Below are 144179 nucleotides of genomic sequence, written 5' to 3' on the forward strand. Positions count from 1 at the left end.
ATAATGGACATAGGCCCTGACATTTTTTTTTTTTTACTTGGCATCTTAGCCTGCAATTAAGATTACAATCCATAAAGAAATAATTTATATAGATGCCATCATGTAAACAAGTAGGCTACTACAGTAAAAACAAACATCTCTACACTTGAATCAACTTAAAATCCACAGTAGCCTACACAGATATGCAAATGAATGTCCTCTCTGTCTGCCACCACGCGCCACTATGTGTCACTTCCATCATTAAGGTGCGTCTTGGCAGAAATAGCCTGCAATTAATTTAAAAAAAAGAAAATCGGCGCATTTTCAGCAGCGGTGCCGCTACTGAGTACTATACAAATACTATAGAAAACACTATAGAACGTATGTTTAGCATGGCGGGTCGCGACTTTACGGTGGCGACCTGCCACAGTAGAATATAAACACTGGTTGGACATAATGCTGAATGATGTGTGCTGATTGTTCTCAGAAACAACGTGTTTGTATGGCAGCAGAGAGCTAACCAACTAACATACACCTGAAATGTAAAGATTACATCTAACAGCTAACTAGCTAACACATACCGTTACAAACTGTTTCAAATAGAACTCCAGTCTGTTGGCTACTACTAGCCAGAAATGTTGTGTTTTTAGTTGTGTCAGTTAAATTTAGCATATAAATAAGCTCTATCTTCTACTCTACTGACGTGTGGAAGTTGAAGCCAGCTTCTCTGGTCTCTTTGGTCCTTTTAGTGCAGCAGTTTGGTCCAAAACAGGACAACAGTGGTTGCTTCCCATGTAGTTGCTGGTAAACTGTACCCAGGTAAAATGGTGGACGGTTATCCCTGTCTATGACGTAATGTCCCCACTAGTGTTATATCTCTATGTGGTAAGACCTAAAGCCATTTCTCTTTTTAAAATTTAGATTCACTTTCACTTACCCACATTAACGTTATCAACTGGAGTAAAATAGCCTAAATCAGATTCATCTCCCTCCATAATGTATTTGCCCCAATACAATCTAACCTTGCCTTTGTCTGACCTGAGTGTTTATCAAATAACCTGGCAATTATTAGTGTTTTTTGTTTTGTCTTTGTATTGAGCGCACTTATAGGCTACTATGTATGCATATTTATGAGATTGCTATTTTTCCTGTGACTATAACCACTGTAGTTAATCTCAACATGATTATACATTACAGTGTCATTTACATATATTCAAACTCAAAATTTCTTCAAAGTGACAGAGATACAATCTATTAGTCAACAACAAAGTTTTTTTTTTGCTTTGGAGAACGGCAGGTTGATTGTACGTGACTCGTACGACAGGTCTGGACCACTCGTAGATTTTGTTCGTACCTAAGAGAAAATTCTAAATTGGTGAATGCGGCAAGTTCTCTTAAATCGCTCCTACGAGTGATTTAAGAACGAATCTGTTCATTCTTGCATGAGGCTCATTGTTCGTAATATCTCACTAGGACATTTTTCATAGCACCTCGGCCCAGTTATCAATTCTCATATGTACAAGAGCCAATGTATTGTTCCGTAGTATAGTATCCCTTTCTGCTTCCCTCATCTTGTTCTCCACACCGGTCGCGGTGCTGTGCATCAGATGAAGAGCTCTGAGTGTGTGTGTGTGTGTGTGTGTGTGTTTGTGTGTGTGTGTGGGTGTGTGTGTGTGTGTGACTGAAGGTCATTTGAAGTTCTTCAGTTAGAACAGTTTGAATTCTCATTTGGGTCTGTCCTTTAGTTCTGTGGCTTTGTTAACCAAATAGTTTTTGTTCACTAGCTATGATTGCGTTAAACAAAATGGAGAAGGGCCTCACACATTGGTCTTTGCCTGAGGCCTCCAAATCACTAAAACCGCCCCTGGTCGTAGTGGGGGGAAAAGTGGGACTGACTACCCAGGGCCCCAGTGCGGGGAGGGCCCTCGAAAAGCCTGGAATGAAAAGTTTGTTTTTGTTCGCAATTTTTTATTTCTAAGTAATTAGTGTCATAACTAAATTAAAATTGGCTGAATAAATCGGTTGAGAGACTGAACTTTGTATCAAAAAAAATACAAATATTGGAGGCTCTCTGAGGCCCCTCTCACCCCTTACAAAATGCGCAAAATGGTTTAGTCCGCCCCTGCACTAGGATTCGTCTTTAATCGAGCAGAGTGACTACTGATGCTGGAGCACCAGTGTGCACTGTGATAGAGTCATGTCTTTCCCCAAGAAAGGGAAATCGGGGTACCAAAAAAGAAAAGAAAGAAAGGAAAGAGAATGAAAGCAAACTGAGGGAAAACAACTGCTAACTAATTTCTTTCAAAAGAAAGGTGAGCACAACTAACACAGTTTAAGAATGGTTTAAGCTAATATCAGCAGTTGTTTAGATTGAAGGCAGTCAGCCAGGAATCTAGCTTGGAGCATATTTGCATTGTATAACATAAATTAATCAGTATCATAAATTAATCCGCATCATAGCTACAATGTCATATGACATTATATCTATCAACATTACCTAGCAAAGCTTAACATCATGAAACACATGGCCCTCAGTTTCAGAAACAGCCACCGAGAGTGGAGCAGCGGCAGGTCCCTCATCTGTTACCGAGCACGTGAGACAAGGTGAGCTTGTCAAGTGGAGCTAAAAGTTATTACAAGCAATCATTTGACATTGAGGTGTTGCGGACCTCGCGGTAAAGACAGTTCAACTTTGGAGCGATATTTAACCCTTACCCAGTAAACTAGCATGACATGTTTGGTATCAACGGATTCATTGCAATCTCAAGATTTGTGTTACCACTAGCTTCGCGCTAGCTTAAAAGCTGAACCCACAACGGCCTTCAAAAGACAGTAATGTTAATGCCAGATGATCCACCATCATTTTCAGAGGGTTAAAAGTAGGCCAAGTAAACCAAGAACTGAGGAGGAGAATAATTCCAATTTTAAGATCATGGTGATCAATGAGGCAGAGTCTAATTAAAATATAACCTATGGTTCTACTTTTCACTTTTAGATGGTTAAATTATAGGCTGCAGTTTAATTTATGGCCTATTCAAACAAGACAATTTCATTTAAAAGATATATCAGCTTACCTTGTTTTTTTCAATGTGTTACTGTTACTGGTGCATTCTGGTCAGATTTAATTCTTTTCTTTACAAAAACAAGATTTGATCTTCAAAAAAGGAGTCTTGAAAAAAAGGGGGGTGCCTCATAATTAAGGTCAATATGGTATATTATAAGCAGGTTAAGAGGCTATGTCAATCCTGTATGCACAACTTGGTAACACTGTTTAAGAATGGTTTAAACCAGTGGTTCTCAAACTTTTTCTGTCATGCCCCCCTTTGGAGGAAGAAAAATGTTCATGCCCCCCCGCCCCAACAAAATGGTGACAAAATGGGCCAAGTTTAACTTTATTGAAATAACATCAAGATCATGAACATTCCTTTCACCTTTCTTTCAGTAATTTATTTTGTGCAAATAAAAAAAGCAACTTCCTCTTCAACTTTATCAAACCACTTTTTGTGACATTTGTCACTAGATTGCTCCATCAGTCTGTGTGCTTTTTCAAAAATAGAGAAAAATCAAATAAAATTTGCAATCACTTTGCTAGAACGATAACAATAAAGTTCAATCTGTGCAAAAAAAAGGAACAAATGCAGATATTTGGCAAGTCAATTTGTGAGAGCTCAAGTCTTATCACTGCATTAGTGGCTGCAATGAGACCGTCGCACTTTGTCTTGTTTGTCTCGGAAGCATCACCTGTTTTTCTTTTCGTTCCTGTCAAATATCTCTCCATTCTGTAAACCTACAGACTCTGTCTGAATGAACACCATTGCTAACGTGAAAGCACGGTTTGTTTATTGTTCCGCTGTGAAAAAGATTCCGATGTCAAAACATTAGTTCCGCACTACATTTTCCCCCCCAGTCACGCGCGCCCCCCCTGTCATGCCTCTGTGCCCCCCAGGGGGGGGCGTGCCACACACTTTGAGAAACGCTGGTTTAAACTACACCCTTGCCTCCTCCACGCCACCAGGCCAGCCTCCTCCACGCCACCAGGCCTGCCTCCTCCACTGCCACCAGGCCAGCTTCCTCCACTGCCACCAGGCCAGCCTCCTCCACTGCCACCAGGCCAGCCTCCTCCACTGACAAACTTTATAACTGCTAATAACATGGTGCCATTGCCTCTGTCTTGCAGATATTTTGAAGAGCATTTCCTCAGCAATGGATTGGGTGGAGAAAAATAAACACCTATTTAGAGGAAGAGTGTATGAGCCTCCTCTCCTTACCATGGACACAGAGAGTCAGGAGGAGATTATCAGTCGGTTGCAACAGACAAGTCAGATGACGATGATGAGCTGTCTGAGAAAAGGGAGTGTTGCAGTTTCATGTTTACACTGAAGGATGACTACAGACTTTTCATGGAGGTGGTCAGGGACAAACAAAATATTAAGGTCAATGGAGGCTTCATGACATGGGCGTCAAATGTTAAACAAATTGATCAGTCTTGATTAAATTAATTACACTGTCAATACTGTAATGAACTCAACTCTCTGCTTTTTCAAACCGAAGCAAGCACATACATTTTTTAAACATGAAGTTTTGTTTATTTTTTATAATTTTATATATTTTTAGATTTCTTTATAATGTGTTATGTCATTCGTCTATTTTTTATATTATATAATTTAATATTTTTTATATTGTGTTCTGTTTCTTTCCCATAAAAAATAAATGTAAGCAGATGGAGTTCAAGTGTGTATTGATTCAGTTCCATACCGAGATAAGTATGTAAAATAGTGGATATTCCAGGAAGCTACTCACTGAAAAAACATATGTTTTGAATTGAAATGTATTAATTATTATATTTATTATTAACATATTATATATTAATTATTTAAAAAAAGTGTTCAGCAAAAACCGAGGTGCTACCATAGACTAAGAATAGGTTATTACCTCAGTATCATAATCTGTAATTACATCAGATAACCAGCAGATGGCAATGAACCCAACCTGGTAAATTAAACTAACTGACACATTTGACCTTGCCCACGTTTAACATGTCACCACGTTTGACCCGCCCATGTTCAGCATGTCACCAATGGCAATGAGCCTAGAATTGACTGACACATTTGACCCCGCCCACGTTTAATACGTCACCAGGTTTGAACCCGCCCACGTTGCGCACGTCACCGTCCTGCAAGCCTGCAGTTGGGTATACTTGCTCATCTGGGCAGAGTGACTTTTTCAATTCCTATGCAGCGGAGAGAGGAAACAGGATGTGAGCAGCAACAGGATAGGTCATATTCTTACATCTGATAGTGCTGCGGTGTTCGACTATACTTGCTTTCAGTTCCCGTTTTGTTTTTCCTACATAGGCTTTACCACAGGGACATGTAATCAAATAGATGACACCTTTAGTGGAACATGAAATAATTCCTTTAATGGGTATCTTTCTACTGGAGTGAGGGTGTTTAAAATGATGCCATTTCTAGGTGTTGTTACATTGTGCATAGGCATTACATTTATAATTACCATCAGGAAGTGGTGCCAGTCTACATTTGGAGGATTCAACAAGAGGCAAATCAGAGTTGACAAGTTTATCTTTCAGATTTGAACCATGAGAAAACACTATCAATGGAGGATCTGAAAATAGAGTAGAAATAGATCTGTCAGACATAAGAATGTACCAATGTTTGTTGATAATATTTTTGGACTGTTCAGCACACTTCGGGTGGTAAACGTAACAGAATGATATTTATTCCTTTCTCGTCTCTGAAACAACTCAGATCTTGACTTGTTTTGTATTTTTTCAGTGGCATTTTGGATTTGCTTGTCAGAATATCCTCAGTCCCAAAATTTAGTTTGTATTTCTCTCAAGTTATAATTGAAATCAGCAGGTATTTAACTATATGGTAGACTGTTTTTGAGAGGGAGGGGATGACAGCTATCAGCCCTCAGCAGACTGTTCCGGTCAGTGGGTTTCTTGTACAAGTCAGTGTAAAGGACATTATCAACTTCACCGATGACTACCAGATCAATAAAGCAAATTTTATTAGGATTGTGGTGTATTGTAAATTTTAAATGTTCAGAGCATGTGTTCACAAAAGCGAAAAGTGCATTTAGTTGATCCAAAGTGCCATGGAAAAGTAAGAAGACATCATGAATGTCTCTCTTCCACAACAAGATATTTGGTAGAAACACATTTGTCGCTGGGTTAAACATCTGGGTCTGTTCCAAATAGGAGCCATGTTGGAGCCCGTTGCTATTCCTTTCCTCTGGAGGAAGAAATCATTCTGGAACATAAAATAGTTATGCGTCAGAACTAGCTCAGCCAAAGAAAGAATACAGAAATTGGAAGGTTTAGAATTGGGGGGGGGATCTTTAAGGAAGGACTCCAATGCCTGTATGCTGCCCTCTTAAATTGCTTCTCTTAAATCGTGTCTCTTAAATCGCTTGTACGAGTGACTTGAGAACTAATCTGTTCGTACGAGTGGTTCTTGCATGAGGCCCAATGTTTAGGTCACCTTTTCTAGACGCCTCCCACCGTATGGCGGTGAGCAGTGCGGCCCCTAAATAGGGCTGCTCATTCACACGGGAAGCTGCTGAAGGAAGATGCTGTTCCAGGTTCCCATCTTCACAACGACCATCAGGCCCATGCCGCCTCTGTGTAGGACTCAAGCTAGGGGCTCCCAGCCACATCCATAGCCTGCCCCCGTCACCCTATCCCATCGCCAGAGGACTTAAAGAGGTGGAAGCAGAGAGTGGATTTAATGTGAAGGAAGGGGTGCACAGTTCCTTCCTCCACAATCTTGGCCTCGCCTCTGGTAGCAAGAGAGAACTCAAGATGACTGTCTGAGGAGCGGGGTTGCAGAATCTTAGAAAACACATGTAGTCTAAATAGTATTTGCACTATATTCACTCCATAGGCTGACCTCAGTTTAGGAGGCTGAACTGTATTTATCATCAGCCACACACACACACACACACACACACGTCTCACATGCAGTGTCAGATGGCTTGTGGTTGGCTTGGAGGAAGGCAGATAGTCAATACTTTTGGTTTCTAGCCACCAAAAAGAGCCACTGCTCTGATTGGCTGGCAGTACCTCCGTCACTTCTGGATGGGCAGACCCACAACTGACAAAAAAAACAAAAAACAGGAAGCATTGTCTGTCAGTGTTTCCTCTATAGATGAAAGTAGAATGTCTATTTGACTTGATCTGGATGTGAGTTGACCAGGTAAGGATCCTACCAGGAAACATTAGACATGTTTGATACATTAAGTATGGGGAATCATGTTGTGTTTGTACAGCTGTAATACTGTGTATATGATGATGTTGGTGAAATCTTTCAAGATGTGTATTCGATGCTCACAGACGTGAATATTCATTAGTTAGTTCTACTCAGATTTACCAAGATTTGACTTTGGGGCTAAAATGAACGTTCTGTAAGAATGTTTTACATCTTTGTAAAAAAAAAAATCTTTGTAAAAAAAAATAAAAAAAATCTTTATCTGCCTCTATGCACTCTATGCATTGCCTCTATGCCCTGCCTCGTAGCACCTATGTCCTGTCGGACCAGATCTTAGCTTTATGGCACTCTCTCCTGACTAGATCCTTGCTTGTGTTGTATTAAAATCTCATATGTACGTCGTTTTGGATAAAAGCGTCTGCCAAATGGGAAATTGTAATTGTAATTGTAATACTAGTATTGATGAGATGAGATGAGATTATTTTTAAATCATCCTGGCGGGGAAATTGCATGATTGTCCTTTGAGTTGAAAATATCCTTCAAATTTACCAAGGAACAACGATGGCGACGGATAAAGATGGCTCCTTATCGAAACACTGAGAGATTTGGGAGACATAGAGTTCAAGAGCTTCAAGTGGGAACTGCTGCAGGTTGACAAAAGGTTGAAAAAGAGCGAACTGGAGAATACAGACAGGTGGAAGACAGTGGATCAGATGGTGCAAACCTACAACCAACACTCTCTGGAGGTGACCAAGAAGGTTTTGGTGAAGATCAACAGGAATGATCTAGTGGAGAGTTTGTCAAACAACAACTCAGGACCCAAAGGTAAATCGTGGGGAGATAAAAATGCAATCACGTGAAAAACAGAAATGACACAAATGTCTCATTTTATAATTAAACACTGGTAACACATTATTTTGATAGTCAAATGTTGACACCAAACTAACGATCAAGTGACAAAAAGTAGATGTTCAAGAAAGTGTCACTTGTCTGTTTGGTCCATCTCTACAGACTATGTAACCCTAACCCTAACCCCATTTCTAACATTAACCCCAAACCTAAGATTTAACCCAAGCCTCTATAGAGACTTCACAGAATTATGAGCATCACTTGAAACTCAGTAGACTTTTTAGTGGCATAATATATTATATTATAGTCACTTGATAGAAGTATGATATAGTTAGAGATGATCGAAAGAAAGTGTGACCAAAATACTTTATACCAGAAATTTATATAGAGTGTGAGCTGTATCATTTCAGATTCATATAACTTTATCTTTCCGCTAGGAACTTCAAGTGAGGAGGCATCGAAATAGCACAGGGGCATATATAAAGAGAGTAACAATAAACACAGTAAACTGTCAGTCATAAAACAGTCATAAAAATAATGATTTGGTTGTGCAGTGTGTATGTGTGTGTGTAATGTTTAAAGGTATTGAGACTCCTTCTTCCTTGTTGATGCTGGTTAGTGGTTCCTGGTCTGTGCCAGTGATTTTATTGCAGATCCTGACAGTCATGTTGAGGTGGTTTGTGTTGATGCTACCCCACACTCCAAACCATGCTGTGATACTGAATGTGAGGAGGGATTCAGTGAAACACTGAAGGCTGGTAGGACAGACTGATGGACCAGGAGTTTTCTGAGGAAGAAGAGGCATTGCTGACATTTTGAGAATATGTTTTGGGTATTCCTCTTGAAGATGAGTTTGTGATAGATGGTGGTGCTGAGGTATTTGTATTCCTCAACACGTTATGTGGTCTGGTTACCACCAGTGTTGGAATGGTAGGCTGATCTGATTTATCCAGGGGGCAGAAAAAAACGACATGGGTGGCATCAGGGAAACTGTAGTGATTGGAAATGACACATTACAGACTTTAGTTGAGTCAGTGCTGCTACCAGTTGAGTCAATATAAATAACATTATTCTGATTAAGTTTGACTGAACGATGATGAATAGTGGTGTCATGAGGGAGGGACACTTTATACCCTCAGTAGATGTATGCAGTAGAAGTTGTTCAGTCTCTGCCATGCTGACACACTTTGCCTGATGTATTTTTTTATTTTTATTTTATTTTTTTACTTGTGCTCAGCTGTTATTCTACAATGTGTGAAGAGAGGCATGCTGCCTTTTGAGTGTCTGATTTTATTTAGAGTTTTATGTTATGCAGATGACAGGAAACCAGCACAAGTGTCATTGTTTTGTGATTGTATTACACATTATTGATCTCCAAGGGTACAGGTACAGGGGAATGCTGCTTACTTTAGTTTGTATCATTGAAAGAGTGTGTTTGGGTATAATTTGACCGTTAAAACACATTTAAAGTAGTTACTGCCATTTACTTTTGTGGCCTCAGATGGCAGTCAAAGCAGGACCAGGAACAGCAGACCTCAGTCAAGGACGAGACAGAGAGACAGACAGCAGGTCAATGGTTCAGGCTTAATTAAACAGGCACAGATGTATGGGTCAGCACAGAGGAAGACAGTTTTTGTCACTTATTCATGTGAGAGACTCAAATGAATACTTTGAATGAAAACATGATGAATGTTCAGTCCATTTTCAGTCGTTCAGCATATATGTGAAGAGTTGTGGAATGCATAGTAGCTGTTGGCTTGTTGGCTTCATGCCAATTCAAGCCCTTTTAAAGTTCTCTCTCTCTCTCTCTCTCTCTCTCTCTCTCTCTCTCTCTCTCTCTCTCTCTCTCAGTGGATGTCAGTGATGTTGGTGAGACTTCCGAGAACACAGGAGCTTCCTCCATTCAACCACAGTCTGCTCCTCTTCCTCACCTTCCCACTGACAGCAGTCAGACTGAAGGTAAAGCTATTCTCTGGCTTGTCCTGGCTGCCATGTTGGTTGTCTTGTCACTGTCCATTTAGTGTGGCTGTTAAAATTTATTTAAGCCTCTTCTTTTACTCAATGTCACAACTCCTGGAAGCACCGATTTATTTGAGGAAAATATGCAGAATGGGGCTTGTGGTCTGAGCTTTCATTTATTCAGGGTCTGATCGTCTTTATGGTAAACTAGTATGATCACAGAGGCAGCCTTGATTAATCATGTCTGGTCTAAAAAATAAACAGCGGCTAGCGCTCACAACACGTTGGCAAGTGCTTTCAGTTCTCAGATGTACAGGTAACAGTAATGTTTTTACCCTTTTCTTCCATCAGTTCAAAGTAATGCAAATATTCCCAGGTTGTGAAGTTTATTGTTGTGTCCGTTCTGAAAGCGAGTTGGAGCCTACAGACTCCACCGCCTCCAACCAGCTGCTGCAGTCTGCTTTTAATAACGCCATGTAACGAAATATATTTTCTTAATTGCACTAATTGAAAATTTAACCATTTGAAAGGAAAATAATAATAATACAGTTTGTAAACCAGTCTGCAGAATAGCCTAATGTACCTACATGTTATGTAACTGCTTTTGCAATGTTATTTTTCACTCTTTCTTTTTAAATAAGAAGTTTCATTCAAGTAAATCTATTGTCTTTATCCAGGTCTAGATAAATAGCATAAATTGTCTCCTCAGTGTACGTTTTGTTCTACAGTCTATTACAAAAGCACGGTCTTCCAGAGCTGTTGATTACGTTTAATTTGAGCTCAGAGAATTAATCGACGTTAGGATAAGAGAGTTCCATAATGTTGTCATGACAACTGAGCCAGCGATGGGGTCAAAGTTCAATCCAATTTAAGTCTCAGCGATGGGCGCAACGACCATCGCAACGATGACAGATCGCCTGTCGCTGGAAGTATAAACAACATGTCATTGCGACCGACGATAGAATATGATCATCGCCGGTGGTGACGATCATCAATCGCTGTACTATAAACTGCCCTTTAAACTGAAAACTTAAATGGATGGAATAGATGTAAGTTTTTAACAATGGGAATGAGTATTTTAAACTTTATTGTGCCACCGTTGGCAACAATTTACTTTGTCTTTTACTATCAAATACAGTTAACCTAACATAATCTAACCTAACCTAAAGGGTACATTGAAAAATAAAAAACAGGGACAGTGCAGATGAGATTACATCAAAATGCTAGCTAGATATTAGCCTGACTTATCGGCCCCTTGCAAAAACGCAGAAAAGATTTGTTAGCGGCCATACAATGTGTTTTGAATGTAAGCAGGGTTTGAGAGGTAAATTCAAAATCTTATCAAAGTTTTTGGCGGCACCCCTAGACTGTCGTCACGGCACCCACTTTGGGAAAGCCTGCCCTAGAGAGGGCACGTTGTAGGGAGACTGTAGGGCACTGCATCTCATTTTCTTCACTGGGATTTTTTTCTCTCCATTGCAAGGGCACTTCATCGTGTTTTCTCACTTGGAAGGGCATCTAAGAGGGCACTTCATGAGTTTTTCATCAGAAAGGCACCTGTAGGGAACCTCAAGTTTATCCCATTGTAAGGGCACCTATATGGCACCACATCACATTTTCTCCACTGGAGGGGCATCCATTAGGAAACTTCCCCACATTCTCACGCATGTAGGGACACCCTTTACAGCACTGCATCACATTTTATCCACTGGAGGGGCACTTCTCCATTAGAGGAGCACCTAATTGGGCACTTCATCATGTTTTCTCACCTGCAGGAGTCCCCTATACAGCACTGCATCCCATTTTCTCTACTGGAAAGGGCACCCTTTGGGACACTGTCATGTAGGGGCGGCATAGAGGGCACTTCATAATGGCACCCTTTTCCATTGGAAGGGCACCCATAGGGAACGTCAAGTTTAGACCATTGTTAGGGCACTGCATCACGTTTTCTCCACTAGAAGGGCACTCATTAAGACACGTTATCAAATTTTCTTGCTCTAGAGGGCACATCATCATAATTTATTGCATGAAGGGGCACCCTAGAGGGCACTCAATCATTTTTTTCCCATGTGAAGGGCAGCCAATAGGGCACTTCCTCTCGTTTTCGTCACTCTAGAGGGCACTTTAGCGATGCTTTTTCAACCATGGGGGCACCAGGGGGGTCGGTCACCCCCCCTGCCCCCCCCCTGAGTCCGCCAGTGCTCTCAGGTATGGAGAGGCAACATCTGCTAGAAGGCTGAGAGCTCACACACATTTTCTCTGTCAAACTGAGAAGCTGAGGAATACTGTTTAATGTTTAACAGCAGTTATGACTGATGCTGTACGGAAGATCATTTATAGGGAAGGTTATTAAATGTCCATGTTTCCATAATCAAAGAGAATCTGCTAGTCTGACTTTGTTTATTCCCCCAGTGTGGACCATGGTGGAGTGCAGAGGATGAAGCCAGGTCTGAGGAAGAGTGAGTGTATTTAGTTTGATTCATGAAAACAAAGCAACACACATTCAGAACACATTAGAAAGTCCATTTACACAGCAGTATGTTCAAATCCTACTGTGAATGAAGGTGATGGCTGACATCATGTGTTTTAATTAAACTGTTAAATTTGTTGTGAAACGTACGTGTAACGTGTGTACGTATCTATATTATCATTACTGCTATGTATTTATGTATGCATTTATGTATTAATTTATTTTGAACCCATTTGTGTTATCATTAGTCTCTTTTTATCATATTTTCCTAATTGTTAAATTTTATGTATGCCCCATCAGAGGCTGGTTGCCTTTTCTTGTAATTTAAATCAATAATTGTATTATATCAGAAACTGCTGCTGTATTGTGTCTTGTTCTCTCCATCAGATGCCAGTGAACTCACACTGGACCCAAACACTGCAAACAGAAACCTCTTCCTGTCGGAAGAAAACAGAAAGGTGACAGCAGTGAGAGAGGAGCAGCCATATCCTGATCACCCAGAGAGATTTGACTACTGTTATCAGCTGCTGTGTAGAAATGGTCTGACTGGTCGCTGTTACTGGGAGGTCGAGAGGGAAGGAGAGGTTTATATAGGAGTGACTTACAGAGGAATCAGCAGGAGAGGAGGGGGTGAAGACTGCAGAGTGCAAATGAAAAGTCCTGGAGTCTGGTGTGCTATGATGACAGTTACTCTGCCTTTCACAATAGCAGAAGAACAGACATACTCCCCCCTCCCCCCCTCACCTCTGGCTCTAACAGAGTAGCAGTGTATCTGGACTGGCCTGCTGGCACTCTGTCCTTCTACACAGTTTCCTCTGACACACTGATCCACATCCACACCTTCCACTCCACATTCACTGAACCCCTCTACCCTGGGTTCTGGTTTGTGTCTTTTGACTCCTCAGTGTCTCTGTGTCAGATATAGGAGGGAGAGAGAAACACTCTCACTGCGGCCCAAAGACAGCAGCTGAAATGATAGTTCACTTTGTACAGGATCTAACACACACACACACACACACACACACGCACGCACGCACGCACACACGCACGCACACACACACACACACACACACACACACACACACACACACACACACGTGCGTATTAAGAGTTGTTTTACTGTAAAGAACAATTAATCAATCACTGTCAACAGAATGTATTCTGTATTCAGGGAAACTGAACAGGGGTTTAACATGACTCAGGTACTGGAATGTGAATATTTTATTTAGAAAATGAAATGAGTCAAATATTAAACCAGACAGAATCAAGTTGTTGTTTATGATTGACAGGCTAAAATATCTTTCTTTTGGATCTTTGTTATTATATTTGGTTTTTTTTTATTAATCTCACCATTCCAAAGAGAAGCCCAAGACCTTGTGCCCCCAGGCCAAGGCCAAGGTCCACATGCAGGAAATTCACCCTGTCAACCAAAAATAGCCCAAAATGTGTGCTGTAAAAAGGATTTGACTCTAGGCTCACCAGAAGCAAAGTTATAGGGGGGATGCATTATTCGGCAGGCCTGCATTTCCGTCTGCCATTGTTGTGGGGGTTTTTTTTGTTTTTTTTTTGCTGTATGTTAATTAAAAAACAAAAAGCAAGAGAATATTACAATGGTACGAAATCTGTCAGGTGTTGGTGCAAGAAACACATTTGAATAGAGAAGAACATGACAAGTTGGAGAAAGTAACATCAGCTCAAGTGTTCGCATCATCCCATAGTACAGCAAGAAGAGGGGTGAGAAAGCATGTATCATTTGAAACTGAACGATGTATAAACGATAAAGAAGGAAGATAGAACATACAAATAACTCTGCTGAATGTCTATAACCCACCCGGGCAAGATTCAAACTTTATGAAGAAGATTTTATCTAACATGGTTATGAATGTAAAACTAGATACTAAAGTAAGATGAAACACAAATCAGAAAAAACAGGAATGGTTTTGAGAAGAGCGGAGAAAGAAATAGGATTGGTTGATGTTTGCCAAATTTTAAATCCGCAGGTTACAAAATTCACATACTCTGAGGCACATAAAATATATTCTAGACTAGATTCTCTTTTTATGTTTAAGAATGACATAACCAGAGTCATGAAATGTGAAATTGAATCAATAAATACTGATCATGCCCCAGTAAAGTTGAAACTAGATTTGGAAGTTGAAAGAGGGAAGACACTGTGGAGACGAAATAACTCTTTACTAAAGGATACAAATTTTAAAGATAAAATCCGGCAAGCTATGGGACAATATTTTCAGAATAATGACAATGGACAGGCTACACCCATTACATTGTGGGAAGCTGCTAAAGCCACAATACGTGGGGAAATAATAGCATATGCCGCTTTGAAAAAGAAAAAGTCACAAAAGCAAAAAATTGAAATAGAAAAACAAGTAGGAAGACTGCAAAACATACATGAAGAAAAAAATAATTCACAAGACAAACGTATTACAATAGCAGTCCAAAAGCATTAAAGCTCTTGGCATTTAAGTTAAAAAAAAAAAACAGAAGGAGAGAACTATAATTTCTAAAATTATGGATGAAAACGTACCAAACTGAAAAATCAGAAATAGTAACACGTTTCTGAAATATTACCAAAATCTATATAAAGGAACAGATAGGAATGATAAGGGGCTGAAGTTATATTTGAATTCTTTAGATTTAACCAAAGTGTCAGAGGACCAAAAGACTGTCAACAAATTTGGCATTCATTTATATTTGAAACGTGTAAAGCATTTGGATTTCATGAAAAGTTTATTGCATGGTTAAAAATAATGTATCAACATCCAAATGCAAGAATTAGAGTAAATGGGACACTTTCTGAAGTATTTAAACTAACAGGAGGCACAAGACAACTTTGTCACCACAGATTTTGCTATATGTATGGAGTTGGGTTTGGTGTTATTGCATTGCAAATAAAAGTTCTGGGTCAAAGTTGAGTGATAGAGACTCATGTATATATGGAATGTGGCTTATTTATTTTCTAAACCCAAGCAGAATGGTGACAGTGGGTTTTTGTTTAAAAACCCCATGCTGAAACTATCATGAAGCCTTTTGTAAACATGATAAATAATCTGCTAGTTATTACATAGTAAACATTAAAACGGTCCAATTTGACCAAAACATCACAGAAAAGTTGAAGGCACAGCTGATATTCAGGAAACATTTTATTTAAAGAAATAAAGCTCTGAAGTGAAGAAGTATATAAAAAAAAAGAAGAATCATCATATCACCTTGACATGTTGAGGTGGGAGTATATTGTGATGTGAATGTTCACTAGGTTTACAATCTTGTGAACAATGATACAATTATACAATACAATATTACAAGAAAAAAACACAATGTTCTACTGATATATCACCAGCAATCAGCAAATCAGACTTATTGTGCATATGTTGGTCAAAATAAGTCATCTGTCAAAATACACAAAACAGCCATCCAACTGGTGATATGGTGATATGCCACAGCCAAGCACTATATGGAGGCAAATCATGGCTCCTCATCCTGTGATGTTTCTCAGTTGGTCAGAGAGAGATGTTTGGGATACAACAATACAATAATACAACAATACAATGTGTGTGTGTGCGTGTGTCTGTCTATATCCTCTTGCGCCTGAAGAGGCCACAGAGCCAAGAGACCCACTTTTTCTTCTTCTTCTTCTCTTTCAGCTCTGTTGTTGCTGCAGCAACCTGTCGAGTAAAACAAAATGTCAGATCTTACCTTTTCCATTGTTTCTGAGCATCATGTTCATACCATAGCAGTAGGAAATGGCCTGTGTTTCAGGAAAGTTACAGTTTACACAGTACCATGGTTAAGGAGTTTTAGCTTTGCAATAAAACTACACTGAATGTAGAAAATATTAGGGACATCTTCCTGATATTGAATTGCAGCCCCACAATCCACATGTCAATTGTCTCAAAGCTTAAAAATCCTTCTCTAACTCGTCTGCTTCTCTTTATCTTCATCTCTTTCTTTGTGTTTGCTATAGATTTAATGAGGGAAATCGATAAGGGATAATGGCTTTTACCTGGATTCACCTTATCAATGTACCTGTACTACATGAAAAGAGAAAGTGTCCCTAATATTTTGTCCATTCAGTGTATGCCTAAGGTTTAACACTACCCATGTGCTGTAGACTGTGACTTTGAAAACATGTTGCTTTGAATGGCGGCTCACCTTGAGCTCTGTGCTCCAGAACTCCTCCCTGCTCTCCTTGCGCTGCTTCTGCAGACGCAGCTCCAGCAGGGTCTGGCCTCTCTCTGTCTCCCCCTCCTCTTGCTGGACTGGGATGTTGACACTGAATGGGGTTTCCTCTCCGCTCTTGGTGCCTTCAGCAAAGCTCAGAGAGGGCTTGAGGTGGTTGAGGATCTCTGTGGCTATGAGGCTGCAGGCCAGCAAGGCGATCTGAGGATCCTCCATCAGCCCTTGTCTGCTCAGCCAGATGTTAGGAAGGGCCTGACTCAGAGAGGCTTTGAGGGGCCAGGACAGATCCAGGCTCAGTTTGATCTGCGAGAGGAGAAATTGGGTGAGTTTATACACTGAATGTACAAAATATTGGGGACATCTTCCTGATATTGAGTTGCGTTATGTCAGTGAAGTGAGTTTGAAGTGAATTCATGCTCCTTTTAAAATTTGATGTTTTTGTTTTAACCCCAAATGAAATGAAAACAAACCTCCTGCTCGGGGTCGGTGAGGCATTCCAGGTTTCGGAGGAAGACTCGGTTGTGTTGGTACTTGGCCGCATCCTTCTGCAGCAGGGAGTGGATGTGTTGCACCATCTCCTTCTCAAAGGTGTGGTTCTGCAGGTGCTGCGGCCGGTACAGAGTCTTATCTCTGCCTTGGAAAAGTTCCACCAGGATGCATTTGATGGTGGACTCCTGCACCACAGCTCTTTCCTGTGTTAGAGGAGAAGATTTGGGTTGGTGCAGCTGAACCCCATACAGATGGAGCTTTCACTTCAGGGGTAGTTAGGGGTTTGTAATCTTTGACCTGGACTAATATAAATTTGCTGGTACTGTTGGCATGTGAGGAGCCAGTAGAAACAGGCCTGTAATTTAAGGTTCAAGTTTGGGGTCCCAACTTATAGTTTCACAAACACTTTCTTACACACTGTTTTATTTAGCTGAAGTAAACCTACTGTAGTCAGAAGTGGTTGGACAGCAGCAGAGTCACCAGCCCATGGTTGGGGAGGAGAAGACTGGAGAGATCTGAAGCCATACACAAACCCCTGGTCTCCTCTCCCTCCTGCAGTTCCTTGGACACTGAGCAAAGACCAACCGTCTAACCCATCAGTGACAGGCTTGGTCTCTGCAAACAGTTCTGTCTCTGGGAACTGCTTCATGAAGGCAGCCAGGTTGCAGTCGAGGGCCAGAGGGTTCTTGACTAGCGAGCTGTTGTCCGTCGGCGTCTTCACCTCCTCGTAGTCGTCACCAACAAAGAAAGTGCCGTCCACCCACACCACATCCCTGTTGGACGAACGGGGCTCGGCGACTCTGCTCCGGTATTCCAGGATGTCCTGGTCAGTGATCCTGTGCAGAGCCTTCTGAAAGACCTTGGTGCACCGGATCCAAGTTCCATACTGCTGGAACATTTTCTCCCGCAGAGATTTAGGGAGAAGCTGAGAGAACAGCCTGGTTTCCATCTCATCTCTCTCCCTGGGTGCTAAGAGCAGAAAAGAAGGATCGGTCAAGCAGTTTCATAATACTGGGAGCAGAGAACAAGGAGGGGTGAAGCGGTGTCATAGTGGAGAGTATTTCTAAAGTAAAAAAAAATCATGGGACCGGCCAGACCTCCATTCCTCCCCGCAACATGAATCTGGTTGTGTCGAGAACACCTATTGCATGAAGTGCAAGGTATTGTGGGATGTATAGCAATAAATGACTATAGCTTCTTCCATTTGATCACCTTGGTTCGGAGCACCTGACAGGTCGGCCTGCCTGCCTGGCTGGTACATAGTCAGGACGGCCTCAATGATTACATGTGGGATGGAGCAGAGGAGAGCAGGGTCTCTCATCGCCAGCAGTTTCTTCACCTACAGCAACAGACCAGGCATTTTTGTGAGAGGCAGTCCAGAAAGATTTGGACCAAGGACAATTTTTAGAGTATTTTGTCAAGATAGGGCGTCAGGGGTTCAACTCCCACTGGGACAGTCCATTCTGAAAATGCATGTGCTCACAGTATTGCATGAAAAACATATCCAACAAATGGGATGTGATTGGCACTGATGTCCAGTTGTACCTGAATAGATGATCCAAAGCTCTTCATGAGGCGGCTCTGGAGCAACACAGCGGCTCGCCTGATGTTACACAGTGGAGGAGGGAGACTGGTATCCACGGCAACGCCTGGAACTCTCCGCAGGGTCTCCAGAGTCACAGCACTCATCTGGACAAGGAGAGGAGAGGAGGGGAGAGGTGATCACAATGGAGAAGAGAAGAGAAGAGCAGAGTTGATAGTAGTAGTTGTAGTAAGGGTAGTAGTAGTAGTAGCAGTAGCAGCAGCAGTATTAGTAGTAGTAGTAGTAATAATAGTAGTATTAGTAGTACACCTACATGGAGGCACAAGGCCAGCAGTTGTTGCTGATCCAGCTGTCTGACACCAAAGCCGCTCAGTGGGTGGAGCTTCAGCATCAGCTGGATGAGCAGATCCTCCACTAGCTCACTGCTGACAGTGAGTGTAGCAGGGAGAGGGAGGCAGTCTGCTGCCGACACCACCCTCTGTCAAATCACAAGCTGGTGTTTGTATTTACTTCATCAGCTTTTATGTTAGAACTGACTTCACTGACAGAACTGACTTCAAAATCTTCATGTCATGCGTTTTAAAATGTGTCTGCTGAACAAAATTAAAATAGAATACAATAAAAACATAAACTAATCTAGACAGGATTAAGTTTAATTGAAAGTAAGTTTAACTCGTCTCACTCACCAGTCTGTCCTGGTTAGGTGATAACTGATCTGGGACCAGCTGGGCTATGTTCAGAGCCACCAGGTGAGCAACATATTGCCGGAGGATGGGTGAAGAGACCAACAGAGCTTTCTCCAGCACGGCTCTGGGCCCTAAAACCTCCTCCAAGCTGCCCAGGACGCACTTGGCCACCTTCAAATATACACCTTAGATATAATATGGTGGCAACATATAGGCCTACTGTTGATCTTACACTGCAATGCATTTTATTTTTGTGTTAACAAGTCATTCAATGTATTTTGACATAATATTGTCAACACATTAAAGGGGGTTCCTCCTGCACTTGCAGCATTTGAACATGCCGGCAGTACAGTAGTCACCTGGTAGTGCGTAGTGGGCTGGAGGAGACAGTTGGCCTCCTGCTTCTCCTCCGTCACCTGGACCCAGGGGAAGGAGGGAGAGAGGAGGCGCTGTGTGTCCAGAAGGCAATGGGCCTGCAGACAATCCCCAGACTCAGGGGCACAAGGGCTGATCTGGAGAGCACAGAAGACCAACATGAGACAACTTGAGTTTCAACCATGAAGATTTAATGAAGGGGAAGCATGCATGCACTGTATAACTCACCAAGGGAGGCAGCAAAAACATACGGTGAGATTTGATCAACTATGCATGTAATATAAGTCAATACGTTTAATAGATTCAAAGGTTCTCATTTCATATCACATTGAACACACATCCATGATAATGTACCTGAACTGCCAGCTGGGAGATGACTTGTTTGAGGGAGTAGCTGTGGACCAGTGCCGTCCAGGACTGGATCCTGGTGTGGGTCTGGGCCTCAGCTTTCTCCACCTCAGAGGGACCAGAGTCCATGATCTCTACAAGGCAACCTGAACACCATGGAAAATAACATACGGCATGGTATGATACAGCATTTATTCAAGTTATTCATTTATAGTACAATATTACTACAGAGAAAGACACCAATAGCTCAGTGAAATGTTTGAGGCCTCAAAGAAATGCAGCAGGAGCCTTGACAGCAGACAGACTCATATTAAAGTCGTAACTCCCCCATGTGAGGCTGATCAGGGCCTGGTTTCCCAAAAACATTTTAGTATTAACCAAGAGCATCTTGCTGCTAGGATGCTTTTGGGATCCTGACCCCAGTACATTGCTATCTACACAGAGAATTATCCGATTTAACCTGTTTTTCCCTCTTACAACATCAAATTTGTGTTACAAGAGGGAAAAGTGTCACATTTGAGCTTTGCAATGTAAGTCTAGCCATAGTGTTTCATTTGGGGACAATATAACTGTAACATGTAACATTTCACTGACACTTAAGATGCTAAAACGTAGGATTTGTATTAGGTTTGAACAGGTTAAGCAGTGAAATTAGATAAGTGAGTGAAAAAAATCATACCTTTGCAGGGTCTTGGAGAAGGTGGTTACTGATAAGTAAGTGGTGAATGCACGCTCAAAGCAACAGCAGACAACAAGGTGAAAACACAGTCAATCGCAGTCTTGAAGACGTGGTGTATACGCAGAGTGAATCCATGTAAACTGACACACAAAGGCGCCTCTTGGACCTGAAACTCTGAACTGAAAGATTCCATAGATTCTAAACTCTACAGCTCTCCATTGTGCCCTGTGACATCACAGTTCAATGTTGAAGAGATGCTGCTAAAATGGAAATCCTCTATTGTATTGCTCAGTGTATTTCGTTTATTTTATTTTATTGTATTTTAATTTATTTCTGGGGTAGTCCATGCTGGCAGCTTGGAGGAACAGGGAAAACAATAGGTGGGGTCAGTGGAGGCAGATAGGATTTGCATTGATGCTGCTCCATTAAAAACAAAGACACAGATGACAATGAAGTACATGAGATAACACTCATACAGCATACCATACATACAAAAACACATGTGCCAAATCCACACCTACACATTATTCTTACACTGTGCAATATAAGAACTACTGAGTAAAATAAGAGTGCCCACCCTTTAATAAAGTGACCTAATGCCTTACAAAGGCCCTTCATTTACCTGACTTCTAATGTTTCCATTAAAAATCACCTAGCCTGCACATTCAGGTCTCTGTGTAGGTGCCATTATGGAGGCATGAGGTTGGACAGCTAATGCTCTGGTACCTCTTACTAGAAGGAAGGGGTTTGAAGAAAGAACTGGCAGGGTGTGATGGGTTGGTGGACAGTTTCTCCCTGTGAATACAGGTGGCATTTGGAGCTCACAGCCAGTGATCTTAGATGATATGCTTGTAACTCTCTCCAACTGCTTCCTCTCTTGAGCTGTTGTATTGATATACCATGTTGTGATGGAGAGGGTTAGCACACTCTCAGTGACAGCCCTGTAGAGGTGAACCATACCTTCCAGGGTCACAGCAAATTTACTGAGCTGACGCAGGAAGAAAAGTCTGTGATGGGCCTTGCTGATTATAAGGTTGGTGTTGGCCTCCCGCTTCAATGTATGGGAGATGGCAGTCCCAAGAAACTTCATGCTTTTAGGATTATATGCGTGCACAAGAGAGAATGAAGAAATACAAAGAACAAACTATCTTTTATTATTATTTATTAAGTAAGTTTCTGCTCAAAACCTTCTGCAAGAGATTTATATAGATTTCCAGCATAGTTATCTCCCCGAACTTTCCTTTTTTAGGGGTCCAAGCACCGCAGGTGCTGGAACCCTATTGTTTTTGTTCTGATTATTATTATTATTATTTATTTATTTATTTTTTGTAATTTATTTTTTATTGACATTCAGCATCAAACAAACATTTCCACAAAATGTATTTCAGACACTGTATGTATACATCACATATTCATGTTTGTCACAAATCCCACTTTTCAGAAAACCAGTATCATGCATTGTATTAAACTGAAGCGTGAAAAGTGAAATCTATACATTTATATCATTTAGAACAGAAAGTGTATTTCTGTCTCTATTTCCATGAGATTGCAGTGCTGCAGAGCCTCTGGTCTTTGGTTTTCCAGTTTTATTTCAAACCTGGAAACCCTGGAAGGTTTTTTTCAATTTCCAGGTTATGGTCCCCAAGTCTATATTTGCTAAGAATGTATGTTTCTTTAATTTCATGAATGCTAAGGTATTTGTCCAATTTCATTTGTCTGTTAACTGTGTGATGACGCTGAAGTTTATTCTGGTTTTTCATTCCGTTATTCCAATTATCTGTGTAGCGCTGTTTCAAGTGGAGGTCAAGGCACTTTATTGTGTCTCTTGGTGTGTGTTGGTCTGTTGGTGTGTGTTGGTCTGTTGTTGTGTGTTGGTCTGTTGGTGTGTTTTGGTCTCTAGGTGTGTGTTGGTCTCTTGGTGTGTGTTGGTCTGTTGGTGTGTTTTGGTCTCTAGGTGTGTGTTGGTCTCTAGGTGTGTGTTGGTCTCTTGGTGTGTGTTGGTCTGTTGGTGTGTGTTGGTCTCTAGGTGTGTGTTGGTCTCTTGGTGTGTGTTGGTCTCTTGGTGTGTGTTGGTCTCTAGGTGTGTGTTGGTCTCAAGGTGTGTGTTGGTCTGTTGGTGTGTGTTGGTCTCAAGGTGTGTGTTGGTCTCAAGGTGTGTGTTGGTCTCTAGGTGTGTGTTGGTCTGTTGGTGTGTGTTGGTCTCAAGGTGTGTGTTGGTCTCAAGGTGTGTGTTGGTCTGTTGGTGTGTGTTGGTCTGTTGGTGTGTGTTGGTCTCTAGGTGTGTGTTGGTCTCTTGGTGTGTGTTGGTCTCTTGGTGTGTGTTGGTCTCTAGGTGTGTGTTGGTCTCTTGGTGTGTGTTGGTCTGTTGGTGTGTGTTGGTCTCAAGGTGTGTGTTGGTCTCTTAGTGTGTGTTGGTCTGTTGGTGTGTGTTGGTCTCTAGGTGTGTGTTGGTCTCTTGGTGTGTGTTGGTCTCTTAGTGTGTGTTGGTCTGTTGGTGTGTGTTGGTCTCTAGGTGTGTGTTGGTCTCTAGGTGTGTGTTGGTCTCTAGGTGTGTGTTGGTCTCTTAGTGTGTGTTGGTCTCTAGGTGTGTGTTGGTCTCTTAGTGTGTGTTGGTCTCTTGGTGTGTGTTGGTCTGTTGGTGTGTGTTGGTCTCTAGGTGTGTGTTGGTCTCTAGGTGTGTGTTGGTCTCAAGGTGTGTGTTGGTCTGTTGGTGTGTGTTGGTCTGTTGGTGTGTGTTGGTCTCTAGGTGTGTGTTGGTCTCTAGGTGTGTGTTGGTCTCTTAGTGTGTGTTGGTCTGTTGGTGTGTGTTGGTCTCAAGGTGTGTGTTGGTCTCTTGGTGTGTGTTGGACTCTAGGTGTGTGTTGGTCTGTTGGTGTGTGTTGGTCTCAAGGTGTGTGTTGGTCTCAAGGTGTGTGTTGGTCTGTTGGTGTGTGTTGGTCTGTTGGTGTGTGTTGGTCTCTAGGTGTGTGTTGGTCTCTTGGTGTGTGTTGGTCTCTTGGTGTGTGTTGGTCTCTAGGTGTGTGTTGGTCTCTTGGTGTGTGTTGGTCTGTTGGTGTGTGTTGGTCTCAAGGTGTGTGTTGGTCTCTTAGTGTGTGTTGGTCTCTTGGTGTGTGTTGGTCTGTTGGTGTGTGTTGGTCTCAAGGTGTGTGTTGGTCTGTTGGTGTGTGTTGGTCTCTAGGTGTGTGTTGGTCTCTAGGTGTGTGTTGGTCTGTTGGTGTGTGTTGGTCTCTTGGTGTGTGTTGGTCTGTTGGTGTGTGTTGGTCTCTAGGTGTGTGTTGGTCTCTTAGTGTGTGTTGGTCTGTTGGTGTGTGTTGGTCTCTAGGTGTGTGTTGGTCTCTTAGTGTGTGTTGGTCTCTTGGTGTGTGTTGGTCTGTTGGTGTGTGTTGGTCTGTTGTTGTGTGTTGGTCTGTTGGTGTGTTTTGGTCTCTAGGTGTGTGTTGGTCTCTTGGTGTGTGTTGGTCTGTTGGTGTGTGTTGGTCTGTTGGTGTGTTTTGGTCTCTAGGTGTGTGTTGGTCTATAGGTGTGTGTTGGTCTCTTGGTGTGTGTTGGTCTGTTGGTGTGTGTTGGTCTCTAGGTGTGTGTTGGTCTCTTGGTGTGTGTTGGTCTCTTGGTGTGTGTTGGTCTCTAGGTGTGTGTTGGTCTCTTGGTGTGTGTTGGTCTGTTGGTGTGTGTTGGTCTCAAGGTGTGTGTTGGTCTGTTGGTGTGTGTTGGTCTCTAGGTGTGTGTTGGTCTGTTGGTGTGTGTTGGTCTGTTGGTGTGTGTTGGTCTGTTGGTGTGTGTTGGTCTGTTGGTGTGTGTTGGTCTGTTGGTGTGTGTTGGTCTGTTGGTGTGTGTTGGTCTCAAGGTGTGTGTTGGTCTGTTGGTGTGTGTTGGTCTGTTGGTGTGTGTTGGTCTCTAGGTGTGTGTTGGTCTGTTGGTGTGTGTTGGTGTCTTGGTGTGTGTTGGTCTCTAGGTGTGTGTTGGTCTCTTGGTGTGTGTTGGTCTCTAGGTGTGTGTTGGTCTCTTGGTGTGTGTTGGTCTGTTGGTGTGTGTTGGTCTCAAGGTGTGTGTTGGTCTCTTAGTGTGTGTTGGTCTCTTGGTGTGTGTTGGTCTGTTGGTGTGTGTTGGTCTGTTGGTGTGTGTTGGTCTGTTGGTGTGTGTTGGTCTCTAGGTGTGTGTTGGTCTCTAGGTGTGTGTTGGTCTCTAGGTGTGTGTTGGTCTGTTGGTGTGTGTTGGTCTCTAGGTGTGTGTTGGTCTCTTAGTGTGTGTTGGTCTCTTGGTGTGTGTTTGTCTGTTGGTGTGTGTTGGTCTCTAGGTGTGTGTTGGTCTCTAGGTGTGTGTTGGTCTCTTAGTGTGTGTTGGTCTGTTGGTGTGTGTTGGTCTCTAGGTGTGTGTTGGTCTGTTGGTGTGTGTTGGTCTCTTAGTGTGTGTTGGTCTGTTGGTGTGTGTTGGTCTCTAGGTGTGTGTTGGTCTCTAGGTGTGTGTTGGTCTCTTAGTGTGTGTTGGTCTCTAGGTGTTGGTTGGTCTCTTAGTGTGTGTTGGTCTCTTGGTGTGTGTTGGTCTGTTGGTGTGTGTTGGTCTGTTGGTGTGTGTTGGTCTCTTGGTGTGTGTTGGTCTGTTGGTGTGTGTTGGTCTCCAGGTGTGTGTTGGTCTCTAGGTGTGTGTTGGTCTCGGTCTCTTGGTGTGTGTTGGTCTCTAGGTGTGTGTTGGTCTCTTGGTGTATGTTGGTCTCTTGGTGTGTGTTGGTCTCTAGGTGTGTGTTGGTCTCTTGGTGTGTGTTGGTCTGTTGGTGTGTGTTGGTCTCTTGGTGTGTGTTGGTCTCTTGGTGTGTGTTGGTCTCTAGGTGTGTGTTGGTCTCTTGGTGTGTGTTGGTCTGTTGGTGTGTGTTGGTCTCAAGGTGTGTGTTGGTCTAGGTGTGTGTTGGTCTCGGTGTGTGTTGGTCTCTAGGTGTGTGTTGGTCTCTTAGTGTGTGTTGGTCTGTTGGTGTGTGTTGGTCTCTTAGTGTGTGTTGGTCTGTTGGTGTGTGTTGGTCTCAAGGTGTGTGTTGGTCTCTTGGTGTGTGTTGGTCTCTAGGTGTGTGTTGGTCTCTTAGTGTGTGTTGGTCTGTTGGTGTGTGTTGGTCTCTTGGTGTGTGTTGGTCTGTTGGTGTGTGTTGGTCTCTAGGTGTGTGTTGGTCTTGGTCTCTTGGTGTGTGTTGGTCTCTAGGTGTGTGTTGGTCTCTTGGTGTGTGTTGGTCTCTAGGTGTGTGTTGGTCTGTTGGTGTGTGTTGGTCTCTAGGTGTGTGTTGGTCTCTTGGTGTGTGTTGGTCTCTAGGTGTGTGTTGGTCTCTAGGTGTGTGTTGGTCTCTAGGTGTGTGTTGGTCTCTAGGTGTGTGTTGGTCTATTGGTGTGTGTTGGTCTCTAGGTGTGTGTTGGTCTCTAGGTGTGTGTTGGTCTCGGTCTCTTGGTGTGTGTTGGTCTGTTGGTGTGTGTTGGTCTGTTGGTGTGTGTTGGTCTCTAGGTGTGTGTTGGTCTCTAGGTATGTGTTGGTCTCTTGGTGTGTGTTGGTCTCTAGGTGTGTGTTGGTCTGTTGGTGTGTGTTGGTCTCTAGGTGTGTGTTGGTCTCTTGGTGTGTGTTGGTCTCTAGGTGTGTGTTGGTCTGTAGGTGTGTGTTGGTCTCAAGGTGTGTGTTGGTCTCTAGGTGTGTGTTGGTCTCTTGGTGTGTGTTGGTCTCTAGGTGTGTGTTGGTCTGTTGGTGTGTGTTGGTCTGTAGGTGTGTGTTGGTCTCTAGGTGTGTGTTGGTCTATTGGTGTGTGTTGGTCTCTAGGTGTGTGTTGGTCTCTAGGTGTGTGTTGGTCTCGGTCTCTTGGTGTGTGTTGGTCTGTTGGTGTGTGTTGGTCTGTTGGTGTGTGTTGGTCTCTAGGTGTGTGTTGGTCTCTAGGTGTGTGTTGGTCTCTAGGTATGTGTTGGTCTCTTGGTGTGTGTTGGTCTCTAGGTGTGTGTTGGTCTGTTGGTGTGTGTTGGTCTCTAGGTGTGTGTTGGTCTCTTGGTGTGTGTTGGTCTCTAGGTGTGTGTTGGTCTGTTGGTGTGTGTTGGTCTGTAGGTGTGTGTTGGTCTCTAGGTGTGTGTTGGTCTATTGGTGTGTGTTGGTCTCTAGGTGTGTGTTGGTCTGTAGGTGTGTGTTGGTCTCGGTCTCTTGGTGTGTGTTGGTCTGTTGGTGTGTGTTGGTCTGTTGGTGTGTGTTGGTCTCTAGGTGTGTGTTGGTCTCTAGGTGTGTGTTGGTCTCTAGGTGTGTGTTGGTCTCGGTCTCTTGGTGTGTGTTGGTCTGTTGGTGTGTGTTGGTCTGTTGGTGTGTGTTGGTCTCTAGGTGTGTGTTGGTCTATAGGTGTGTGTTGGTCTCTTGGTGTGTGTTGGTCTGTTGGTGTGTGTTGGTCTCTAGGTGTGTGTTGGTCTCTTGGTGTGTGTTGGTCTCTTGGTGTGTGTTGGTCTCTAGGTGTGTGTTGGTCTCTTGGTGTGTGTTGGTCTGTTGGTGTGTGTTGGTCTCAAGGTGTGTGTTGGTCTGTTGGTGTGTGTTGGTCTCTAGGTGTGTGTTGGTCTGTTGGTGTGTGTTGGTCTGTTGGTGTGTGTTGGTCTCAAGGTGTGTGTTGGCCTGTTGGTGTGTGTTGGTCTGTTGGTGTGTGTTGGTCTGTTGGTGTGTGTTGGTCTGTTGGTGTGTGTTGGTCTGTTGGTGTGTGTTGGTCTGTTGGTGTGTGTTGGTCTCAAGGTGTGTGTTGGTCTGTTGGTGTGTGTTGGTCTGTTGGTGTGTGTTGGTCTCTAGGTGTGTGTTGGTCTCTTGGTGTGTGTTGGTGTCTTGGTGTGTGTTGGTCTCTAGGTGTGTGTTGGTCTCTTGGTGTGTGTTGGTCTCTAGGTGTGTGTTGGTCTCTTGGTGTGTGTTGGTCTGTTGGTGTGTGTTGGTCTCAAGGTGTGTGTTGGTCTCTTAGTGTGTGTTGGTCTCTTGGTGTGTGTTGGTCTCAAGGTGTGTGTTGGTCTCTTAGTGTGTGTTGGTCTGTTGGTGTGTGTTGGTCTCTAGGTGTGTGTTGGTCTCTAGGTGTGTGTTGGTCTCTAGGTGTGTGTTGGTCTGTTGGTGTGTGTTGGTCTCTAGGTGTGTGTTGGTCTCTTAGTGTGTGTTGGTCTCTTGGTGTGTGTTGGTCTGTTGGTGTGTGTTGGTCTCTAGGTGTGTGTTGGTCTCTAGGTGTGTGTTGGTCTCTTAGTGTGTGTTGGTCTGTTGGTGTGTGTTGGTCTCTAGGTGTGTGTTGGTCTGTTGGTGTGTGTTGGTCTCTTAGTGTGTGTTGGTCTGTTGGTGTGTGTTGGTCTCTAGGTGTGTGTTGGTCTCTAGGTGTGTGTTGGTCTCTTAGTGTGTGTTGGTCTCTAGGTGTTGGTTGGTCTCTTAGTGTGTGTTGGTCTCTTGGTGTGTGTTGGTCTGTTGGTGTGTGTTGGTCTGTTGGTGTGTGTTGGTCTCTTGGTGTGTGTTGGTCTGTTGGTGTGTGTTGGTCTCCAGGTGTGTGTTGGTCTCTAGGTGTGTGTTGGTCTCGGTCTCTTGGTGTGTGTTGGTCTCTAGGTGTGTGTTGGTCTCTTGGTGTATGTTGGTCTCTTGGTGTGTGTTGGTCTCTAGGTGTGTGTTGGTCTCTTGGTGTGTGTTGGTCTGTTGGTGTGTGTTGGTCTCTTGGTGTGTGTTGGTCTCTTGGTGTGTGTTGGTCTCTAGGTGTGTGTTGGTCTCTTGGTGTGTGTTGGTCTGTTGGTGTGTGTTGGTCTCAAGGTGTGTGTTGGTCTAGGTGTGTGTTGGTCTCGGTGTGTGTTGGTCTCTAGGTGTGTGTTGGTCTCTTAGTGTGTGTTGGTCTGTTGGTGTGTGTTGGTCTCTTAGTGTGTGTTGGTCTGTTGGTGTGTGTTGGTCTCAAGGTGTGTGTTGGTCTCTTGGTGTGTGTTGGTCTCTAGGTGTGTGTTGGTCTCTTAGTGTGTGTTGGTCTGTTGGTGTGTGTTGGTCTCTTGGTGTGTGTTGGTCTGTTGGTGTGTGTTGGTCTCTAGGTGTGTGTTGGTCTTGGTCTCTTGGTGTGTGTTGGTCTCTAGGTGTGTGTTGGTCTCTTGGTGTGTGTTGGTCTCTAGGTGTGTGTTGGTCTGTTGGTGTGTGTTGGTCTCTAGGTGTGTGTTGGTCTCTTGGTGTGTGTTGGTCTCTAGGTGTGTGTTGGTCTGTTGGTGTGTGTTGGTCTGTAGGTGTGTGTTGGTCTCTAGGTGTGTGTTGGTCTATTGGTGTGTGTTGGTCTCTAGGTGTGTGTTGGTCTCTAGGTGTGTGTTGGTCTCGGTCTCTTGGTGTGTGTTGGTCTGTTGGTGTGTGTTGGTCTGTTGGTGTGTGTTGGTCTCTAGGTGTGTGTTGGTCTCTAGGTGTGTGTTGGTCTCTAGGTATGTGTTGGTCTCTTGGTGTGTGTTGGTCTCTAGGTGTGTGTTGGTCTGTTGGTGTGTGTTGGTCTCTAGGTGTGTGTTGGTCTCTTGGTGTGTGTTGGTCTCTAGGTGTGTGTTGGTCTGTAGGTGTGTGTTGGTCTGTTGGTGTGTGTTGGTCTCTAGGTGTGTGTTGGTCTCTTGGTGTGTGTTGGTCTCTAGGTGTGTGTTGGTCTGTTGGTGTGTGTTGGTCTGTAGGTGTGTGTTGGTCTCTAGGTGTGTGTTGGTCTATTGGTGTGTGTTGGTCTCTAGGTGTGTGTTGGTCTCTAGGTGTGTGTTGGTCTCGGTCTCTTGGTGTGTGTTGGTCTGTTGGTGTGTGTTGGTCTGTTGGTGTGTGTTGGTCTCTAGGTGTGTGTTGGTCTCTAGGTGTGTGTTGGTCTCTAGGTATGTGTTGGTCTCTTGGTGTGTGTTGGTCTCTAGGTGTGTGTTGGTCTGTTGGTGTGTGTTGGTCTCTAGGTGTGTGTTGGTCTCTTGGTGTGTGTTGGTCTCTAGGTGTGTGTTGGTCTGTTGGTGTGTGTTGGTCTGTAGGTGTGTGTTGGTCTCTAGGTGTGTGTTGGTCTATTGGTGTGTGTTGGTCTCTAGGTGTGTGTTGGTCTGTAGGTGTGTGTTGGTCTCGGTCTGTTGGTGTGTGTTGGTCTGTTGGTGTGTGTTGGTCTGTTGGTGTGTGTTGGTCTCTAGGTGTGTGTTGGTCTCTAGGTGTGTGTTGGTCTCTAGGTGTGTGTTGGTCTCGGTCTCTTGGTGTGTGTTGGTCTGTTGGTGTGTGTTGGTCTGTTGGTGTGTGTTGGTCTCTAGGTGTGTGTTGGTCTCTAGGTGTGTGTTGGTCTCTAGGTATGTGTTGGTCTCTTGGTGTGTGTTGGTCTCTAGGTGTGTGTTGGTCTGTTGGTGTGTGTTGGTCTGTAGGTGTGTGTTGGTCTCTAGGTGTGTGTTGGTGTCTTGGTGTGTGTTGGTCTGTAGGTGTGTGTTGGTCTCTAGGTGTGTGTTGGTCTGTTGGTGTGTGTTGGTCTGTAGGTGTGTGTTGGTCTCTAGGTGTGTGTTGGTCTGTTGGTGTGTGTTGGTCTCTAGGTGTGTGTTGGTCTCTAGGTGTGTGTTGGTCTCAGTCTCTTGGTGTGTGTTGGTCTCTAGGTGTGTGTTGGTCTCTTGGTGTGTGTTGGTCTCTAGGTGTGTGTTGGTCTGTTGGTGTGTGTTGGTCTGTAGGTGTGTGTTGGTCTCTAGGTGTGTGGTGGTCTCTTGGTGTGTGTTGGTCTGTAGGTGTGTGTTGGTCTCTCGGTGTGTGTTGGTCTGTTGGTGTGTGTTGGTCTCTAGGTGTGTGTTGGTGTGTGTCTTGGTGTTGACATGCTGCTGAGGTCTGATACCAGCTGGTTCAGGGAATCACATTGTAGGGAATGCTGGTTGCAGAGAAGGGCTTGATATTTTAATGATTGCTGATCTGATTGGTTTAAGTGTTGCCAGAAGTTTTCCTTTTAATATGTATGTATATGTATATGTATATGTATATGTATATGGAGGAGGAACAGTACTACTACTACTATTGCTACTACTATTACTAGACTACCACTACTACTAGGCTAGTACTACTACTACTACTACTACTACTACGTGTACACTTCTATCACTACTACTACTTCTACTGCAACTACTACCACTACCTAGTGCATGTACAAACACCAAGTCAAAGGGACTGTTGCTAGGACAGCAAGCACACTTAAATTTTCTTCAGAAAATTTAGCCTTTTCTAGTTTTAATTTGTTATTTTAGTTTGTTGTTTTGGGTGGTAACCCTGGGTGGCTCACGCGTGCCCGGGAAAGCCACTGAAGACTAGTGAGGCATAGACAGACAGAGTCAACCGTCCTAAATGAGACAGGTACCAGGCAACCTTAGACCCCTCTATCAGGACTGAAATACCACAGCCTCTTGCACTAGTTAACAACAAAACTAGAAATAATTTTAAAAGATACATGGTAGCTAAAAGCACAAAGCAAAACAGGCACCACTCAAACATGCCATAGCTTGTTCGCTGTAGTGTTACCATTCTTTTGTCACCATTGTTAAGTGGGGGTCACCTCAGATGTGACTCACTCATTCTCCCCTCTTTTGATTTTCCAGGGTTTACAGTTGAGTCTGCGGTTGGCTAATTGTAAAATTGCTGGGTTGTGCCCAGTAGAGTCTATCTTATAGACATAGTGATTTAGGGTTACTGCTCTTCTTATTATTTTCTTTCCTTCCTCTTTTACCCATTTGAAAATTAGACATGCAACAGGAAGGTTAGTAGGTGATGGATGTATTGTGTGCTTGTTTTATGTATGTCTGCTCTTCTCCACTTCCTCGTTAGTGCTCGACAATGCCGGAGGACCTCGTCGACCAAAGTGGGGTAGATGTAGGGGCAACCCCCCGTTTAATGAACAAATACTATTACTTCACCAATCTTGACACTACAGGTCCCAAGTTTGGTATCAACTTGTTTGTTTTGATCTTGACTTGTCAAATCTGCCACCAGAAAGGTACTATGACCAAGTGTACAACTTTGGTGAAAATAATAGAGAATCCTAAGATTTCAAAGGTGCTATCACCCGGATCAAATCAGCATTGGTCACAGTGATAGGTAGGTGGGGAAACACCCCCCCCCCCCCCCCCCCCCACGGCACCACTGCCGAATCTGATTGGCTGAACGCCATCCAAAGGTGGAGACACCATATTCCTTTATAAATCGTTCCCAGAGAATAGTTCTTGGAGTTAGCTTGTTTCAAGGTCGCTTGATCAAGAGTTTCTCCACTCCAGTCCAGTCCATCCAACTTGGCTCCCAAAGACTCTCTCACCATCCAAGTCCAGCAACATCGGCCGCAGCAAACTCCAGGACACAAGCAAGTATCACAGCGATCCATTCACTTTGCTTAGTCTCCTGGTGCTGTTAGATGTCCGTTTATCAATTGGCATAGCCTCCAAAGCTCCGTTATTTTGAATTACACTCAACTTTCTGTTTCTCAGGGAACGATCTATAGGCCTGGTTATCTCAGTCTATCCATATTCTCATGTCATTTTCATTCTATAACTTTCCCAATGTTATATTGCTTGTTGACATTTTCCCTTGCCCTCTTGTCTAGACTGTGTTGTGTTTTTCCCTTTTGTGTTGTTTCCTGTAGTACTGTTTAGTTGTAGTCATAGATATAACGGTAGAAATAAATGTGTTTGATACTAAAAGTAACTTGTTCTGTGTTTGTTCGCTCACAATATCAATCACTAAAACTAAAAGATCCTTGCTGCCCTTTTATAAATAATTAGTCTGTAGTAATAATAATCATAATCAGAACCACACCATGTGGGGCCAATTTGGAGCAACCAGGATCACCCTCACACTCTCCACCTGCACTCTGTGAAGAAGAGGTGGGAGAAGGCTGAATGGAGGGAAGGCATACAACAGGCCTGGAGGCCATTGGTGTGCCAGGGCATCGTTCCCGAGAGGAGGATCATCTCTCCCCAGGGAGAAGAACAGACGGCAGTGTGCGGACACCCTGGAGGCAAACAAGTTGACTTCTGCCTGTCCAAAGCGGTGCCAGATCTCCTGGACCACCAGGGGGGGGCAACATTGGCTGGGCTCTCCCACCAGTGAAGGGCCACACGAAGTCTCCGAGTGTCTGACACTTTGGTCAACAAGGACTTCTGTGGGGCCAGGCCCAAGCCCAGAAAGCGCCTCTGTACAGGACACGTGCAAGAGACCTAATGGAACTACTTGAACCATTTACGCCATTAGGCCCATGAGGCGAAGGCACAGCCTCCAGCTGACTTTCGCCCCTGGAAATGGGAGAGGCTGAGAACCACCTGCCTCTCCAGAGTCAGTGTTAGTATCGCAGCCCTGGAGTCCAATACCATGCCCAAGAACTGCGTTGTCAGGGAGGGCTCCAACCCTCGAGTTCAGGCGAAGACCCAAGCCCTGAATATGCTCTAGGAGCATGGACACGTTACAGCGACACTGCTGCTCTGTGCAGGCACAGATCAGCCAGTCGTCCAGATAATTTAGGACCCTCAGCTCCTGCTGCCGCAGGGGTGCAAAGACTGCATCCATGCACCGGGTGACAGTGCGGGGTGCCAGGAATATGCCAAAGGGACGGACATGGAACTCCTAGGTCTTGCCCTTGAATGCAAACCTCAGGAATCACCAGTGCCCCTTCCAGATGGGTATCTGGAAATAGGCGTCCTTGAGGTCTACTGTGGCAAACCAGTCGCCGGTACTGATGGCTTGCCTCACCCTCTGCACTGTCAACATCCTGCATCTCAGGGGGCGGAGGTATTTGTTGAGCCCCCTGAGATCCAGAACAGGACGCAAACCCCCGTCTCGCTTGGGGACGAGGAAGTAGCGGGAGAAGAACCCAGCCTGTCTGTTGCCTTGCTCTCTGATTGCTCCCTTCTCCAAGAGGGAAGTCAGTTCTGCACGCAATACCTCCCTGTGCTGTGGGTCTGACACTGTAGAGAAGGTAGCCACCCTCGTTAGGGGAGGGCTGCGACAAAACTGCAACCGGTAGCCCTGGGTCAAGGTGGAAAGGACCCAGGGGCTCACCCCCAGTGCTAACCATGCTGTGTGGTGGTCTGAGAGGGAGCAATGACAGGCTGGGTTCAGGACACCATCAGGAGCGAGACTTACGCCTACAAAATGTCTCAAGCTGAGGCTTGAGGTCCCCTGGGACCCAGTGTGGCTGCTCCAGGGAGTCCCAGGATTGAACCACTCTTGCCTTGCAGCCACCCTTGTGCCGGGCGACAGTGCCTGACACCTCAAAGGCACAGCGACAGGCATCCTGGGCCTGCTGTAACATCTTGGCGGTGTCTGGCCCAAACATGGATGAAGGCTCAACAGTCAATTTTAGCAAACAGCCCCAGTCCTCCTGCTGCAGGCAGAACTGGGACAGCCAAAGGTGGCGTCGTACTGTCCAGAACGTTGCCATGGCTTTGCCTGCTGCCTCTGCCTGTTCCTTCATTACGGTAGGAAGCAAAGATGAAACCTGCTAGATTTCCTCTGACACATCAAGATCTTCCTGCTCATTCTGCAACCTACGTGACAGCTGATGTAGGTATAATGAGAGGATAGCACCTGGGTTAGCCAGCCACGTTTGAACCGCCATGGCCTTATGCATTTTACTAAGCAGGCCATCCATGATCCTGCAATTCTTGCTAGGACAGCTGGACCTACCAAGAGGTACAGTAGGGGGAGTTCAGGGGGGACTTAGAGGGGGAGACCATCGCTGTCATGGCCTGATCCAATTGAGGTAACTGTCCACAACCAATTTTCTCACGGTTGTGCACATTCGCCAGCCGCTTGCCCATCCCAGATGTGCAGCTGCAGGGGCAACAAACTGTTTTTGCACTACTTCCTCAAAGTCTGGTAGAAGAGGCACCACTGTAGGTTTGGGCCATGCCTGGGTGTCATCCTCAAACCGCGAGAGAGGGCCCTTGACGTTCTCCGGCATGCTAACATCTAGCACTCTTAGCCGGTCATCCACCCGTGGGCCCACCGGGCCTGTCTGTTCCAAACCCTCTTCTCGCTGCCCTGCTCATCATCCTCTTCTGGGGGAAGCAGCACATATCCACACCACATCCATCTCCTCCTCCTCTTCAGAGAGGAGACTACAAAGATCACCTTGTCCTGCTATACTCCCGGAGGGGCCTGGGGTTGACTCAGCACGCCTAGGTCGTTTGACCTCGGCGGGGAGAGAGGACACTTATCCCCAAAGAAATGGCAATGGGCCTCTCTCTTGTATGTATGGGCATTATAAAGCAGTCTATGCATGAAGCGGTCTTCCCTAACCCTCAATGCATGACTATACCCCAGGCACAAAATACATTTATCATGCCCATCCTCCATGGGCATTCTAATTGAGCATTTCACACCCTCAGGGCTCGGGAACACCTGGTGGGCGGGGCCAAGGAAATGCGGAAGTGCTACACTCAGGGAAATACACACCTCTAGTTTCCCTACAGGTACCGCTATATATATATATTTTTTTTTTCCTTCTCCCTTTGCTGTAAAATTTGTGTGATAGTGATTGTGATACAGTGTCATGGTCAGGGCCGTTTACCACCATACAAAAGCTGGTGTGAGTGCAGCCCTTTGCCAGCTGAGCCCTCTAGCCTAGATGGCTAATGTGCTACCCTTAGCGAACCACGGAGTTTAGCACAGTAGTGTCTGCCCAGCTCGCCACATGGACTACCCCTAGACGCATTAGCTACGCAGCTGCTAGCAATACGCCTTGTGGGGTCTCTACACCCTCCACTTGTCCTGCCAGAGTATCCGCCGCACACCGGGGAAACTAAGTGGATGCATAGGGGATACAGGAGATACACCTACTGCCATGGCCGACTCATCAGCACAGCAACACAGGACTCCTGGGTGTGTCAGCTATGCAATCACGTGCAAAACACCCAACAGAGCCAATACTATCCAGCTGCAGCCTCGCAGAACGTGCCCCTGGCTGGGCAAATGCCTCCAGATGGGCGGAAGAGCCCCTGGCTGGGCGGAAATTAAACTGGCTGTGCCTTATTTTTTTATTTATTTTTTTTAAAACATGGACTAGTTTCACTCCATGTTGTTAAAACAATGCTGTTACAAAAGGGGTTTCACTGGATATTTGTTGTTCATTTTTATGCTAGTTTTAGCGTCAAACTAACTTCCGGTTCAAAACAATGTCGCCTTCAAAATAAAAGTACCGAAATTGACAGACTTGGCAATGCAAATTTCAACAGTTTCACTCAATTTTTTTAAAACAATGCTGTTACATAAGCAGTTTCATTCGATGTTTTGTTGTTCATTTTTATGCTAGTTTTAGTGTCAAACTAACTTCCATTTCAGCACAATCTCTCCTTCAAAATAAAAGCACAGTAATTTACAGTTTTGACAACAGGAATTTGATTATTTTATGTTGTCTTACTCTGTAGGATGTGATAGTCAGCATATTGTCCTATTTGTAAGCTCATAACGTTAGAATGTATTAAGTTAATGAACAAAACACTATTACTTCACCAATCTTGACACTACAGGTCCCAATAATGGTCAATCTGATTGGCTGAACGCTATCCGAAGGTAGAGACACCATATTCCTTATAAATTGTTCCCAGAGAATAGTTCAGTGAGTTAGCTTGTTTCAAGTTCGCTTGATCAAGAGTTTCTCCACTCTACTGGTCCAGTCCGTCCAACTTGGCTCCCAAAGACTCTCTCACCATCCAAGTCCAGCAACGTCGGGCCGCAGACGCCAAGGCACAAGCAAGTATCACAACCATCCTGTTACTTTGCTTAATCTCTTGGTGCTGTTAGAAGTCTGTTTATCAATTGGCATAGCCTCCAAGTCCCGTTATTTTGAACTACTTAACTTTCTGTTTCTCAGGGAACGATCTATAGGCCTGGTTATCTCAGTCTATCCACAATCTGATGTCATTTTCATTCTATAACTCTCCCAGTGTTATTGTTGACATTTTCCCTTGCCCTCTTGTCTAGACTGTGTTGTGTTTTGTGTTTGTTTTGTTGTTTCCTGTAGTACTGTTTAGTTGTAGATGTAACGGTAGAAATAAATGTGTTTGAGACTAAAGTAACTTGTTCTGTGTTTGCTTGCTCACAGTATCAATTCCTAAACTGGAAAAGATCAGTGCTGCCCTTTTATAAATACTTTTTCTGTAGTATTAATAATCATAAAATCATAACAATAATAGTTATAACTACAATAACAACTTGACCTCTTGTGTCTGGCCAACTGAGAGGGCTTTTCCCTTTTGTTATAGTCCCTTCATAGAAATTGGTTCGCTGGATGAATAATTGTCTATTTGGGATATGTCTTTTTTTTATGTCACTTTTAATAATACTGATGATGCACAGTACAGGCTTAATTTGGATTACCATTTAAGAAGTGTGTGTGTGTGTGTGTGTGTGTGTGTGTGTGTGTGTGTTTGTTTGGGGAGTATGGAGATTTTTTTTTACTTTTCAATGAATGAACTAAGCTCATAAACCTGTACACTATAAGATAGCCCACTGAAAATATTGCTTTGGTGAAAATTCATACATAGCTATAAAAGATGAGTCACATACATTCTAGAGGTAATTTGTGGAGATCAGTGTGTAGATATGCAATAATCTGTGGATGTGGCTCTACGAAATATATTCCCATGTAAATAAATGTTCTTTTCTCTGTTACTGATGCTGAACTGACATGCAGATAATTGCTGACAGTCCAATGTTCAGATGAAAGCAAGTTAACAGTCTATATATACCGTGGTCTATGCACCGCTCAAATGAAACAGCACTCTGCACGTAACAGGATATTCAGCCAAATAACTTTTTATAATGTAAAAAATATTAAATATATATACTGTATATAATAAATATATAATATAAAATCTAATTCACCAATATATTTCAGCACAAGAATTGGTACATTTACAGCTTTCCCACAATTCAGACAATGAATTGAGAAATCAGCTAAAAGTAAGCAATTTCTAATAAACACCTTTTGCTCTCAGTTTTATGGTGTTGAATATCTTGGCTGTTCACATTAGTGACTGTAATTGTGCATATCAGAATGCACTTCCAATATGGACAAAGACTAGAACTGGTCAAACTCTTAGTTTAACAGCCTACGTGTAAGCAAGACTAGTGTAACCGTCCCGTGCCGTGAATTTTGTAGAAGCATCCCTACCAAGAATCGAACTCCGGTCTCCCGCTTGAGAGTCTGCAATCTAACTCCCATCAGCCCACATGACCCACAAAGTGGTGAACAGAGCAACCAACCGACCGACAATCCATAGAGCCCCTGCTGTCGCTGGGCTAAAAATTCTCTTAGTCACTAGATGGCAATATCATGCCTAAGATGCCCAGCCCTACTATGCTATTTTTTGGCAGTAAACGGTTTTTGGAGTAAAATCAACCTGTATTTTGAGTGAGGATACGTGGAGAAAGATCAAAAACAAGGTGAAATGTGGTTTGAAGGGGGAATCATATGAAAATTATATGAATATCATATACATTACAAAACCTTTCTTGCCTGTGTGAGCTCTGGAGCTGTTATTTAATGAAATGCTGCCCTCTACTGGTTAAATGAGAAAATACACATTACACTCCTACTGGGACAGTGTAGGTAGGGCCAGAAGAGCTATTTTACCTTGGTGGAACATTATCACCATTTAACTCACATATCTCTATAGAGCTTCATGAATGTTCATCAACAATATTGGACACTGGGGACACGTAGTCAGCACCATTCTCTTTCAGTTTGAAACCCTAGTCTAAAATGCCTCTATAGACAGGGCAAAGACATTCCAGGTTATTTTATTTGATTCTGTGGTCTGGATCTTCAACTTTCAGAGGAAATGTTGCCTGTTTTCCATGATCAATACTGAGAGCTGGATGGTGACAGTGGATCCCAGGGCAGCTTTCACCCACGTGACATGCAGGGCACATGCCCCGGGGCCCCAAGACCACCAGGGCCCCCAAAATATTCTGAGCCTGCATCCATGTTCAATGCATTTTGCAACATTTCACTAATTTCAATTGAAATGTGAAGCCAGGTGGGACCCTGACACACACTTACCTTTAGGGGCCTACAGTACAGTTTAGAATGATTATGGGGGCCCAAGTCACGGCCTCTATTGACGTTGGGGGCCCTAAACACGATTTTGTTTGATACAGAGGCCCCAACCACAATTATTAAACTGCCACCTATTGATTGCATCTGTTGAATCTGTTGTTGAATCTGTTCATGAACGTGTTAAATGTCAGTTTTCAGGCTATTTTCATGGCTCAATCAAATGAATGGGAAGTAAAAATCTGAATGCTACAAACTCATCTAGCCGCATCTGATCTTGGTGAGTAGTTTATATTCTGGTTTCCATGGCGGTCAACTTCCAAATAACCCTCATGGTAACACTAAGTGGAATATTGCTTTAAATCTGCATTCTCCATACTATTAGTTCAGTTAACTCCTCTCGCCAGGCCTTCCTCCTCACTTTCATGTTTCATTTCATCTAATCTAGAAAAGTCTGTCTGAAGCCAACGTCAAATGAGAATGAAGGCAGAAAAAATCTTGTATTTCTTTACCCAGATTCAAGGCAGCATTAACGCTACAGCGTTCATGGGCATTGTGTGTCTTGTGTGTACAAGAACTTTTTGATTGAACAGTTTTTATTGGCGTGTTCAGACAATATATTACTGTATCAAATTGCAACATAGAAGGAAAAACATCTCCATCTCCAAATGTACAACAATGAAAAAGGAACAACAAAACAAATTGTATGCACACAAACACATGCGCACAGAATAACATGCACACATAGGAGCACAAATGGGCGCGCACACAAATACACAAACACACGTGCACATACACCAATCCAAACACAACTCTCATTAACACGGAGAGCAAAAACAATGGAAGGAGAAGTAGCAATGATAAAAAAATATGAATAGCGCAATAAATAAACAACAGTAATGAATACTTTTAATAAAAAAGGAAGAAAAAGAAATAATAATAGTAAAAATAATAGTAGTGTACAAGAACTTTTGATTGTCTGAACAGTTAAAGAGAGTGAACCATGTTTTTATTTTCTTTCGATGAGTGACTTTATGGTCCAGGAAGGGCCCTTCTTACATGGGGCACACAGCAGCATCATGGACCTAGCCTGCATCCCTGCTCCAGCTATATGACGATGATTGCTAGTCCTCCTATTATGTTAAACTTAACAAATGCCTTTTATGTTTGGGGTCAAATCTACAAAAAAATGATTGTAATTGAAAGTGTTACCCAAGTTTACTTCAGAACATCAGCAAGTAACACACAGCAGTTAGTCAATAATGAAAAAAACACCAATAAAAAGTAATTTAGTCACCAAAATAGTATTTCAAAGAGCTGTGACAGGACCTCATTGGCAGAAATGGTGTGTGCGTGTGTCGAATGTTATGGGCCCTAAAGCATGGCAACATGTTTGAAAGATCAAAAAATTGCATGGGAAAGTTCCCCCAGTATCAAAACAAAGAGAAAGAAAATATGTGTAAAGCTTTCATATTTTCTCTGGTTTTGTAAGGCTTTGGGGGCAAAATGTCCCAAACAACACCGCTGTATACAAAGTGTGTAATTGTGTAAATTTGATGTTTATCTGTTTTCCCCACGAAATAAGTCAAAGTCATGAAATATCAAGCTTGAAAAATAATGTTAAATCATGTTTTTAGAGATGTTAAATGTTGAATGGGGTCAAATTGACCCCAAAATAGTTCTCGCTTTAGGTGTGGGCCTAATAAGTGAGTGGTAGAATAATTGAGGTGTAATATCAGCCCAGAACCACAGGATGGCACTGTGGTAGTGATTCTGTAAGTACTTGCTGCCATTTTTACCACAAGGCCTGAGAAGATTGTATGGTCAGAGAAGAAATTTATTACATTAATATATGCAGACTTTATGTCAGTAGTTACATGGAAGTGCAGTAGTTACATGGAATGACCCATCAATCTGTAACTGTTACTTATATAATGCTTATTTTTTGTAACAACAATTACCATCTGCTCTGTTTGATCATTTTCTTCTCTCATTAGTTGAGATCAGTGAATATCACGGGATTTGTGCCATTTTGAACAATTTTAGTTCACTAAAATTTCCTCTTGTGCAACACAGTAAATACTGAGCACACCATGTGGGAGAGGTGGTGGAGACGGCAGCCGGCCTGGAAGTCTGGGACGCTTTCAAAAGGATGAGTGGCCCTCTGTAGTGTCGCAGCTGGGCGATTACACCATCAGAGAGAGGAACCCTATTTCCCCAGTGGATTGGGCAACACATCGTCAAAAGGGATCCTCTCACAAGCACCGCTACTACGGAGGTGGGTGCGTCCACATATGGCATGTGTGGAAGAAGACGGAGAAAGGGAGGCTTCTCTGAGTGGCGACGGCTGACGGCAAAGAGGAAGAGCTGGGAGGAGAGATGGAGAGAATGGAGCAGATCAGAAGACAAAGGAATGAAAAGATTAGACAGGGGAGGAGGAGGAGGAGGAGGAGGAGGAGGGGGTGGGGGGTGTTACACGGAGGGGAAAAAAAGAGCCTGGGTACAAGAAATAGGGATGCCAAATAAAAGAGGGTCAGACAGATGGTAGGCTCCCATAGTCAGCCTTTTCATTACTGTGAGGAGGGAGGTGAGGAGGAGGAGAGAGATGTTCCGGCGATGCCAAGGACAGAGAATAGAAATTCAACAATTCCCTCCGCAGGGTCAAGGGAAGAAAAACATTTCAGCAAATGGAAATGGGAAAAGGAGAAGAAATGCTGTGTGAGAAAAAACAAAAATAACCCTAACGCTAAATAATAATCATAGTCACAATAATAATGCCTGTTATTATTAGTAGTAGTAGTATTAGTAGCACTCAAGTCAAGTATTTATAAACCCCTTCATCACAAAACCTGCGGCAAAGGACTTTACAGAGAATGAGCCTACCTAGATCTAACTACTCAACAAGCAAACTGTAGCATACTGTAGAATACAGTATGCAACAAAACACAAGGACACAGAACAAAGCACAAGACACAAAATAGCAGGTTGAAAAGACATAACAGGCAGTAGTAGCAGGTACGTATAGCAGGAGGAGCATTAGTAGTAGTAGCACTACTAGTAGTAGTAATAGTTGTAGTAGCATTAGTAGTGGTAGTAGCAGTAGAAGTAGTACTATTACTAGTAGTGGTGGTAGTAGTAGTAGTAATAGGCCTAGTAGTAACAGCAGTAGTAGAACTAGTAGTAATAGCAGTAGTAACATTAGTAGTATTAGTAGTATTAGCAGTAGCACTTGTACTTGCAGCAGCAGTAGCAGCAGTAGCAGCAGTAGTAGTAGTAGCAGTATTACTAGTAGTAGTGGTAGAAATGTACATTTTAACACATATAATAGCTCTTGCAGACTTATTGCCTGGGCCTGGCCATAGTAAAGTTAGAAAAAACTATAAAAAATAGAAAAAAGAATTGTAACTACAAACCCTAGGCCTATCTGAAATCCTGACTGAAACTTATCTAAAACGAGGTCAAAAATGACTATAAAACCAAAACTCAACAAACGTCAAACTTATTCTAAACCTGTGCGGCGCGGGGCGAAGGAGGGACAGCTCAGTGAAATATTCTCTCCTTCAAAGAAGGTTGGATGGTTTTAGAGCAGAAACAGTGTTATGGATGCTGTGGTACTGCGGTAGAAAGGCTCCAGAGGAACCCAGCAGCAGACCGGCTTGTCTGCTGGAGATGAAATGGAGCAGCAGGGCAAAGACTTGTGAAGAGAGCTAAGTGAATTATACCCATACTGTGTGTGTTGCATAGCCTTGAGCCGGACAACCTATTGGTCCAGCTGGACTTCCGGCTTTATTCACTCTGATAGCGGCTTTATGAGAGCAGAAGCCCTGCTGCCTCGATGTTCCCTCCTACCTGTGCTGAATAGCAGGAATTGAGCCTAATTGGCATAACCATTACGACTAACCAGGCACACATTCTACCTCTGATAGCACGTTTTCCATCTTGGCCTCATTTCCCCAACCTCCCCTACTGTGTGTGTGTGTGTGTATGTGTGTGTGATTGAGTCATATGAGGACAGGGAGGGGTTGTGGCCCTCATCAACAACACCAAGGGACGGTCCCAGCCCAGCACTGGGACAGCTTTTCCAAATGCTTCACAGCCGATCGGTGTGCTGACTGTACAAAGGACTGGCAGCGCTCTGGAACGAGCGCTCTGGGCTGCGGCTCCACCACCGTGTAATTTATCTTTTACTGTCAGACAGCTGCATCTGACTTATTGTGTCAGTGCTTTGGGGCACATATTTCCTTCATAATAAGGCATCCTCTCTCATATTGTCTGTTTTGTACCATCCATTCTCCCCAGCACCCCCCCCCAACATTTAATATTAAAATTTCTACTTTGCTTAAAATAACCTGACAATGCACAACCCGGGCTTAATGCTCTCTCCTGTTTAACAGCAGTGCCTTCGGGGGGGAAAGCGGAAGAGGAAAATAACGGCACCCGCAAATGATAAACCACAACAAAACAACAACCCAAGGGTAATTTATTGCTGAGCGGAAAATTTTCTTCAATTACGAAAGCTTAATTTCACCGAGCTGATGCGCGGCGGTGCGGCCGCTCCAGATGTTGACTTAATAACGCGTTAATAATCTCCCTGTCAGGGAAGGAGATCCTTAATTCCGCAAGCCGGACATGGGACAGCCTCCTTCAGATAAGGAGGGGGGGTGTGTGTGAACGATAATGTCATCCATTTTCAACCGTTTCTGACTTCCCCGGGCTTTATATACGTGAGACACAGTGGCAGGTGGGTTAGATTTTCCTTGTGGTAAATTGCCTTGACGTTATTAGCGAGGAAATATTACAGCGGAGGAAGTTGCGAGGCGTTTCAAGAGATGAGGTTGGCGGGAGGTTAATGTAGCAGACAAATAGCCCTATAAAATGTGAATTGAGATGAATAGCGCCAATGACCAAATTAGATACGACTCGCGTAGGGGTCCCATATCTTCTAAATAAGCCGTTCTCTGCATTTCTGTGACAACATCAGGAGGGATTTCTTGCGTTTCAGCTGTCGGTTACACATGAAGAAGAAAAAGCTCCCAGGGATCAACAGAGATAGGTGGAACTCTCATGAGAGAGAAGTCGTTTTGGTGTAAACATTTATTGGTTTTCAAACTGAAATAAAAATGACTTGCACCAGCATTGAACAGCCTTTCAAGAATCCACACATTTTTTCTTTGAGAAATGAAAGGAAAAAATATAGATATAATATATATTCAGTTGTATAAATGTGCAAACTTTTTTCCAGTGACCCAGTGGGTTTAATTTAAGAAGACCTTCTGATGACAGACTTGATACTGTTGGCCTTTCACCAGGGAGAGTGTTGGAAAGTGTGGACAGAGAGAGAGAGAGAGAGAGAGAGAGATTGAAAGCTGAGGATTGTTAAAATACATTGTCAGTGGAGGAGTGTCATTTTTTTTTTCATGAGACTCAACTTTTTAAATTAAAGTTAAAAACCGGGGACGTCAAAACAATATAAGCCTTTGTCATTCTCATTTGTGCCTGTGACCAACAAATACTGTTCACTGTGAAAAGAGAACTGATTGAATTTTTTAGCTATTATATAAATTATTTACAATAAGCGGGTCTTTTCCATACAAGTTAGACACTGCGGTGTCTTCATTTTGTGTTTGTTGGAGAATAAAGCAGTAGACTCTGGAGAGAAGGCACAACAAGAGACCCATTGTGTAGCAGAGGGGGACTCCATGATGTTCTGACCACAATATGGGGCAAGTGGCTGGTGGGAGGGGGGGGGGCTGGACTAAGATGCCCAGGAGGGAGGGGGTGGGGAGGTGGAGGAGGGGGCTTAGGTGGAGTTCAGCTGAGACAGAGCAAACACTCCAACACAGCCCAGCAAGACAACTGAGCTAGGGATCAAACTCAAGATTTCACAACTTAAAAAAAAAAAAGAAGAAAAAAAAAAAAACTTTAAAAAAAGGGAAAAGTGGCTGCCCTTTGATATGTTCTTCCCCTTTCTTGAATGTGAGCAGACCGATAACCATTTGGAAATTCACCCTTTTTTTTGTTTTGGGATGTTAATCATATATGTTATTGTTACTTTTTGTTCCTGTTTTTAATCAAATTTGCTAGAATTTACAAAGACAAAACATTCCCCAAGAGTCTCTACAAACAAGTGTAAAAACAACCTTTCTACATCAAACCAACTTAGAATGCGACAGAAGGGGGGGAGGGAGGGGGGGGGGGGGGAGGGGGGGGGGGAGGGAGGGAGTAGAGAGTGATGGCATCAGGAAGTGACTGGAGACGCTGGTGGTGGTGGCGGTGGCGGTGGGGCGGTGGGGGAGAGCTGTCGTTGAAAGGGGCTGGGTTGGAGCCAGAGGTCCTTCGCCGTTGCATCTGCTGCAACGGCAGCGCCCGCTATCGGGAGCTGGCCCTCTCCAGACCGGGATCTTTGCTCGTAGCGAGTCTGAAGGCGGCGCGGGAAGCGGTGTTGTGGCGGGGGGGGCGGCGGCGGCGGCGCCTCGGGCTGCGGGGTGTCTGGAGGGGACGGCGGCCAGGAGGGCGTAGGTGGAGGCGGGGTTGGCGAGGACCGGGAAAATAGGTTTGGCGTGGTGTCGGTGGTCGTCGCCGGCCCCCGGCTGACGTTCCTGGCGGTGGTGGCGGTGGTGTCCGAGGGGCTGGTGGATGCTAGTCCCCGCCCTGGAGAGCTCACCCGGCACAGAGTCGCCCCGGCTCCAGCTACAACTGCTCTTTTCTGGCAGCTCAGTCGCCTCCAGGACCTGCCCGCTCACTGCCTCCAAGAGGAAGAGAGAAGGCACAATCATCACACATTCATATGAATGAAATCAAACACTGGAGAATGTCAGAGGGGAACCAAGCATTACGCTTAGTTATGCTTTAAGCTGCAGCCACACTGATCCATTGTGTCTGTTTCAATTCAATTCATTTTCAATGAGAGCTGTCCTGATGATGTGTCCGTCTGTCAGATTGCCATCCATTTTGACGGACTTTGACTTTTTCTGGACGGACGGATTTGTCTCCATCCGTTTAGCCAATCAGAGGAGTTCCTATCTTTGTTTTGGAAAAGAACAGCGGCAAACACAGAGACGACGGTCCGACCAAAACAAAGATAAAACGGAGAAAGCCTGGTGTAACATTGGGACGACTGGAGGTTTTCCAGGTCAGTCTCTTATTTAATTTATACTCTATAGTCTGTTTCTTCTTTTTGCTTGACGATCCAAAACAAACCATCTGATGGATCAGTGAGGCCGCCGCTTTACACTGACATGAACTATAATACAAAACATTGGTATTGACATCTGTAGACAATGACCAGTTGCCATGAGATCTCCAACTGTTCTACTTTGGAGTTTCCCTGCTCATCTCTGCCTTACAGCTGACAGAGTTTGTCCCTAAGTTTACCTGCTTCACCTACACTGAGATCTGTAGACAGAGCTTTCCTGGGCTGTTTTCTTCCTCGGCCGCCACCGTGCCTCATACCCATGGGTACCTGGGGGGGGGGGGGAGACCAGGTCAAACTCCAGTGCAGTCACAGCATATTAAGAGGTATGGATGGGATTCCAAAAAACAGAGACAGACACCGGCACTGATTTTGTGAAGATGTTTTGTTTAACATTGTTTATTTGTGTAACCAAGAACTGGAAAAAACAAAGGCTGAGTGGCAGGTGTGCATTTCGACTCACCTGGTGACTGGGGACCATCGGGGGTGCGTGGAGGAGAGGGGGACGGATCTGGGGGTTATACTGCAGGGGCTGTCCGAGCAGGGGATACCGCGAATCTCCTACGAAAACACACACCCGCATACACATACTTAAAGGAACCTCCCCCCTCAAGATTTTATTTTGTGATGAGGTGTTTGTCATTTACTTTTTTGGTGTACCTGCTTTCCTTCAACTGGCCTCATCTACTTCCACTTCCGTTAGTGATTTCCTACATTTCCCACACTAGCTTCTGACAACCCCCAGAGAAGGGACTTCAACTTGTTGCTTTCAATCAAAAGGTTGTGTGGTAGGGATGGGACAATATGTCCAAATTCAACATATCGTAATACAAAAATGTGACAATACGTACTGTGGGGCAGAAAAATGAATTGTGGTATTAGCTCTGGGACGGGCTTGCCCATCACAATTTCACAAGCATCCAAATTATATTATCTGCACTTTGTAATGATATTTTTAAATTGTTGTTTACGTTCTAGCAAGCCATTGCTAGAAAGATTTGAGGCACAGAAATAATAATAATCCTGCACAGTCTTACTTTGTTGTCGTTGAACTTTTAGTTATTACATCGTATCGTGGTTGTATTGAATAGTGAATCCCATATCACGCATCGAATCGTATCGTGAGATAAGCATATTGTCCCATCCCTAGTGTATGGGCATATAAATATTGTGGCTCCGCCCTTTGTGGTACATTCAGACCAAACACGACCACTTGCTTTTGTGTTGCTTTGCTCTATCAAAAGTCGTTGCTTGTCGCCGTCAAAGCAAATTTTCAGTTTAACATTGTTAACGGAAACCTATTTTATATTTTATCAGTTTCTTCATTTCATTTTGCCCAAATATATAATCCATTAGCATACATATGGAATACATAAACATGATTTTTTTTTTGGTGCCTTTTTTTTGCCTATTTTCTTCCAATTTTTGTCGTCACCAATTCCCGATGTGCTCTGTGTGCCCTACCGTTGCGCGACCCCCCCTCCTTTAACTTTCTTGTCTTTCTCAGACTGGCTGTATGTGGGAGGATTCACCGGGCCTTCTTGATGCCTACCTTGCCCTGGCACAAAGGGTCGGGAGAACTGTGGCATGATGGGAGCGGAGGCCAGGCCTGGACGGATGTTCTTCACATTGGTCAGGTGAGTAGGCGTGGGAGACTGGGCCGGGGAGGGGGAGGGGCTGCCAAGCTGAGGACTGCTCTGTAGCCACACACAAACACAATTCAAACAATGAAAAACCTTTGCCATTTACAAAACACATCTCAGATCTACCCCATACATAAAAAACTATAGATACGAAAAGATTAGTGCTCTATCATTAAGAAATAAACTGCAATTTAAATGTACATTATCATCAATCCTGGTCCACCGTCTGTGTTGTGTCATGTTTTAAACATGACAACACGAAAATTCACCAAAAAAATCATGAGATAACACAATAAAAAGAAAAATCTGTTTGACATGTTCCGTGCGACAGCACTTTTGTGCAACAACAATTTGAACATGTGTCCACTTGGCATTTTCTGAATAACTCTGGCTTTGAATGTTTTCACACTGCATGCGAACTGGTGGGAATTGGCTTTTAATTAGGAAAGCATGGATACTACTTTTTCCACTGTTGATACCAATTGCAAGTACCAGCTAATACAACTGTATAATAATTTTTTTTTTTTTTACTTGCGGTGTTCAAAACACAGAACAATATTCCCTAGATCCGAGTATATTTCTATTTTTTATTCGATTTATGACATCCATAGCTTCCTATCAGTCAGACTCCAACAGAGTCAGACTCCAACAGAGACCATGCGTATGTTTTACATACTATTTTTACATTTTATACACTACTTATACTTTCTACTACTTTCTTTATATACTACTTCAAGAGGAGACCTATGACCTTTCTATTTTTAAATGTTTTTCTATACTACTTATATATATAATTTTGCATTGTGTTATGTTTAATGTGACCTGTGTGAGCAACCCACCAAGTCGAATTCCTAGTGCAAACTTACAAGGCCAACAAACTGATTCTAATGCTTGAGATAAATAAAATAATATTACAGTACATATTTTTTGGATTGGAGAAATCTTTTGTGTGACAGAGAGCTAATCATATGAATTTGCTGTAATTTCTGTGTGAGGGAGCTACATTCACTCCCTCAGTAATCAGGTGCATAGCCCCTGCACTCATTCTCAATTCACCCTTAGTTATATTCTAGTGATTTCTTAAGTTATGTATTCATCTGCTAAACCAGGACCCAGTTTAGTCAATTAATGCATATACTTTATTCTCTGTTACAGTGCTGTATTTCCTTTGTACAAGTTTGTTTTATTTTCCACCTTTATTAATCATTGTTTTCTCCGAGGTCCACTTCCTGGTGATGGACGGCACATCATGGAAGCGCGCACGTGAATGCTGCCTAAGTACACACCAGTGTTTCCAATTGGACTGTGCCAAGTGTGCTGATGAGAGGGGGGAAGCAATGTGTTTTGGATTTGTGTACATTTGTTTTTCTTTTCCTGACAGCCCTGCAGTTCCACATATAGCTTATCACTAGTATCACCTTGTATAAATGTAAAGACTGAATGACTGGCTTGTATGTCAAAATGGTAGATTGCCATTCCTACTTTTGGTAGCACCCCTGCTGCTAAGGGCTAATGTGACTGACAGTTGGTATTTAAGCAGTGCTTTGATTTCTTCAGGGTGTGTGACTGGCTTTGGGCTGGGGGAAATGCTGGCTGTAAGTTCTGTCACCTTTTTTGTGTTTTTGGCTAACGTCAGCCTGTGTACAGTGCACACAGTTTTCAAATAACAGTAAAGTAAAAACCCAGAGCTCTGAGCCAAACTTTTGGACTGACTCCACACTTCCCAGAACCAGAACATTCTGGTTTGTTACACTTTGCGCATGATGTTGGGGACATTCGGTGTTGGCTTATTTCACTGCTTCCCTAATTTGGCCTTGCTGGCTCCACTACCTGTGAGGTGTCTATGGAGGAGAGCTCTGTCGACTTGGGCCCTCTCTGGTGGTCCAGGCTGTAGTACTTGTTGTGTTTCCACTGTGGGGGGGAGTGTGGCCGTGGCTGCTGGCTGGGGGGCAAAGTCAGCTGCATCATCACCATACCGCCACCTGGTGGAGGGGGAACACCTGCATGCACAAACACACACAGTCATTTTTTTATTTTTATTTTTAATTAACCTAAAAAGTAAACACAGCTTTACTTCTCAATAGCATGCTATAGCAGTGGTTCTCAACGTGGGGACCACCAGGGGTCCTTGAGGGGGTTCCAGGGGGTCCCCAGCAAATTGATGAATTAAATTGAGTTAAACTTCACCATTATTTCATTTACAAGAAGTTAACCCAATTAGAGAATGTAGAAGAATGACTTTTTATCATAGTTTCACTGTTATCTCTCTACCTACAGATTGTCATGGAATTCTGGACAAAATCATATCTAACAATAGATATATTTTCAGATTTGGGTTCAAGAGATAAAATCTCATCAAATGGGGGTCCGTGGCCCATATGTGTACTAAATTAGAATAGAATCACTGTGTTATAGTATATATGGACTGCAAAAAGTAGTATGCTAATTAACACATTCATTGGCATGTAAATAGCATGTAAAACCTACTTCTGCATGTCCATGAAGAAATCTTCAATTTTGCTCTATATTTTATTAATATGTCATATATTATGTCTATATTGTATTAATATCTCAGCCTCACCATTATAAATCTTCATCACCTAACTACAGGTGATGGCAAGCCAGTTATTACATGCAGTCACTGACTGAAACATGTTATTAAATTCCTGTGTTTAAATTAGGTTTGTTGATGTACACATTATACCTGTCAATGTGGGACTTACAGACAGTATTTCAAGGAAAAGCTATTGCATTGATACTTAATCACATCAGAAAACTTTGAGCTGCCAAGCATCCAATTAACTTTGTTTGCCCTGAAGGTTAGCTATGCTTGGCCTTATTACAGGAGAGCTTTGAACTGCTCTTAACTGTTATTATATTTTGCTGCTTCTGTTTGCTAGGACTGCTGTCTTAACGCTCTTATCCTGGCTCTGTTCTCAGCTCTTTTGAACTTGGCTTATTGATGTTTTAGAGTAAACATAAAGGCATACAAATCAAACTGTGCCAATGAGGCGCCGTTTCCTTTTATATTAAAATTAACTACACTAATAAACGACTCAAAATAATACATGAACAAACAGGTTAGCAGTAATCATTTTGAAGCGTGGGAAATCCAAAATACCTCCATTACCTCTGCTTTGTTTAAATCAAACAGGATTTGGCGGCGAATTGAAGGGGAAAGTGACAGCATGGAGCGATAAGTAGGGAACAGCCCACAGACACCAAACACCATTTCACATTCAACATCCAAAATTGAACGCGGCCATTCTTTTCACTTGGTAATCCCTGCGCAAAATTAAAAACATTTTGACCACCTGCTTTAGAGGAGCAATTTCATTTTGGCATTTGAGAGAACATTTTCCTTCCCACTATAATTAGTTATTCGAGGAGAAAAGAGGAGATGAGGGGGAGATGGTCGGGAATGATCACAGGGTTCGCCACCAGAGGAAATTCACATTAACTGAGGCAACATAAAACGGCAAATTAGAATTAGAGAACCCATGAAGGCTCTTTTTCTCCAAGATGGCCATAACAGGGAACAAAGAAGCAGAGGAATTACTTTTTAATTACCACCCCATATCTGTTCAATAATTAGATCGTTAAGGCTGGAGAGTGTAATTTCAATTAGCACCTTAAAGCCCTTTGGCACACATAGGCTGAATGAAGCGGGGGGGATGGTGGTGGTGGTGGTGGGCTGGCTGATGTTCAGACGTTGACATGACTACCTCCCCTTTTGTTGTTTGAACCTTATATTATGGGCTTCGTCGAAGAGATGAAATTGTGCCCCCTCTTCCCCCTATATCCTGGCTTTGAATCAATTCAATCCATTTTTATTTGCCGAAGAAGTCGGCGAGAGGTAATTTCTTCTGATGACATCCCTCTTTTGTCTAGTGCAATCTAATTCCAGGGTTAGGGGAGAGGATCTTCCACTTTTGAGGCAAGAAACAGGGAGAGGTGGGTTCAGTAAGTGGATAGAATCGTAGAGAGTAGGAGGAAAAATGGACGAGGATGAGGAAGAGTGAAAAAAATGTTGGAATGGAGGAGGAAAGGGAGAAGTGGCATCATTTTGAGGTGTATTATCAGAGCAAGTGATATATAATTTTGGGAGTTTGGGATTCATTAGTCAAGTGTTCTGCTGTTCTCATCTCATCTCTATTCTGCAAAGAAAGAAAACTTGAGGAAAAAAAAGGCATGACACAGAACTTTCCTCCGCTATTGCCCTGCAATCATTTTTACAGAGGTAGAGTTGTACTGCGACCAACCAAGGACCAACGGGCTGGCTTTGCTTGACTTGCTTATTGATACAGTAGCCATTGATTTTGATGTCCTTGTTGAAACCTTGTATTAATTGACCATGGCGGTGTACCTGAGCACTGCTGTGCAGGGATCTGCTGGGAGCTACAGGGGGAGGACGGCCGCGGAAACTGCATCTGCTCTGACCCCGGAGGAGGCAGGAACCCCACCGACGAGCTGCACAAAGACAAAAAGCAGTGAGAGAAATAGACAAGCGGCCCGCTGAAGCAGCATGGGCAGCACATCACTGGCACGGCTTCACTGTGTAATCAGAATTCAGCTCATCAGCCTAAAAATGGGCTAAATTAGCCAAGTGGAACACAGTGTACACTGGGGATCAATAGCCTGTATTACATTAGAATCATGATGAATTTCCTCATCAAACACTAGTGAGGTCCAATGCTGGGGGGATGGGGCTGGGGGTTCTGCGGACCTCATTTTCAGCCGAATCAAAACAAATCAAGTGTAATAAGCATTTATCATCCGGCCTCGGTAACCAAATTGCAGGCGTGCCACTTCCAGTTTTCTGCTTTCGAGGCTCCTCCATCCTGATTTAATAAGGATATAAGCAAAGCGAAGGGTGATGTGTCAGCCCAAAGCACAGAGGCAGCTGCTGCAGACAGGCAGGCACCCTGAGGAATAGTGTGCATCTGCACAGCAGCCAACATGAAGGATGGTGTAGAGAGAGCCGCTCACCACGCGGGACCATCGCTGTTATATTAAGACTCACTGGATATCTGGCCTTATAAATCATCTTGAGCTTGGCCTACTAAAATTGAGGTCCCTAAAGGGGTGAGGGGCCTTTAAAAGTGACCCCTTCCTTCCCGTGCACAGCGGCATCAAAAGCAGGAATGAGGAATGAGGCTGACCCAACGGGAACCTCACAAGTTTATAGTCAGAACCTGACAAATATATGAAGCCTGGTTGGTACCATATAAAGCATTTGCTACTGTACCTCATTGAGTTCTGTTGGTTAGGTGTGATAACACTGTAGTAAACCTGGACACTGGAGGCTGGCATGGGCCCCTGGTTAGACTGGTTGGGGATGAGGATTGGCTGCTGATATGTCTGCTGTGGTACACCCTGCGACCCTTGGGGCATGGATACCTGGAAAGACGAGATCCCCACACAAGCTTTACAATAAAGTCCTATAGACATGGCAACTGTTTTCACTATAAAAACTGAGAGAAAAAAGACAAACACATTGAACTTTCCACTGGATTGGATTCAATTAGGCTAGTCCAGCTGAGGTGTTTATATACCGTCAGTTCATTTGGAATAAAGTGAACTAGTTGTATTTTATTTTATTCATTTTTTGAAGAGAATACACACCTGATAAGATGGCATGGAGGGATACTGGACCATCATGCCTTGCATCTGAGTTCCCATATTGCTATGCTGGCCACTGACCAGGGTCTGACTTTGTTGCTGTTGAACTCCTATCATACTCTGATAGCTCTGCGGTTGATTTGGCATCACAGTTTGGTAACCTAGAGCGATAGGAAAGGAAGAAACAAAGGTTATTCTGTGAGCCAGCAGGAATAAAATGACTTGATGATTTCAGGCGATTGGGCATCCATGGGACCGAACGCATTGTGCTTCACTTCGTTTGGTACAATCGATGATTCTGTCAAGTCAACATAAAAACAGCTGGGTGAATAAACTGCTTTTCCCCTTAAGTAATTTCACTCGAAAAAATTTACCACTGGGAAGATATTGGGAGGAAATAAACATTGCATGGAAATACTGTTAGAGGGAATGAATCCTCTGAAACTAATAACAGGCATTCTTCTTCCACTGGGTAAAATAGATCAGTGTCAAGGTTACCAGCGAGCGATTGCAGCCGTGTAAATGCCCACGGAAAAAAAACGTCTCCAATGCAGGCACCGGGATACTAAAAACAGCAGCAAGCAAAAGAGGGGAGGCCTGGGCAGTTTTCAATTTCTCCTGGCTTTTGGCCAGAGCGACGGCAATCAATTTGGCCGAGATGAGCGGAGAAGTGGGACAAAAGGAAAGGATGGCCTCTGGCGGGAGGGCGATGAGGCTGGCTATTTTTAGTGCCGTTCTCTCACCTCCACTTATAAACCGAGCGTGAAGCGAAAATAAAATTAAACACTCCGTCTCCGGCACGCTGGACGTAGGAAAAAGCCGACCGGCTACAGTTGGACCCCCTCGAAAAAAGGCACAAGTTGATGTTTGCTGTCTGCGCTGGCGAGTGCTTACAGGAGATAACATTAAACACGCTTGCTGCCCAACTCCTTCTTAGTAGATATACTGGTGCTTATGCCGGCTTACACTTAAAAAAATAAGCATATCTTTGCTTGAAGAAGGGGGAACGTAGACAGGGATTTTTCCTTTCAGTACTGATGTCCTTCAATTCATACTATCCATTTCAACAGCTTTTTTTCTCAACAAGACCAATGTAGCATTATGGTTTATTCGATCGTTTTTAGCTGGCGACATATCTGGACACAGCAACCAAAGTCCTTATAGAAACAGCTGATAGACAACTGATTTGTCCATTGGAAGATTATATGCAGCAATGTAGTCGCCAACCCACGGGCATCAATAAACGGAGTAATTAAGCAGTACAGATAATGATCAATAACACTTTTAATATGGTAGTAGAGTCATAGAGAACAGAGAAAAAACATTCACAGCCTGTGACGGAAAAACAAATTTGAAGGCTCGGTATTTGACAGACAGGAGACCTCATTATTTGACAGTCCGTCCTGAAGGAGGCTGGGAAATAGGTGGGCTGGCTGAGAGCTGACATTTTTTTTTTCCCTCCGGTAGATTAATACAGTATGAGGAGAGGACGAGTGAGGGGCAGGAAAAGAGACCGGTTCACTGTGAGAATCATAGGCCTCTCAGACAGCGCCCCGGCCCCGTCTCCAGACCCTCTTGTTCCATTGCAACCCAGCGCAGGACCCAGGAAAAATTCAAAGGCATATTAAAATACAATGCTTTTATAACACGCTAGAAGACATTTTCCCACACAGCTTTTCCCCACATACAACCTCAGGACAGATGCACGCACAATGGCAGCCAGGTAAAAGAAAAAAAAGAAACTCAAAGCATTTCACTTTTCTGATGTTGGTGGCGCGGTGCATCCTTCTCCCGAGACAGGCTGGCGCATAATACTGCAGTTAGCTGAGCATAGTGGGGGAGGAAACAATGCTAATCGTGTATTTGATTGGGGATGGGCATTGTGAGGGTTAGAAGCGCAACACAATGGCCAACTCAGGAAGAAAAGCTCTGCGCTGTAATTAGCTCCTCGCTCTGCTCTCCTGCCCCAGGGGCGCCGCCTAATTTCCCCGCTGCAGTTTACTCAAGACGAGCCCATTGTGGACCTGCCATAAGAACGGATAACCGAAGAAAACAAAGTGCTGAGAGTGACAGAAAAAAAAGGGGGGACGGGGGTGGCGGGGGTTAGGGAGGGGAGAGTATCGGGGCTGAGAGTGAAGAAGCCGTAACAAGCCCCTCTACCCCACAGCATGCAGTAAAAAGACTCTGAAAACAAAAATGTACTACATGTGGAGGGAAAAAGGATTTGGGGGTACTTAGCCTCCTGTCAAGTCAGAAATTCAATTAGTCACGTGCTAAATTCACTTGCTGCAGAAAACCAAAATCACATCGGGAAAATAAAGCGTTAACACCTGTTTTTGTTACTTTGAGTGAGTGCAAAGATCTTTCTGCCTTTAGTTACCTGTCTGTTGTGTAGGGGGGGGTAGTGGCTGGCTCTGCGGGGCGCTGTACTGCACCGTGCCCACTGCTCGGTACTGCTGGTTGGAGAGGGGGTACTGGCCTGGCGCACAGTAGCAGGCTGGCATCTGCGGACACACAAAGGGGGAGAGGCGCATAGGTCCGAAGAGGTGCACATTAATACCAGCGCTGTTGTGCAGCTTGAGGCTCTCGGCTTGCACGGCCTCTCTTTTGGTCAAATGTTACAATGCTCATGCAGACACAGCAAGAAAATAAGAGCCATTTATAGATGCTGCTCTAAGAAAAGGCAAGTAATGATGCTGCATCTATAGCAAAAAACAAACAAACAAAACAGTATCGCCGGTGCAGAAGTGTAGATCTAAGAACTGTATATCATTTAATAACATTTATGGGTTTAAATTTTGTTGATATGAACAAATCTAAACCCGAGCCATGACCTTTGAGCTTTACAACAAACAGAAAGCAGTTACTGCTGTTTGCTATATTCGGGCAGTATTCTAGTCTAGTCTTGTTTATTCATATAGCCCTTTATCACAAGCATGTCTCAAAGGGTTTTACATAGCATCATACACAGTACATGTCATATACATATTACGTCATACTACATATACACATCTATGTCATACAGGCTACATACTTCATATGCATCCTATACCATGTCATATAGGCTACATAGTATTTTTTCTGTCTAGTACATACCTGCTGCATGGGTTGTTGCATGTATCCCTGCTGCTGCATAACCGGCTGGTTGACAGGTTGCGGGGCAGGGGTGGAGTAGGCTGGGGCAGGTACGGGCTGACCTGGTGGAGGCACCATGTAGCCAGCCTGCTGCGGGGGGGCCTGGAGCACCACTGAAGAGGGGTACATGGCAGTATGGGCGTCCCGGCTCTCACCAGAGGCCTGCCGGCCCAGGCTCATGTGGCTGAACTGGGCTCCCAGGTTGTCTTGCTGCAGAATAACACAGGGGGAAAAAAAATAAAAAATCTTACAGGAGAAAAACAAAATTCCACGTTAAACTAAGGCCATGCAACAGGCTATTACGAATTTCCTTTTGTGACCTGTTTTGAAGCGTGGTTTACTTTAGTTACTGGGTGCTGGGGGTGGTTAAGGACTATCAGCATTTCTATTCATATAAAATCAAATTCAACATCTGCTGCCGTATTAATTATTCAAAGCTGTCTTCTACAAATTTAAAACTTTAATCAGTCATTAAGGGAATATTTATTGGGAGAAGGGAGGTCAAAAAAGAGGTTAGCAGAACACTAGATTTGCATTAATGGAGGGGAATAGGGTAGCAAAACACAACACATGAAATTTAAAATGACTCCATTAATCACTGACTGGTTAATTAAACCTGACTATGGAGACACACTTCACTCTCAGTACGACTGCATTTCATTTGCCTTGATATATAGAAAAGTAAACGCGGTTCAAAATTAGGTTCATTTAACAACTTCTAAAAAAGGTAAAAAAAAAAAAGGCTTCTAAAAAATCCGCTGGATCTGTATTTTCACACATTTACACCAATTCTGCACAACAGATACTGATGTCACATTATGTATTCAGAGGTCCAGTGGGCAGAAAACCTAAAATAGAATTTGCTCCATTCATTTTGCCGGAAAGACTTCCCCATTCCTTATTCATGAGCCGTCCAATCACTGTCTGTGTCAAATTATGCTCGAATACTCCCATATGTATGGCAAAAAGTATTACGATCTGACTTATAGCCTTGAGAACAAATCTCTACACCCTTGACAATTTCTCACACAAACAAATAACTCAAGTGATTTCAACTTAATGAGGCTGTCATGAATCATCATTCATCTTTGATCAATGATATCTGTGATAACCGAACCATCTATCATCTGTGCCATAGGAAGAAAAAAAAGGCTCGTCAATTGTTCAAGAGTAGCTGAATTTTTCATTCCTGTGGTTCTTTTTTAATTCATGGACCTTGGAGGTGCTGCAAGGTTGCAGCAGATTTTTTTTGTTTTTTTGCCCTCAGAAGTGCCATACAAATAATGCTGGCTGGAATTACTGTCTTGGGTCCCTTTCTGAGCAGTAAGGGAGTGAGGGGACGACGACAAGGAAAGCCAGCCAGATAGATGAGACAGGACAGACTGAGGAGGACTGGATAGGAGGCGTAAAGAAGAGAAGAGGCAGGTACCACAGTGTATTGTTGGTTAGGGGAGACCGAGAGGAGCTGCGGTGGGTAAGAGACCGTTGGGTACTGGACAGGCTGAGTGGAGGGCTGGAGGGGCCGGGCCGGCTGAGACAGGTCACACACACGCGCGCGCACGCACACACACACACACACACACACACACACACACAGAGCAGGAGAGAAAACAACAACAGGAGAAGAAGAAGAAGAAGAGGTCGAGGGCAATGGGTTTAGTCAGACAGGAGTAGTAACGCACACAGCAAGAAAAGGAGCTGAAAGGTTTATCCTCTATAAACAAGAGGAAAAGCCTATTAGTTTATGGGTAGAGAGAGAGAGGGAAGGGAGAGTGCCTGGGGAATAGGTCTTAACAGTAATGATGTTAATTAAGACAAAAGGCTTAGTCAATAGGTGACCATAATATGATTCTCCTCCACCAAGGTCGACTGGTAGAAATCAATTAACAGGCATTAAAATAAGGACCCCGGGGCTCCAGGTTCAAACCAAATATTTCTTATCTGCAAAGTTCTCATCAACTCCTTCCTCTTATCCCTGATGGTGTCTATCCTCTGTTATTAGGAAGGGATGTTGCTTTCCCATTGGCTCGAGAGCAGCTTCCTTCCCTTCGACCCCTGGGTTGTGCATCATCGCCGCGGGGGTCAACTCAATTTCCAGCTCTGCTATTCTTGCTAATGAAGCTCAACCCTTACGGCTCTCCCGTTTTCCAAAAAAAAAAAAAAAAAGGAGGAACTCGGGACGACAGCTTGTGACGGAAGGCCTCGGAAGATTGCCGTCGCCAACTCTAGGGGCCCGCGTGAATGCTAATGATTACCGTTTGGGCCTTTCCAATGCACCGGGGGTCGCGGTGTTTACATGACACTTGAACTCAATTCATTTACTCTTGACAAGGTGGCGACTAAGGAGAGCCGCGGGTCGCAAAGTTTTCCGCAATAAATTACACTGTGTGAATGTCAAGCATCACAGTCGGCCATGAAATGATTGGGAATGGACCTTGCCGTGTAAACAGAGGTGAAGTGAGAAAAACCTTGAGTCCTCATCAGGTGGAAAGTAGTAGCAGTAATGTTTCTACTTTCTTCTATATTTAGATTTACACTGTCCGTCAAAAGTTTGGGGACACCTGATTGACTGTATTATGTTTTTCTATTACCTTAAAGCCATCTTGATCAAAAGGCTTATGCTTAAATGCTTGAAATCTGTTTCTTAGACAAATATAAATAGGGAAGTTGATGCCTATGTATGAATTTCTTTCCAAAGCCTTTGCCTTTCCATCAAGGCAAAGGGCGGCTACTTTAAAGAATCTAAAATATAAGATAGTTTTGATTTGTTGAACACTTTTTTGGTCACTGCATCATTCCATTTGTGTTATTTCATAGTTTTGATGTCTTTACTGTTATTCTAAAATGTGGAAAATAGTAAAAATAAATGGGTTTTGATGGGCAGTGTATAATCAGTAGTTGCCTTATTTGTATATTCTTTCAGTTTGGTGACAAATATGGTGTTTCTGATTTTGATTATGATGTTTGGGGCTGTAATTCTTAGCACAAATGCGGTTAATCTGATTGCGCTGCTTTGGGTGTGTGGGCGGACCTGGGAGAGGACGTGGTTGGCTGGCTGGTGCTGGTGGGGGCCAGGTGGGGGTGGTGCTGGTGGTGGGGGGGGCAGGGGCTGCTGGGTCCTGCCCTGCTGGGGGGCCAAGTTGGGGTTGTACACCACAGCGCTGCCGTCTGGGTTCACAAAGGGCTGGCCTGGTGGGGAGAGAGGAGATGAGGGCAATTCTAAAACAGTCGTTACAATAATTCATCAAAAACGTAAAATCATCAAATGGAACAGTACCTCACTACAGTAACTGCTCAAATATTACCTTTTCAAACTACAATAAACAAGACACATTTTATCACCCATTATAAACTTACCATAACCTCCTATTATAAAGTATTACCATTTTCAATTTGATCATTTTGCCAAATTGGTACACACAAACTGATAGGACTGTGCCTTAGTTAGGTTTGTCCTGAAGCAGGTGGGAAGCAGGAACATGGAACAAAGAAAACCATTTGCATATTCATCAATCCACAGTTCTCTATAAACATTTATAATAAATGTGTACCTTTGCCTAAACTGGGAAAAGGCTGAGCATATTGTAGAGGCACATTATGTGCAGAGAATCTGTAACAACTATGTTGGGCTAGATAATGCATTTAATATATTTGCCCTCATTTTTTTTCCCCTGAGAGTTCATTTCTGAATTGCTGATGAAAAAAAAAATGCCTGATGCTCTCGTGAATTTCCTGCGCTGATTCTTTATGAATTCATTTATGCATGAATGCATTTCTCAGAGGTTCCACTGCAAAATAGGCTGGCGCTGAACACTGATCCTTTTCAAAAGGTATTTTTCTTCTTCTTCTTAAAAAAAAAAAGAGGCTTCTGCTAGACACTAGGCTCCAGTGTTTGACTTATCCATCACTTGCCTCTCCACTGGTGTTCACACTATTTGTATTCTGTGAGCATCTATGGAGTGTACATTACTAACAGACATGATCTCAAGGCAGCTCGTTGCCAGAACAGGACGGGCTAGCTCCACTGTGTAGCATTCTGCTTGTGAGAGCACTTCCCTGTGTCCAATATCAAAGATTTAGGGGTTGGAGATTTCCTACCTACAGCACACAAGCCCCCAAATAAATTACATCGCAGAGAAAAATCTATGTTTACACTTGGGCTCATTTCTGTAGAGGTGCAAAGGGCTCTTCAATTTATGTTCCATGTTCAGTCCCCATGACTGTCCAATGACCCTGAAAAATAACTCCGTTCCAGTTTTCAGCTTTCAGGTACCGAAATTAATTCCCGGGGCTTTGGTGCTATATAAGCCTTCCCATTTGTCAACTCCTGAATAAAGGTCAATAAGCACTTTCACACCCTGGTAGAAAATATTATTGTCAGCCCTTGCCTTATCAGACCCTTGCATATTTAAGACGAGCATACATTATACATCAGAGGCCAGACGCATCTCTATATTCAATTCAGTGTACAGTATGGCTTCATTAACAGTGTCTCAGCAACACTTTGGGGAATTTGTTTTGACCAACGTTGGCTGTACTGATCTTGGGAGACAGCTACAGTTTTTCAAAGTGCCTTCGAAACTTAGCTGAGGGAGGGAGAAGGAGAGAGTGGAATCTCATTTGCATGCAAGCCGCATCATTAGACATTGACTTCCATGCCAATTCAGACTGATTCTAGGAAAATAATATGCTTTCTGTTGGCTCAGTTTACTTTTTAAAAGCGCAATCAAAGCAATGAGGCAACTTCTAATTATGGTCCTCCAGAAAATACTCATGACTTAGATCTCGGAACTATAAGAGACATTAATAATGCATGATGCCTTGGCGTTCTGCTATTTTCCCGTCCCACCGATTTGGTTGAGACAGAATCCCCTATCCCCCCTGAGACTTACCACTGCTCGAGAGCTGCTGCTCTCCCGTTTCTCTACACCGAGACAAAGAAGAAGTTGGACAGGGGACTAAAGAGCTTAGCTGCGTGAGTCGTGTTAGTTTGAAGGTAAGATTTCAGATGACAGGACAAGACACGCACAGGCAAACACGGGACATTTAAGCATGGCTCATGGGCCATGGCTCAGGCTGACTTATGTGACTGTCCTCTGGTTTGGGGGTACCAACCTGTGTGTGGGTTGACCAGGATACTCCCTGGTGGTATCCCTGTGGCTTCCAGTGGAAGCAAATAGTAGCTAGTGTTAGTCGTGGATGTTGGCGGCGGTGGAGGCGGTGGGGGCGGTGGCTGCAGCGCCGGGCCACTCCTGCCCACCTCATAAGACACAGAACTACTAGTGCAGACGACCGGGTAGGCCACGGGCGGCGCAGCATGGCCTGCCTGGGTTAGAGCCGGGACGGGGAGGGGCGGCTGGGAGCGAGAGAGCGAACCCGTGGAGGAACCTACGCTACTAGACGACTCTGAACCTGGGGAGGGGAAGGGAGGAGGAACAAGAAGGAATGCCTTAACCGCCACGCACAGCAAACATGTTAGGCCTTAGTAGAAAGGAAATGGGACAGTCACAAGGATGCAGTGGTGGGGTTAGGCGGCATGGCAGTGTTAGTGGTGGAAGAGGCTTGAACTCATTGGCTATTAAGAGCGGTCAATGAAAATAAGTGAATATGACATTGATATACCAGCACCCAGCCAACTACAGTTAAAAAGTACAACTTTAAGAAATGTGTACTACTTTGAGAGGTCAAATATTAAACTCCAAATGTATATAACTAATTATCTAATCTAATTACCTGTGGGAGAGATGCCGCCATAAACTGGGAAAAAGATAATGATATCACTAGTTCTACATGACATGTTAATTAATTTCTTGATTAATGTCTTCATTTAGCTTTTCACGTTTTTACATATATGCCACAACTGCTGTGGCGAGGACACCGTGACTCTCTAACATAATTGTTCATTAAATGATGGCAATCTAAAAGGAAAATATGATCGAAAAAAGGATTAGAAAGGCCTTGGTCAATGTTTTCTTTAAAGGGTGAAGAGAAATTCTTTGCCAAACTTTTCTTGACTGATAACTGCAACCATCATCATGATCATGTAACAACATATGGTTCTCAAATTTTCATTGATATAACCAATAAATTCAGACTAAAAATGAGGAGAATGTTACTATGAGGGGAAAGAGGACACACATAACAAGGTGGAGTCATGTCAGGGCTGCAAGCCGTCAATAGTGCATTGTCAAAAATAGGTAGACAGTTGTGGAGAGACAAGCGAGCGGTTGACTAATGAGCAGTACACAACTACTGGAGGTATGAAGACCTCACTCTGCTGTTGCCGGGTGGCAAAAGAAAAGTACTCCGTCAATGCCATCAACTTCAGTGGAACCGAAAATCAGATCAAATAAATCGATGGAGGCAGAAGAGATTAAAAATGCATGGCTTGCGTTTCCACTTGCCTACCTGCACGGTTTCGCAGCCACTTGTGACTATGCACAGTGAAGCACCAGCTTTAATAGTTCCTCTGGAAATTTGAGCATCAAATTCAGTGTCTCACTCCAATTCAACTATTGCCTTGCGTAACTGATACATGTTGGTGCAATGAAATGAGACTAGTGTGTGGTCTCTGATTTTGTCAAGTTTATTAGAATATGACTGTCTCGCAGGCAGGTCATGAGCTGTGACGGGTGCTGCACTACTGACTAGCCACTGGATGGATGTGTGGGTTGCTGGGTGGAGAATCAAACACTGACAGGAGTGGCAGATGATGGATGGTTATCCACAGGGCATGAAACTAACTATTTCATCAACCACCCACTCTGGCAAGTGGATTCAGAATTCCTCGAGCTGATTTAATGTCTTGGCTGTCGTAAAGTAAAATCAAGTAATTTTTAGACTGCAAAAGACTGATTGATGACAAGCCGGCAATATGCCAAAGTGGCTCGTAGAATTACTTACCAACATCAACCAAATAGGACCGGGATTTTGCTTGTGGCCAGAGTTAATTTCAAGCCCCAGTTGTGTGTGTCCTTACCGGTCTTAGAGAGCCGGCCCATGCTCTTGCTGCTGCCTGAGCTGTCTCCTCTGATGAGGACGGAGATGCCACTGAAGCTGCTGGCCTTAGTCATGGCCGGCCTCAAGTTGCGGTTGGAGCTGTCTGAGTCGGTGCTGCTCCACGGTCGAGGGTCTGAGTACTTTGGTTCATTCTCAGAGCTGCTCTGGCGGCTGTTGGCCGAGCGTCCGTCTTTTAACCTGGACAATTGTTTAGCACTGTGAGAAAATATATATTGTTCTGCCGAGTACCATTTAAAAAACGCTGGTGAGGGGGATGTGCAGTGCTGCAGATATCTGTTATGAAAAGGGATAATGTACAGTGAGCTGGTTATAATCGCAAAATAAGCCCAGACAGGATAAATCAAGACCCTCATGCGAAGCAGAGGCTCCCTGTACATTATCCCGCTTATTACACGGCTACTTAACCCAAGACATTAATCATTTGACGTAAAATATTGATTTTAAGTGATTTTATTACAAGCTTCTGCCAAAAATTAGTTCAGCAGAACTGTAACCATAGAAACATTTGTAGCTAGCATCCATGGCTAGACTGTAGTAGAACTGTAACCATAGAAACGTCTGTAGCTAGCATCCATGGCTACACTGTAGCAGAACTGTAACCATAGCAACATACACAAATCCTGTAAAATTGCTGTTCAGCCTCTAACCAGCAATCACAAGTTTTATTGGAAAAATATTCCACGTTTCTAACCTCAGTTGGCTGAGTGTTTGCCTGCAGCAACCAAGGAGCAATGTCTTTTTGCCACAAGGTGTCGCTAGTTAATTCGATTAGAAATCAGTAAAACTTCTTGACTGCGGAGGGATGATTAGATGTGAAACAGCTGTGTTTTATTTAAGAATAACAGGCTTCAGAATGCCTTCATTGATCAATGAGAATTGAGTACTCAACAAAGCTGTGTGATAAATATTGATAATGCTGTGCAAATATGTTGATATACTTATATGTCAATAGGCATATATCAATGCTGCAGATATGTTTTATGCAAATATGTTGATGAGTGACATGGTGATACTTTCATTATCAGTTTCTGTGAATATTAAGCAGGATCTTGGATTTGTATTGTTTGGCTGTTGCTGCTGATAACACCCTCAATCCCCGTGGTAATAATTATGTACCAACTTACCAATTGCTGCTATATATAATAAGCATAAAATGTCAGTCCTGGTATGGAAAAAGCTAAAAATTACCTAAATATTTGCCGCCTTTGCTGGGTGCTGTTGCAGGCGTCATCTTCCTGTATCCTGTAGACATGGAAAGAATAGATTCTATTGAAATGTTGGTTTGAAATTACAGTCTTAAATGTCATCAGCCAAATGAGTGGTTCATGTTAAACATGCTTGGGAGGCGTACCTTTTTTCAAGAGCAAAGCCATCTGGACCCTGCAGTATGAAATAAATGAAATATGACTTACTTTCCAAGCATTAGCACAAACATACACTTTACATAACATAGCAGAATAATTTTTCCTCTATGGCAAAAGCGGGGAGCGTTCTCACATCTTGAGCAAATATCCTGTCTCTGGCCCGCTGGTACTCCTCCTCTCGCTCCTCTATTGACTTGCTCCTTCTGTCATCCTTCAGCCTCATCCGCATCTGAAACACAACTTACAGTTCTTAAAAAGCCTTTTAGGATTTACCTTATTTTTCTTCGCTAGGAGCCTGTCACATTGTGGGGGACAAGCTACTGCACGGATGCTGAAAATGTAGCTTTCCTTATTAAAACATTGGTTGGCCATTGTTTTTATTGAAGAATATTAACAATACCTATGTTTTCAGAGAAGCTCAAAAGCAACTATAGACAAGAAAAATAGAGAAAATTCAAAATGTCAAAGTATCCCATTAAAACCTCTCTGACTTAGAGAATCAGTGATCTAGGTGTGTTCCCTGATCATTCCGATCACCATTTGGCTGAAAAGGCGGCACGGCATACAGCTCATCTGGCGTACAAGGCAAGTAATTCATTATTTTTCTCTGCAGCCGGCAGCAAAGGGAGATCTGGGGAGGTTGGCATCAAAAGGGGCCTCACCATGTTGTCGTCTTTGTCTGAGCTAGAGTTGTCCCTTTTGAGAATGTACCGCTTTTGGAAGTCGTCAGTCTTGTCGTCTTTGATGTGTTCTGAAAACTTCTGATCAGGTCTGCGGAGGGGAGGAGAGAGGGGAAAACAGAGCAAAATGAAAAACTTGAGCTGTCAAGAGGGCACACTGGAATAAAACCTGGGATGTTTACGCCAGCCTCCTTACAACTCATAAAACCTCCTCCCCTCCACCGCCACAACCCCCTGCAATATTGAAAAATGCAGATAATTAAGTTTTACCCAAAAAACTCATTTCGGCGGGGCCGCACAGGAAAATCTGTTTTGCCACTGCGGAAGATACGGAGTCTGTAATTTCTGCAAGCCTAAGCTGTTTGAATTAAAGCAGGTTGGGAAATTCAATTCTTGCACACGGCATGAGAGGATGGGGAGGCTGTGTGTGTGTGTTAGTGGGAGATTACTCACATTCTTGTATTGCTAGTTTTGTTGATGATTACAGATTTCCCGGTTTGATCGACGTTATGGTCTAGGCCAAAGTAGGCAGCGACTCTGTGCAGCAGCATTCTGTGGTAGGAGGTCATTGGGGGAAACTTTCTCTTCTGGCTTCTGAGAAAAAGACGAGGGAGGGAGGGAGGGAGGGGAAGACAGAGAGAAAGGGGGTGGGGGGGTCATGGACCAAATCAATAATTCAGTAGTGACTAAGAGAGGACAATTAGAAACACGTTTTTTAAACAGCGCTGCGCCAGCATAGCCTGGAGTAAAATCTCATTAACGCTCCCCGGGGCGATACGGGAACACATCATAGAAAATTATGCGCGGTTTAATAGAAATGACAAGGACAGCTTTTTCGGTCGAAAATGTAACCCAAAAACATCAGCGGAAGGGGCTCAACACTCACTCGTTATTACTGATAAAGTCGAGGATGTCCTGTTCCAGCTTCAGCAGCATCATTCTGTCCCTGGGATTGGATTTAAGCACACAGAATTACACAAGTCTTCACAGTCACTCGAGCACTCATCTCATTACCTTGGGGGTATGACAGGAACTGCAATTAGTAAATCGACTGACGAGATGTCAAGTGTTCAAAGGTAACCTTTTGGCTAGTGAGCCTTTTGCTTAATCATCAGCAAAAAAGGGAACAACAGCTGGGCAGCAGGAGCGAACAAAAGACCCCTGAAGCGGTTGCCTTGTCTACACACCTGGGGTTATTTTTCAGCGTGTTTACCAGGAACTCGTGGAGATCGATCCCAGTGGAGTCGGTGTATTCCTGACTGGAATCTGAGGAAATGAAAAAAAAAGGATTGTTCAGAGATCCTAAAATGCTCCGTGGGGTCTCATTTTCTTAAGCACGTTCTTTTTGCAGGAGCTTAACAATGCGAACTATTTTGATAAAGTGCCTACCTCGGGATAACATTTTCCTTGGCATTTTCTCTGGCTTCTCCAGCTTGTCGCCGCTCTTGTCCTTGTCTTCCTCATTCTTGGTCAGCGTTGGCAGCTCCTCTTTGTCAAATGACTGGTTGAGCTGAATCTGAATGTCATCCTATAAAGGCAACATGGGGGGAAAAACAAGTTTGACGGTGTTCTACTCTGGAACTGATTAAAAACGACTAATGTTGTTCTCACAAATCGGCAGCTAACTAACCTACTTTCTTTGGAAAATGCAAATGATTTTGAGTTAACTGCCTCTCAGTACCGTATCTGTCAGACACGCTGGACTGTAACACACACACAGATGGCCAATCTATTACCAAGAACCTCAAATATGACTCTTAAGATGGCTGCAGTGCCAGAGGGCCTCCTGCTGTCTTTGCTTGCTGGTTCTGTTATTTACCACTCTGCCTCATAACAGCGACAGCCATAGGGTGTTCTGGTGGACACAGTGTGAATTACGGCCAGAGAGAGGATAAAACAAACTTAGAATTGGATGAAATAAAACCACAGCCACAGTACCAATTGCCTGGAGAGCGACAGAAAATACTGCGACAGATTTACTTTTCTGGAGCAACTTAAGAGCTGACCCATGACTACTGCGCCTGAAATCAAAAGGGACGGCCTAAAAAGGGACTTCCTAAACCCCGTTTAAGATTTAGTCTTCTGTTAACACATTCTGTAGCTGCTTAGCGGGGCAGCATGGGAAAGCCCATATGTATCATTAGTGGCTGGTTTAAAGCTTTCTGTCCCTACTGGTCTAAACAATGCAGACCCTACAGTGGGTCTGGGACCCAGCAGATTTTCCCTTCAACCCTCTTTCTTTGGTTAAGAATTTGGAGAAAAGAAAGCCTCCTATTTTGCCTTTCAGAGTCAATACAAAAGTAGGGCAAAGTAGAACAAGCACACAACATGACGCCAAGGGACTCGGAGTAGGTTTTTTTAAAGGGGAGGAAAGCAGTCATGTTAACATTAGAATAATGGCGGACTCATTGCTGCTCCCCTGTGAAAAGCAGCTTGGGAGAGCGGCAGCTTGCTAACGGAGCTTCAGTGCCGCGGAGACGATATGAAAGCTGGGAAAAGGCTGGAGAAAAGAGGGGAAAAAACAACTCGTAGAGGGGAAATCTCATTCAGTTTTTTTTTTAAAGTGGAGTCCTTTCACTTTTTTCATTGGTTCAGTCAAACTGTCACATTGTTCTTGATTGAGGAAAGAAACCACCTGCCTGAGAGTTCTGCCCAAATAAAGACAAGATCTTGATCTTAAAAAAATGACCATGTTGAATACTAGCTTGGTCTTAATCCACCACATCTGACCACTATAACAAAATGTATAAACTTCATTTATATTAGGTCTTTCCCAAGTTGGAATCTCTTTCCACTATTTGCATCTTCACAAAATTAAATTTGATTTAATTGTAGCAAATCAAAGAGTCTACACTGCCACAGAGTGTGTGAATTCAACATAGACAATTCCACAGTCATAAATCTAGTTAGGCACAATTAGCTGAAAATAATGTTTAAATGAATAGATTTTCTGACACTTTCACTGGTTAAAAAAAATCAGTTCAGGACACTGAGGATGAGCACAGACAAATAGGGAAAGAGGAGTCTAGGGGGGCTCAGGAATTCTTGATACAACTTTTTCTTTGTTGTTTGACTGTAAGGGTATAATATATTTCAGGTGCATGAATATACACTGAAATGAGGGTGGGACACCAGCTAATGGGTGGAGGTGGTGTATTAGAAGGGGGGTAGTGCATTCATAGGAGGAGAGGGGGGGTTTACCTGGTGTTCTCGAGGCAGATCAGTGGTAATAGGGGGAGGAGAGGACTCTTCACAAACAGCCAGGCTCCGAACTAACTTTAACTTTGAGTTAGACTGGGGGAGAGTGGTGAGGGTTAAGAAGAGAGTCAGGATGGGACAGAGAGTTACAACACCACAAACCAAGCACTATGGAGGGGAAAAAAAGGAACCCATATCCCCGTGCAACGCAAGCACAAAAAACACACTGGCAACCTACTATGGATCAGGCTTCATTTTACCCCCAGAGTTCAAGACTACATCATGCACTCTGTCGTCAATGTTACATTGCTTAAGGTTAAGGTGAATAGCTAAGTCACTAAAAAATTCTGATCAAATGATGCATTGGAAGATCTGAAAGCTACGTGATTAAAAACAAGACAAAAAAAGCAGACATTTACAAAAACTTCTTTCCAAATGAAAAATCCACAAATAAAAATGAAAATAGAATGCAAGGCAAAACAAAACAATAAAATTTGAAAAATAAACCAATGAATCGGTCTGAATAAATTAGATGGGCCCTCCAAGCAAACACTAGTTACAGACATGCCTCTTGCCACTGTACCTTGGCTCGTTTTCCTGACTGTCCAAGAGTTTGCCGCTGTATGGTAGGCAATGAAACAAAATGGATCAAGATGAGACATGGGTCCAGCATTGCGCGCAAGTCCAAGTGCTCCCTTGAATGCCTTGACCCGTCAATGACGCAGAGTGAAATGAGATAAATCTAAACAGGAGTTTGCTCGAAAACCGTTTCATTTCACATCTACAAAATCAGACCGATTCAGCATTTTTGTAGACGGAAATCGCTTTAAGCTTCAAACTCGTCTGTACTGCTGCCTTAATATGCAATGTCACATAAATGAGATGGCCTTCATTAAGCGTAGAAGACACCTTGAAGCGGTTATTCCTTTACACTCCCCGTCTACACACATGCTGCCATGGTTTGTAAGCCTACAAGTGTCCGGTTCGGTTACATTACGAGGCTTGACATCCCTCACTGTAGAAAAACTTAAGTGTGCCTTAAATGCCTCTCTGAATTCTACACTTGGAGGGAATGCCGCGGGGAACGGTCACAATTCCTTCCTAGGCACCTTGTGTGCAGCCAGGCACTGCAAACTGCAAAGTGAAGGAGACAGATGGCGGCGAAGACATTCGTTCTGCCACCCCCGCCCCCCTCCCTGTCTTCCTAGGGGTGACACGGGAGAAGTTGGTGGATAAACTGGGATTTGAGATGGAGATTATGTGCCTTCCTCTCATCAGAAGACTGGAAGGCTCCTGGCCATGCCCTGTCCTCTCCTCCGTTCTGTCTGCCTTCGCACAGGACGGCATTTTAAGAAGAGGGCCGTCTCAGAAGGCTCGCGCGGTATGATATGAAAGGAGAGAACAAGCCGACATCAGAAGGCTGTGGGCTCTTTAAAAAAAAAAAAAAAAAACAAGCTCAAGGGAAATGTCACAACATCAAGGCAGGACTAGCTGTTCACGCGCTATCTGTCAAGGAAAGAGGGGAGAAGAAATTTGGACGCCACATACACACACACACACACACACACGTCCCTCCCTCCACCCCACACCCGCAATCTTAACCTTCAAGCATACAATAACTGAGTTGTGGTTTTGAGGTACTGCCTCTGCAGGTTCTCATAACTCAATTATCTGACAATTGATTGGTTGTGCTTTGCCAGGGGACTCCCCAGGGCCCCTCAGCCTGTGTTGTATCGGAAAGCAATTATTTCTCCTGCACTGCTCTGCTCGCCATTACAAAGCTCAATAATGCCCCCCTTCACTACCTCCCCCCCCCCCCCCCCCCCCCCCCCCCCCCCCCCCATCTCCTAGCACATATACCTTTAGCTCATTCCACTGGCACACACCAAGCCCCTTCAACTGTCACGCTACACTCCAATAAGGAAATTGGAGTGGCTGAAGTTTGATTGAGGAGAGTTATAGGGGAGGGAGACAGGCGGGTGAGGAAAATGGGCTGGCAGTCAAGGGACCATGAGAAGAAAACCTACAATGTGGGCTAACCGTGGAACTGAGGTTTACCTGAGTTTCATTCTTGTCTTGGCAGCAGCTGGCGTCTCTGTTGGGCTGTGGCTGGGATGGAAGCTGTACTTGGGGCTGGGTTGCAGGCTGCACTTGGGGTGGAGGCTGAGGCTGTGGCTGTAGCTGCTGGGTGTCGGCCTGTGGTTCGGCCTGTTGCTCCCTGCTGTCGCTCTTGGTTGGGCTGACGTTGGTGGCAGCTGGTGTGGCGTGGTTCACCTCTGTCTCCAGGCCTCTCATGGTGTCACTAGTCTCTTTTACAGTGACAGTTTCAGACATCCTCATTAGAGAAGGCTACTTGGAGTGTCTACACCAAGGGCTGGAGACCTACAGAGAGAAAATGGGGGTGGGGGATGTCACCAAGAGATTGCTTATTTGGTGTTTAGCTTATTTTGCGTTGCCCAGAGGCGCTGGTCGCATTGATAAACAGATCGATCAAGTTTCTACCATTATACATCACCTGTTATTATGCTAAACTGTCTAAAAATGTGACATTCTAGTCTCTTAACCTCCACACCTCTCTTCAACCCCCTCCTCCACACTCAAATGATGAAAACCAAGTGCCTGATAGCATGGGCAGCACCTGGCACCCAGGGGAGCGAGACAGAGCTCCCAAGTGCTAATGAGAAGCGGGGGCGTCTAAAACCTTCCATTAACACATTGCAGGGTGAGATATATGCACGTGTGACATTTCCTGATCGTGCCAGCTCTGACAGTGTCTGGTGCCACGTCAGCAGCCCAGATGGCGCATCGATCTGTGACAGTGCTGCCAGGCTGCCTTCACTGCAAGATGCTGACACTCCCATATGTGGGCCTCTGCTGTGGTGGAGCGGGTGGCCTCTGGGGACCCATCTCCTCCTTACTGCCAGGAAGGAACACGAGAGAAACAATCTCTCCGTGTTATCTCCTATCTGGCAGCCTGTCACCGAACTGGCATCCTCGTCATCTTACACTTACACTCCTTTCTCTCCATTACTACTGTGGTCCGGCCTGTCTCTCTAAGGCTGTCATCACTGGACTGACTAATGCTTTGTCTAAAATTTGGCCACTGGTATAGCACTAAGGCACTGTCATATTAGTATCTACAGTATGTGTGTGTGTGTGTGTGTGTATATATATATGTGTGTTTACCAGCTGTGCTGCTGCTGCTGGGTGCTGAGCCTGCGGTGGCGTGGCGCCAGAGAGAAGGCTGAAGCCCGCGAGGTCCCTTTGAATGCTGCTGCTGCCGTCGTCGTGATGGTGGTGTATGTCTCGGTCACCCAGGCGGTGTTTTGTCGTGTTGAGCGTGCTGGAAGCCCTGAGGAAGAGGCCCATGTCCCCGTCAACAGCGCTGGGTCCAGCTCACAACAGCGTTGGCCTCTGACAAGCCTCTCATGCCCCTTAGTGACCTGGAAGAGAAAAGGGAGAGAGAGAAAGAGGAAGCCATTTAACACAAGAAACTATATAGCGACATTTGGGTAGAACCTTACACGTGCAATCATGTCTTAAATTTCCACCTGCATTGAGAGGCACTCATAGGAAACACAGCACTACTCTGAAAGCAATAACAGCCATTTGATTTCCAGTCACTTCCCAATGAATAGCACCGTTGATGACGCTGCCTCTCTTGCCTTTGATTCTTTTTGATCTCCCATGGTTCCAGGTCAGCCTTCAGGGCAGGTAGCTGTCACTGGGAGCAAATGTTTCCATGTCCCTGCTCTCCTAACCCTCGTAACCAGTGTGCTCTTCTAAGTTAAGAGGACCGTCAGCCGTTGGAAGGCTGTGCTCTCTTTGAAACGCTTGCATGGGGCCGATTCAAGTGTTCAAACAGTGTGCTCCCCCGTTGGAGAGGTCAGTCAGAAGGTCAAGTAGATTTCCAGCTAGCGCTATAATCTAGTTAACAATGGCTGCTCACAGCTGGGCAACACAACCTCCTCATGCTCAGGTCTTTCCATGGGCACTAAGAGGTAAGGCCTCACAGTTGGAGTTCTCAGACTATTGTTGAGGTCCACTTCCCTCAACAATTTGTCCAGCTCCTATAACTGGCTTGGTGACATGATTCGGATAATACTAACTCATCGGTTTCTGAGCAACCCTCCATCCATGTTCATTAGCCTTTAGTCAACGGTAGAGGCTAGTCGTTCAAGATGCTGTTTCGGGAACACACTCTGCTTGCCTTTGCTGGAGGCTTGACATCAAGAGGACATGTTGGGAATGGCCAAGCACAGCTAAGCAAACACTTACTGGGGCCCGACTATGACAATGTAGAGCATTTATCACGCTAATGAAGCCGACACATGGACTGCTGCATTATTTAAGCTGCTGATGGCCTCGGCTGATTGGAATTCATGAGATTGAGAGAGTAGGACTGGTAGAGCGCTGTCACTGGTAAGGAGAGATGTGAGGCGGCAGCTAGAGGCTCAAACATACACAGACACTGATATTGACACTAAACTGACTCATGCACCCAAACAGACATACAGACTTCTCAATCTTATTTTTTTGGTCTCCAATACCCAAATTGGCTGTGAACAGCAAACAATGATCCCTCCCAATTTCAAAATAAATCTCTTCTATTTCTCTTAACTTTTATTCCATTTCTTTTCTTTGTCCTAGCACTTTGCTCTTACATGATCATTCTCTGGTCAAAGGAATATTGTAAGCACATTAAACCCATGACCTTTGCACACCAGATTTTTTGTTGCTTGTAATTTTGGTGACATAACAATTGAGCATTATTCTACTGCTTTCCGAAAGGTATGTCGTGTTGGTTGAGACTGTCAGCTACATGCCTAAAATGTGAATATACACACACTATTTTTCTCTCTTTCCGCGTCCTAGAGAGCCAAGGCAACCCTGTCCGTCAGGGCCGTGTGGAATCTGTCAAAGTCCCTTTCGTCTGTCTCTTGTCTCCAGGCCCCCTGCCTGCCTCTGTGTGGGAGTGACAAGTTGCCAGAAGCCTTTCACATCACTCATGTCTTAACTCCACCGTCTCTGACCGGGTGGGGTGGGGTGAGTGGAGAGGGGGGGTTGCTGTGGAGCGGTCGGCAGTGGAGGGCAGAATGAGGCGCTCCGTACTTTCTTCTCTACCTCCTCTCCAAGTGGACTACTCAAGGACAATTATGCTTTTAATGCGCCCGGAGAAGAGCTGCTCTGGAATTGACGAGAGCTCACTCTTACTCATTCTCTCCCTCTCTCTCTCCCCCTCGCTCGCTCGCTACTTCCACCCACCCCTCCAGGTTCTAAGCGAGAGAGAGAGAGAGAGAGAGAGAGAGAGAGAGAGAGAGAGAGAGAGAGAGAGAGAGAGAGAGAGAGAGAGAGAGAGAGAGAGAACGCCTACGCCTGGTCGACCTTTTCCCTCAAACACCCCCGCAGTGAAACCTCCACAGATGGAGCCTCTCTGGGATGAAGTGGAGTGAGAGTGGAGGGTGGGCTGAGCACTGATGGAAAGCTGGTGGTAAAGAGCAGAGAAGAGTGCTGAGAAGCACTAGGCTTACTCGGAAGACACGTCAAATAAAGAGACTCTTTAAAGCCTCAGGAATACACCCTTGCAGCAGGCTGTCACACTGATGACCCTTGACTTTAGCGTCTAAGTTACATGGCAAGACAGTAGGCTACAGGCTATTGTAAATATCTCTTTTTGTTTTTTTTATATATTTATATTCTTGACTTTGACTTACAGTACTTGTTGTGCTTTTTTACTTCTACTTCCTATTTTTCTCCATGTTTATTGTATGCACCTACATACCAAGGCAAATTCCTTGTATTGTGAACTTTACTTGGCAATAAACCTGATTCTGATTCTGAGGTGGGGTACTACAGAAATGGACATTCATTAAAATACTTGGTCACATCTAGGGCTTACATTTGTGAATGCGTTAGGAGCAGATGTGCCGCAAACAAGGAAGGTAACTTGGTTAACATGGTGAATTCATAGCTGGCAGATGGAGCGGTTTGCCAAGGCATGAGAGAGAAGGACATTTTCTTTTCAAGCAGATAAACGGCAGAAGTCTGCATGGGGCTCTTGTTTTCCTCCAGGGGCTTTTCTCCCTCTCTTCTCTCATCTTTCAATTGCATAGTGGGGGGAAGGAGCTGCCACTTCTTTTTGGCTGGCATCTGAGTAGCTGCAGGCTCTGCTGAGCAGGCGAGGAGGATTCGTGTCCACATTTAGCACTAATTGGGCAATGTGCTCCAGCCACAGGCGGACAGCAGCGAACCGACCTCTCACAGCTCAACAGATAGAGCGGCTCTGCTAAAACAACTGCAGCCGCTGGAGGGATGGGGGGGTGAAGAGAAACTCCATGGAACAAACTGGGTGGGAAGTGCAGGATTTGTGATACAAGTGGATGAATATAGAGGTTCGTAACCCTGCGTGCGTTTTCAAGTGTGTGTGTGTTTGTGTGTGCATTTAATTCTCCTGATGGTCACACACACACACACACAGCGCAAATAGATCTCGGGAGATACAAATGAGCTATCTGCGCTGGTGTCACCAAGTGACAGCAGAGTGTAGAGGAGTTATTGATTTTGTCGGGATGGATAAATAAGCTGTTGGGTCTTCCTGCCGTCTGTAAAATGAGACCAAAGGAGGCGTCTCAGTGCCACGCTCGCTCACTATTAATGGCCAGAGCATGGGAGAGTGCGGGGGTCGCTACTGTGTTTGAATAGTTAGTATTGTAAAGGCCCAAAACGTAATAACTGAACATAATGTCATAAAATCAAATGTAATAAAGCACATAATGTAATCAAAATCTAATAATGTGAACAAAATTGTAACGTAATAGCTTTTTTGCCCACAACGCAATAACTTAATACGTTATTGCTAGTTTATTACATTACAGGCGTGATAATAATATTTTGCTAAATAATGTAATAACATAAACCAGCGACTTATTTACTGTGTTGGTCTTTTTGGTGCTTTGGGATAGACTCCCTTTGTGTGTGTTGTAGTATGTTTCATGCTGTACTGCTGCTTTTCATCATTTACAGTATACCTTGCGATACTTTCAGGGGCTTTGTTGAATGCTTTGATGTACTCTGTGCTACTCTCTGATGCTAAGGAATACTTTGTGATTCTTGTAACTGTAAATGCTTTGTGGCACTTTGAGACCATCTGTGGTAAAGTAATGAATTGTCAATAAAGTAGTAAGTTATGTTACATTATGGGCAAAAATGCTATTACGTTACAGGTTCAACATTTTATTACGTTACTAGATTTTTATTACGTTATGGGCTTTATTACATTCAATTTTATTACATTACAAGCAATTATTACGTTTTGGGCCTTTACAAGTATACACTACAACAGGAGGTATGCGCACTGCCCCAAACACAAAATATAAAATGCTTTTATGTTCACTACATAATGTGCAATTTAAAAGAAAAACTCAAAAGACAATACACAATTCTACAATTATTCTCTTTCAACATAATAACTTATAAGGCATTAGGGAAACAGGGCAATCCTTTGTCTGTTCAAATACATTTGTAATCCATCCCTTTTTCAGAAAATATAACAAACACAAACTCATGAGTGTACACGCGCGCACAGACACAAGGGGGGTATATATTAGCATTAGCATTAGGTGAACTATTATTATTTCACAGCCAGTTATATTTCCGGATGATTGACAGTTGCCTTGCGTCAGAGAGGAATACAAATGACTGCCCTGACGCCTGACTCTGCCACACACAGAGCGGAAAAAGAAGAGAAAAACACAAATATCTGTGGCGGTGGTGTGTTTGTGTGTGTGTTTGGGGGTGGGGTAGGGGGGTCGTAAACTGCACCCTTTCAGAGCCGTGCTCCCTCCGCTGTCTGAAATATGTCAAGTCCCCTCATTTTGGACGTGGGCCGAGACCGCACACTGTTCCATTCACACTTTTTTTAAGATTCCGCTGCATACATTCTCACACACACACACGCCTTAACTGTGCACCTCTCACCCTGGGGCACGGTCTAATATTTCCTGTGAATTAAGAGAGATGAAATGGCCCTGAGGCAAGGGGTTCACCTACCCAGATCCCAGTGTCTATTTCCATCTGCCGCAACACAAAGCCATGATCAAAAGCTTCAGCCTTGGCGAGGATCGGCTCATCGGATGCAGAAGCGTCCATGTCCACAGACTACCGCAAAGAGCCAGGGAGCGACCGCGGCGTCGTCTCGTAACCACATCTCGTCCTCTCGAGATATTTGAGGCCGCTGCCCGGCAGATAGAAGATCAGTAACACGGAGGCCGCTTGACCCCGGGGCTGCGCTGAGGTTACCGCAAGCTTCCTTTCAATTACCGACAGAGTGAGGAAAATTAATGAAAGTATATGGTAAAGATCCAATAGCCTGCACGTTTTCCCTTTCACTGGAAGGCGCCTGCCACTCAACACACAAGAGGAGGTCTGTCTACTAATGAGGACTTCTTGTGGAGGTTAACCATGTGCCCCGGCTACATCCATATAGCAATTATACCACTTAATTGCCTTCATGAGCCAGATATTCCCTTGCCTTTTCCCCTAATCTTAATGCAATTATGCCTGTTCCTGGCTAATGTTAAATGCTATCTGGAGTGCATCTCTTGGGCTTGCACCAGGTTTGTCGTTCATCCATCCCCTATCCCCTCATGTAGCAAAGCTAGGCGGATGATTATTAGAATGGCACTGTGGAAAAAGACCACTGACCTCTGCTCTGGGACCACCAAACCAGACAGTCCCCAAAGCAGGGCCATTTTACACAAATGTTTAAAATTTGGTTTATGAATAAACTGCCCTTCATTAGATGTCTGAAACAAACTTAAATTTGTCCCATTTGTACCTTGTCCCTCTTTTCCAGAGACATGACTGCCCCATTTAACCAGAAATGAGGAGTGGAGTGGTCCCGCACTGCCAATTACACCACAATTCAGACGTATTAAGCATAAAAATAATTTGCTAATGGTCCCCTAAGGTATCACTGCAATTACCAGTAAACTATTAGCATCAAAAACACTGAGCTCATGAAAACAAGGACACCTACAGCAGGGTGTTAAAGCAATTCATCAGCCAAATGATGTTGAGCAAAAGGCATCTGGAAAAACAGATAAGCAAAATCTTGCTGACCAAGAAACACACATGCGGAACTGCACTGTACAAGTGAACTGCCCGATTGAAAAGAAAATCTCACCAGTAACAGTGCTAGTCCGGTTGCTCGGAGAACCAGTGCCTTATTAAATGGGACCTTTCCTTGCAAAAGGCACTTTGTCCGAGAGCCTGCCTGGCATGACCGCAGGCGACCGGACATGATTCACCATTCAAGGGAATGAAGAATGAGCATAACGTTAGACTGTTTCATGCATTTTCCATCGCTGTCCAAGCATGGCACAGCGGGTGGAAGGATTTCGAAAGGCATGGAGCAGCCTGGGTCCAAGAACTATCACGCTATTCACAGCACATCAAAAGATCTCAGCGGGGGAAGAAAGCACACCGTTTTTTTGCCCCCGTCTGCCCTCCCGTCCCCCACTAACCTAGGGGGGAAAAGCCCTTGGGAAAGCAACACTACACGGTGCAAATGATATGATTCAAAGGGATATTCATTCAATGTATGGCCGCAGTCAACGTAACTACAAAATAAAAATCAGTTCAAAACAAAAACCAAACAAACGTACCACCACAATTTCAGACACTAGCCTACAACTGGAAACTTCAGCAACTGGAGCTCCTCTGAACTTAACCCAAGTACTAAAATATACTAAAATACGTTAACGCTCAAATCACTTTCAGAAAATATGCAGTAAAAACAGAGAAATGAGAGTCTGCAACAGAGCCAGTCTTGACACAAAACCAAGTATGGAAATTGTTGTGCTACCTGAATCTATTTGCACATACCTGCCACATTGTAGCCTCCATTATTTCCATTGGTCAGGGGTTTAGTTTCCATAGTACCAGAAGCTGCATTGGCTGTGAAAGTTGCTGCTCAGAGAAAAGGTCCCCGAGTCAGCCCCCCTCTCTCTCTCCCTTCCCTGCCTTTCTCTTCTCTCTCTCTCTAGCGCTCACCGTCTCTGCTGGCTGCTCGCCCTCTGTCTGAGCCTAAGTAGCAGAGCCCATAGTTGAGACTCTCGCTCCGGAGCCTCGGAGACAGCGCCAAATCAACTGCTGGGCTGTGTGATGTCAGCGAAGGGCTCAGCCACTCAGGATGCTCGGCTGGGCTGGTGGCGCATCACTGGCTAAATTGAGCTCTTCATTAGCAATACGCTCGCAAGCCGGGGGTGCTGAGAGGAGCCGTGGGAGGTTTACCTATACCCCCCCCTTTCCTCCTCACCCCTCCAACATAGACACCCAAAAACATTTTTTTGGTAAGGTAGTGGTAAGAGCGCTGATATTGGGCAAATTAGACTGACTCACTGACTCATTAAATCTAGTTGTAACAGTTTAGACTAATCATTAAAAATCCAGATCAACTCTCAACAGCTCCCATTTTTTTTGCCTTCAATTCACATTTCTCTTAACCTGCTTTCTTAACCTGTAATACTTTACCTCTATGTGGACCTTTATCTACCACATCGATACACCAACAAGCTCAGCTAGCTCACAAGGCCATGGCCCCCAATCAACCCCACAGTTTAAACCAGTTAAACCTCTAAATGGAGGTTTATCCCCTCTTGGTTCAACAGCAGACTTATCACTTGCTCAGCTACACTGATTTTTGTGGGAAACATACATACAACTTTCTTTCTATCCAGTAAGGTGACAGGTACTAATAAATTGTCCAAAATAATTACAATGCAGTTACAGACATTAAAAACTTTGTCATTTAACTGTAATTATATACTGTCATCATAATTATCATACACCACAAATGATTATTGCATCAGATAAAAGGCTTAGTAAGAGAATTAGGATGTAGCTTTAAGCTTAAGCCATCCTCTACAGAGAAATAATATGGATTCTACTAAGCATCCTGATATCAAAGACAGAGATTTAGTGGTGGTGAAACCAAGCTACACTGATCCCCAAACCACCATGCAGTATGCAAATTCACGCCAAAACCAAGCAGCGTAAACCCAGCGTTCGGAAAACTAGCATGTCTTCACTCAGGCAATACACATTAAACAAACACTGACAGGTTTACGCATCAGAGGCGACTGGGGTGCCATATGCAAACAGCCTCTTCTAAACAACTAGCCTAATTAAAATATGACTATCAAAATAAACAAGCTTTTCTCTCAAGAACCTGGGCACAGCAAAATCTGCCACACTGCCATTGATAGTCAGTGGCCACAAGGTCTTCACAAACCCCTCAAGCAAACACTTCAAAAAAAGCAATCCATGCCACAGACAATTACGGCAAACCGTGCGGCACCCTGTGCTGTAAACAAATGTGTTTTCCGCACCCTGTGAATTACAGCTCTAAGGTACGCTTCCGATAATACATTACAGATTCCTGACAAGGAACCATCGGGAGCTGGTGTGTCCATTACATTTACTTACATTATTCTGCGTTGACATGTGGAACTGTGCAGAATAATGGGATAACATAAGAACACTGCACTTCCTTCATGCATTATATAGCCAAAAAACATAGTCGTGCTGTCATAGTGAGGTAGGATGCTGAGAAAGCTTTCAACTATGTAGGGTGGGAATTCTTATATTAAGTGCTAGGTCGATTTGGCTTTAAGGAGGAGACTATACAGTGCATCTCAACACTGTATATCTCACCAACAGACAGAATTAATTCAAATGGTAACTTGTTCCAAAGTCTTAGGTTAGAGAGAGGAACATGTCAAGGGTGCTATCTGAGTTGGACCCTCTTTGCACTGTTTATAGAGCCTCTGGCCCAAGCAGTCAGAGCAACTTTAGAAAAGGGATAACAAAAGGGATAACAATAGTTGGATAACAATATGTTCCAAACACATCATCGGCATACGCGGATTCCAAAATTATGAACCTGTTAACAAAAGAATTAAGATGGACATTGATAGGTGGTCCCAACTTCCTTTGGATCTGAGCAACCGAATAGACGCAATTAAAATCAATGTCTCACCCACAGTCCTTTATCTCTTTTAGTCTTTTCAGTCTACCCATTGCGGTCCCTCCTAAACAGTTTAATATCTGGAACAAACTTATTTTAAGATTCATTTGTGGGAGGGGGGTCGGGGGGAGAAGGGCAGGATGTCTTTTACCTGCTTTAAGGACTATTACTATGCAGCTCGGCTGAAACCTTTAGTTTATTGGTGTCAGTCAGAACATCCAGGTGGAAAGCCATGGAAGTCTCACAAATAGATACCCTTATAAAAAATAAAAGTTGGAAGAGGCACCTTGTAATGGCCTAGACCAGTGGACTCCTTTTTCAATCCAGACCTGGTTGAAGATGATAAGAAAACTAAAGATTCAAACGGGCTAGAATCTTGGGTTGGTGAGCTTACTACTTACTACTTGCTTTAATTTCCCCCAGCAAAGCTTGATAGCAGGTACCATCACCCAAACTCAATTAAATAAGATATTCATATTTCATGCAAAAGACGGAAGTACTCAGCTACAAATAAAAAATGCTACCACTATTTAATAGCAACTTTATCAAACATGAAATACTAATTTTCTGAGAGATGTCCAATGAGCAATAAACAAGTCTTGCATTGTGTTCAATATAATCCAAAACTGATTCTTTTGAGACCAATACATGATCTACTAATATTTACCAATTTTATACAACACATTAATTGATGAAGCACAGTTACAGGCTATCTGAGATCACTCTACCCATCATTTATAAATGTGAATTATGATATGATATGGCATAATACGTAAGTCATAATTTACTAACATTTGTAAGTTATAAAATAAATATGAACTAATGATTTGTTCATGTTTATTAAAGATTTGCTAATGACTTGGGATAGCTTCCATACTTACAGATGTAATATTAAACAATATGAGGAACAATTAATATATTTACTGATGCTTACAGTGGTAAGGTGGTAAGTGGTAATGATAGGAAGAGAGGACTAGTCTCAGTCACAGGTATACAAGATGCCAAGGGTCATTCAACCAATTACACTAGATAGAAATGGGAAAAAAATCAGAAAAAATTCAAATCAGTGAAGAGGAATGGGTCAAAATGTGTCTGATCCAAGCCATTTCCACTAATTCTCGGTCATGGCGAGAGTTTTGCTGTTAGAGTCTTACACGCTACTTCATAACACCAAAATTAAAATCTATACAAACCAGGTCAGATCTGCCATGCTAGTGACAAAATCAGAGCTGACCACTCCCATATTACAGACCACACAAAAGCCGATAAGTATTTACTTAAGATCTTACTTGCAGCAAGCAAAAAAAAGCAGTTCACACATAAATGGATGATCAGAGACCCAATCACAATCAAACAATGGACTGCAATTGTCCAAGAAGATATATAGAATGGAAAATTTGACTTTTAACTTGAGATTGCTAAACAAAACATGTATTAGATACTGGGAGTCTCACAAATGTAACAATGTTGCCTGCTGTTGTGATATATCTGTGTACATATACATGACAACCGACTGTTGGTACCTGTTTTCAAAATGAAAAATAAAAAGTATTAAAAAAACACAAGAGTTTGTTTGTTCGCAAGCCTGCCCTGACTATTGTTGCATTAAATCTAGCAGGATACAACTCCTCCTCAGATTAAAACATTTCCCTCAGTGTGCCTGACCATTAACATTTGATGATGACTCCTTTAAACGATAGCATGTGCGCACACCTTGCTTACACTACATCTAGGAAGGGGCCCGTTCTTCTGCGTCTCCATCACATCATAATCTGGATTTAAAAATGGAATTCTGACAAACACTGAATACCAAGTTTTTAGGAAATTGTAGTAAAACAACAGTAGTAAAAAGATTTCTGATTTTGGTGATTTTTTTTGCTAGGCTCAATTGTTGGCCACTGATCATCATCAGCTCAGAGTTTTTCCAAATAGGTCATCGGTGTTCAGCCGATCACGGTTTCATTGCCTTATCACACTATAGGCCTACATTTGTTGTTTATCCACAGGTAGGCTACGATTTGACAGTTAGTTGATTACTTATTTTTAATAGACAATGGGCCCATCAGTTTAAGTGGCCTTGCTGTTTTTAATTTTAGAGAGAGAGCTGATCATTTCATTTTATTCTGACCAATTGAGTTCACTCGCTATTTTCAACATTGACCGCTCACATATATTCATCTCTGACTTTGTTTTAGGAATTTCATAGCCTATTTTAAAACACTTTAATGTATTGACACAAGACATAGCCTATGCTGCCTCAATGGAAACCATTTCATGCGTGACCGGCGGCAAGAGGATAGTAAGCAGCTCAGTCATGTAGCACACACTAACATGTAATTACTATGCTTGGATAAAAACTGATTTATTTACACAATGTCAGGCAAGAATGTCGTGTCACCATTGGAATAATTTGTTAAATACAGTGTTAAAACACCTTAATGTGATATACATCATTCCCAACTTTTCAAATTGATGCAGTTGGCTTTCAAACTTCAAATCGCGTTGCATCGATGCTTTTTTACACCCCTAGAAGTTGGTCATGTGACTATCCCCATACAGCAAGGGCGGTGAGTGCCTGCCTACGCTGCACTGCGTTAAAGCTACAATATTCAACTTTTCTCTTTGAGACAGGAAGTGTATCATTAGTCCTACCCTCCTCCCCCTCAACTTCCCAACCCAAAACTTGTCACTCATCTTGATGAGCTGTATACCTTGAAACGGCTTCTAGCCTGAGGCTGAGATAACTGGCATCCATCAAGCTACCACAGGCGTTGAAGAAGCAGACGGCGAACGCAGCCAATCTGCAATAAAAAAAGCAAAGCTAATGTTCACCGTGTTTTTGAATGTTTAGCTTCCTGCTTTTTCTTACTGCTTTCCTCCACTGTTGTTGCTATGACTTTTCTGTGCTGTGGCCACTAGCATGACCTTGATAGCCACAACTCAGCACACCATACCTTTGGTCTGTAGCCATGTAATAAGCAGGATAATGTACAGTTAGCCTCCGCTTCATGTTGGGGTCTTGAATCTGACAGAACTTATTCTGCGATTATGGCCAGCTTGCTGTACATTATTTTTACACCAGAGGTCTCATGTGCCATGGAGGCCCGAAAGTATGCAATTTTTCATTCCAACCAATCACCAGGTGATTTCACTGATTAGTTCCTTCTGTCTGGTTGAAGGTGTGCTACTCACTGAAATCAGCTGGTGTAGCATAGTCGGAGTTTCTGAGGCATTCCGGAGGATTTTTACCAAACACAATATCCTGGTGTTTTTCAAACCTGGCATCACACTGAGACAGCACCTGGTTCATCCAAAGGACCGCACACCAACAACACCAACGGAGCAACACTGTCTATGCTGTCAAGTGCCGTGAGGAGTGCACAGACTAGTACAGTGAGACTAACGAACATCAACAAACGCATGGAAGAGCGAACCCCTCGGGTCAAGACTCAGTGGTTTACACTCACAAAAAACACAGCTTCAAGGATCATAATGTACACATTTTAGAGACAGTTTGAAAGAGGTGTTAAGGAGGCCATATACGTCAAACTGGAGCAACCCTCACTAAACAGAGGGGGGAGATTGCAACATCACTTGTCCGCTACATACAACGCAAGGAGTTGTGCCGACAAGCTCCCTGTGTGTTATACGGACTAACAAACTTCACCTGTGTTTCAACTGGCATGAGCGTGACTAGATAATGACAGAATTTTCATTTATGGGTGAACTATTCCATTAACATGAGTGTAGTGCAAAGAATGGCATATTGCTCCTGTTCACCAGTGGATTCCCTGGACACACTGCTCTCACTGTAGGTTAGGACAAGTAATTAATCCATAACCCACAACAGGCTGTGAAATACTGAAATACCCTCACCACCCACCCAGACACACACACACACGTAAATGATCAACCTGTGGGACACATTGGAAGCGTGTCCTGTAAATGATTTACAGGACGAAACTTAATATAGCCTAATCACGATGACAAAGATCTTGACTTGTTAAAAGTTATTTTGTTTTGCAATTATTTCATAATCTTATCTTTTGTTTCTATTTTATCATAAAGTTATACATATTTTAAGTGTGATAGAATACCTTCTATTTGCCAAATATTCAATTAACTGGACTGTTTACATTTTCAGCAAAAAATCAGCATTTTCAGAGAGTTCTTTCATTCATAAACTTTTTCAAATTGAATTACGAGAACAATGACTATACCGTGATATACCGCTACCGCCCAATATTCTAGGAATTCTGCCCACCACAACTGTAGGATAAATGAAAAATGCATACTAAACCAACACATAAAGCTTGCAGTTTACGTTCATGTGTTGAACCACAACAAAAAGCAGGATCACATCGAGACATTAATCTCCACTTAATTTTTGTACTGTGCCAGTGGAGAATATGCACATAACTGGGATTCCTGACATTTACTGTTGATGGTTTAGATAATTTTCTTCTATCAAACTCCATTGTAGCTTTACGGGAAATATCGACGCGACATCACATTGTCTACGTTAGGCCAGTTATCTGTGGGAATAAGAGAAATATATAACCCAAAAACAAAATGGGCAGAGAAATGTAAGGTGCATCGCTAATAGCCTAGATGTTTAGAAGTGTTTTAGAGTGGATTTTTCCTTTAACAGAGTAAGAGACTTTCATCCCTGAACAATAAGATACTGAGCTAGCTAAATGAAATGTCAATAAAAAGTCAAATTATAGCCTAATATACACAAAAGAAAAAACATAAATTACATTATTATTTGAATAGCCTGAATAGAGGAATAACGAACATTTTGCACACAGCAACGACAGCTTTCATGGCATGTGGGAGGGACAAACTGAAAAGATATGAGCTGCAATGAGTCTTCCTACTACTTTGTAGAACCTCATCAGGTCCAAATCACAACTTGAGTGGCTCATCAAGAATGTCAGCCTCTGTGACAGTCTTTTTTTTTTAAAAAGATTTATTTTTGGCATTTTATGCTTTATTGACAAAGAGATAGTGAGAGAGAGACAGGAAGGTATGGGAGAGAGTGGGGAGGACATGCAGCAAATGACCGCGGGCTGGATTTGAACCTGGGTCGCTGAAAACAGAAGGTGGGAAGTCATGATAGGCATCAGCAAAGGGGCTAGGGCAAGGGGAGTTTGGGGGTTAAGAGGATTATTTCATACAAGACATTTTCCACCATGCGTCCCCTCATCTGCAACAACTGTGTTCTCCAAATTAAGCCAAATGGGCAGTTTAGAGGAGGATTATCTCATCTCGATGACTCGGATTTCCAGAACCTTTTCGGGTCTGATCCACAGACGAAGCTGGTAAAATTTGTGTTTTGGCTTTCTGTGTCTCTCAATCATAAGGATAACAGACCATTTTAGCAGAATCAAGTACAACAGCGCAGTTGAAAAATTATTGTTTTAATCATAATAACTTCTTCATGACAATGTGTTACCATTATGTACAATGTAGATGCGCACTCAATTTTTGACACTTGATATCACAGTCCTTTGTGATGTGTTTATCGTGGAAAATCATATCGCAATGACAATAAAAAAACAATATATCGTGCAGCCCTACTGGCTTGCGCAACTCATGTTTCCATTGCAACCGCAGCAAGGTTTAACGGTTAGTTATAGCCAATATCAAAATTATAGGCCTAGTATATCAAATAAAATATCAACATTATGGAAAAATGGCTGATTCAAGGTCTGCTGCATGGAAAACATCGGAAATTATGCCTCATTAATTTGTGGGGAGACGAGTCAGTCCAAAGACAGTTGAATACGATGAAATGCAATGGTGAAATTTTTAAACAAACTTCAACAACGATGCTGGAGCCTGGATACATGCAAAACAGCCAACAGTGCCAGCAAAAAATAGAACAACTCAAGCTGCGGTACCACCAGGCCAAGGACAATAACAGCAGATCTGGAAATGACAGGGATGTTTTCCCTAACTTCGATGAAATTGATCAACCTCACCCCCTGTGGTGTATGATAACTTTGAGGAGGAAGACAAGGAGGAAAAGGAGGAGGAGACCCTTGCACCAGAGAGGTGGGCTATTACTTTGCAAATTAAATATCATACTGGAAAGCTTGAAAATAATAACTAAGGCTATTCAGTAGGCTATTCTAACAATAGGCGTTCATAGATTTATCAACAGAAGAGAACTGCTCTAATCAGTGGCATCAGACAGGCAACAGTGCAGACAGCAAAAAGCTCATCATCTGCGCCAGCAGCACATACCTTGCAAAACTAAAAAAATAAAAAAAAATCCACCAAAAAACAAAGCAAGAGGAGCTCATTAACAGTATACTGCAGCCCATAACAAAGCTAATATCTGAGCAAAATGCAGTGTTGTTCTAGATGGAGATGCAGCGTGCACAAGCTGACAGGGAGATGAGGGAGAGGATGTCTGCTATGTTTACAAATGTGCCATCTTATTGCCTCTCGACAGCAACCTGGTCCTCCACAAGGTTACCGGTGAAGCTCTGTTTGCCTAGACCTGTGTCCTACCTGATCTAAATGTTTTATTATTTAAATTTTCTACTATAAATTGGCTTAGGCTAATTATAGCCAATGTAATTTTTAATTCAATTGCAATTTAAAATGTTCTATAAAAAGGCCTATAGGCTTATTTATATTTGTGTATAATGTTATGTTTGTTTGTCTATTAGCCTATGTCGTGTGGACTCAACTGCTTAAACTGCTTAATTAAAGACCAATCGCCTTCTTTTGAGTTTTTGTAGACCTGTTATTTGGTAAATCAGATCCCTACACTAGTCATCAGTATAAATTTACAATAAATTTATATAGCACTTTTCTTAAAGTTACAAAGTGCTTTACAGCAACAAAAACGAGCACAGATCCTGTACAGCCTGGCAGCGCGTGTTCAATTCAATTCTATGCACTGAAGCACTGCGACGCGGTTATCGGTTAAATAATTCCACTAACGTTACTTAAATGCCACAAAGTAATGACGTTACCTACCATAAATGTTTGTAGGGCAGCAGAAGATGTGTTATCAAGTTACTGTTTACAAATTCCGTTACTAGCAGTGTTAGTGTTTGAGTTTCGAGCAAATTGTGGTTTCACAAGTTTCACTTTTGTACAATGCTGCTGGTCTGTACATCTCCAAATGACAAACATGATGTGATGCGCATATCAGGGCATGAGGGACTGATTTAGATTCATTTCTATACACTGACCAACTTTTGATTTTGTGCCTATGTATGGGAAACACTGCATCTCGCAGTCAAAGACGCCCTCTAGAGGCCATCTCACAAAGTGACAGATGACTGACTGACTGCCTGACCGGGCTGCACCATGGGAAAAAAAAACAGTCAAGTCAGTGAAAGATACAAACACCACAGACAAAGAACAGTGATGAAATTAGCAGAAAGAAAGTTTGAAAAGATGAGTTTTAAGTTTATATTTAAAACCAGCTACAGAATAATCCATTCTGATGTCCTCAGACAAGTTGTTCCAAAGATTTGGGGCCCTGACTGCAAATGCTCTAGCTCCTTTAGTCTTGAGTCTACACCTTGGAACAGATAATAAAGCTTTGCCTGCAGACCTAGAGCTGCTTTTGTCCTCAAGGGCGGTTACCAGCATGTAAATTGGGGCCAAACCATTGACAGCTTTAAAAGTTAGCAGTAGTATTTTAAAATCAATTCTAAGTTCCACAGGAAGCCAGTGGAGAGAGGCCAAGATGGGGTTAATATGGTTTTTTACTGTTTCTAGTCAACAATATGGCTGCTGCATTCTGCACGATTTGTAGACAAACTATGGATTTGCGATTTAGGCCAGAACAGTAGTCCAAGCGAGAAGAAACATAAGGACAAAAACTACAGAATGTTATAAATATTCCTTAACTGAAAGAAGCATGATTGGACAACTTTTTTGACATGGAAATTTAAACCTAAATCAGAGAATCAAGACTGCTGGTATCATTGGTGTTACAGGTAGATATAACTGTGTGTTGCCCACATAACAATGGAATGAGACATTGTGTTTTCTAATTACGTGGCTGAGAGGCAGCATATTGAAAACAAGATAGGGCCCAATATGGAGCCCTGGGGCACCCCTCACGAAAATAATGCTTAAACCTGCAATAAGTCATTTCAGAAACTAACGTGTGCTACGTGGAGATTTCCATGAGACGGAATCATATAAACAAATAGCCACACACACGGGCCAGCTGTGTTGTTTTCCCCTCTTTTCTAAAGCTTGTTGTCAAATTCGGGCCGAGTCGTAGCTCCTCCCGACCCATTCAGTAGCTTTTCCTTTTTTTAAAACTAGCTCGTCTCCTCCCTCACTGTTTGAAAGCGGCGCTCACCCCCTCCCATCCCAGAAAAAATACTGGTAATGGCGGAATCCATGAAGCGAGTGAATAAACTTGTTCAACTAGTAAACGTCCTACCTACCTCTTCACTTGCCATTGTGGGACATGTAGCCTTCAGCGGGAGAAAAATCTGGCAAAGCTTGACTGGTAACCGGTGACATTTCTCCATAGGCAGTGTCCGAAATTAACTTTTTGACTCACCGGCCAAGGTGGCTGGTAGATGAAAAAATCCACCGGCCAAGCATATTTTTTACCGGCCAAAATAATAAATTGCCTTTTTGTGTCACATATACATATATATATATATATATATACATATATATATGTATATATATATATATATATATATATATATATGTATACACACACATTCGCTTCAGTACATTTCATTGAGATAATAAGGTATTATGTTGAATACAAACTTAAAGAAGAGGCCAGAGCAAAATTTGAAGCAAAATTATTTTAATATATTGATCAACGGTTAATCAATTGAATACAACTCAAGAAGTCTTGATCTCAAAATTCTACTGAAGTATTTGCTATTAAATGTACTTAAGGATCAAACTTAAAAGTAAATTTGAAGGTTTTGTAAACCTATCGGATGCTTAATCATTTGAATCAACTTAAACCTCCTCATCAGACTCCTCACTCTCTACCCTCTTTGCACGGTCCATGAAGTCTGGCCTCCTGCTCCTGACAGAGTCCTGGTGCCACAGCATCACAGCTTTTGTGGGATCATACTCCCTGATCTCTGGAGAGGACAGCTGGACCATAAGGAGATCTGACAGTGTATCAGACCTTAGGTTGGACCGCCAATCGGTTTTCAAACACAAACATTACCCGCCATGTGGCGGATAGCCTTCCGAGATTTACTCGCCAAACGGAAAATCTACCCGCATTTGGTGCTTGGCGACTGTTAATTTCGGACCCTGTTCATAGGTACGTTTATTTTAGCCATTAGCCTTTATGCATGGTTTGTCCTTAAGGGCTTCCGTCGCCCAGTAGTTTTGCTGTGTGTGTTTACAAAATGTGTTGCGGTTTCTGTCACCCTCTAGTGGTCGGAAAATGGCTTAGTGTAGCTTTAACAGAATTTCCCAAGGCCACAAAGAATTTTCTAGAGAGAGATATGAGATGACCCATTAAAGAGCATCATTTCATTGGAATATAATTTATTAATACAAAATCAAAATTAAAAAGGGGACTGGCTATTGGAACACAGAAAATGCCTCCACTCCAATTGCTCCACTTCCCATTCGGGATGAAACATCTCTTTCCTCCCCTCACAAACACTATGGAGATACACAACAGGCAGCTATAATGGTGGGGATGTTTTCTATTGTGTTGTCAATTCCTTTCAAAAGACACCTCCACCTGCCTTTTAAACTGCCAAATGTGCACTCCACTACCATTTACGCCTTACTCAGTTGAGAGTTAAAGTATTGTTTGCGTCACTCAGCAGCGTTGCCATAAGGCTTGATGAGCCAGGGGAGGAGTGTGTAGGCAGCATCACCCAAAACTAGAATAGGGACTTGGACACCACTGATCTCTCTGTGCATGGGAGGGAACAGCTGGTTCTCTTGGTCTTTCCGAAAAGCTGTGAATTACGAAGGATGCGGGCATCATGCACCTTCCCTGGCCACCCAATGATAATGTTGGTGAAGCAATATCTGTGGTCCACCATTGCCAGCATAACAACAGGATAGTACCCGCAATGGCATGAAAGAAAATACAATAACCTACTCAAGCTAGCCTTTTGGTTGAATAGCTGCATTTACAGGCCCATTCCAATAAACTATTATGACCTTATGATTGTAATAATCAGATGCATCTCCTGGAGGACATAAATTAGGGATGTGTGTCCCATCCACGGCTCCTCCACAATTTGGGTATCCCCAGTTGGACTCTGTCGACAGAATGTCGTGCACAGTGGTGTATAATGCAGTGATTGCTTCTTGCTGTGCGGCATATAGATGATGCCGTCCCTGCTGCCTTTTGCGCCTGAAGCAGGCTACCGCACAACTGCCTTTGTACAGCTTGAAACGTAAGAGAAAGGAGCAGTAAAGCAAATTTGTCCATTTTGAGAGATCTGTAAAATATTGTTATTTACACAGACTAATGTTATGATTCCATATTGCTGTTGCTTGGATAGCCCATAATTGCACGCATACAGGCTACAATGATGGCCCATTCTCAATAACATTATGAGCCAATGCATGTGTAAACATCTGCATAACAGTGCCATGCTTTATTTATTTACATTGTCTTCCTGGTTATTAATTGTGCATGATGGGATACTTAAGTGATTGGAATCCTACTGCTAACATGGTTATAAAAATATAATTTGGACCCATAACATAACCGTTCTAGAGAACGTTTCATATAACCGTTTCAAAACTGATCATGTGAACAGGGTCTCGCACACAGAGAGTGGGGATGTGAGGCAAGCGTCTGTACAGACAGATGCCCTCCCAGTTTTCCACACCTCGTTAAGCTGACTGATCAGTTATCAGAATACCAGTGGAATATAGATGGAAGATTAACCCTGGTACACACCCCTGGCGAATAGGGCTGCTACACAAATAATTGGGGAATATTCACTGAAACTAATTAATCAAACACAAAAGCAAGCTGGCAAGAAAATTGATTCCAATTAGCACCAGTTTGTGCAGATTTCTCAAGGAAGAAGGTAAGAATGACAATAATAACATTAATTTGCAAGCACATCCCAGATTTCCTGATATTCTGTGTAATAATCTCTCCTACCAGCGGAAATTCTGCTACCCACTCATGATAACTAGCCAAAACAATACTGCTCGGGTTCCTAGTCAAGCAAGATATAATGACATATCACAAACTGACGTGAGCACAATGATATTGGAGCACAGGACATACAATGGTATTACAATACGGGTGATCTATTGTGCACAAATCCTCGACGTTATCCTTTGTCTTAAATACAGCAAAAACGCTCTGTGGTCAGTGCTAATGAAAATCAAGTACCAACAATTCAGAATACTCCTCAGTCCATCACTGACCAGAGACTTTCGGCCGCCATACTAATGACATGACTATCTAATTGCCCTTGCTTGCTCCCAGAAGAAAATGATCCCTGCCATTATTCAATTAGAAAGAACATGTGTCAAGAGCAGCTACGTGTACACCAGTTATAACCCTATATTGACTATAAATCAAGGATTATGTCACTTTGCTGCTAATTACAGACAGTCCCAAGTTCAGAGACCAACTGCAATGTGCGGCTATACATCAAAATAATTAATGGACAGACATTGCACCAACTCAAATGCTGGTTAATAAAGAATAAGATAAAACGAGGGTGAGGCTCAAAGGCTCAAATTGTCTGAATTTGACAAAGATCGCTAAGAATGGCCATTTAAATTATTCCAGGTCCCATCCCATGACACCTTCGCAGAGAAATGCATTGTCTAACATTAGAGTTGAGCAACACTCACTTTATAGCACCGTAATATTAACCAAGTTGCCTTGGCCTAAAGGCAACATAAATGTGTGCTTTCCTATGCCAAAAGTCAACATGCTGCCGTTGAGATATTCACTGAATCGAAAATGAAAACTGTTTTAAATTGAAAACTGCTTAGGTAGTCAGTCTCACCTAAACAGGCCAATGTGGGAGAGTAAAATTACTAAATTCTTAACAGCCTCACCTATCTTCAAAAAACCTGGCCTGTATCACTGCTTTTCAAAAGACAACATTCATACCTTTGATGGTTATTCCAACTCAAGCAAAAACAGCTTGCATTACTCTGCAGTGATTTACAATGTAAAAGAACACCTGGTGACAGTAAATTCCTTGTTAAATGCCAATGGTAAATTTCATGCCAATTCAGACACTGTTACAAAATGGACTGTTCACTGGCATCTTAAATACAGGCATTAGGCTACACCAGTGTTTCTAAAATGGAGATATGTGTAGCCCGAAAGGTAGGCCTACATGTGAGGACATGCGTGTACCCAAGATTTCTTATAGAAAGTGTAAATGGTATCAAGGTAGAGTGATGTATAATTTCTAATTATAGCGATATAAAAAAAATTGTAACAAGTCCAACAAGTTACAGACCGTCTTAACTATATACTATTACTGAAACATCTATCTTGTTTAACCTGTGAGCACAGGAGGTGGTGAATATGAAGTGAGTCTGCTTACTAGTTAAAACAGAGTATCCACTGGATGCCATTAATATTAAGCAATCATTCCAAATTCACATGGGTTTTCAGAATAACACTATTGATGGACAAATGCGGGAGGAAGAAGGAGAGCTATTCGGGTCATGAGGCAGTCAACTGGTCCCATGGTATACAATTTAGGTCCTCAAACCATAGCCCATTTATTAACCACTGGCTAGAAGCTGAGCATTAATCAATCAATGAATAAATAATCTACATCAAACATGGTTACTCTAGCAAAAAAAAAAAGTTAAGATGTGGATATGCATAATATTAGGAATGTCAGGCATGTGCCACCATTCAACTTAATATCAAGTCAGTCGAGGGGGAACTTAGGTGGAGATAAAAATTCTTAACTGGAGTACGCTAGCCCAAAAGGTTTAGAGACCCCAGGGCTACAATGTAAAACCAGAGTAGAAACAGAGATGGGTCCATATCAGAATAAAAAAATCAAAATGACTATCGACATCAATCCCTATCCCAGGAAGGTGGGGGTGGCGGGATGAGGTCTTAAAACATCAAACATTGTAAAGTGTGGTTTTCTGGAATGAGCAGCTTCAAACTATGCATGCACTTTCAGTGACTTGGCAGCAGAAAACATGCTGGCTCAGCTTGGGATAAGAGGAACTGAGAGGCAGATCTAACCAGACATGTTGTCACACCCACTTTTCTCTCTCTCCGTGCTCTCGCAGATTTGGAGATGGAGTCATTAACAGATGGTAGCCTTACAAAAAAAAAAGCATGAAATCAAACGACAGCCATTTGACTCCATCCAAAACATTTAATGAGAACTGAGGCCACCAGCCAAAGATTCTCCAGCCTTCTGTAAGTGCCTATGCTCTGATCCATCCCTCCTCCACAATAGATTCTCCATCAGATGTGGTTATGGCGAGGATTTGTGGGGGTTTGGAGGGAGGATCATTAGAGAAAAGGGGTGCCAGAGGACTATAATAAGAAAACAGGATCCCGAGCAAAACAAGATCCAAGAACCCCTAATACCACTATGACAAAAACAGGTTTTCAATCTCAATAGAATGATTAGACCCTCAGGCCATTCCCCTCCCTATTCGAGGCACGGCACTTGAATTCATGAGTATCAATTTCCACGTGTCTAGCATAGACAGCTTCTTAGGGTAAAGGCAGAAAAAGTGCCTGAATAACTGAATGCTGAGTACCACAGCCCCTGCACTCGACAGGCACTACATTCTGAAAATCACTGAAAACACTGCGTTGAGATGCACCGATGACGGTTTCACTGCCAAAACAGATTCCAGGTGCTAAACTTGCAGCATCCACCGTTACCAGGTACCAATCTGACCTATTACTTGAGCCCTATTTGAATAGGATTACTATCTGTAATTTTAATCCAGTGTGAATCTGCCATGTCCATAATTTTAAATCCAAACAGTAAAAAACACAGTCTGGAGCAAACACACTGGTTAGGGGGTTATTTATTAATTATATGAGATCCCCACATTATACTAGTCCAGTGCGAATAGGGCTTAAGATCTTTTATAGAAATCCAGTTTGACTTGACATCTCCATAATGTAATAATGGGTTATGTTTGTGGCAGCCAACAGACTGTCATAATACATAGGTCCCTAGCTCAAATATCCTAATGGATGCTGTGGCACTGGAGACTTCTGACCTCTGTGCAAATGCACCAACCAAGAGCATTGCATCACTGGGACGCGTACAAAGGAGAAATAAAATAAATTCTCTTGGTGTTTAAAAATTTCACAACTTGATGTGACTTATCCCTTGTATGCCTGCATTTGATAAATAGGTAGAGACAGCGTAATCTAAAATCTAGTGTCATACAATAGAGCATCTGTTTCGGTCAGGAAAATGCTTGTTGCTAATGTTAAAATAATGCTTGTTTGACTGACCAACATAGCATACCAGCATATTGGCAGAAGTGTAGATTTTAACATATTCCATCCAGACTACTGGTTTTAATTTGAGGCAAGTTACAAAGATCCTTTATCCCATGTAAATGGGCGGTAAATGGAATTACAACCACAGTGCGTAATAATCCAGTTCAAATAGGGCTTCAGACTGCGACCATTTGGGGTCATTAGATAAAATCCATTTTTCCATTTTCTCTACTAGAGAGATCTACTTTCAATTAAAACTGTAAAAGGTGGATAATGAAGTTGCTTTGCTTTGATTTCTGACATGGCACCAACAACGGTAAAGCCCTTGAACTATTCCTTGTAGCTGTAACAAAGGAAATGAAAGAGTTCCCGTCACTCATGTCTTTCCAGCGCTATAGCAAGTAAGGAGAAGGGGGAGGAAGGAAAAAAATCAGTTAAATAATTATAGCTTGTCTTACAATTTCACTGTGCAGTTGTGTTTCTTTCACATGCAAAAAAAGAAAGAAAAAAAACAAAAAGAAAAAAAAACATGGCCAGCATTCAGATTGGAAACACCTGGCAAGGGGCTTGTGAGACAACACTTGCAAAGCGCTCAACCAATTCATTTGCATAATAAAGAAAGCGTAATGGCAGCGTTTACTAATTAAGCCTCGAACTGCGATTTGCTTACAGGAAGGAGAAAAAAAAATGAGAGGGAGAGAACGTGACAAATACGTTTATTTACATTTTTCCCCAAGGACATAGCGATTCCTGCACACTCTCTCAGAGAAGGGGGAAAAAAAGTCCTAATGAGGTCCCTTGGGGTGTGAGGAGAGCCTCCTGTGTTTGGTGGTGAATGTGACAGAACTCCTGTGGACACAGTTCCATCCTCATTAGACGACAGGCAGCATCCACTCTGGGTTCTGCATGTGTCACTGAGCGGTAACGCCGCTGCTCTACACTGCGACACTCATGCTGAGACAGAGGACAGGTGTCTGGGGGTGGGAACTGGGGGAGGTGAGGGGTGCCGTGGGAGCACATAATACATTCTGACAGCCAAATGTTGGTTGCATTTGATTTCCCTCCGCTTGAGCCCGAGCATATTCGGTGTAAATGCTGCCCACTGGTTGGGCTTGAACATGTCGACAAATATTACGCAACAATGACAATCAGCCCGTGAAAAGTAAAGTCATGTGTAAGTATTTAAATGGTGACATGCGCGCTTGAAGAACATAGGTCTGAGGTCAACTCCGCTCCTCAAATAATGACCTCTGGTATACTATGTATTGATCCAAAGATCAGTCTCTTGTTTGGGCTTTTTATAGGACACGTGTTTCTTAGCAACTGTTACGTCTGCCCCCCCAACCCCCCCCCCCCCCCCTTCCCAAGCCCTAAAATGAACATGTGACTCTACACAGCGTCCCTAGACTTCATAGAACAGAGTCTGCATATTAGTACAGGTCACTGCTCACACTTATCGCAGTGCACATCCCAAATTGGCATCCTCCAATATAGGGACTTCTGAAGTACCAGGCTTTCATTCCACAGTGGCTTCCAGCAATATTTTCCATGCAACGTTCCTGAAGGACACTGACCTTTCTATGAACAGGTATGGAGCAGAGTATCTACTCAAGAAAAAGGGCAACAGCACTGGTAGAGTGCCATTAAGGACTTTAAGGACTGGTGCTTTCTCTCCCTCCACAGATCTACTAATCTGTACAAGAGAAATTGCTCGGGGAAAAGAAACTAATTAGAAACACATGGGAGAGATCCGCAGCAATTAGGGGGAGGCTCATCAGCCGTGAACCTCTACCTGCAACAATGGCTCCACAGTGCATGGCGCACACGACAGGCTGAGTCTTCAGCACAACTGCTACCCCATGCCCCCCCTCTCTCTGCACCGTGAAATATATGCAGGAGTAGGGCCGAACACTTCTGTGGGGGGCCCCGGAGAGCAGATAGTGGGGTCTTGCCAGCACATATTCAAATTAGGTCAAGCCTTGTCCTAGTGGTCGACCTCTACCTTGAATTGACAGAACCTGGTAGACCCCCTGCCTGCTTGGCAGACTGCAGCGAGGAGGGGAAGGGGAGGCTTAGCAAAGGGAAACGGGATTTCATTCAAGCTGTGGCGAAGGACGGACAGCAAAACAAATGCAGGTTATTCCTTAATACTGTTTAAATGTAACTGTCTGTGTGACCCTTTTCTAATGACGGCTTGTGATACAGAGAGCATTCATGCATGCCCTGGAAGAGTGATGGGGGTGAGTATCTAATAGTTTTACAGCCCACAGTTGGGTCAGTGCAGAGGTGGACGGATGGAAGAGCTGTGCATCTCAAAGGGGAAGCCATATTTCTTTTTAGATTTCTTAGCGAGGAACTGTGATGGATGCAATTTTTAAAAAAAGGTGGAGATTTAGGGTAATAAGACTGTGGCCCTGCTTTAACATCCAAAAAGAGAAACAAGGAGGGAAAGGTTTTTATAGTGTAGGAGAAACAGAAATAGAGAGCTTTGCGCGCTGAAAAGTTCAGCGGAAAGTGAATGGGAAAAGCAAGGCTGCTCTGAAAGTAACAATTTAATCTAAAACATTGCATTCCCTGCTAGTTAGAAGACGAGGAAATAATGCAGGCACATCAGATGACAGAGGCAATGTAATAAATGCAGAGGTAGGCACTGGTTCCATTTCTCATTCCTCAGGGGAATGTAGGCCTACAGCCCCTCTGCAATGCAGCAACTCCGCCAGGATCAAAAACTTCCACAAGTGAACATGCCAACTGACCGAGAAAAAAAAACACACATTGCCTGAAGCTTTAGCATTTACTAAACCAGCAATCCTATACCACTAACTAATTTATAAGGCAAACACTATGCCATGGTTGTGATAAATTTGCATGAGCCCCAGTGAGGAAATATGATTCAGGTCGCACACTCCAATGACACTGCCACTGAGTCCTAATCCCTGTCCTAACAGTAACAGTGTTTTATTACTGGACGGATGGAGAGTGATCTTCCTTCATAGGGGGTCCTGGCATCTCCGCTTCCTCACCACAGCAGGAATTCTCATTTACCTGCTGCCCCCTTATGATTCTCACAGAGCAACAAGAACACAAAGGACAGATCCCAATCACACAAGTCTTGACCGGCGGGAGACACTTCTGTATCTCAGGGACATTTTCCCATTCATCACCAGGCAGCTTCTGTCCGCACTGCTGTGCAAAACTGGCTTAAACATTTCTGAAAACAAGGAACAAATTGTCTGGAACGAGAAATATAGCAGCCAATTCCATAGCTTGTATACATGCATTGCATGTAATAACACTCATACAAGCAACATAAAGGCAGAACCTACAACTGGATAACCTACAGAGCATGTAGCGAAAATAGTATGTGTACCTAAATAAACATTTTTACTGTCCCATTGCAGTAAATGACCATAATATAGGCTATCTGCGGGGGTTGATAGGGCTGTTGATCAATACTAAAGACTCAACGATTACTTAGCCAGGTGTTGAGATTTTTAGCTTTCAAAACTCACTTTCTGGCCCATACTGTTGTTTACTTAGGCCTATATTACAGGCCACCGTAAGCTGTGCAAGAGACCATGTTATAGGGGTCAATAATTAAAGCCATACATTACTTAATGCCCCTTTAAATTATAAACAAAATCACTCTCATCATAAAAGCCTAGTACAGCAGTCCTTCAAGAGAAAGCTAAACAAGACGAGAAACACTGCAAAAAAAATGCTGACTGCCTAGGCTTGCTGTTCCAAAAGATGCTACAGCCTAAACTCAGGTGAAGTATGTGTGTGTGCATTTGGAGTAAGTGGGCCCTGGTGAACAGGCGGGAGATGCTGTTGCTGTGTTTGCAAACGTGATCGAGCTGCATTGCTCTGGTGAACGCCTCCTGGGGACAGCAGAGAGACGGACATTAGTTCACCTTACACTACAGCTAATGCATCACCTCAGCACCATTAATATTCCCTTAAGAGATACAGACCAGGGAGAAGAGACACTATTGGCAAACTATACTGAAGCCCAGATTAGTCCTAATGCAATTAGACAGCCTGCAAACCCTGGGCAGGAAAACATTACAGGAAGGTATCTGGAGAGAGCAACACCTCAGTTCAATGTGGCTTATTGCACCCCCTGGTCTTTTCCCCACCAGGCGGACAATCATGTTTCCTCTCGGGGATTGAACATAGCACCTGAACCGCAGGCCGCTGTGTTCAGACCACCTTCAAAAGAGGGAAAAGACTGAGCTTGTTTGGACACCTTGAACACCTTAACGTGCTTTGCAAATTGTCTTAATGCCCTTGAGTGTACGTGTTGACCTGATAGATTAGTGACTACCACCTGACCCTGGGGGGCAGGAGAATGGACTGCCAGCTTCTTAACCATCTCCTACTGTTACTGAAAACCTCACATATAGCCCATCATCAATCACTGAAATCAGTTAGGTGTATTTCACCACTGAGATGCAGTCGCGCAGGGGACTGCTGTCACTGATTGAGAGAAACCCAGCTGATCAACTATCTATTGCTTTCAGAGCATGTACTTCTGGCACTAATACGGGGCCAATGACACCAATACACAGCACATGTTTTCACTCTGATATGGGCAATACAAAAGACAACATTGCAAATAGCTCCATCACTAAGGTTCACCACCGGAACACTGCACATCATTTGTTACTACACCCTATCACAAATGCAGCTATTTTTATGTAAATGTCACAACACGGTCCTGTTTTGTTGTCATGTTTGAGTCGGAGCCAAAGTCAAAAATGCAGAAAATCACCTCTGGCAATTGGTTGTGTAAAAGACCTAGCAACATTTCCAAGTTCCATATCAATATATCGAGGGCTTGGAGCCAAAGTGCGATTTTGGCCGAATATGAGTATTATATATCAATTGAAAGGTGTCAGTGAGATCTTTTCAGTGCCAAAAGGACACAACTGAAATCATGACCCATAAGTTTTAATTAAACAAAAACTGAAAACCGTCAAAAGGGCGTAACTGCACTTACGCCCTTTTGACACCAAGCAAAACCCCACTTTTGACACTGAACAAGCATTGTGGGTAGAGGATTCTAACAGCACTTAGGTCAACTCAAAATGCATGCTGACGTAAGTAATACTAGCATGGCAGCATAATCACATCATTTTTCGTATCCTATTCATATCCTGATTAATATTCTAGGTCAATATTAGATGAATGTAAATATGTTAATATTCCCATGAAATACTTAGGCCTATAGATTCAAAGTGTTATTTTATAATGTTAGGAGTGTGAACTGGTCAAGATGAGCTCTGATAGTAAGACTGCTGGTAGCTGAAGTTATCCCTCAGTGTTATGAGGAGTTTTAAAGGTCTTTGAATGGCCACATCAAGTGATGTGTCCTGGGACACATACAAAAATGTATTATACTAGCAAAAAAAATTTGTAGTTTATAATCAAAAGTAGTTTCTTATGTCTATAGAGGTTTATTAAAAAGGTTTATTAAAAGTTTTTTACAGAAAAAATGTATCAATCAATTTGATATGTTCCATGTTGCTGAGCATTACTTCAAGATAAAGATATTCATTCTGATCTTGTTTTATATTTCAGTATTGATTGAAGTGTAATTGCTAGATTTGTATTAAAATGAATGTGTTTTACAATTGTTTACTTACATACGCCCATATTCTGCATGGCTGTATTGGGACAATGTTTGTGCCAAAAAGGCGTATTTCACTCTTTTGCCATATTTAAAAAAGTTAACAAATATAATTCAACTTAACCTGTAGCAGTATTGTTTTTATAGTAATGCTCAATCTGATAACACAAAAAGTTAAAATATTGTGCTTAGTATGTGGTAATGGCAGCTGATCCAAGTTTGATCAAAATTTGTTTTGGCTCTCCTGTAAAATCTACTATAACGCACTTACGCCCCTTGGACACTCTCAATCCATTTTTACACGTTCATTTTCCAGCATCTCTCTGAGCCTTGCCAAGAACAGGCTGTTTCTGTCAATGTGTCTTTAAGGCTCATTAATATTAACGACCCCTCTGTTCTGATTGGCTAACCGTTTCAAGAGTGAAACGTGAGACACCACAGACACGGCAGCTACAGACAGCGACAGGAAGGAAAAACTCTCCGGTAATAAACAATGACAACCGCTTTAAAAAAACACTGTGTTAGTCTATTATTTCTTACAAAAATGATAATGAGCGAACCTTTGTGACGCCACAAAGTTACGGAAGTCCAAACGGCTCGTTTAGAGGCTCGCTTTTCTAATATGGATTGTGTGGATTTAGTTGGCGACCATGCGTTTTGATACTTTCACAATGTTTAATATGGTTGTATTCAAACAGATTTATTATCATACAGTGCCAGTTGAGGACAGTTCCCGTCACAGGCTGTTATTTGGGGCCATTTTGAATGTATGTTGAATGAAATGTTTCCATTTTCAACTGAACCACGTTTTTCTGTTAGGTAAGGCAGACTGATTACCATTACTGGAAAAGTGAATCCAGCAATGCCATGTAGCCTATATGATATGTTTAAAAAGGGCTGCTGTGCGAGTCTTCAAAAAGAAATGACAGCCCCTGTGAACCATAGGAAGGTCACAGAATCCAGCAGCAAACGCAGGCTAGTTTGAACGTAAAGTCTCGCTAAGTCCAAGTTTATGAATTACTGAAATTTTAACAGTTGCACCAACTGAAATAGTTCCAATGTAGACTTAAGTTACAACTTAAAACTTACACCTACCTCCTACTAGGTGTAAAGTCTTCCATAAAACAGCCGTTGGCATGGCACATCAATTTGACAAAGAAAACTTGCTGGAGGACCCCAGCAAAATGTGGAATAGTTTAATTTTACTATTATTTCATCCACTAGAAGTTCTCCCAGAGAGAGTGTATAAATTATAGACGTTGGAAGTAGGGGGAGGGGGGTGCGGCCGCACTCCTATAGGCAGCTCCTATTTAGCCTATTGCCTCTAGTCTTATTTTTATTTCATATGCGTAATTATGCATCATGCAGAATAAATAGAAATTTATATAGCGATTTCAGAGTCTATATGTCTGAAATGCAAATTTTAATGATCCAAACATTTCACTCTCCCAGATGATGTACATCCCTGATGTTAATATTGCCCACATTTTAAATTCACTTCACTTGCTAAGGAGAGATGCTCCAGACATTCAGGAAGTTGGAGAGCGACAACACTGACAAAGGGAAAAAGGGTTTGGGAACCACTGGCTTAGGCTATGCAACTGGGACAAGCTAAATAATACCTAAATTTGTTTGTTGACTGAACATGAATTTAGATCACTGAACTGATGGCAAACTACAATTTTTGCTAGCTATAAATAAAACAAATGGGCCTAACCCTTTGCCACCCTGTGATTGGGGTATTGCATAGGCTAGCCTTTACTCTGAAATTAACGATTAAACCACTTGATGTCAATATTGCTGTTTGTATTAGTTACATCTAGTTGTATATACAGATTTATGTCAGTGGTTGTAGAGGGTAAGGGAGACCAATTACAAATTAATCTAGGGCTGAAACGATTCCTCGAGAAACTCGAGTAACTCGATTACTAAAAATCATCGATGCAAATTCTTTGCATCGAAGCTTCGTTTAATCCATATACGGTAACTATATACACACTCAGTGTTTCGCACGGATGATTATTACTGTTGCACAACTCGCTGGAGAAAGAGAGAGAAAATAGCGAGTGGCGAAGAGAAGAGACAGGCCAGAGAAAACGACAGAAAGTGTCCAAAGTTTCGGATCCAGTGTTGCCAACTTGGCGACTTTGTCGCTAGACTTAGCGACTTTTCAGACCCCCCTGGCGACTTTATTTCTCAAAAGCGACTAGCGACAAATCTGCCGACTTTTTCTGACCATGGGAAGCAATGTTAATGTGTTGAATCCCAAAGCATTTGGCAATAAATTGGTTCGGCTGATGCCGGTTTTCTCTACTTGCTTGTCTAATCCAGAGGGGTCTGACGGTCACAGCGCTTCCCACACACAGCGTAGCTCCTTCCCTCCGGTGAGAGCAGGGACTGTAGGATAGGGTCCACTTGTAATTGCTACCGGCGTACGCCGAAACTGGCCCGTGTGGGCGGAGTCAGCACTTAATATTAAAACGGGATGAGATGAAGGCTAGTAAAGAATGCACGTTAATTATGGCTATATGTAATGGCTAGTTAAGAACGTAAATCAATATGGTGGCTAGTTATGATGTCCCTAAGTTAGCTAAGTTTTGCTCAAGAAAATAACCACAGAAAATAAAATGCTGCAGTCAATTTGTGAAAGCCTGAGCTTCATTCATGTTATTATTATGATAGTCACACACACACACACACACACACACACACACACACACACACACACGCACACACACCTACTCCCCTCACAGTGATGCATAAAATACCCCAGAAAGCAAAATATCAGGTGGTGTAAGTAGCAATTGGAGCCTAAAATGCACCAGTCCAATACAGCAGGTATATTCAGTTTAGTTTGATTGCAGTGAGTAGGGTCAGCAGGTGTAGGGCAACCCTTCAACATAGTAAATAAATGTACATTAGCCAGTCTTATGAACTTGTATGATATTTAGGCCTAGTAATAAATATCAATAATAATTATTTCACCTCGTTTTCAGTAAATCACAGTGACGTATGGACAGCTTCGTGCGGACAGCTTTTCTCTTTTGTATATTTACTATTGCTCTTTAATAAAGCAAAAGTATTTCTTATCCGATTACTCGATTAATCGATGGAATAATCGGTAGAATACTCGATTACTAAAATAATCGATAGCTGCAGCCCTAAATTAATCCTAATACTTTGTAGCCTATGCCTAGACTACATAACGTAGGCCTAACTATTTGTTACCGTTTCGAAATCAGTAAGGTTTATCCTCTTAATCTCGCTATCGCATGTTATGACATTAATTTAGTAACTGTTGATTTGGGCACGAGATATTGATTTTATCTCGTGCATTATTGTCACAGCAGGTGAAAACGTCACTGTCTGCGGGTTAGTGGTCCTACGCTCTACTAGTTAAGATGTACCTTAAGTCTCCATGGTGCAACTAAACAAAGACTAGCTTCAATGTAACCGTTAGTGTTGACTTTACACCCTAACTTACGATAGAGTGTGCGTTCAGCTGGTGCAACAGGCTGCAGGTCTGTATATTATTACTATTATAGCATTTTTTGTCTTAATAAATTTATGTCTAAAAAATTCAAATACACTTGACATAAATGTTATATTCATCAACTGGCAGTGAATTTCAGGGGCAATAAGAGTGAACATAATAGTCTGGCAATTACTTCTCATTTTTAAATAATCAGTGGGTTACAGTGGCTTAATGGTAAGTGGCTACAAATAGGTGTAATAGTGTTGATCAGATAGGATTTGTAATGTCTCTTGATTCTGCCATTGACCATCATACAAAACATCCAAACAGTGTTATGAAGCCAATAAAAGGCAAAGACTGGGGAACTGACATTGGTCCACCAGCTTATTGAATTAAAGTTTAAAACAGCTGATGAAAATCGATGTCTAGTTAGCCATCTTGTGTACTGCTACTGGAAGTTGTGCGGCTAATGTTGCAAAAAGATTTGTACAGCTCAAAACATGGAGCACTGCCGAACATAGTTTGGTTCCAGAGAATAGTCTGAACCCTGCTGGGAGCTGGAGCAGGCCTCACATGCTCCCACGGACTGTTAGCATTGCGAGCTAGCAAACCATAGGTCTAAAAACGTTGGCTAACAAGCGGTAGGAGGCCAGATAAACCCCAGAACATGCAATTATTCCACATATGAACAAAGCTTCAAATGAACGGCGATTGACAAATTAAGTCTACAACGAATTCTTTGTGCATATTTTCATCACACGTGTCAGTTTGACAGCTGCTTTGTTTTCATTTGACTGGGCACTGGCTAGCTAGCTAACCACTATGGGCTAATACAAGGCCTTGAACACTCAGAAATGACAACGTTACCAAAATCGTCCAACTAATGTGTCATTGAAGTTAACCATTCCCTCCCTTGTCTGGTAAGAGAAGCAATATTTACTGGACACGGCCATTATGTGTATTTATGAAAAAGGGAAAAATTAACTGCACTGGGAACTCTTAAGGCTCCACATGAAGTTAGCCAGCAGGCTCGTTAGCTAACGGTGTCCAAGTTATCAACACTACATCTGCGGCAATATTTCAGATAATGGTTTTGCCAGACCGGGCACGTTCGTGCACATGTATTGCACGAGGTTACTGAATGGCGTAACATCATCACTCCAGAAGATCAATATTGTTAATCTTATGGGAATTTCAATGCTAACCAGCTAGCTACACAACTTTGGCAGCGACAATGCAGTTAGCTTAGCTGCTAACATTAGCGAGCTAGTTGGCTAACTTAGCCACAAGCGCAGATAATGCTCACGATTACAGAATATTCCCTTGAAAGTGTCATATGTTCTCTTCATAAAACTGTCAGATTTTCCTTACCTTTAATATGTGTCTGTGCTATATGTTAATGACGTGCAGCTTTATATTTATTTTTTTCCTGTCCAGGCTGAATCGGCAGCATTAGAGCATAGCGAAAGAGCGTCTGCTGCAGCTGACTGATGGAGGGCGGAGGGGAAGAGACAAACATGTGGAATGACATCTTGCTTGTCCAATCACCCAACATACTACACAGTCAGATTCGCTTCAGAACAAAATCTGAAGCTTATAGCGACGCAAAAACTTTCGGAGCCACAAACCTTTTGCCTGAGGACAACCTGCAAATAAATGACGGTACAATAATCTTAATTCCAAACAAACGTGTGTGTGTGACTATATGTGTGTAAGAGGTGGGTCCATATCGGCCTGTGTGTTTATTGTTTATTCCTTTTAAAATGTCTTTGTAGTGTGTGTAAGTGTTATTGCTCAGACATTTGGACCAATTCAGTAATGCTCTCTCCCTACTGCAGAAGTCACACGGTGCTTGGTGGTCTACTATTTATTTAGAGTTGATTTGTTGCTTAGGCTATTAAAGTCAAAGTAAAGTCAAAAACGACATTTGCACTTTGTTAGCTAATTTTCATATCTTAGCATACACCTATTTAACAATAAACACCAAACAATACAAAATGTTTATTTGTTCATATTTTATATCAAAATCCCATTAGCCTACTTTTACTTCCTGGAAAACTGTATTTTTAGTGGTAACTTCATGGTGTACAACTTTTCAAAGTGGCAACATGGTATGGTGGTGAAAACCCTGTTTGCATTTCCTACAACACTATGGTTGGTCCCGGTGGCTGAATTTATTCATTTTGAAGAATTAAGCAAAACACCACCAAAATGTCATTTCCTTGTGACTTTAAAGGTGGTACCATACAACATTACTTTGATCAGGCCTCAAAATCCACACATTCAAAAGCAGAGGCCATCTCACTTTTGCAATCCATGGAAAAGGAGCAATCTGCTGACATGTTTCCTTCAATCCTTTCAGACAGCAGATGTTACAAACATAGTTTTCTTTCAGCTAAAGTATTTGACATCTCACAACATGTATGTTCCAACCTACACAGTACCCACACTAAGAACTGTATATCAGGTGACATCTATGTGGTAAAACCTCACAAATGAATGTGAAAAAGTCCCGCAGGTGACCTCACAACATAGGTGAACTGGCCATCTAGAGTACTAGGAGTCTTCCATGTGGGCCGACGATGAGCCAGGCAAGACCCATACAACAAGATAAACAAGCATGTAATGCATAATTCATTGAAGCTGCAACCTAATTGGCTCTATGAAACAAAATACAGAAGCCTAATACAGCTTATTGATTACTTGCATCCTGTTCCCATCACATAATTGTTAGCTCTTAAAGTTTTCATACAGCACCTGGATACATTTATCAGTGAAAACCTGCATGCTGGGTTAATCACAGTTATTAATGCAACTTTGGGATCAGTAGATATATATAGCCATAAAAAAACGCCAATCAAGAAAGAAGGAGGGTCATTAATGACATCAACCAACCAATAGGAAACTCTCTCCTGAGTCTGACAAGCCACCACTGATCTCAGTGCGACTTTTGGATAAATAGATATAGATGATCAAAAAACAGCCAATCGTGAAACAGGCAGGTGTTTCAGTGACATTACCAATCCACAACAAACTCTTGAGTCCAATGAACTGTCACACATCTTCATGTGATTTCAAAATCAATAGACAGAGATGATCAAAAACAACCAATCAGGGAAGGGGGAAGGGCCTAAATGACATCACCAGTCAGTAGGACACTGTGCATCATTTATGTAGCATGACTGGAATCAATAGAAATAGACAAAAAAACAACAACAACCAATTAGGAAAAGGGCAGGGGCATAAATGACATCTAATCAATGCAAAACTCTGTCCTGAGTTCAACAAGTCATTACTCATGCCAATGCAACTTTCGAATCAACAGATACAAACAATGACACATCTCAATAGATGTACAGTAAATGATCATAATACAGTAGGGGTGTCCCCGGACTGACTGCATAAAAGGTTTGGAATTTATCAAGTTTGGCCAATGCTAAGGAGCCGGCGCTCTCTCTCTCCAGTGTAGAGTGAACCTCGCTTGACCAAGGTTTGTACCAATGTGTGTTTGTAACCGCAATGGCTAAACTATGCTGACATACTGTATGTTGTATACTTTCAAATTCTTGATAATTTCTCCAAAGTTGCCTACCCCAGCTTTAAACTCAAGTCAACTTTATGCAAATTAGTGCAGTGTTCACTAGGTGAGAACCAATAGATTTTCTTCCATTCTCTACATTCTTTCCTTTCTCTGTCCACCCTCCACTTGGTTGTAGCCGGAATACATTCTACTGGACGCCAACTTTTTGTTTGACATACGATGTTGCAGGATAACCTATGGTATTTTGCAACTCTCGGGATCCGCTGTCAGACTAGCTTACTACAGTTTTTTTCAACAATTGTTTGTATATACAGTAGCTGCTATATTTGTTTAATTTAATGTGTTTAGCATTACCTGTAAGGAGCAAAACACCGAATATCAAAATACTTGTCAGTCGAACCAAATTTATTGGCAGCAGGATTTTACATGCCCACAAACACCCAATTTGCCACACGGAGGCAATGTCAGACGACTTTATCACCTTCAGTGGATCATCAACGTCAGGTAGAGAAATCGAAGCAAACACATAATATGGTAGCCGAACAGATAATCCAGTGACACTGGCGACTGGCAGCCTTGTGTAACCCTTTACACAGTATGCGATGGCCCACAGAAATGATTCATTTTCAATGAGAAGTGAGCAGTTGGATAGAGGGCTGCAAGTAGTCTGGCAGGTGGAGCAGCAAGCAGTGGTGGAAACAGTACTAGAATGTCCTACTCAAGTAGAAGTATTGTTACTTTTTTTTACATTTTTTTTTTAGAAGAGAGAACGTTAACATTAAGTCCTAACCATAGCAGCACAGGTTCAAATCCGACCCGTGCCCTTTGCTGCATGTCATCCCTTCTCTCTGCCCAATCATTCCTGTCTCTCTCTACTGTGACTGTCAAATAAATCAGAAATGCCAAAAGAATAATCTTAAAAAAAAAGTACAAATGCACAAAAGTATAAATGCGCAAAAAAGCGACTCAATTATAGTAACATGAGTAAACACGAGTAAATGAGCAAAATTTAGGATAAATAAATAAATAATAAAAGGAGAAATAAAAAATAACCCTTAAAGATCGGGTTCTGTTTTCAAAACCTCTCAGAGTAGGAAATCTGATATAAAACCCTGCTAAATGGGCCCAGATGACAATTTTATTCCTTATCTTCAAACCAAAACTGAAGCTGAATCTTACAGATGTGCTTCCACATCTATAATTGATACATGGGCCCAGTTTAAAGTTGTTACGAAAATGTAGCCACAGAAGCTGTAACACAATTGCAGCGTTAATTCTACATCGTTCAAATCTTCACTCAAGTGTTTCTGTTTCCTATCTGCTTCTCCCAGGTGTCTTCGTGGTGCCAGCGAAATGAATCTACTACTTCAGAATCTCATTCTATGCTGCTTTGGCTAATCCAACATTCATGGCATTCTGTGCAGGAATGGAGCCACTGCCCTGACTGCAGACATATAGAAGACCTCATAAAATGAGCACTATGTGTGTTGGTGCCATTGATCTGATGCTGGAGAAGGGAGACCTTAACATCATCCTCCTTTCTGACTCACTGACCTGTGATGATGGCTACCAGCGCAAGCACTTCTCTGGTTTCCTGCTCTTCCCGATGTGAGGAGGAACAGGCCATTTTGCAGCTTTTAGAGTCGCAGCTGGGCTGTCAGACGTGCTGTCCACTACAGGAGGAGAAATTGACCTTATTCACACGGTGGCCATTTTGAACAGTCAGGATGGGAAACTCCCAGGAAGATTGGCATAGGCCCTATATACATCTAGCATTACTTCAACACGTGTGAGAACTTCAGATAGACCTAACAGTTCTAACATTAGCTTGCAACCTCGGAAACAAAAAGCACAACAACTGCTTCAATTCAGCAGGTAGGCTAGTTGGCTATACTTGCTAGTTATAAGCTACTAGCTAGCTACCTAGGCTAGAATGGTAGCTAGCGATAATGGGCCAATTGCATATAAATGAGAACCTGTATCCCTCCGGATTCATATGTTTCTAATGTTTTTCAGTGGAGAATCTGAAATGATAAAAACAGCCGCCGTGTGAATAAGGTCAATGCCCTGTGAAAATAGGCTGTAGGCTACTTACATTGTGCTCCAACAGCCAAGACAACAACATCCAAAGCCTTATTTTTGTTTTTTTTTATGTTGACACAATGCTGACAGCTCACTGTTCTTTTCCACATCAGGGATTCTTCACAGACTCTTGCATATCAGAGCAGTCACATTTATTTGTTTAGGATTTTTCGCAGCCAGAGTTGTGACTTGTGACTAGGAAATTGTTAGGAAAGCCTATGGGACCCATATCTCAAATAGACAAATGTAAACGTCTATGAAGCAATTCAGCATTCTGCAATGACTGTTGCATTTAAAATTTACATCAGTGTACATGTATTAATCAACAACAATAGTAAAGACTCTGGTAGGTTGATCATTGAATCTATACGTGCTTCTGTGGTGCCATGATGCAAATATGGCCATCTACAGTGTGTTTTCATTGTGTATTTCTGTGAAATACGCTCGCGGGATGCAGAGAAAATGGAATAGACACCGGAAACTATCACTGTAGGTTCGCGAGCCATCTGGGGATGAATAAAGGTGTATTGTACTGTATTGCATTATATTGTATTGTATTGTATTGTAGGTCTACGTCCGTCGTTTACAGTGGTCGTTTACAGTGGAAATAGCTGCTTCACAAGAACAATGTTAGTGTAAGTAAGAGATTCGCTCAAAAGAATATGTTTACATGCATAGATTATCAACTACCATACAAGTTTCACACTCTTCACTTGTTTCACTTTGGTATTTCCTGGTTGTAGCCTACAGACAACACACTGTGTTAACACATAATAAAATGAATAGGAGCAGTTTACTTGGTTAATTATGAAAACACATAATGTCAGTATCTAACATAAAATGTAAAATTATTACACATAGCCAAACTTTGAATAAATGTGGCCTAAAGCATAGCCTTGAGCATCAAAAATAGCCCACTCAATGACAGCACTCTGTGTCAGGTAGTTTACATGTGCAAATGACATGAACTACTCAGATTGACACAAGCAGCAATGGATGAGGAAAGGTTGATCGTCGAAGTAGACGTATTTATTGTTATTTATTTTTTATCAACTTGTTTATGATCCCCAGAGCCCCCTATAGCTACATTGATGCGTGGAACGAGAGTGCAGCTGCACTTGGAGAAACACGTAAGTAAAGCCTTTATACTGTAGGGGGAATAGATACCATCAAATTTGCCTGTTATCTGGTTTCCTAAGATGTCTATGGCTACTTAAAGTCCCATATTGTGGAAAATGATTTTTCCCGTGCCTCTTTGATTATAAAGGAGTTGAATGTGCTATCTAAATATGGTGAAAGTATCAAAACGCACGTTCGCCAACTAAATCCACACAATCCATATTAGAAAAGCCGTTTGGACTTACGTAACTTTGTGGCATCACAAAGGTTTGCTCATTATCATTTTTGTAAGAAATAATAGACTAACAAAGTGTTTTTTTCAAAGTTGAGCGGTTGCCATCGTTTATTACTGGAGAGTTTTCCCTACCTGTAGCTGCCGTGTCTGTGGTGTCTCACGTTTCACTCTTGAAACGGTGAGCCAATCAGAACAGAGGGGTCGTTAATATTAATGAGCCTTAAAGACACAGCAACAGAAACAGCCTGTTCTTGGTAAGGCTCAGAGAGATGCTGGAAAATGAACGTGTAAAAATGGATTGAGAGTGTTTTTGGTTCATGACACCACACACACAGCTTTGAATGGACCTCAAGACATAAAATAAAACACTGGAAAGTGTAGAATATGGGACCTTCAACATAGTACCTTATAGTTCTGTTCTTGAAATTAGCAAAAGATCTCGTGACATTTACAGGGAAAAGTCAGTCCGCTCAAGAAGATTAAAACACTGCTGGTATGAATATACGTCAGCAGAAATCCGCTGTGCAAGCGCGACCATTAACATTCCATTTGCAGTCTACGACGGGCTTGAAAGAGCGTAGTTGCTAGGTGACCAAAAGGAGACACACACGTCACATACCAGTTAATTCCATGCAAGTTTCAAGCAGTGTGCTCCAAGCGATGCGCTTCAGTGTGATCGGCCCCTAAACGGCCAAGCCACACTTGCAAGCGATTCACTACGCAACCAAGTCACCTCCATTCATTGTCCATGAGAAGCGAACCACATCTGGTTACCCAAAATTATCTTGCACTGGCACTGCTAATGTTAGCTAGCTTCACAGTCAGTGGACTGCTAATTAGCTAATGTTAGCTAGTTTGTAATCCTCTGCCAACAGAGTTGGATGGGGGTTATGTTTTCAACCCGTTCCGTCTGTCTGTCTGTTTGTTTGACTGTTAGCAGGATAACTCCAAAAGTTATGAATGGATTTGCATGAAACTTAAACTTAACTATGTACTGGCCATGTGGTGTTGTAATAATCAGCTAAAATGCTTAAAAGTGGCTAGAATTAGAATAGAACAGGCAGATCTCATGTCCTGTTTCATGTCCAATCATGAAAATATGTGCATCTCCTGACGTGAAACAAGTTGGTAATGTGGCATGGAAAAAATAAACTTTTGGTGAAAATCCGACATGTGGAACTGGCATATATTGACAATTGCATAGGTGTTGGCGGAGGGATGCGCTCTACTGAGTGCCATCTAGTCTTGTTTTTGTTCTGCCAGCTGTGCAGCCTTTCCTTTTTGAAGCTGATGTTTAATACGATTGATTTGTTGCATTCATCTCATGGCACTTAGTAACTTTGTTAAAATATGATGTTTTAGTTGATATTATTACTGATCAAGACAGTATTGCATAGCTATATCATTTCACTCTTCGAGGTAAATGACTTGAGGTTGACGTTATTCTTTTGCTTTTGATCTTAAATCAGCTGGATCCTGAAAGAGTGATTTAGGCCACTCATCATGGTGGAAACTAACAGCAGTGGAATACAGATTATTTTTCAAAGTAGGTCCTTCCTATGTCAGCAACAAGTATATTACTGGTACCACATACAGACATGCAAAACTGAAATGAATTTTGCAGACTGTAAATTGCTCCAAGATTTGCTAATCATAGTTCATCTTCATTTATATTCACTACAAATTATTGCTAATGCGTAGCGTAATTATTTTTTCATGGACCTGGTGCACTACAGTCATCCCATCTCTTTTTAACCGCAGACGGGAAGTGAAATCGGATGGAAGCAACATTAAGAGAATGAAGATCGATGATGATTTTTTCCCCCCCATTTTTATTATCTGGAGGAAGGATCATGTCCTCAGTGCATCATGGATTTAGCAGAGATTTCTTCTAGAATGACAGCATCCCAATATACAAAGCCCGGTTCATCACCCAATGCGCACTCTTATCTTCTCAACCATTTTTCTATAATTACTGTATGCCAATAAACAGCACTTTGATAAGAAAACCATGTTGTTGTTTTTAATGAACATGAACAAAAATACAATATTTACATTCTAGAGCATATGTTATGAAATGGCAAATGGCATTTTATCTGACAGGCTCCATTAAAATGTAATATTTTGTAGGGATACATACAGGCGTATAAAGGATGCCCATTTACTTTCCTGTCAAGATTAAGATTTTAAAAACATTTTGAACATGTGATTTATACCTTTGACAGAGCATAACAGAAAATGAGGGAATTTGGAGAGCTTTCAGCCATCTATCATTAACAGCTGTAGAGTGAATAAAATGATGAGCTGTGATCATTGGCTCTTTGAATCCAGCTGAACTCTGAGGACTCCAACTGTGCAGGAAAGAGGAAAAAATAATATTACAGCCTGTCACAAAACAAAAGCAACAATTAAAATGTGCTCAGACTATAAAGCTAAGATGAATAAGTTTATTTTCTCAACAATATACTTAAATAGTGGCTATAGAATTGCCCACAGGAATTAGCCTTAGCTTTGCTTATAAACTTAAAATGCCAACATCAGGCTGCCAACAGACATGGAGAAATGGTAGTTTGGATTTCAGATTAGACCTTAGAACACTGACCTCAAGACTTGACTTGTCAAATCTGTGGTTGCTATGATTGAATTGCCTGTAGCTAACCTAAACTGTATGCGGAATACATTGAAGCTTTACTAGATAATGACTACCAACGTTGTGTAAGTTAAAGCAATATTCTGCTTAGTTTTAACATGGGGGTTATTTGGCACTTGACCGCCATGAAAACCATAATATAAACTACTCATGGGTTGCAAGATCAGATGCAGCTGGGACAAGTTTGTAGCATTTGTAGCGTTTGAATGAAGCCACGAAAATAGCCTGGAAACTTATAGTTAACAGGTTTGTGAACAGATTCCAACATATCCTGCTTTTAAGACAATAAAGCAGTCCTGGGTCCTTCATCATTTTGCATTTCTATTCTTGGTTTACACAAAAATCTGTATTTAAAAATAAAAGTAGATCCAGTCTCCCAAACAGGAACTATCTCTCCTACATGGTATCCCTCCACTATGTCCTCTTCTATCAATAACAATGCTAAAAATGTTTGGTGAAATTATGTTCTAAAATGCTGGACCAAAGGTCCATTGAAAATCACAGTAGTGGGATCTGTTTTTGAATCTGTTCACGAACGTGTTACATGTCAGTTTTCAGGCTATTTTCGTGGCCTCGTTCAAATGAATGGGAAGTAAAAGTCTGAATGCTACAAACTCTTCCCAGCTGCATCCAATCTTGAGTAGTGGCGGTCAAGTGCCGAATAACCGCCATGTTAAAACTAAGTGCAATATTGCTTTAAGGTGCTATGAAAAAGTTTAATTTTAACAAAAGGCAGAAATAATGGCTCAGTTGCTAGCCAGCTAAGTTAGCACACGGGTAATGGAGACTTTTGCAAGTTGGCTAATGTTATGTTAATGTCATCTTTCCAGCAAAACATTGAGGTTACACATGAACAGTTTACAGTTAAAATGTTCATGTGCATTCACATTAATTTGCTTAATATGAAAGCCTGTTGCCTTTGTTTACATCCTGTCTGTCACAGAAACTGGCTGCCATCATGGATCGATGCTATAAATCCTGATTGGCTGAGTGGGTCCCTGAGTGTCCCTGAGCACCTGAGTGAACAAAAGTCCCTCAGGCTTTACTTGGCTGCAGTCTGTTGTTTTCTCATGCGTGAATGTTGCCTAGTTATGATGCATGTGCCTGTCGTGAATCCAGCGTAGTTGTGAAGTGATATTTTATATTAACTAGAAAAAGAAAAACAAGCACAGATCCTGTACAGACCCACGGCGCATGTGTTCAGTTCTATGCACTGAAGCACTGCGACACGGTTAAATGACCTAATTCCACTAACGTTACTTAAATACCACAAGATAATAACGTTACCTACCGTTAAAGTTTGTACTGCAGCAGAAGACGTGTTACTGTTTACAAATCCTGTTACTAACACAGGCGAGTTTGGAGCAAATTGTGTTAAGTTTCACTACTGTTTTCACAGCGGGAGACTGTGGATTGAGTACAATGCTGCTGGTCTGCTGATCTGTACATCTCCACATGACATGAAGCACACATCAAGCGCATTAGAGATCGATTTAGATCAATTTCTATACACTGACCAACTTGATTTTGTGCCTCTGTATGGGAAACACTGCATCTCGCAGTCAAAGACGCCCTCTAGAGGCCATCTGACGAAGCGACAGATGACTGACTGACTGCCTGACCTGAACTTGCCTCGTGATGCCCTTGGCTGCGCCGTGGGAAAAAGACAAACTTAAAAAGGTAAAATGCAAAACAGAACAAAAAGATATGCTTGGACAAATGAAGGACAGAGCACTGGCAGCGACAGTATTGGGCCTAGGTCACTTTTCTCATTGGCCCAGCCATTTTTGTCATAGGCTCAAAGAACAGAGCAGGTCAGAAGACATAGGCTGGTGAAGCATGATCTAATTTTTCAGCCCAGATATGGGATTCCAGATCCCGCCCCCTTTTTAATAACATGAAAGTCCATAGTCCAAAAGTTTTTATTGGTAAAGAGTGTGGCCATCTGCTGTTCTTTCAGCACTACGCTCCTACAGATATTGCGCACAGTTCACGGAGATTGAGAATTTAGGAAATTGTCAGCGACAGCGCATTCCACCAAGTCGATCATGTTAAAAACCTTTTTCAATCTGTAAACCAATTAGAAAAAGTGGCTGATCCACGCATTTCCCTGGCCCACCCAAGATTGAAATCCTGGTGCCACTACTGAAAGAGATGTGGCTGAATAATGATGAAAGAAAAGTCTAATTGTACGCAGAACAATTGAAGTTGAAAAGAAGAACAGGATGAGGGGAAGTAAAGATGGAAGTAGAGAGAGTAAAAAAGATAGTCCTGATAAAAGAAGACAGGTTAATAAGAGGAGGGACGGATGGGATGGGAGAAGAACTTGACTGAACAGTAAAAGTTGGAAGGAAAGACTAAGAATATGAATGATGGTATGGATGGTGGCCGGAAAAAAGAGCAATACATCTTTTACATAAATAAGAAGTAGAAAATGTAGCCACAAGAGCCATTTTAGTAATTATGGATACATCATTATTCCTATTTAGATATACTTTGCAATTTGTGCTTATGTGGATTTTTTTCTGTGACAGTCACACTGTTTCGTATCCATCAATAAAACATTTTTATGTTTTACGTTTTTAGTACTTGACCTGCTGCTGGTCATAACACTTTTATGTTTTATGTTTTTAGTACTTGACCTGCTGCTGGTTTGAATCTGAATTTCCATCTGTGGGATCAATAAACTGTTAGTTGGCTATTCATGACGTGGTTATGGTAGGTCTGGGATTTGAACTCACAAGTGTGCTTTGAATTTCTGTGCCTTAACCACAAGGCCAACTCCCAATTTGCTGTGCCAGAGTGAAGAAACAAAATGAAGGGAATCATTGTGATAGACCAAGCCTATGGGGGTGGGGACTTTAGATTTGATGGTAGGTCCCAGTGTACGAAAGATTTGTGTCACTTCAGCCAACATGGCCTCATAACTGCAGCCCTCTAAGCCAAGTAATCCACTTTTATACACATTTTATCTTTTTTTTTTTTTTTTTTCAGTTTGGAACGGGATTGTAGCACCCCCTTTTTGATGGTCATATTTAAGTATATGGTGTTGAATTCGGCCCGTTGGACAAGTGACACATTTCAGAACGTTAGCTTTAATGAGATTACAGGAATTTGAGAGAAACGATTGTGGCGCCCTCTTTTGAGCATTTTTAATTAAACTTATATATATGCGTTAAACCACTTAGGGTGACATATCTACCGAGTTTCATGATGATTGAAGGAACTGCCATGGAGTTCTGGCCAATTATGTAACTTTGGCCATGATTTTCGAGGTTTATGTCTTCGCAACTTATGGTCGATGCAATTATTTTTATATCAAACGTCCGCAACAGTATAAACGGTCTCGTAGACGCCCGAGTGTCTGTTTGATATTAAAGTTATCGTGATTTATTTCAAAATCTCATTTCCAAAGCAACGTAACCCAAACGAAATGTAAAGAAATGCAAGTTGATCCTGTCTAAATCTGTAACCGCAATGCAATATCATATATCCGCCTCTCTCTATCTCTATCTCTCTCATATATGCTTGCATAAATCGATAACCTTGTATTTCCATTCTGAAGTGAGCAGATAGAAAGTAACAGATGTGTGTGTGTGTGTGTGTGTGTGTGTGTGTGTGTGCCATCAGTGCATAGCCCAGAAACAAAGGTCACTAGGGTGAGCTTCATCTTATCTGTCTACTTGTAAAATTCATAGTGGTGTGGCATAAAAAGTAAAAAAGGGCAATATTCATAAAGTTTCTTAAAGAAGTATGGTAGGACTGTGAAGTTTTCTTTTTGATATAGAATAAGGAAGATCATCAAGGAGTAGATGTGAGAATAGATCAGATATCCTACTTTGAGATTTGCTGTGAAAGCAGGCCCAGTGTTCTAAACATAATATTCTACAAGCAGAAATCATATGATTTATTTTAAATTTTACCACTTGCTGGACCCCTAATTAATAAAGGAGACATGGACAGATCAAGAAAAGTGGACAGAATTTATTTTGTCACTTGCACAGAATCTGAAACAAGGCATTTGTAGACAAAAGAAATAAAAGATGACTAGATTAAGGAAAGGAAGATAGGTGGCTGAGGTAGAATGAATTTTTGCATCACTACCCAGAGCTTAAATTAACTTCAAAATCATCAAAAATTATATCTTTCTGGGAAATTTAAACATAATTTGTAATGCATGTAGAACCAGGATAATTTAAAATTTTCAAATTTTTCAACATAGGGTAATAGCTCAATTCATTTTTACCCATTTCAATTTGTGACCAGTGTTGGGGGAAGTTATGTAAAGCTACACTAAGCGATTTTCCGACTACTAGAGGGTGACAGAAACCGCAAAACATTTTGTAAACGCACACAGCAAAACTACTGGGCAATGGAAGCACATTCCATCTCTATACTTTTAGACCTGCTTAATGATTATGGTACTATATCTGGTTATAAGGTGAACTGGTCCAAAACAGAAATAATGGCTATCTCCAACTTTAATCGGTTTAAATTGGTTCAAGTGGAAGTGGTCTCATACATACCTTAGATATCTAGGGGGTGTGTATCCCCTCCAAAATTGGAGATGATTTGAAAAGAATGACCTTACTCCCCAATATCTTTGCTAGGTAGAATTAACATAATTAAGATGAGTGTATTGCCTAATTTTTTGCATTTATTCCAAATTTATCGCTACCTACCTCTTTTTTTTTTTTTTTTAAGAAAATGGAGAGTGCATTTATTTAATAACTTTGGAATAACACAACAGCTTGAATCAGTATTAAGATATTGTATCTTCCACCATATACCTAAGGGGGGTTTAACTTTCCTAATTTACAATTATACTACTTTGCAGCCCAATTAAGTCAAATGAAGAAATGGTTCTCAGCCACCTCTGTGCATGGTCAAAAGTCAAATCTTTAGTTGTCAGTCCATTTGTCTTGATATACCATATTATGATTTGCAAGAATTAAAGAACTCTATGATTCTCAACAGTGCTGATATTTGGAATAAGTGTCACACCATAATAGGTTATAATCAACAACAATCGTGCAATGGTTTTTCATTGCCATTTCCGCAGACTAATATTTGTTGAAATCACCTCCTTAAACCTGCACTAAGCAGCAATTTTCAGACCCTATAACCAATCCTAAAACTAACGTGTGCTAAGTGGACATTTCCTTGAGATGTAATGATATAAACAAATATCCACACATGCGGGCCAGCTGTGTTGCTGTTTCACCTCTTTTCTAAAGCTTGTTGTCAAGACCCGGCCCAACTCGAAGCTCCTCCAGTAGTCCTTCAGTAGCTTTTCATATTTTTAAAACTAGCTTGTCTCCTCCCTAGCCTTTATGCACAGGCTTCTGTAGTCAAGTAGTTTTGCTGTGCTTTATTTACAAATGTGTTGCGGTTCCTGTCAGTCCCCTCTAGTGGTCGAAAAATCGCTTAGTGCAGCTTTAACCAACATTTTTGTCAAAAACAAACAACATTCTTGGTGAAGTTAGTAAATATGCCCAGCATCAGTTTGACTGAAGTCACATATATGTCAGTCACTAGTGATTGGTTAGGGGAAAATCCCCCGCCCACACACACACACACACACACACACACACACACACACACACACACACACAGAAAACAGTGAATGAGGACGCAATTTCAGGCTGAATAATGGAGTGGTAATGAAATGGCCATTGAAAGGGCACAGGTGAAAAACATTTTTTTTATACTTTATTATTTTAACAGGGTTATAAACAGAAGTCAGTAACATGAAGAAAAAAATTAAGAGGGGGGTAGCTTGCCAGGAATTACATTTTCTTTTTCCCTTTTTTAAACAGCCAGTTCACAAAAAAGAAAACATATAGTCAGTCAATATAGTCAGACCTCTTCTCATGTGATCTGCATAGATTTTCTCTTAATTACCCCTCAAAAACAAACCAAAAGCGCAGCTATTAGTTAGGTTGTGTTCAAAACACAAAGTGTTGCTTTTAGAGGATAAGAATCAAATAAATGCATAATGCTCTTAAAGCCACAGGCTTTTGTGACAAAATGCTATTTTTTAAACATTATTATGACATAAGACATAAATCTGAGTTCTATCTTATTGGGTTTGACAATTCATTTTTAAAGATTGCTATAGGCACAAGAACAGTCTCAAAAGTATCCACACAAATAGATGGAGATTCACAAATATATTTGCAACCAAAAATTTACACTCGTACACAAATTAATATAAGGACTGTGAATATGGATAAGCTATACCAATTGACATTTGAGTGAAAATATTAAAATGTACTGTATATTTTAAAGTGTTTATACATTGTTTATACATACATATTTCATCCAATGCTACTTTTAAGAAGTCTCTCTCAGTTGTTGTAAGTACTGTTCATTTCTTGACTATAAGCAAGGTTTTTTTTCATTATTATTCTTGTCTGCTGTGTGCAGAGGTGGGGTCACAATTTGATTTGGGTTCTGCTGACTTGGGACTTGACTTTGACTTGTAATTTGATGACTTGAAAAGGTTTCTAAAGTCTTGACAAAAGCACTTGTTTTGTGTAAATGACTTGGATTGAAAGTGATGAGATTTGTTCCACCAGACGACTGATTTTAAATTCTGTTTTCTGAATTTGTATGGAATGATTGAATTTATAGAAGTTGAAACTTATTATAGAAATCAAACTCATGATGCTCTTACCAAGTTTTTATCCTATTAAAACCATATTGCATTGAAAAGTCCTAAATATTTAGTTTTCTTTAAGATATTAAATTGATACTGGACTCTGTATTTGTTCTGACTTGACTTGCTGTTCTACATTTAGACTTGAGACTTGACAATAACATGGACTTGACTTACACTTGACTTGGTAATCTATATTTAGACTTGAGACTTGACTTGAGACTTGTGCCTCAAGTCAGAGTGACTTGGGACTCGAGCGAAGTTGACTTGCTCACACCTCTGGCTGTGAGTGAATTTGTTCCTGGGATGTTGGCCAACAGAACACCTTACTACTATTTTCACACACCTAGATATTGTTTGAGTCTGTGCTGTTGTAATGCTAAATGCATGCTCTGAGTTCATGTTCAAGATTCATTACCTCGGTCAGAGTGTCATATGTGTTTAGGCAAAGATTTTGAAGTACCTTTTTGTTGTTGTTATTGTCAGATCATAAAAACCTGATTGGAATTAATACGTCTCAGAAGTTGACATAAATTAATTTGTTATAAAACAGTGTTGTAAACTGTCGCAAAGTCAGCCTATGAGGAGCCTGCATCTATGAGGAGAATGTTCTATCATTCTTTTTGTCTATATACTGTATATATATATATGGTTTCTCTGTCCCTTGCCTCTTGAAGGTATATTGGGAATTCAAGGATATTGCTACCAATACAGGACCCCCATTTTTTTTCCCTCCCTACCTATTTATTTATCGTTTGTATGTTTGTTTGGGGGTGATGTGAAAGAGATTAATATTATCTATTATTCATTATTTCATTCATTTAATCACAAGAGTGGAATCCACAGCCATTCATTTATTTCCTTCATATAAATATGACACTGGCTAGAGCTTGTGAATATCCCCAAATGATTCTGGGACAGACCTTGTGGCAAATCTTTTTGTTTTTGCATAGTATGTTCCTTTGCTGTCCGTTTTGTGACAGGCAAATTTTGGCGCAATGACATAGCTGTTATGTACAATTGTTTGTGTCTCTGCATTTTGATTTCAGACAGGCATTCATTATATGTAACGTGACTTTCCTATTAGTCTATGACACATAATTTGAAAGTATGTTCTACTATGTTAAAAGTGTTTCCATAGCTTTGCTTTTAATTTAATTCTGCTGATCTTTTAATTTCTTTTTAGTCTTTATATTTTTGTACCTTGTCTTGTTTCCTGTGTACAAATGTTGTCTTTTTATGTTTATGATTTCCGATTTTAGTGTTTTTTTATGTCAAATTCTGCGCTGTTTTCAGTACACCTCACTGCAAGCATGAATTAATAAAGTCAAGTCAACGTAGAAAGAATTGGGTGGGCCAAATCTTGCAACCTCATACTCATCCTGTAGCCGAGGAGCAGCTATTCTAATTGGTAAAAAATATTGACTTTAAGCCTGGTAGAGTAGTTACAGACAAATTGGGTCACTCTGTAATTATTAATGGTATACTACTTGATGAGAATATCATACTTATGAGCATTTATTGCCCTCCTGGCGATTCACCTGATTTGTTATCCCAGGTCTTTCATGAATTTGTAACTCAACTGTTAGGCGAGTTAAGTGTTTTTTATGATGTACTTGCCTCTAACTCCTCCCTCACCTCTCTTGGGAGAGAGACTTGGATATCCCCATTAACAATTCAGACTGGCGAGACATTTGGGCCTTTGCCAGTAGCATTGCAGTTTGTAACAGAATCAAGTCCACCCAGCTGAGGATCATTCATCGGCTAGATATTACTCCAGTGTTAAGGAATAGAATGGATGCAGGGATATCTCCTTTATGTCTCAAATGCAAAACAGAGCTGGGCACTTATATTCATTGTGTTTGGTCCTGTTCTAAGATACAGAAATACTGGAGTGACATAATAGAGGATCTCAGAGTCATTTTTGTTGCAATTGAAATGGACCCCTTGTGTCTTTTGCTGGGTCTTCCGGACTATCACATCAAAAATAGTAACAAGATAAGACTTTTTAATGTTCTAACCTTTGGTGCTAGAAAAAATATTTTAATTTTCTGGATCAAGGATTCAGCCCCAACAAGATAATCCTGGCATGAACTTATCATGGACCTTATACCCAATGAATATCTAACATGTTGTTCACTCCTCTACGGAGGTTTTCTATAAAACATGGGACCCATATCTTAAATACATTGACCCCTCTGTGGCTGTCTCATTATGGACTGGTATCTCTCCAAGTCCTGTCCCGCCTTGGTAGCCCTATAATGCTTATGAATTTCTACATTGCAAGACCAGATTTCCTTTTCTGTTTGTTTTTTTTCTGCCTGTCTGCTTGTTTTCCCCTGACTTCCATTAATTCTGTTGTCTGGTGCTAAGGCTACCTATGTGATTTTAGGTGTGTGTTTACTTGTGTTTCTTTTATTTGTATTGATACTGTAGATTGATTGACTTATTTATGTTGTTGTTGTGGTAATTGCCGCTGTCAGTTTTCTGTTAAAATTCTTGGGGGGGGAAATTAAAAATAAAAACTGTACAGGTAAGCTCTCCATGTTGGATTTTTTTTCCTCAGCAAATTCTTTTCCAAATTTGAACTCTTCACCATGGCAAAGTGCGAATTGTTTTTATTCATCCTTCATGTGGTTTTCACTTTCCGTCACTGGGAAGGGACACAAATTTCTCCGTGGGTTCATGCTAATGTGACTGCACCTTAGCATCATCCTAGTATTCCTGGTTATCTTAAGAGCCATCCTTGAGTTCCCGGTTATCTTTACCAGTCTTGTGATTTACTTAGAGCCTAAGTGTTTATTTATTGTTATCAGAGTCAAGTTAGATTTAGTCTGCCCTGTTTTGGCAGTAGCCTTTGTTATTTTTTAGTATTCAAACTGAAATTACAAAAACAGATTTTTTTATTTCAAGTTTGCAGAACTTTCTTATGACCACGGAACCTCAGAAACTGTACAAATTCCTCCTTACAAAGATTAAAAACTGAGCTTGAAACTTTAAAAGGTAGTTTCAGCATTTAAAATGAAATTTCAACCTTTTAAAACTTAGCTTTAAGGTTTCGGATTGTGTGTTATGTAACTCCATACGCAAGTGGCTTTCCCACAATGCATCAAGGGTAATCTCCGCCCCGCCACCACAATACAGTGACAACGAGAATATCAGGAGTCAATAAGTGATTAACTGCCTGCAAGCCAGATACTGCTCTATTTATTGTTTAGGCCAGTAGCCTATAAACATTGTTCAGTTCACAACCACAATAGGAAAAGCTACAATGGAAGGACTAAGCCAAGCTTAAGTAAAATTGCACTGAACAGCAAGAAATTGATAAATTAAATTTGTTCAAATTGTACAAATATGTGAACCTGGGGCCTCTGGGGCATTTGCCTGGTTTGCCCAATTGGTAATCTAGGCTTGGCTGTGCGGGTTACTGTGCAAAAGCCTATGACTGTTGGTACAGTGCTGGTTCTGAACTTTAGGGAAATTGAGCTAGCTTAGTAGCCATATTACAGTAAGAATAAAGCAAAACATGAGTCTAATTTAAGCCAATGATGCAGCATAGCATTCTATTGGTTTAATGACGTTAAGCTCTGCATCAGTGATAAATGAACAATGTGGGATTTTATGCAACCTGTGGCAGAAAAAAACAAGAGTACAAAATTGTGTGCTGTTGCTACCCAAAGTACAGCTACCAACTACTGTAATGGCAGCTAGAGAGGACGATGTCAACACACTGCCCACCTCTCCCAGTGGTGCCACAGTCAGGTCAAACATGTCATTGTGCCCTTAAACTGTATGCAGGGGGCAACTTCTGACGTGTTCACTCCTGTGAAGAGAAAGGCAATCGAGTGTCCTGTTATTTTTACATAACGTTTGTGTGGGAAGCCAGTGTTGATGATGAGAGCCCCATAACCCATACAGCACAGAGAGCTCTCTTTGAGCTGTGAAGATGTGTAGGCAGTCGCCAACCAAACAGAATTTGGCTCAGTGTAGCATGTAAAAGGAAGTCTCTAAAAAATCATATTATGCATAAACTGAGATAAACTCATATGGCAAAAACAGAAATGGTTCAGGATTCAGATGTCTTTAAAAGAGGGTTTGGATTTGCATCAGAATGGAATATACATAAATATGGTTATGCATTTTGATTTCCACATTATACCTGCTCTTTATTCTACCATAGCAAATAAACTAATATTTCAGGGCATGTGTGGGAAGGTTAATTATACAATAACTCTAAAAAATATTGAGTAGTAAAGCTACTGTGGGGATGATTTTGTCTAATATATCAATATTTCAAATAATCTTTAGAATGTATTACACTTGTGAAAGAGAGACTCTTTCAGATTCTTATATCAATAGCGGCTAATAGAGAGTGGACTTCAAATTCAATTTAGGTAGTGTTGCCTTACTGCAAGTGTGGTGAAGACTGAACATTGGCCATTCAATAAATTAAAAAAACCCTTTGTGCCCAGAACAATACAGTCATCAACAGGATGTGACAGCTTTTGGCTTATCTCGGTGGGCCATGTTGATGGCTCGGCTGGCTTTACAGCTACAGACCAATAGACTGACACCCCACATACAGTTATTTCTCCCTGATCCGCCACTGACAGTGCAAATCCATGTCTGGGCTGTCACCTCCCTGGGCTCTCGCAACAAAACCAGACAGAGCGGATTTCAGACGCTCCGTCTCCTTAAATATGGCTTCTCCCTCGGGGCTTGGTGTGTCACATTTCTCCTTTTCTCACTGCGGACAGACTGTAACCCTCTCACAACACTGGTTATTTATCTGTAAATTGATCGCCAACCCATTCCTGGGAGGTGTCTGCCCACTACCTCTCCCCCTTAAATTGGAGGGTAGGCTTTAGCCCGCTCTTATTTAGCACAGCTTTAGGCTCATATAATGGAGCAATCTCCTCCCCTCTGAGTGTTCATGGAACCCCAGATGGCTCTTGCAGTGGTTTTCATTGCAGAAATTTCCTAGCCTATTGGTTCCCTAAAACTAGCCCTTACTGGGCAGTTGACCCAACTCATTCATATTCATCTCAGTGTTGACAGGCTCCTATATCTTCCCTTACTGCCTGAGGGATTTTGATTTTGCTCTAATACCGACCTCAACTCTGGTTTGTTTTTCCATATTCGGAGGGTAAGGTGTTTTATTGAAGACTGGAGATTGGGTTTATGCAGCTTGATGATCCATTTAGTCTTGAATGATTCTTTAAATATGTGTGGGTTTGGGCAGGTTTTGTTGCTCATGCTAATCAGCATCTCTCCTGCACATTTAATCATCATTATTGGAACTAGTTGCATGATGGTTTGTATCTCAGAACACACAGTAGGAACTGATGACAGACCGTGGAAAGGGATTTGCAAGAAAATACATCAGATGACGTTGCCAAGCTGTGTTGGTCCTTTGGCAAAGTCTGATCTTCACAATGCGTGCGTCATTTCATAAAACGGAGCCGAGCAGCAGCCCTAGCATTAGGAAGGAAAAAAAAATTCTTCAAAACTGCCTCTTTTCATTTTTAGGCTCCTTTTGGGCCTTTGCAGGAGGAGTTTGTGGAAGAAAGGTGGCTCTGTTTTTGGCTGAGTGGGAGTGTGGAAGCAGTGTGCGCTCCACATCAAGCCCCTCTGTGATTCACCCTGGTGGGCGAGGGCCAGGAGAAAATCGGGACACCCACGGCCTCAGCCCACTCTCCCCATAGCTATGAACTGCCCCTCAGGCTGAGTTGATACACATACAAGGAGGGGGAAGAACACTCACACACAGAAAAAGAAATCTCTTTATAGCCTATTCCTGAGTCCATGGGTCACAAATGCTGTCTTCTACCGAAAGCTAAAGACTTCATAGGTCATCGGACCCGACCTGAAAGTTAGCTCAGCTTGAATGGACCCGTCTCTGGATAAGATGATGGTATCCTGGTCAAATGACATCTTGTTAGAGACATCACGTATCAAAAAACGCACTTTAAATAAACTTTAAAAAATAAATTAAAGAAAACGACATCCTGTGGTTGTTGGTTTTGTGTTGTCCACTGAATCAAGACAGACACAGAGGAGATGAGGTCAAATCTCAGCCTGCGTGGATGTGATTCATCTGATGGTGCAGGCTGTGCTGGGGAGTGCTGTGCCAAGGAATTGAATATGACTTTTTCAGCAATACAACCCCCAAAGCTTCTTTTTAAACCAAGCAATGCACCAGGCGCACAAGTGCTTGGCTTCTTTCATCAGGAATTGATTTTGTTTCCGGAGATATAGCTAGCAAGCACCCCCTGGGGGGGTTCTGTTTTGAAAGGCCATTACAAGAAGGAGAAGTCCCCAATGCTCTATTCTGTGGCCTTTTACTTTCTCTGAATGAGGCTATGTCTATCTCAGACACAAAGGCTCGCAGTCTCACTCAAATTCCTGCCTCACACTTCACAACAAAGTTCAGCATTTCTGACACACAACACCCGCCCTACCAATGAACCGGCAGCGCAAACAAACCTGATGATATGACAGCTGTAATAAGCATGACATGAACACCGCTGAACCTGAAAGAGAAAGGTGTATTGAAGGGGAGGTGAAATGCAGCTGTGCACAAAGGAGAGATGAAATTACATTTGTGGAGGCCAAGCCAAGTGGAAATGAAGCTACTTGCCTAGCAATTACAGAGAAATGTGCAAATTCAAGCACATCACGGCACACAAAGGTGATGAAGTGGACAGAATGCAAATAGGCCCACAATGTATAGACAGTGGCAGAACTGTGCTGCACATTGATCACGTACCCAGGGGGTCAGTAACAATTAAGGGAGATAATTAGCCCCAAGTTGTGAACTTGACTACCTGTGATATTGATGGTTATCTTCACTGCAAAGCTAATGGATTGTAACAGTTCATGTTAAGCTATCATAGACAGGCTCATAATGCAGCAGACCAAGTTTTGTGCATGTTGAATTGTACGTTCATTTTATTTCCCTGCTCTCTGCCTGTCAAAGGTGTCAGTGCACTGTACCTGATCCTTTGTATCAGACTAATAAAGAAGCTAAGAGTGGCAGCAGGGGCAGACCTGAGTTGATGTCGGTGCCAGATTTCATTTAGCGCCATTACTCTGCTGCCAGCTGAAGCATTCTCAGGCTGAGCCCTGTATCAGGGACGAGTTTACTACCACAAACACTCCACCATGTTTCATTTATCATTTCTTCTAGCGGGAGAAATAAATCATGAGAAGACAAACAGCACCGAGTGCCCATTCAACAATTGATCTGTCACGTCGGACCAAAGCGCACTGTCGCAGAAATTAAAGTGTATCATATAGACCAGTCCAACAGATGAATTATAGGCCTATGCCTTTTAATGAATTGTCTTTCCACAGGGGGTGCGATTATCTTGTAGAGTTCAATGAGTGGCTGTCACCAGATGGGACCCTGCACGTTGCGGCGTCTGTGAATCCCGGCCCTTGTGTCTTTGGAAGATAACATTTAGAAGTTCTGCATGCTGTTGTCAGGCAACCACAACCCAGGACGCCTGCTGTTTGGGGGCACGAGGCGGCACATCCTGGGTAGATAGACATGATTAATGCTCAGGGAGGCAGGAGACACCTGACTGAGTCTTACTCATTGTTGGCTCACCATCCAGCAGGGACACCAGAGTCTCAGCAATTAAAAAAGGGGACACCACTGGCAAAGATGATATTACCTAAAAGCTACAACTAACAGCGACAAGAAAAATTGCTTTGTCCCAAAAGATTATTTTTTATTGTTGGCCAAATACACAGTATAAAGCCTTTTGTTCCAGCTCTTTTATTGGAGGCAAAGGATGCAGATGAGGAAAGCAGAATGAAACAAGCTGTGGTAATAACCCAGGCAATGAAAGTAATAAAACCGTCAGCTTTGATTTGCAGATATTTGCCAAAGAGATAATTGCAGAGCAGTGAAAAGCAAAAAACAATAGGTGGCACAAAATACTGATGGTAATCATAATCTACATTTGCACAGAGATTTTGTGAATGGCAGCGGCTCAAGTGTTGGTTTTAATTCCGTCCCCTTCAACCTGTTGAATGTTAAGCAGCTGCACATCTGAGCAAGTGCTTTAATGATGATTGTGTCAGAGATTTCAATTGACGCAGGGCTCGAGGTGTATTTAATTGTGGAGCTGAACAAGAGGTGATAATGAACAAATCCTTTCACATGAGATGTCAGTGTGCAATCTGGAGGGAACGAAAATGAGGTGTTTGAGAGGAAATTCTATTTATAACAGCAGTAATTTGTTTGAGATCAGAGTTGAGAATATGCCGCATCCTCACTTTGATTAGTTGAGTTGAGCTATGTGTTTTGATAGAGGCATATCCGTTGATAAAAAAAAAAAAAAAAAAGTACCCACATACATACAAATAACGTGATTCCTCATATGGTTTGCCAGTCTTTCCCCTATATCTAGCCTATATCTAAGATCATGACCACTGCGCGCTCGGCCACCCAGGCGCGCCTCTGCGTTTCCTCGTCCGTCTGCGGAACAGAAGCGCATGAGCGAGTCGCAGCGGGGCCGTGCTCGTGCTCGTGCTCCAACAGCAGCAACAGCATCCAGCCTTATCCGTTATACTGTTGTCTGTGTAGAAACACTGCTGACGGTCATACGGCTCCCTGCACTTTTGCTCTTCACTTTATATCGTCCATCTTCTTCTCTTTCTTCACAGACTCTCGCGCATTAAAGCTCTCTCTCTCTCTCTCTCTCTCTCTCTCTCTCTCTCTCTTTCTCTCTCTCCCTCTCTAACGAAATTCTAAAAGAAATATATAAAAAATGACAAGTAGAATTACGAATTAGGAGGTCTCTTTTTCTTTTTTTTCCTTCTCTTTCTCTTATACACTAGTCGGCCTATATAAAGATGTAAATGGCCTATACAAGTACAAGTAGTAGATACATATATATACAGTATAAACTATAAATATAAATAGGACTCTTATCTATACAGTAAACATATAGTTCTCTGTCTGAACCTGACTAATTGCACTGATGGGAAGCTATGGAAATCAGTAGTAGCTATATAAATAGATATAAGTATCCATGCATTTCTATCTATCTATCTATCTATCTATCTATCTATCTATCTATCTATCTATATATCTACCTACCCACCTATCTATGTCTATCTATCTATCTATCTATCTATCTATCTATCTATCTATCTATCTAAGCAGCCCAAATACTTACTAGACCTCTAATCATCAGTGCACATGTATTAATCAACAACAACAGTAAAGATATTGCTAATATATATATGCTTTTGTGGTGCAAATATGACCATCTACAGTGTATTTCCACTGTGTATTTCTGTGAAATACTTTAGTCCCAGTCATATTTCCTGGCAGTATTTTTGGGGTTAGCAATACCTAAAACAGACAAAAAAAAAACCCTAGGTTAGCCAAAGGGAATTAAAAATAATCAAATGTATTAAATCACACTGATAAGATGTACTGGTAATGTTAGTAAAATTACCGATGCCATTTGGAGGGGCACTTCTATTTGAAGTGACTTACATTGCTATGAGTACATAAAGTGAATTTTTAATATCATTGGCCAGAGGGAATTAAGCAGAGTTAAAATGTTAAAACCACATGCTCAGTTCACTCTGATTTATGCAACTTGGTGGAGCTGTGAGGTGAGTTTATTTCCCTTTTGAACAACTGAACCATGTGTTTGGCAGCAAACACCGGACAGTTGAGCTCTGTCACTCTGTAGGCTGAATCCCGACATTTCTCTAACCATTATGTTTGGGGTCAGTTTTCAAGGTCTTGTACACACTTTGTATACAATAGCCTTATAAAACCAGAGAAAAGTTTTACACATATCTTCTTTCTCTTTGTTTTGACTGAGACTGACGGAACTTTCCCATGCAATTTGTTGATCTTTCAAAAATGTTCCCATGCTTTAGGGCCCATAACATAACACCACACATCATTTCTCTTCGAGTTTTATCTCACCCGAAGATTTTCTGCCAATGAAGTCCTGTCACAGCTCTTTGAAATACTATTTTGGTGACTAATTTACTTTTTATTGGTGTTTTTTCATTATTGACTAACTGCTATGTGTTAGTTGCTTTTGTTCTGAAGTGTAAACTTGGGTAACACTTTCAATTACAATCATTTTTTCTAGGTTTAAATGTCTAAGGCATACATAAAAGGCATTTGTTAATTTTAACATAATAGGAGGGTTTACAACATGTTCAACCTTGACCTCCAAAATATTTGTTTTGGTAATTTCAGTCAACTTTGTAACAATCAAAGAAATCGAAATCAATCTTGCTTTATTGGGAAAAAAAATTGAAAACATCTCAAGTTTCCATATATGCAGAGAATATTGTTCCTACAGTACTTCCCTCCTCCAGGCTCCAGCTCATATTGTCCTGCTGTTGTTTAGACTTGATTAATTGCTGTCGTCACTTGCGACTAAGGAAAGTATGTGCTTCCAAAAGTACTATTTGTCAACACAATCCTGTGTAATCTACTCACAATCCAAATTGATAAATCTCCATTTGACAGGTTGCTGTACTCAGTGTAATTAAGTGAAATCATTACGCTAATTTTCTCTCCCCGTTGAAATGTGATTTTCATGAACATGGACGTGCATTGCTGTCATTGCTGCCATATCTTATTAGATCTCAGACATCACTGATAAGTAGAGGAAAACTGAGATAATAAAGGGGTTCACTTTGATTTACTTCAAGCAACTTGTGGTGGAGCATAAGGCGGTGCATTTCCTAACACTATACATTTTTTTTTTTAGATTTCCTCATTTAGAAGACATCTGGTTTTAAGCTCTGCCAAAGGCACAAGGCTGGTGTCTTCATGCTATGCTCAGCTGCGGCTGCATGAATCTTGTCTGAAACTCTGTATATTGTGTCAGATATGGAATCCTCCACACTGTTGAGGACAAACCAGTTGAGATGACTTTTGACATGGCTCTCATACACTGTGTCAATACTGATCAATAGATACACTGTCATCGTCAAAAGTGTGGGGACACCTCATTGAATGTACTATGTTTTTCATTATCTTAAAGCCATTTTGATCTAAAGGCTTATGCTTAAATGCTTGAAATTTGTTTCTTAGACAAATATAAATTGTGAAGTTGATGCCTATGTATGAATTTCTTTCCAAAGCCTTTGTCTTTCCATCAAGGCAAAGGGCGGCTACTTTAAAGAATCTAAAATATAAGATAGTTTTGATTTGTTGAACACTTTTTTGGTTGCTGCATAATTCCATTTGTGTTATTTCATAGTTTTGATATCTTAACTATTATTATAAAATATGGAAAATAGTAAAAATAAAGAAAATTGTGGTGTCCCCAAACTTTTGACGGGCAGTGTATGTGAAAGCTAGTTGCAGCAGGAACAAGGCCCTGCAGAATCATCAAGGGGCTGATGGAGGGAAACAGCTACACTTGGACTGGGAGAGATCTTTACAGAACAGAAAGCCTCCTGAATCATAACCCGAAGCACTCAAACAGAATCAAAGTAGGCTTCCAAGGGACGGAGTTAAACTTTTGATGTTTGTTTTAAATAAAGATCAAGAACAAGTGTTTCTCATTAATGACTGTATGTGAAATGTCAGGGACTAGGCAGAGGGGAGACAAGCAAGGTGACATTTATTCTCTCTGGCATGGGCTTCAAGAGCTCCGTAACAAAGCCATCCTTGACACTGTCTCCTTCTCCCTGTCATTTAATTAACCTTTGCGTAGATTAAAATGTTGTCTGGCGCTATGTGCAGGCAGAGAGGGCAAAGAACAGCCTCTTACCTCTTAATACATTTGGAAGTAAGATGTTCTAGCCCTTCACATAAGGGCTGGTGCTTTCATATTTTTGGTGGAACTGTTAAGAGCGCAGAGGGCTAACAGGTTGCCAGTCTTGTGCAGAAGCCTGCTGCTTGGCTTGGCAGCGCTGTGACAAATCAACGGTTCTAGATTACGAAGCTCAGCTGCTGATGCTAGGCCACCTCCTGTTGCTGTTGTCTTGCTCCCATCGCCCGGCCTATGCAGCATTCTGGCATCTCCGAACGGGCCAGTTTGTCATCAGTACAAACACAGAGGGGGTGTGTGTCTGTGTGTGTGGGGTGAAACAACTTCTAGAAGCAAAAATCCCACAGGATGAGGAAAATCAATAAAATAATGCTTAGCTGTCATGCTGGGGCTCCACATTTAGATCCAATGCACTAATGCTCTCATATGCATGAACAGAATGTTCCAATGGAGATTGCTCCAGCTTCTTAAAGACCCCATGTGGCGAACATGTCTAATTCTGTAACTGGAAGTCTCTCAGTAGAGCACAAACCTCCACCAACATTGAACAATTCTCAAACTTGCAAAGCAGCTGCCTCCTTAAGGGTTTATGTTTGTTTATTGTTTGTCTTCCGGGTTTGATTTTCCAACAAATTAGCACATAAATGCAACGCTGTTTAGCAGCCGACGTGGAGGTCCCGAATGTCAGACCTACCCGAAAGCACCTGAACGCAACAAAATAGTTATGGCTAAGAAACGATAATTGTCTAATGGCAGAAATCCTAGATCCATATCACCACCAAAATCGAATCAACTGACTGGGGGAGGAGGGAGGGCCGCTCGCTTGAAAGAGTTCGTCCATGATGTGAACATTTTGTCTGGGAAAACCTAAAGACAGCAAAAATCACATAGTCTGAACTGGCTTCACAGGGAAAATGGTTGTTCTCAATGTAGTTGTAGTGGTGTGTTGGGTCAAGCTGTACCAAATCTCCAAATGATTTGTGATGTTCACTGGCCTAATTGGAACATAATCGCAGAATTAAAGATGAGTTGTTACAGACATGCTCCTTTATAGTCGGAACATCGAGTCTTGTTTATTAAGAGCTTAATAATTACTTAATAATTAACAGTAGTTAATAAGTTGTGACAAGGCAGAATGGACATGGACGATGACCTGTGTCACACCATATATTTTACTCATGGATTTATGAAGCATTCGAGGCCTAATAAATTGTAATACTTCTTACACGACGGCTTCAATCGATGCATGTGTGTTTTGAGGCTCAGAGTGAGGTAACAAAACCTGGTTTCATTAGAAATGACTCAAACAATTCATCTTTTTCTGTCATGTTTACCACAAGGCCGCCTGCTGCTTGGACTCCAGTGGAAATAAGGCACCAAGATTCACAAGCAATAAAAAGGATTTATTGTGATTTGTGTACCTACATATCACCTGATGTCATGATTACCTGGGTTTCTTTGTCTGGAAGAGGCGTGTTTTATAAGTAGATCTGTCTGCAATGGTTTCAGCCAGTGAAACCACAGTTAACGGCTTTCATCGGCCTAAGCGGAATTGGCAATAAGGTGAGGGCAATATGGCACGGTCTGTTGTACCTCATCATTGTCCTTCCCCTCCTGCGACTGATGCCTATGAGCTCAGGTTGTCAGGGAGCGAAACCAGAACCGATGCTGAAACCGCTGACACTCAGCTTTATGAAAGATTGATGTGATGCCTGCCCTGTTCTCACACTTTTGGTGCTGTTTGTCTGAGGAAACAGCAGGTACGATCCCTGTGTGCTATCTAACACGCTGAATGTTTTATGACTGTTGTGTGCAGCGGGACAGAGGTGCTGCAACGTTTGGCTACTTCAGGAAATTGTGTTGTGCGGCCCCATGGGAAAAAAGAGGAACGATCCTGAAAGAGACCTGACAGTAAAAAAAAAAAAAAAGACAAGAGACAGCAGTCATTTCTGCTCTTGCTCTCTTTCCATCTCTGCAACACAATCATCGGGGCTCAAAGTGCACTGCAAACCTGAGTGCTGTCTTATAGTAAAGACACAAAACTTGAATGGATAGAACGGTCCTTCCACTGTTTGTCATGGTAATTTGGCTAGTGCAGTAGGCTATAAAATGTCGACTGTGGAATTTTAAGCGTTAGTCGCTATGGTGACAACGCAAGTCTGGTCATTAAGGCGTAAAGTGCCACACTTGCTTGAGAACTGTGCAGATGAGTCTGTTGCACGAGTGCTTAGAAAACTGTCAAAACTCAGCTGAAGGCTAACATTAGCATCAAGGTTAACTGTCAAAGATTGTGCTTCTCTCGCTAGCTCTTCTCGTCAAAATCAGCATATTAGCAAACCTAGCTGGTAAGCATCATCAAACGGCTACCTTTAACTTCATATAGCCCCTTAAATGCTATAAACTAATGTAGCTTAGCCTATCTTCAGTAGAGAACATAAGTTAGCATTCGCTAACGTCAAACAGCTAACGTATTATCGGCTGAAACAGATTAACTATAACCACTTCCACTAACTGTGCACAGATGTCAAAACTTTTGACTTACTTATAAAGACAGCAGCAACTGGTAAAAGAGCTCCACCTAGTGGAGGCATAAGTGATAACTTAATTCACCGGCAGTGCCAGTTTTCCATTGCTTTGGTCCTTGCTGCAAAACCTCTCACCTCAGTGACTTGCAGTTCATACCAAAGTGTACCCAACTGTACACATAAAAATGGCCGCCGCTCTGACTATCCAGCAATGTTGATTTGAATGGGAAAGACTGTTCTATCCATTCAAGTTCTGTGAGTAAAGACTTGCCTTTTTTGGAAGGAAAAATCGTTCAGGAATATATGGATTATCGCCACTTCTGCACAATTTTATATGTGCCCAAACTGAAGTGACTCCTCTGGAAACCGAAACTGGTTTCTAGAAATACAACATTTAAAAAGTGCTACATTTTGGCTTAACAAGGGAGCAATAAAGCAAAATTTCAATTTGAATTTTGAAGATATAAAAGAGCATTTTATTTTAAGAGGATGAAGCTTTTCAACCATTTTCACAAACAAAATTGTTGTTCACATAGAAACCTTTGTGGGGAATCTCAGAACCATGGGAGGCTGACCTGTGTGTAGCTACAATGGCAGCTGTTAAAAATAAATGTGATGCCACCGGTTCTTATTTTCCTCGGGATTGTTCATGGTTCATCGCTATTTATTCACATTAACAAACCGTCTCCTAGGGCAATCATAAGTTTCGATGCATTACAATTCCAGTCATAAAAACAAGCAAGGCATCTAAACTATTTCCATGGGTTAACATTTCTTATTTCCATTTCAGTTTTTCAACTGTTGTGTTCGAAATAAGAAATGACTTTATATTGTTTATCAAAGTTGCAGCAGAGAATTTCAAAGTGCTGTGCCAAAAAGACAGTTAGGAAGGTTAGTTCTGCTTCTTCTGCTGGTAAAAAATGTTATCAACACAAATTGCATCCAGATGAATGCATTGCCGAAACACGTTAGGGAAACAATTCATACAAATTCTGGTACAGCAATTGCAGAAAATGGAGCCATTTTGATTTTGAGCTGCATAGGGAATAAATCACAAATTTCACATATCACACATTTGGTCATTGGTGAATCCAAGAGATGTTCTTCTAGGTAATTTCCATCAATATGGTATGTTGTCATTGCTTATTGTAGTTTTACTTTCAATACAGAGTTTACAAAAAAATCTATATTTTATCTATGTAATGTGCAATATTCATTACTAAGAGTCTCCTGGGAAAACAATACAAGCCCTTATTGCATTTTTTTTTTCCATATTTGTCGGTTATGCTTATTGCTACCCAGTGTTTTTTTTTTCTTCTAATTAACAGTGCATATGTGATGGTTTTAATTACAAAGACAAACTTTGCACATACACAACAACTAATTATAAAGTCTAATGACCCTTGATTCCCATAAGCAAGTGTTCCAGTGTGTGGGATAGCACAGTTCTCATTTGGAGCATCCACAATCAAATTGTTGTCTATAAATTAAAACAACAGCACCTCTAAAAATCTTCGCTGACAGCTTTGAATTAACTCCCACACTTAACAGAAGTGCAAGCTTCTCAGAATAATTCTGTCTTTGCCACACTGCCTTATGTTCGCCTGACACCAAACTGAGCAAATCTTCATCACATGCCTCCATGTAAGTCTTTTCACATCTTTTGCAATGTCAAATTCTCTCTGCAGAGTTAGGGGTAGACATTTAATGAAAAAACAAAATTCTCTGAATCGATTCTGGCAACATGTACTGCAGCATCAGAGACCAAAAACAAGCCTGATCGCTCCTTTTCGCTGATTCAATCAAAAGAATCAGAGTCAACCAGATCCATACCAAAGAGATCTGCACTAAACAGATTGTCGAGCACCACTAGTAGTCGGATATTAGTGGCAGTAGGTGTTTGCAGTGTGTGACGCTGTGCGTTTGATGAGTGCAATCAGGTCCCACTGTTCTGCACGTGGGCAGCACCAAAGTGCCGTTCCAGTAATTGCTAGTTATTAAAGCTGATAAACAGCCCCAGTGTGCAATGAAGTATGATGAACATGGCTGATGGGCCGATCTCAGAGGATATGAAAAGCTCTCGTACATATGGGGGTGAATACATCGGGAACAGGCAGTGTGAGAATTAAAACTTCTCCATTCTGAGAGAGAAGAGGATGTTGTGATGGACTGTCATTTGCTCCAGAGGGGCATTTCCCATTGGGATCTCAACAAGATTAAAGAAGTGCAGATTAGAAATCCCCCCATCTTGATCTATTATTTTCAAATCCCCCACATTGCAATTCTATGCTGCCTGAAGACATACATATGGACACATTACCACCCACACATGTACAACTGAGTGTCTTTTGTTCTATGCTGTCAGTTAAAATGGCATGTATTATTATTCTCACTGGAGTTTTGTGCGACAGTATAATAGTAATCAATCATAACTGAACTGTGAAAATCTTCCTTTCACTCATGCGTCAATTCGTGTGTTCGTTTCCTATGAATGCATGATAGCAACGATGGTAAAGTACTTCAAGAGCTTTGCAGTGGGAGGGGAAGTGGAGGATTCATGGATGTGTCCACTGAAGCTGCTGGAATGGCTCCAAAGAAATACATGGTAGCCTAAATAGTACTCCCTTCTCCTATTTCAGACATTTCTACAGAAGAGGATTAGGGCCACATGTGAAAAATGTATTTGAGTTCTGAGTTTAAAGTCAGAATTCTGAGTTTAAAGTCAGTATTCTGTGAATCTGAATTTTGAGTTCTGAATTCTGAATTCTGAGAAAAAAGTCAGAATTCTGAGTTCTGACTTTAAACTCAGAACTCAAATACATTTTTCACGTGGCCCTAATCCTCTTCCATACATTTCAGTTTGAGAGCATTCACTTTCCAGTTTTTTTTAAATAAAATCACAATTGTGTATCCAGTGACTGAAAACTATGACTGATCATTCTTTTTAGTATATCGGCTTAGGAAAGTTCACCTTTTCGTCCCATACTAATATTTCCTTTCAAACAGGATTGGGTTGATGCAAGGGATGCCACATTAATTAGGGGCTTATGCATCTGCAGCATGCAATTTATACTAACGCAAGCATTAAATGAGGCATTATATTTAGTACTGAAAAAAAATTCCGAGCAAATCTATTGAAGACATCAATAATGTATGTACAAACCTTTTTGGCATTTCACTGCAACATTTCTGAATCAACTCTCTGATCCTCTGCTGGTAGTATTCATGCAGTTTGACATTATATTTCAAGATAATGATTTGTCACTGTTAGCATGCAGTAATTAACTGATAGATTCAACATCACTGCATCATGGTCACTCTTTTATTGATTTTAATGATTTGCCGGAATGTCAGACTGAAATCAATGCTGAAAAAAATAGAATCACTCCAAAGTCAGTGATTTTGTTATAATGTGTGCACCACATTACAAGTTTCATGCTTAAGTTGCCTGTTAGATATTGCCACAATAAGGGTACACTAAGTTAAGGGTTAGTTAATGCTTAATAAGGGTTAGTTAATGCTTAACTAACCCTTAATTAACAGTTAACTAATGTGTAATTTACTAATGATGTTCATGTTAACTAAGGTATTAATTTATACATGATTTTATAGTTTATAAAGATGACTATTAAATCATGTATAAATTAATACCTTAGTTAACATGAACACCATTAGTAAATGATTACCAGACACATTAATTAACTGTTAATTATATTTATATATAATAAACTGTTAACTTAATTAATGTACCCTTATTGTAAAGTGTTACCAACGCTAGCAAATTAAAGTTTGTCCCCTGCAGACTGGATTTAGTTGTCAAGAGTTCCAAAACGGCAAAAAAAAGCACTCTCTTGATTCCTTGAAATGATAATTTGTGTATGAAACACAAACCAAGGGGCTCTGAGGTTTGAAAGTGTAATTAAATTAAAACTATTAAGAAATCTTTTGATATAAATCTACTTTTAAAGATATTAAAATACATGCTGCACTGTGTCCATGTTGTTGACAAGAGCCAAGTGAAGTGGCTCCAACCAAGCCAGCCAATGCTAATGGCTTCTCTATTCCACATGACCCAATCGACACATCGCGCTCACACCTCGCCGCTGTATTAATTAATGTGATTCGTCATGTGTGATTAAATTGGACGCTTTATGATTCATCAGCATGTTTTGTCCGAGATTACAGCCCTCGGAGGAATTGACCACTTTTAATTGCAGGTATGTACAAAAACAAAAAAGAATGCGGGGGCCGCTCACCAAAAATTCATATGTGCATCAGCATTTTAACAATGCCTCCACATACAGACTTTGCAGAAAAGCGACAGCATGAGATTATTTTCAACAGTGCCACCGCAGCACTCGATATCAGCATAATTGTGGGCCCACGTAGAATTCTTCAAAGCTGTTCTTGAAGTGGGGAGACATGGAGAGAGGGAGAACTGATCTGTTTTGTTCCTCTAAGTGCTTTAATGGCTCTTTAAACAAGCACACATGCTTCCTAATTCAATCTCTATGGAAATGGAGGACGCTGCATGTTAATTTGTGTAATGCCTAACATGCAATGCAATTTATGGAAATCAGCTGTCTATGAGCCAAAATTAAGAAATGATAATCCCCAGCCTCAAAGTGTGTTTTTCTAATAAACCAGTGTGGATTACATATTAGCAAGCCATGTTAGTGCCATTAAAAGCAGCAAGCGCTTTTTTTTTTTTTTTTCCCTTCTTCCTCTTCTTCTTGTCTCCCATTATTTATGGATCTGCACACACCGTGACTGCTGACATCAAGCTTTCCAAATCAAAATATGGCAATTCTTTTGTGAGGGAACAAAATGTTCCGAGTCCATAAAAATTCTTTTGATGTGATAATACGGCTTTTTGGAGTAAAATATGTAAATGACTGGTTGCATGGATTTCCCCCCCTTCAGAATGAGATCAGAGACTGCCACTCTGGCCTCTTCCAGCGTCTGCCTACAGGGACGATGTGAGGTGCATTATATCTGCTGGCAGGTGACTGGCATCTCCTCCTCCCTCCTCCTCCTCTTCTTCTTCTTCTTCTTCCCTTCTCCCAATCCTCCATTTTATCATCCTCCCATCCCTCGCCATCCTCCTACAGCTCCACCTGAGTATAGAATATCTATAGATATCCTAATGAGCGGTTAAAAAAGGTGTGCCAGAGCTGAACGCCAGGTCTTTGCCTGACATATGCCTGGAGGTTCAGCCCATCAGCCCCCCTCCCTCCCCCCTCCCTCCTTCCTCCCCCACAGAGGAGGAGAGGTGATCCTCCCTCCCCAGGCTCGGGGGTGAGGGGGGGGGGGGGGGGGTGGGCAGACAAAGATGCCGGAGATAAAAATAGAATTCATTACTTTGTTACCGCCGCCCATCTTCTGTTGCTAGGCAATGGTATCAGATTAACACTAATTATCATTTTATCACACTTTTCCCTCCACTGTCAGTTTTTTTTTCATTTTTCTTCTCACTCCATCTCTCTCTCTCTCTCTCTGTAGATGGAGTTTGAACCACGAGTTTGATCGTTTGCATCAAGGACTTATCCATAGGGAAGGAAATCACTTTTAAGATATTAACGTTGGAAGGCATTTCACTTTCTGATAACATGAAACGAGGCCTAATGCGGGTAACGAGTTGGTATAACCAGTGACTTTCCAAATATCAGTCCTTTGGCACATTGCATTAAAAACCCTCTGATAGGTCGTGTTTTTAAGAGAGGACACAAGTGAAATGTTGAGTGTAATGAGAAAATAAGAGAAGACCTTAATCTATTCATCTTTAAAAGGCCCATTTCAAGGTAAGGGACCAATTTTCCGATTAGCGTCAATGAGTTTCCTTCAGGCTAATGACAGAGCCGGCCTGAGCGGCGCGACGCTTTTCACTTAGGACAACTCCAGATGAGGGAGGAATGCAAATCCCCCATCTAGCGAGGACGGTCTCAAAATGAGTTCCCCCTCCTAATAAACAGGAATGGGAGTGGTAATGTGAGCTTTTTTGTGTTAACTATGGCAGAACAGCATCCGCAGCTTGCTTCTCAGCCCAGTCAGAGTGATTTATTCCTGTGGAAGTCTGGCACCGGTGTTGGCCACAGCTCGGGGGCATGCACACATTGTTCCAAACCTGCCCATTGTTTCTCTATGCTGGCAGTAATGAGAGCCTCCACAGGAACACAGCCCATCTCCCCTGTCAGGGTGAAGAATGCGGGTGTAGAGCTGCTGCACACACACACACACACACACACACACACACGCATGCATGCACACACACCAAAAATCTCACCCATATATAGCTACTCTGCACTCACTTCTCTCACGCAACAAAAGCAGAAGCAGGAAAAACTGTCACACACCGAGATTCACATACAAGCACATCTGTCTGTCTCTCCCCTTTCCGCAGAAAATGTACACCCCCCTCCCCACCCCCCAGCCCCTCCATACACACGCACACACACACACACACACACACACTAGCAGCGCAGACACTGCTCACATACTGCAACAGCCCATAAATCATACAGTGTCATTTTGTACACGTCTCCTGCAGTTCTTGCAATTAGCACCAGGAAAAATACATTTCCCCCAATCTAGCATGTGGGAACAGAGTTAATGTGTGTGTATATGTTTTACATATACACAAAGGGCTCTACACTTTGTGATGTAAATTGGTAGATACCATCTGAATGCATCTCCTAACTAGAACGGCGATATTTGTCTCCAAAGTGAGTGTTGTTATTCCGATCCAGGAAGCAATATATGTGTAGAACAACCTCTTTGGGTGATTTTACGCCACAGCGGTGTGAACACCTCCAAATTACAATACAATATGAACACAATACCAGTGATTATTGTTCAGACCGGCAGCTGCTTTTCAGCAGCGGCGTTAGAGAGGAGAGCTCGGCTTCGTTTTTCAAGCAGTCGGCGTAAACTCCTATCCGTTCATCGACCAAAGAAATACCGTTCTTTGTTTTTTTTCTGCCTGGCCCTACATCCTTGTTCTCCGTAATGTAATTTCTGACTTTCTAACTTCGCTAAATGTGGCCGGCTCTTCACCTTGAGAGCGAACTATCCGTCTTTGATTTATTATGGTGGTGCGCTGAGTTTCCATCTTCGCCCCTGGGTTGTCACTGCCATGCTATAATTGGGCGAGCCGCGTGACCGACCTAGCCACTGTTGACGTTTTCAGCCGAGCGCCGTACCCAGCACTTCTTCTTCTCTTTGGGAAAATATTCTCCTCTCTCTCTCTTTCTCTCTCTCTCTCTCTCTCTCTCTCTCTCCTACTCCCCCTCAACCCACCCATCTTTCTTTCTTTTTTTTTTTGCCAAGTGAGAGAAAGTAGGACGCCATTTGTGTCTCCATTAATTGCTCTGCCCTTTCTAGCTCAAACACCAGACAAGATGTGAGAAGTAAAAAAAAAAAAAAAAAACCCCAAAAAACAAAGGCATGAAGTAAAAAAAAAAGAGAAAAAAAAGTAGCAAACAGAAACAGGAAAAACAATAAAGAAAAAGCTCCCATTATATACCCCCTCCTCCACCACCACACACACACACACACACACACACATACACACACTTAGGAAGGCGGTGTTAGATTCGGCTCAGAAGAATGGGTCTGTAGGGTGGAGGATGGAGGATGGGGGGTGGGGGGTGGGAGGGGGGGATTAATGAGGCTATGTTGGACTGGAAACTAGAGGCAGAACGCCCTTTGAGGAAGTCATTATGGTTGCGCTCTGTCTCCTTCCCTCCATACAGTTCAACAAGACGGTGTGTGTGTGTGTGTGTGTGTGTGTGTGTGGGTGGGTGGGTGTACCTCGACAGGTTTGACCTGACCCCATATGAGTGGCCTCAAAGTGTCACTTGGCCTCCTTGACCCCGTTGGATCTCCTCTGCATCCTCCAGCGCCTCATTGTGTCGTCTCCCCATCACCTGAGTGGAGCTTTCTGGAAGTCATCCATCTCCTCCCCTATAGCTCCTTCTCTGGGGTGCGGGTGGTGGGGGGGTGGGGTCGGGGGTGGCTATGCTTCCAACCAGAGGAGGATGAAGATCCTCCTCTCGTCTCACCGAGAAAGTCAACACATAGGTTATATAATGCGATATTTACCTTTGCCTTTCTGTGTTGGCACCGGAAAGGATTTAAAGCAGCATTTCACCTATTATTTGTACGCTGTGGTGTCCCAGCCAGGGATGCAGTGGAGGGTAAACCCACCTTTCATTTGTTTACCCACCTTTTTATTTGTGAATAGAACTTGCTCAGCTTTAGGCTGGCATACATTTTTTTTTTAAAGATTTTTTTTGGGCATTTTTGCTTTTATTTTTTTGATAGGTGGGAAAGAGAGAGGGGGATGACATGCGACAAAGGTGGATTCAAGCGCAGAACATCGCGGTTACATGGTACGCGCCTTAGACCACTGTTCCACCAGGACTCCATGGCATAACACTTTTAAAATAAACTCCTAGAATACATATTAACCCTGTAGGGAAGAGTCAGAAATTAACGTGGGTCAGGGCAAAAATGCCCTTGAAAATTAGCAAAATACCTGTGAAATGAAAGATGAGCAAGCAAAAAAATCATGATTAGGAGTAACATTTTTTGCATTTCACTCTGTTCACTCTTTATTTGTTGAGTCAAATTTCTTGGGAGCCTATGACCGGGCGATTCTTTCCAGTGCGATTCTGGTCCACAAAAATAGAGACAGACAACAACTGAGTACGCAGCCTGAAGCAATACAAAATGTTGGCAACACATAGCCAGCGGTAAAAGAAAATGCTGACCCAACGCAAATCACGGCATTAAAAAAACCAAAAAAATAAAATAACAACCAATATGGTAAAAAAAAAAAAGTCAACAATGGTGGGGTGGAAGGTAGATGGACTCGCAGGGGACAGAGGGGTAAATGGCACCATCCTGTTCTGTAAGACCTACTGTCAGTTTCCAGCAATGGGAAAGAAGTTAAAACAAATCTTAGTGTGTTTATTTGCCAATATACATTGCAAATGAATTATTTTATAATTCAATAAAATTGCCTTTGGAAAGGACCAAAATGCCCCTAAAAATCAGATCAGGGGGACAAAAATGCCCTCTGTAAAAAACGAAATTTCTTACCCCGTTGTAGGGTTACATTTTACCATTTTTATACCACTAAAATTCCATATTCTGCACTCAGAAATACACATTAAGACAACAATTAAGAGAAAACACATATAATGCATAATTGTTTTTAATTTTTTTTTTGTCAAACTTTTCCAAACTTCTCTTCTTTCATAACATAGAAATCTTTCATAGCGGTTTGGGCCCTCTTTTTTTGGGCCCTTGTTTTTGCACATAATTTGACCTAATACCCTTGTCTTTACAGCCATTTATAGTGGAGAAAGACAGGAAACATTGGGGTAGAGAGA

The 144179-nt window shown here is 42.2% G+C and overlaps 1 protein-coding gene and 1 long non-coding RNA gene across 2 annotated transcripts; one reads left to right on the top strand and one right to left on the bottom strand.

Moving 5' to 3' along the window:
• Positions 1 to 7986: 7986 nt before the first annotated feature.
• LOC144539918 (uncharacterized) lies at positions 7987 to 13583 on the top strand. The gene is made up of 4 exons (XR_013505153.1): positions 7987 to 8033; positions 9909 to 10016; positions 12429 to 12475; positions 12874 to 13583. It is a non-coding gene; the product is annotated as an uncharacterized LOC144539918 (long non-coding RNA).
• Positions 13584 to 43868: 30285 nt separating this feature from the next.
• Positions 43869 to 105680, bottom strand: LOC139921995 (R3H domain-containing protein 1-like). The gene is made up of 28 exons (XM_071912419.2): positions 105569 to 105680; positions 71821 to 72077; positions 70820 to 71016; positions 70693 to 70720; positions 69218 to 69253; positions 68638 to 68730; positions 66826 to 66964; positions 66624 to 66702; positions 66323 to 66382; positions 65890 to 66030; positions 65419 to 65527; positions 64890 to 64985; positions 64744 to 64772; positions 64581 to 64634; positions 63352 to 63569; positions 61488 to 61784; positions 59404 to 59561; positions 57802 to 57903; positions 56334 to 56582; positions 55618 to 55741; positions 53241 to 53398; positions 52864 to 53015; positions 51982 to 52085; positions 49446 to 49615; positions 47525 to 47669; positions 46436 to 46533; positions 46155 to 46242; positions 43869 to 45522 (listed from the first exon to the last, which is right to left on the bottom strand). The coding sequence occupies exons 3-28, from the start codon at positions 70972 to 70974 to the stop codon at positions 44930 to 44932; spliced, it is 3675 nt and encodes a 1224-aa protein (XP_071768520.2). The 5' UTR covers positions 70975 to 71016; positions 71821 to 72077; positions 105569 to 105680; the 3' UTR covers positions 43869 to 44929.
• Positions 105681 to 144179: the final 38499 nt, after the last annotated feature.

The sequence above is a fragment of the Centroberyx gerrardi genome, chromosome 10 (genome assembly GCF_048128805.1).
Source record: "Centroberyx gerrardi isolate f3 chromosome 10, fCenGer3.hap1.cur.20231027, whole genome shotgun sequence".
Lineage (NCBI taxonomy): Eukaryota > Metazoa > Chordata > Actinopteri > Beryciformes > Berycidae > Centroberyx > Centroberyx gerrardi.

What these genes read in the sequence shown, in the direction of transcription:
- LOC139921995 (XM_071912419.2), bottom strand. Translation starts at nt 70,974, where the DNA reads ATGAGGATGTCTGAAACTGTCACTGTAAAAGAGACTAGTGACACCATG. An exon ending in CAAAGGCGGCAAATATTTAG is followed by an intron (nt 63,570 to 64,580) that starts GTAATTTTTAGC and finishes ACAATTGTCCAG; the next exon opens with GTTAAAAGACGGACGCTCGG. An exon ending in TGCAACAACCCATGCAGCAG is followed by an intron (nt 55,742 to 56,333) that starts GTATGTACTAGA and finishes GTGTGTCCGCAG; the next exon opens with ATGCCAGCCTGCTACTGTGC.